General features: G+C 36.4%; 8 protein-coding genes across 8 annotated transcripts; 1 reads left to right on the top strand and 7 right to left on the bottom strand.

Annotated features, from left to right (window-relative positions):
* Positions 1-2625: 2625 nt before the first annotated feature.
* LOC130625149 (uncharacterized) lies at positions 2626-5245 on the bottom strand. Its single transcript, XM_057440215.1, has 3 exons — positions 4153-5245; positions 3218-4099; positions 2626-3083 (listed from the first exon to the last, which is right to left on the bottom strand). Exons 1-3 carry the CDS (start codon positions 5243-5245, stop codon positions 2626-2628), a joined length of 2433 nt encoding a protein of 810 aa, XP_057296198.1.
* Positions 5246-28323: 23078 nt separating this feature from the next.
* On the bottom strand, positions 28324-31816 carry LOC130625366 (DNA-binding protein HEXBP-like). Its single transcript, XM_057440446.1, has 2 exons — positions 31639-31816; positions 28324-29408 (listed from the first exon to the last, which is right to left on the bottom strand). Exons 1-2 carry the CDS (start codon positions 31715-31717, stop codon positions 28870-28872), a joined length of 618 nt encoding a protein of 205 aa, XP_057296429.1. The 5' UTR covers positions 31718-31816; the 3' UTR covers positions 28324-28869.
* Positions 31817-36632: 4816 nt separating this feature from the next.
* Positions 36633-55872, top strand: LOC130625363 (U3 small nucleolar ribonucleoprotein protein IMP4-like). Its single transcript, XM_057440443.1, has 9 exons — positions 36633-36689; positions 50906-51014; positions 52242-52325; positions 52493-52602; positions 53028-53160; positions 53460-53614; positions 53992-54086; positions 55168-55241; positions 55537-55872. Exons 1-9 carry the CDS (start codon positions 36687-36689, stop codon positions 55656-55658), a joined length of 885 nt encoding a protein of 294 aa, XP_057296426.1. The 5' UTR covers positions 36633-36686; the 3' UTR covers positions 55659-55872.
* A 55-nt stretch (positions 55873-55927) lies between these two features.
* LOC130625150 (uncharacterized) lies at positions 55928-59254 on the bottom strand. Its single transcript, XM_057440216.1, has 6 exons — positions 59032-59254; positions 58503-58643; positions 57892-58046; positions 56809-57533; positions 56150-56327; positions 55928-56041 (listed from the first exon to the last, which is right to left on the bottom strand). The coding sequence occupies exons 1-6, from the start codon at positions 59252-59254 to the stop codon at positions 55928-55930; spliced, it is 1536 nt and encodes a 511-aa protein (XP_057296199.1).
* A 1133-nt stretch (positions 59255-60387) lies between these two features.
* On the bottom strand, positions 60388-77339 carry LOC130625362 (E3 ubiquitin-protein ligase RNF113A-like). The gene is made up of 5 exons (XM_057440442.1): positions 76867-77339; positions 76328-76477; positions 75522-75690; positions 73934-74112; positions 60388-61790 (listed from the first exon to the last, which is right to left on the bottom strand). The coding sequence occupies exons 1-5, from the start codon at positions 77036-77038 to the stop codon at positions 61489-61491; spliced, it is 972 nt and encodes a 323-aa protein (XP_057296425.1). The 5' UTR covers positions 77039-77339; the 3' UTR covers positions 60388-61488.
* Positions 64415-68354, bottom strand: LOC130625365 (uncharacterized). The gene has a single exon (XM_057440445.1). It carries the CDS (start codon positions 67483-67485, stop codon positions 66865-66867), a length of 621 nt encoding a protein of 206 aa, XP_057296428.1. The 5' UTR covers positions 67486-68354; the 3' UTR covers positions 64415-66864.
* Positions 77340-78099: 760 nt separating the features above from the next.
* On the bottom strand, positions 78100-80796 carry LOC130625364 (tRNA (guanine-N(7)-)-methyltransferase-like). The gene has a single exon (XM_057440444.1). It carries the CDS (start codon positions 79292-79294, stop codon positions 78521-78523), a length of 774 nt encoding a protein of 257 aa, XP_057296427.1. The 5' UTR covers positions 79295-80796; the 3' UTR covers positions 78100-78520.
* Positions 80797-80952: 156 nt separating this feature from the next.
* On the bottom strand, positions 80953-81598 carry LOC130625369 (density-regulated protein homolog). Its single transcript, XM_057440448.1, has one exon. The coding sequence runs from the start codon at positions 81583-81585 to the stop codon at positions 81094-81096; it is 492 nt and encodes a 163-aa protein (XP_057296431.1). The 5' UTR covers positions 81586-81598; the 3' UTR covers positions 80953-81093.
* Between the last annotated feature and the right edge of the window lie 30433 nt (positions 81599-112031).

Raw genomic sequence — 112031 nt, forward strand, 5'->3', positions numbered from 1 at the left:
TAGGTCGAGTTGATTTTCTCGCTCTCTCAGGTCATCGTTAAGCATCGCCAGGGCTTGACGATATTCGTCGATTTCATTTTTTAATTTTTCTGTTATATCATGACGAGGCGTGGTTTTTACGTCTCTGTATGTCGCCTTTATATCAACAATACCCAGAAATCTTCCCAAATCAGCACGCTTAAACATGGGTTGAGCCTGATTGTTTAATAATATCTCAATGATTGTATCCAAAACTCGTCATGACATTTTATTATTTACATTACTTCAGCCAGGGTGATCATTAGGACAGCGATGAATCCGAAAAAAATGGTGTTCCTATGGATTCTTTCTCTCTCAAGAACATCACGAAGCTCCTCCTGGAGGGCTTCCAGTTGACTTTCTAAATAAGGGATCCTATCCATCTCCTCATAGCAAGCAGCCAGCTGATTTTCTGATATTCTGATATATGACATTTATTCTAGAACAGTCCAAGCCCGAGGATGCTCAAGCCGAATATACAAACAGGCGTGTTTGGATTTTTTCAACTGGTTTTGGATGGGTTCCCAATCATTAATGATGTTGGTTTCTTCATCCATCAATTTAAAATCACTCCTTTCGTGTGGGTACCAGAGGAATAACTGCTTCTTTTGCCTTCGCAGGTTCTTTTGGATCGCGGTATACGATTGAGTCAAGATCCATAGTGAGTGCCTTTGATGTCTCCCAGAGATTGCGAGCTCAAGTAAAGGTTGCCTTCGTTTGTCGAGAGATTCATCAGCGATGATATCATCGACGATAAATAATGTTTCTTCACCTGCCAGCAGCGACGACAGCTTCTCGATCCAGTAATAGAGCTGGTCACCAGGTTCTAATATAAATACATAGGGGTCTTTCCACAGTGAGGCTTGATCGAGGTAAGTTCTATTGAAACGTATCGTGGGGCAAAGGATAATGATATTTTGAAAGTGACCCTTGTATTCATTTTCCAAAAATCGAGAACACGCTGCGTTTTCCCGCACGAGGTAGGGCCGTGAAAATTGCCGTATGAGGTTCTTTAACAATATCCAACATGTTTGTTGTATGTTGTATACCCATGGGCATACAACAAAACCTTGAAGATGCTTACTTGGGTTTTGGGACGATAGAAGCAGGTAACCAACCCTTGCTCACTGCCATCTCACGGCTTCCTCGCCCTGCTGTAAAATATGCGATCATCTTCATAACGTCACTGGTATCCAGCCTAGTACTAGGACTCGAGATCCCAAGGAACATTTTACCAACCGTGGCATATCCAAATGTGAACCCGAGGTCGACCACGGTCTCATATATCATATCAATAATCTCTTTTTGTTAAGGAGTTACGTTTGTAGACATTTATTACAAGCTTATCGCATGTGGAATATGTCAATCTCAGGCTTAGGCTCCTGCCTCGCGATTGGTTGATGAACCGCTGGTGGAGGCTGATGAGTACTCGCGGATTTTTTACGAGTAAAATATAGGATACCTCCAATACATGTGATCGCGAGTAGGCTTCCACCAATGTATATTCCATTTCCCATGGACTGTATAGAACCCAGAAGAGGTTTTGACTGGAGGTTGTACCCTCTTGTTGTCTAATATCTTCCTCCCTCTTCTTCATCAGTGCGGCCAACTTGTACCCTTGGGCTACTCGACCAGGATGCTTTACTGGTTTTGTTATTACCCTCTGTTCTTGCGATTGTTCAGTGCTCATTTTTTATAACTCGTTGGAGTTACAAAATCACTTCCCTTTTACAAAAAGATGGAGGGATAAACCCTGTTCCTCAAGAATCTCCATAGTCTCTTTTATCCCCGTGAGTACGGACTCGGGAGTATTTAAATCTGTCTCAAAGTATCTCAGGAATTCCCTAAATGTTATGGGTTCTTTCTTTGGTGGAGCCATTCCGAGCTTCCTCTTTTGGCGGTTCCATTCGGCTAGTCTCTTACCTGCCGCAACCCTTCCTGGGTGCTTTTTGTGTATTTCAACAATTTTTTCAATCGTCTCGGTTTGTCGTTGGTTGATAATAATACTACACGCGCTGCTCATCTTTTTGTTGCTCCTCATCAATCTCTCCCTTCTCTTCAATGGACTTTGAGAGCTGGGTATGATTAATGGAATGGGCAGCTACCAACAAAAGCGCGAGAAATTTCCCGAATGCTGTATAGACGAGGATTCCAAGATCAGTCATGCTCTCCCTGATAATAGTATCGTTTTCTAAATCATGATAAAGAGCCTCAGGACTATCCAGTGGTAGAAGATTACCGATAGCTTTGCTATATAGCCCAAGGGCGTGAGTTGACTATGCCTTTGCAGTCTTCTTTCCTTTCTCATGGAGGTCATGTTCAGTAAAATCATTATAAATTTTCTCGATAGCCTCGGGTGATGCTTTATCCAAAAATGCCTCGCTACATTTCTTCGGTAGGAGGTGCTGTTTACTTTGACGTATCGCATCCTTCAAAGCCTGACGCTTGTCTATAGTTTTTTCAAGCGCTTCTGCTGGTGTATCAACTTCATCGAAAATAGCGGCTAGATTAGACATACTATTTATTATATATGTGTATCGATAGAGGAAAGCAAGTATCAATATATATGGGAGCAATATAGCGATTAATAGCAATAACTCCATTGTTTTATTTCTCTTTCAACCGGTAATGTCCCCTAGCCAGTGTGGTGATTTGATCCGCCTGAACTATCCTTTTGTCATCAGTTCTATTTAACGCGATCTTTGTTACTTCCTGCGTGTATATATTATGGCCCTTGTTCTGAATACAACGCCAACTCTTGTTTACATCAATGCCTTCATTCAGATATTGCTCGTAATCTTCAAAATTGATACATTTTTTTGTTACGGCCCTCTTTACACCCTTGGCCTTACAATCGCCGCCGTCTTTTGTGAGACTCCTGTATGCATAAGCCTTCGGTCTCAATGTGATGAATGAAGTCATGACCTTACCGCCTAGCTCATCTTTCATCAAGCCTACTACCTTCTTGTTCTTCCCGACGGGCAGGGGTCTGTTGTCATCTTTGCTATAGGCACTAGTATCGAAGCGTATTTCAACATCATCGGCAATATCCCGATAGAAATCCTCTGTCCTTATATGGTAAATGAAGCTGTCCGTATATCCATATAACACAGCTGTATTTTACTACCATATTTTGGCTGCATATAGTCAAAATTAAATTCGTACATCACGGTCTTTGACTAATCTAGAATAGCCTGACCTATATAGATCGGCTTATTCATTTTAATTCCTGTTCTACCCATTTCAACACCCATGAGATTCTTACTGAAGCATGTGCCGCTTATAAAGTTTGGTTGCATAGTGGGTTTTGTATATGCGGTTTCATTTGTCACCAACTTGATGTTGCGGTGATTCCGTATATTCTCCGTAGTTTTCCCAAAGACTGAGAGGTTCATCAACTTGTAAAAGTCCTTCTCAAAATCATTTTTAGCGGCAGTTCTCAGCTTCGTGTTGTGATAGATACAGTCCCGGAGCCAGGCACTATGTTGAAACTGAATAGCGCAGTGAACCTTTTTAGGCTCGAGCCCGTTTTTCGGGGCTTGATGTAAAGCTCCGATGTGCACCATGTACTTCCGCTTATGTTCGAGATTAGGGATCAATTTTTCAACCCTGTATACCACCTTACGCTGCGGCAAGAAGGGTAGCTCGTTATGCTTATCGTGAAGCTCCTTCGGGTAGTCGACGTCAACTTCCAAGATATAGCCGTGCTTATTGTCAGATACCAGCTTATCGATCTTCTTTTCATCGATTACCTTTACATTTGATACCCATTTGAATCCATGAGTGGGTAGAGGCTGTTGCATCGCCCAGCCACAGAGATTGTTTGCATCGAGATACTGAAGGTAACTTGACTCAACCTCCGGGTCGTATTGGTCCCCCATATATTTGTTGTTCGCCCTTGCGTACCGGTGTACAGACTGTGTAATACCCCCTCGTACTCCTCGTTCTATGAGGAGCAGCATGTCAGGATCCGTTAGCAGCTCCAGCTTTACACCCGTGTACTTGAGCGCTGCTTTCCATGCTAAGCCGGGTGCGGAATAAAAATGGGCGGGATCAAGCCCATAGTTAGCATGGCACACTCCTCGAAAGTTTTGGAATATATCGGCTAGTAGTAAAACGTCAGTAACTAAGTACGCATCATGATAGTCCCCATGGTAGTTTCATCATCTTTTGTATTGATGACATTCCACACTTTTTGAGCGTGCTCGTATTCTTTATCGCTAATCTCATTCATGTTTAACTTGCTATAGAAAGCATCCTTTGGAGGTAGATCAGTCTCCTCGAATCGTCGCCAGCCATCCATATACTCATAGGAATATACACCCTTCCTTCGCATGAGCTTAAAGGTGTCATCCTCGGTGAAATACCAACGGAGATTTTTGCAATGTTCATCATCGAGGTTGCTTGCCAATTTTTCTAGTGAAGAGGACATGGAGCGACAACTATCGATGAATCGTATTTCAATCTTTTTATACGTTTCGCCATACCCCATGCCTGCAATGGGTACTTTGATCTTCACATTAAAACTGATGTAATTCTCGGTTTTTTCAGCGATAGAACCTATATCCTGAGTATCATATTTTTCACCTATATCACGTATGAACAAGTGGGCGTCATAGCCACTTAAATTGTGAAATATCACGGGTACGTGATTGGTTATCCTATACTTGAGGTTACATGTGTTATGGGCTGGACCCCTGTATAACCCTGTGTAATGACAATGATCCCTAACCTTGCGATTTTCATCGCTGAACGACTTCATGCAAATGTGACATGTTTCAGCAGCATCATATGCATTCTTCTGCTCATCAGTCAATGGCAGCATAGGCTTCTGAGGAAATAGAGGGTATAGCCTTTTTACCTCATCCTCCAGGTGGTTGACAAAGCGGGGTACACAGTCCTCCTCCCTGTATACTGTTAGAGGATCCGGCACTTCTCCATAAGCAAAGGTGGAATATGTACACCAACCGCATGGCACATGCTTATTCAACGTCTTGGTCTTAGTATCCCGAGCATTCTCCTTCATCGGGATCAGTAGGGATTCAAAGTCCGCATAAATTACAAATGGTACTTTGAATTGTTGTTGACCATCTTGGTAATATAACCATTCGTCCTTCTCGCTGCGCGTCGTAATTTTTACCGCTTCGTTGTCTTTGCAGTAGGTACAGTGGTTATCCCGAGATTCTATCGTTTGAAACCCCTGCAGGCAATTAAGACAGAAATGCATTTTCCCATGATTCTTTGATATCTCACGTCCTAGTAGTCTTGATAGATTTTTGATGGATACGTAATGGTTCCTCTTCTCATCGGTAAGCGTAGCAGATTAGCCTGCTTCTCACGTTCGTTAAATGCCGATCTACGCAGGATATTAAAGCTCTTAGCCTTTACATACAGAACGTTAACGGCAATATCAGGATTGTTACGTTCAAATTTGGTAATATCCTTGATGGATGTTGGAAATTCTATACCATCCCAATTATACCGCTGCTCATATGGTCGAAGCTTTCTTATTCTCTGATGGTTTGTACCTATCTCTTCGTGATGTATGGCGGCGATAATTGACCATTTAAAACACTCATCATCATCATTAATGGGGTTGATGATGGCTTTTTTCCTCGAAATCCATTTTGGTGTTTTTATATATGATGAGCCTCTCGTTAACTTCAATTTATGAAAATCTATATCCATGTTATTGATTCTACCGATACTAAATCCACTCTTGGGTAATGCAGGATTCTCCACATACGTTTTAATTTGAGCAAACATCGTATCCATCACTTTATCCACTATGGTTCCTTGAAATATCGATGTCATGTTGCTGTGGAATACTTTGTCTACTTCTATAAACTCGTTAGTACCATCAATTTGTTTTTTCCACAAAATCCATAAGGGAGCACTGGATTTTTGAAGATCCTATTTCCTCCACCTGGTTCTCGATCAAATTTTTCACATGTGATCGTACAATGTCCAAGTACCCATTAATATCTGTTTTATCAACACCGGCTATGCGATAACTTTGAATGTCTTATGTAATGCATGTTTATGCTCTTGGGGGGTAAAATCTTGATTAGGTTGCTCTTCAGCATGATCTTCCCTCGCCTCCTCCTCGATTTCACCAAGAAGGGTCTTTCTTGCTCCATGATATAATGAGAGAATACGATTTTTAACTAATGCAAAAGTTTGCCGTACCGGTCCCTTGATACTCTCCGGTACATGTGATAGTAGCCACTCTGACAATTTTCGCAACTTACTCGTTACTATTGGACGCGTTTTCTTCAACTCTTGGCGTTCAAAGTCATTCATTTCCTCAAACGTGGGAACGTAAGGCTCGATGTTCTTCTTAATAGGACGTGATCTAGCCATCTCTTGTTTTTCAAAAATGTCCATGGCTTGTGGTGAAAATGGTTGCGTATCTAATAAAGCAACTAGGTCTGCTTTGCGTAATTTTGAATAATCCGTAAGCCCACGCGTTTTTGCAATTACGTGTAATTGTTTTACAGTATTTGAATTCATCTTTATTATATATATTTTTGATTTCAATCAACGATTTCTGGCACGGTCATGATTTTGAATAATTAGGGAATTTTCCTTACTCATATTCTGTATAACAGCATATATACTATTGCGCATGACGTCATGTATTTCTGGTATATATTATTATGTCTTAGTATTTAATATATTTATGATTTCATATTATTTTGTGTTGGTTATTGGCAGATGACGTCATGTATTTCTGGTATATATTATTATATGTTGGTTATTGGCATATCCAGAAGGAACATTTCTCTATCTCTCAAACAATTCCCATGCCTTTAAAAAACTGTGTCATAAGATGGGACAGGCCTAACTATTGACAAACAATTCCCATGCTTTTAAAAGACTGTGTCATAGGATGGGACAGGCCCAACTATTGACAAAGGACACTTTTTTAAAAATCGTAGTAAAAAAGTGACAGATCCAACTATTGACACTTTTTAGAAACAGCCACAACATGGGTCAGTTTGAAGACTCCCAGACTAAAGTTAAGCCTTGATGGGAAACACACTGTTTCAAATTTTGAAGACAGGTCTGGCCCATCTGTGGACAATTGCATCTTCTATAGGAGAGGACAAAAGAAAACAAAAAATATACGGAGGAAAATAAATCATGAATTCTCTAATATAATCTATTACAAATATAGCTAAAGTATTGAGCAACACAAATACAATGTCATAATTTTTTTCCTTAAAAATTGAACAAACACAGATATAAATTCACAAATATTAGTACCACAGTCGGTAGAGCGTCCGACTCATTTCCAAGTGGTTGTGGGTTTGATCCCCACATAATGATGTTGTCCAGTTGGGCAAGAATTTCATAAAAGATTTCTGTACCTCAAATTGGAGCTTAAGGACTCTGCTCGAAACTGGTGATACTGATCACATAAAACATAAATTAACTTATATTAGTTCTTTAAATCATAGTCATAATCTTTCTGTTTCTTGAATATATAACAAAATGTTTCAAACATGGATGCCCCAGCCAAAACAATTTTCGCTCTCAAGTTACGTAATAGGTCAAGTTGCATTAATTCCATCAAAGATTATATTGAAAATTAAACAAAGCAAAATAGTTTAAACAACAGCTTAGCTACAGCTATATACCTGTGAATATATATAATATCAAAATACAAATATGGTCTTGCACCAAGAGTTGGCAAGTAGTGTTGTTTCTGCTAGCAACAACAATCTTGAAATACATAACTCGATATAATCTCAGCTAGCCATATACAACAATACCTCGGCAAAAGTTGCAGCAGTTCAGTTTTTTCACTTCATTGGAGTTAGTTTATGTTAAATACAAGGTCTTCAAGTATGCAAGCATCTTTTAACGCCATGTCGCAAGTTGGTCCTGACCCGTCAATTGACAGGGCAGCATGTCAAAAGATGGGCCACCGTGTCAAAAGATGGGCCACCGTGTCAAAAGATGGTCCGTTCCGTCTTAAGACGGGCCGTGTTCTAAGTTGGGTCAGAATATATCCACCACGCTTGGGTCTATTTCATCATTAACTTTGTTTGAAATTTTAGTAGTAACTGTTTTCTATTCAAGTTAGATTATCTAGAAATAGACATACCTTTACATAACTGTCGTCCAAACTGTTTGCAGCCATATTTTTTCGATATCCGGCCGAACAACTGAAAACTTTGGCCGAATAAGAAGAACTTTCGGACGAATGTTTAAACACTCGGAGCATTTCAAAAGCCTGGCCGAACATTTGGAACTTGGTAAATATACAGACCAGATTCTCTGAAACGTTCGGCCGATCATTTACAACTTGAAACATTTGGACTTGCGGACGTGCGGATGGATGTTCGGCCGAGTACCGTGGCTGATTAGTACATCTTGTCCCATAACAGGATAGTCGACGTGCGGCTGAACCTTTAAGATGTGCGGCCGAACGTCATAACACTCGGCCGAACGTTTAGATGTGTTCTAGTAGTACTTCTGCCTAAAGACACAGGAAATGATCTTTTTTCTTTGATAAAATATTATCATGACATAAAACCGAAACTAGTACAGAGAGATGTGTAGTTAGTATAATAAACAACCCACATAATGTTCCATTAAGTCAAAGAAACTTTCTGGAAATCTGTAGAAGGAATGAGTTAAATCGAAAGTAAAATATCGATGCTAAAGAATTGGAGGATGTTGTGTACTTGAATTAAACACAAAACAAGATATTTGCTACAGACAAATGACGAAATTGATACGTTTAAAATATAACATCAATGTTTCTAGAGAACTTGTTCGACAAACTTTGATGAAATTCGATCACAAGATGTACTAATGTGCCACGGTAGCCGAGTGTTACGACGTTCGACCGCCGCATCTAAAAGGTTCGGCCGCACGTCGACTATCCTGTTACGGGACAAGATTTACGCACTTGTTTTCCATGTTAGGAAATTGATTGCATTATGGGTAAAATAATAATACTTAAATTGAAATCAAGCATCTGGAAGAACACAGAAAGAAAAAGCGAACGTACGGTGAAAATAAAATGTAAGTTTTGCATATTAGATTTTTTCGCTGTCGAGGTTCCGTTTTGGATGCCAATACACCTTCAATTTTTATTTTCTCAGCATCGTTTTTTAAACTTGGTTATTTACAAAAAAATTAAAACTTTCGGAAATTATAAACATTAATTTAAATTAAGTTTTTAAGAAATTTTGTGGCTATTTACTTTTGTATTGTAAATTTGACACTTTTTAGATGTCTTCCAAAAGAAAATTAGAAGATGTTGTGGCATTTATACATGATACATCATACATATACATTTATACATACGTTTCCCCACAGAAACTATCAAAGTGCTTTAACTTCCGCATACAAACACAAAAGTGCGGGAAAAAGACTGCTAGAGCCATATGCTTCGATGGTTCAAAACGTGAAAAGATTTTACACGCCAAAATATCTGGAGAGGCTGTAAGGTTTCTAAAAATTATAAATTAAGAAGATATTATCAATAATTTCACCATAATCGAAAATGTAGATCCAGTCAGCGTTTCTTTTCAGAGAGTAGAACCGGAGGCAACTTATGTTTCTTTGAATTCGATCCCGGCTGTTGGCAACATGGTTTCAGTCAAGACAAAACTTGATTTGAGTAATGCTGTAAAAAAGCGTGTAAAAATTGGCTTGCGCCAAGCCAAAGTTTTAAACCAATGTTTTTTATTTAATGATTCTGGCAGTGTTGAATTAGCAGTTTGGGATGAGTGGATATCCTTTCTGCGTCAAGCTATCGACGATGGGACCAATTTTCTTAATTTTGTCAACTTGTTAATACGTGAATTCAATGGCACCAGGTTTTTATCAACATGCTCAGATACAGAGTGCCACATCGTGCTTGATGAATTATCACCAGAGATGGAGGTCGAACGAAATGATAATGAAATATTGGTACCAGAGTTCGATTCCATACATGAAATAAATTTTGGTTATCGATGCTTTAAATGTGAAAGAATCATAAATGTCCGATCGGGAATCTTGATTCACTGTGATAATTGCAATGTGACAACAAGGTCACATAAACTTGAAAACACGTTTGAAGCCGTTGTACAAGCGGAAGTATTAGGGGATGAATTTTATAAGGTCGACATCAAACAGCTTAAAAGTTACGTTGAAGAAGTTACGTTGAAAACCAACATACCCCAATTACGGGAAGATTTGATGAATGTTTCGAATGTGATGGTCAAAGCTGATGAACGTGAACATAAACTTTATGTTGTTTAAATTTATTTTGTTTATATTTATTTTGTTTGAACTTATGTTATTCCAGAACTTTAGAAAACTCTTTTGTTGTATTAGTTTATTAATCACTTGTTAATTTTCAATAAAATGAGAAAAAAAATTCAGAATTTTTTTCAGACCAATGCACTTAGTGCGTTATGAGGAATCCCAAAAAGGTGGGAAAGCCTATATCTCGTTGGCGAAATGTTTAAATGTGGGAAGCTGATCTTTGTACAAAATAGTCCAGGTGCGAATTTTGGTCCTTGAAGTTTTGATCCATTTGAAAAACGGTTTTAAGAATCTCCTATCATAATCGCTATAAGCGGACGGGGTTCCATGGCTAAGCACTTGTTTAAAAAAATTGATCTTTTGAACATGTTCAACAAAACAATTGAATTTATTTTAGTGTGTATGGTCAGGCCTGTATTTAGATGTGCGGAGCATGCACTGCATGACAGTGCTCAGGGGACAATTCTCAGACCGTTAGTTAAAGTTGATGACTCTTCCCTTATCTAGAAATTAGAAAACAAGTAAGGTTATCTTCGGTTGAGCTTATCATCTTTTTTGAAATTAATTTTGTCTATTTATATGGTCTATTTAATTACAAAATATGTTTGAAATTTTTTCAAAATATGTTTGAACAATAAACTATTGTTTCACTGCGCAATTTGTATCAAAATACAACTAATTGTTTAAACGACACACCAAGTTTTGTTTTAGCTAAAATTAATTGCAGGAAATCTTGTTTATGTTCATGAGCTTATTGTGAAAAAATAAATGACTTAAAGTTTGTAAATACTGCCTTCAAATTAAACAGAAGAACCCGGATGGTTTCTGCCAATAGCATAGATAAATATGCGATGGGAGGAGGGGGGATTCTCCTCAGAGAGAAAACATGTAAATACAGTGAAAATTAAAAAGAAAATTGGTTTGAAGTAGACTTTAATTTTGTGTAAATTTCTATTCCAGATAGATTTTAAGCCGAACTGCATCATGGTCACTGAAATAGACATTTTTAACGACGATCTTGACCTCAAAGATGTTTCGAACATTCTCATGGATATAGATGTGGTCAATAAGTGAACCTGATATATAAGTTGGAGAGGTTACAACTTGTTTATATTCAGTAAGACACTCAAGGAAATAATTTTCGCCACTAAATGCATTTACATTAAAATCTCCGAGTATAATATCAACAGTTTCATTTTCCAAAAATGTTGAACAAGGTAAAGTGACTGTTCTCGATTAAGACAACTTTTACGGTATAGAAGTAGAAAACTAAGAGCGTTTTCAATCTTTCAAAATGTCAATCTCATCCTCGTAGTATGTATTGCGGGTCTTGTCGACGGCCTCAACAAATGGGACAACGTCAGCCATGTTGTATTGTGCTAACCAATCAAGCATCGTGACGCACCCCCTTTTAAAAAACTCACCCCTAAAAGATTGGTAATCTTCGGGTGATAAGGTGTTTATACCACTGAGTGTGCTATAAAACGCCTCATGATCGACTGGACTCACATGGTTTAACTTTTCATAGCATGTTAGCCATTCGTACGGAAACACTAATTTTTTGAGATTGCACTCCAGTGATTTGCACCATTTTTCATAACTCAAACCTGGCGCCAGAAAATTTTTTATATCGATAAATTTGAAGCTTGAGGTGGTGAGAAACATGTATTCATTATCTTTTTTCGCCACTTTGATATTGGCCTCATCCACAATTTGTTCGACAAAATACCGCTTTATCATACTGATATCGTACTTGCTGCTGTTAAAACCGATCACCGTCACTTGGTTACTCCATTTGTGCCAAGCATTTTGGGTTTGTTCCGGGAGCATATTGAAATCACCCGGCTTGGGATATATCTTTTTGACTTCTTGGACAATCCTCATTTGTCTCTGCTCCAGTTGCTCAACGAATTTTTGCACAAGCACCTTTGGATCTTCTTCATGATGAAGGTAGGATGTTCTTGGAGCGAATCGTGAATTGCTACGCTGACGGGGATATGCTCTGAAATATATGTCAAATCAGACGTTTTCTGCTGGTTCAATGGTGCCAGGAGGGCTTCGAAATCAAATGCTATAAAATGGGGATATGGTCGAAATTCTTTCTTAAATACCCTCTTAGCCTTTGCAGGGTTTTTACACTCCCATGCAGTGACAAGATTGTACCCCAGTTTCCAAATGTGGTCTTCTTTAAATTTGGTACGATTGAAATTTTTTTTATCGGCATTGGTTCGCTGTGGTTGACATAGGCATCCATGCCATTTGCAGCCGTAGTATTCGTATACTGTTTTTGTATGAAGATCATACCCATCAATCTTGTATACAGCCTTACTACCGTCGCGTATCACACGTTCTCCCCCATGCCCACAAAGAGCATGATGTATATGCCTACCTGTTTGCTTTGACATGGCTTCAATCCATTGGCATGTCGCGTAACTGAAACCCTTATCGGGATAGAATACCTTTTCAGAGCTACTCCGCATGCGCTTAACCCTATCACCCTTGCAAATGATCTTAGTCTTGATACCTTCGCATTCGTTATTCTTGTGTCGTGTGAGGTTCTCCGATCTAGTAAATCTTTGCGTGCAAAGATCGCATTTCCAATGCTGCGTCAATACATCCATCTTCTTGATATAGAAACAATGACCATGCAGCATACCAATATTGATTCTATCCAAACCCTTCTTGTACTGGCCTTGTCCATAGACGTGACGCTATGGGGCCTTATCGGTGTTTGCTTTTGGTTCAAAGACTCTTATGTTAATTTTGAATTTTTTGGCGATACCCTCCAAATCCACGAGCCTCGTGGTACGTACCTCTCCCCTCTTTAACTTGGGTTCCTCGTAGTATTCACGAGCTAATTTGAGGGCTGTCTTTGTAAGGAACTCTGTCCCTCTTTTTACATCCGCTCTCTCCCTTACAGCTAAGCATCTCCAAAAGCATAGATTGTCTGTTCTATCATCTTCACCGTCCATGGCATAGATACATCTTTTTCCCCGCAACCAATCTGGCAAAGGTCCACATCCAAGTAGGGGTTCCCTCGTAAAATTATCTTGATCTGAACGTGCTTGAATATTATTTTACCTTCATATGCTCGTGGTGTTTCTATAGTCCTTTCTGGTGGCAAATAGGCTTTCGTCCAAAATTCTGCATCTTCCAAATCAAGGCGTTTCATCTCACATTCATCGATGAAAGCCTCGATTTCGGCCATGCTTGAGAGTGACCCGGAGCTCTTTGTTTTGTGATAATTTGCAACATCTCCACCGCCTCGGTAAATATCGCAGCTAAAGCTGTATACCCCCTTCACACGCATGTCTACGTGTGGTGTGATTTTTCGCATGATGGCCTCCGTCAATGGTTGGTTAAGGTTATTATTAAATCGCCATGTTTTTATGCGGTTTCCTTTTTCAAACATTTACGCGTCATCGTTAAAAATGTTTTGAATATCCTCGATTACCTCTGGGTTCGTGGCCTGCTTCGATTCTTTCCCAAACATGTGTTTGAGGTCCTCAATTCCTTGGTATTCATCTTCGATGGTGACACGTTGAACCTCGTTGAACCGTGGAGAGTTGGTGATCCTGAAAATTGATCCCTAGCCTTGTTGTAGTAGTAACTAACGGTATCCCGCACGCTCCTTAGTTGTTTAAGGAGAGCTTCGCGAGTTGCCGCTACTGGTGCCGACACGGTATTATATATTTTTCTGATTGCATTTTTGAACCAACTCATTCCTTTATTATATACAGATTTCATTCCCAACCAGAAATTCAAGCACGTTCAGATCAAGATAATTTCTACGAGCGAACCCCTACTTGGATGTGGACCTTTGCCAGATTGGCTGCGCGGAAAAAGATGTATCTATGCCATGGACGGTAAAGATGCTAGAACGGACAATCTATGCTTTTGGAGATGCTTAGCTGTAAGGGAGAGAGCGGATGTAAAAAGAGGGACAGAGTTCCTTACAAAGACAGCCCTCAAATTAGCTCGTGAATACTACGAGGAACCCAAGTTAAAGAGGGGAGAGGTACGTACCACGAGGCTCGTGGATTTGGAGGGTATCGCCAAAAAATTCAAAATTAACATAAGAGTCTTTGAACCAAAAACAAACACCGATAAGGCCCCATAGCGTCTCGTCTATGGACAAGGCCAGTACAAGAAGGGTTTGGATAGAATCAATATTGGTATGCTGCATGGTCATTGTTCCTATATCAAGAAGATGGATGTATTGACGCAGCATTGGAAATGGGATCTTTGCACGCAAAGATTTACTAGATCGGAGAACCTCACACGACACAAGAATAACGAATGCGAAGGTATCAAGACTAAGATCATTTGCAAAGGTGATAGGGTTAAGCGCATGCGGAGTAGCTCTGAAAAGGTATTCTATCCCGATAAGGGTTTCAGTTACGCGACATGCCAATGGATTGAAGCCATGTCAAAGCAAACAGGTAGGCATATACATCATGCTCTTTGTGGGCATGGGGGAGAACGTGTGATACGCGACGGTAGTAAGGCTGTATACAAGATTGATGGGTATGATCCTCAGACAAAAACAGTATACGAATACCACGGCTGCAAATGGCATGGATGCCTATGTCAACCACAGCGAACCAATGCCGATAAAAAAAAATTCAATCGTACCAAATTTAAAGAAGACCACATTTGGAAACTGGGGTACAATCTTGTCACTGCCTGGGAGTGTGAAAATCCTCCCAAGGTTAAGAGGGTATTCAAGAAAGAATTTCGAGCATATCCCCACTTCATTGTCTTTGATTTCGAGGCTCTCTTAGCACCATTGAACCAGCAGCAAACGTCTGATTTGACATATATATCAGAGCATATCCCTTTAAGTGTTGCCATCCACGATTCGCTCCAGGAACATCCTACCTTCATCATGAATGAAGATCCTAAGGTATTGGTAAGGAAATTTGTTGAACAACTGGAGCAGAGATAGATCAGACTTGTCCAAGAAATTGCAAATATGTACACCAAGCCGGATGATTTCGATATGCTCCCGAAACAAACTCAAAATGCTTGGCATGAATGGGTTAACCAGGTTACTGTGATCGGGTTTAACAGCAGTAAGTACGATATTACCATGATAAAGCGGTATTTTGTCGAACAAATAGCGGATGATGACAATATCAAAGTGGCGAAAAAAGATAATGATTACATGTTTCTAACCACCTCGAGGTTCAAATTCATCGATATTAAGAATTTCCTCGCACCAGGCCTGAGTTATGAAAAATGGTGCAAATCGCTGGAGTGCAATCTCAAAAAATTAGTGTTTCCATATAAATGGCTAACAAACTACGAAAAATTGAACCATGCGTTACGTTCTGAACAAGTCTCTGAGGTTGAACCCAGATATAAAGCTTTATGCCCAGACGATCCCTGTAAGCATAAATGTAAGCCTCTTTGTACCAAGGCGTTATGCAAGGATTGTTAACAAGTTCAAAAATCTTGTACACAGTGTGCAAAGAACGAGGCGTATGAGCTCCTGCGAACTGGCATGGTAGGTGGGCCAGCTATTGTATTTTGCAGGTACCATGAGAGTGATGTAACAGGTATCAGATCGCATATTTATAACGAACCGAAAAAATGTAGGACCATCCTGGGCTATGACGCCAATATGCTCTATCCGAGTACACTACTCCAAGATTTCCCTTGTGGTAAGGAGAAGCTTATCAGGATTGCTGAACCAACAGAAGGCTTGGATGCTCTGGTGCGAGACATTCTAGATGGATCGCTATTCGGGTTTGCCCAAGTTGATATTGAAGTGCCTACTGAGTTGTACGAAAAATTCAGCGAGATGTCACCGCTATTTGTAGTCAGGGAGATCCCTGACAATCAAGTCCCTCAGCATATGCATGATTATTTAAACAAGACAGGGCGAAAACGTATTTCGGGCACTAAAAAGCTGTTGGGGATGATGAAAGCTGATAAGATCCTGCTTTGTACTGACCTGCTTAAATGGTACCTGCGGCATGGTTTAAAAATTACGGCTTGTTATCAAATACTCAAATACAAACGCGGTAAACCATAGGCTGGGTTCCCGGAAGAAATCGCTGATGCACGGCGTCAAGCTGATTAAGACCCTGATAAGCGCATCGCTGGCGATACAGGCAAGCTGAAGGGCAACAGTTTTTACGGCAAAATGATAGAGGACCTGGCGAGACATGCAAATACAACATTTACAAGGGATGAAAAGGTAGTAGATTCAGCAATGAGAAGCCCTTACTTGGAGGATCTTGAAGAAATTGGAGACGCATATGAAGTAAGACGGACTAATTAAGGCGTTTCCATTAATAGGGCGTACCAATGCGGGATATATGTATATCAATTGGCCAAGCTGCGGATGCTCGAATTTTACTATAATTTTCTCGACATATACGTAGATCGACGATATTTTGAATATGTGAATATGGATACCGATAGTGCTTATTTCGCGATCTCTGGAGATAACCTACGTGATGTTGTTCGTACTGAATTAATTGAGCAGTACGATGAGGATGGTAAAAACTGGCTTGTTACCGACAAACACTCGAGTCGAACCGGAGGGTTATTCAAGGAAGAATTTATCGGATCCAGGATGATAGCGCTGACAGCCAAGTGCTACTTCGTCGAAGGTAAAAATGGCACCAACTTCTCGTGTAAAGGTATGTCGAAAAGACAGAATGAAGTGACGTGGTCGAGGTATATGGGAGCATTGAAGGGAGAGCTGGATACTGCAAAAAATGTGGGATTCCGGATTTATAATAAGGGTATGGTTACATATCAGCAAAATAAGCAGGGTTTATCGGCGTTTTACGATAAAAGGGTTGTGCATGAGGATGGTGTTAATACAAAGCCATTAGAATTATAAGTGATGACTCTTGTACACAAAGCTGCAAATAAAAATGGAGTTATTACTACTGATCGCGATATTGCTCCCATACATCGTGATCATTATCGGTTATTTGAAATATAGACGGGTAATAATAAAATCTCGTTGATATTTTCGATACACCAGCAGAAGCGCTTGATCAACCCATAGATAAACGCCAAATCCTGAAAGACATCCGTAAGACCAAGCCTCATCTTTTACCAAAAAAATGCACAGATAATTTTATCGATAAGGCACCAGATAAAATTGTCGAGAAAATACATGCAGAGGTCGCGTTCAACGACCTCCATGAGAAAGAAGCCAAGACTGCTAGAGCTCTCAGTACCCATGCGATAAGTATGTTTACTAAAGCCATCGGCAACCTTGTATCTTTAGATAGTCACGAGGCCTTACGCCAGGATCTAGAGGGGGACCCTATTATCCGCGAATCCATGGCTGATCTTGGAATCCTCGTCTATAAAGCCTTTGGTGAGTTCCTGGCACCTTTGCCTCGTTGCGTCGCATACGATAAATCACACCCAGCTCTTAACGTCCAAGAGTGGTGAAGAGCAGGTTGATGAAGATAAAGAAAAGAATGGGAAACAGCCTATCAAAGATACACATGGGTAATCGTGAGTTGGTTGAACGGGTAAACAAGGTACTCACAGGCGGAAGAAGAACAGCCTGCAGGTATACAGATCTTACAGCCGTTTACGGGGACTGTGCACGTGGTATAGAAATCCTGACACCTGCAGGAGATCGCTTTCCACCACAAGCATATGATTTAGTGGAAACTAAACATATGAATAGGGTTATGGTCGATGGTAGAAACGGTTAAAAGGCCACCAAGAGGAGGCCTTGTATGTTATGAAGAGTAAGCTAGAGGGAATTGATTTTATAAGTCTCACGGCTTATAAAAAATGAGCACTGAACAATCGCAAGAACAACATAGGGTAATAACAAAACCAGTAAAGCACCCAGGTCGAGTCTCACAGGGTCACAAGTTAGCCGGACTGATGAAGAAGAGGAAAGAAGATCTTAGACAACAAGAGGGTGCTGTACAGCCTCCAGTCAAAACCTCTTCTGAGGTGAGTTCTGTACAGTCAGGTGGTGTACTATATATTGGTGGAAGCCTACTCGTGATCGCTTGTATTGGAGGTGTAATAGTCGTGAAATAGCCGTAAGCAAGGGATGGTTGCCCGCGAGCGTAGTCCCAAAACCTAAGTAAGCACATGCAAACTTCGTGTATACCACGTGGTATACATGAAGAATAAATGACCTTGGATATTATACTACAGCCGCACACAGCTATCTTTACGGCGCAGCGTGTACTCGACCTCCTGGAAATTGAATACAGGGGTCACTTTCATAATATTATAATCCTTTGTCCCACCATACGTTACAATAGGACTTACTTCGATAGAGCAACGCTTTGGAAAGATCCTTATGTATTTCTTATTGATCCAGGTGATAATTTGTTCGATTGGATAAGCAAATTTTCAAAACTCCTGGCAGGCGAAGAAAGCTTATTTATCGTCGACGACATGATAGCCGATGAATCCATGGATAAACGCAGACAACCCTTACTTGAGCTCGCCATAAGCGGGCGGCACAAAAAACATAGCCTTTGGCTCCTCACACAATCCTACACAGCTTTGTCTAAAAATCTCCGTCGGCAAAAGAAACAGTTGTTCCTCTGGTACACACATGAGAAAAGTGATCTTGTTTTGGTGGATCAAGAGACCAACCTGATAGACGCCTGGAATATAATCAAGGCTCAACTCAAAAAGTCTAAGCACGCGTGCCTATATATTAGGTTGGAACATCCTCGGACTTGGAGTATATTGAAATTAATGTCATATATCAGAACCTTAGAAAGGCAATTGGAAAATTGTCATAAAGAAATGGATAGGATCCCACATTTAGAGCGGAGTCTGGAAGCCCTCCAGGAGGAGCTTCGTGATGTTCTGGAGAGAGAAAGAATCCATAGGAATACCAAGTATTTTTTCGGATTCATATCTGTCCTAATGATATGGACCCTAGTTGGGGTAATGTAAATAATAAAAATGTCCTCACTTGCGTTAAACACATTACCTGGAGCCATTGAGACTCTATTCGATGAGAAAAATCACTCTTTTTTTAAACGTGCTGATCTCGGGAAGTTTCTTGGGATTGAGAAGATTGCAGAGTCATATCGGGATATTCCCACCATCTCCCGTGATGAAATAGGGTTGGTTTCAAACGAACCCCTTGGAAAAACTAAAAATCCTCATGATGCTTTCATAACATTGGATAGGAACACCATGTATTTTTTCGGATTCATGTCTGTCCTAATGATCACCCTGGTTGGGGCCATGTCTTATTAAATAAAATGTTCTCACTTGTTGAATTTAATAATATTCAGCTACATACCGTGACTATCAACGGCCGCCCTTGGATTCGGGCTAACCTTGAGGAGGATCTCCAGGAGAAAGATCAGGAGATTTTAGTGCTAGAACAGAGATACGTACCTCCTGATTATCCATATGATAATGTACTTTGCGTGATTGACAAGAACGATCCTAATGAATGTGGAAAAAAAGGTAAACATCGCCACTACATGATACGCTGCCAACCCAGAGTGCTTAGCACAAGGATTAGCACGTTAAGATCAATGTATCCTGAAATGACTCTGAGAGAACCTGCATGCAACGACCCTAACGCTGTGCATGCCTGGTGCCGGTTTAGGGACGACACCCTGGGTGCTGCGAACTCTTATAAAAACCATTTCAGTTTACCCGACGTTGATACGCGGGAGCTGTTCGAGGAAATGTTTGACATTGATATGGTGTAAGCAGCAGTACCTAGCGGAAGCGTTGCCTTTGTGACTCCTGTGACTCACAAAGACGAGAAAATTACCATTCTTTCACATGCTCCGGAGGTACTGCAACACCCTCGGGTATTAGCATTAATTCCTCTGATACGAAACTTCGATCAGGTCCATCTGCCAAGTAATATAGGAGGCGTGTACCGGTTACGATACGATCGAGTCTGTACGTTTTCTTACTCCAATAGGCATCTGTCGCACGTCTTTTTGCATCTCCATGTTCCTCACCGGGTCTCATCGAGACTTTTCATCGGGATACTCCTCTTTTTTCGCCAGCGGGACTTCATCGAGTTTAATGGCCTTGCTTGGTTTCATTCCGATCATAGCTGTCTTGGTGTTGTTCAAACTCTTGACGAAAGTATACAGATGCTTGACCCATGTGGTACTAGTTTCGTCAGTGACCAGCTCTTGTGCATCCTGAGATTTGAACAATCTCTCCGCAAGCACCTTGTTGTAGGACTCCACGAAAGCCGTGAAAGTGTGATGGTATTTGGTCTCGACACTTTGGCTCTCCAACAACTTTGTCACGTCCGATTTGAATTCACTACCGTTTTCGCATTGGAAAGTCTTCGGATAGCGGAGGGGGCCGGCTTTGTAAATGTCGCGGAGCATCTCCGCTACTTCACTAGCCTTTTTGGTTCTCAGGGGCCGAGCCACCTTATACCTCGAAGCTACATCGATACCTGTGAGCATATATTTATAGGTGTTTCCATAGACCTTATCATGGGGCATGTACAAAAGGTCGAATTGGTGGATCTCATTGGGTTTTGTAACAGTGAAATAAGGGTAATTAGTGCGCTTAGGCCCTTTGATATGTCTGAGTTAGAGCAACTGACGAGATAGCCAGTGAATAACTCTCTTTTTGGAAAGACCAGAGCTATCAACGAGCATTGATGGCTTTTCGTCCAATCCAGAGATGTTCTGGTTGGTAATATGACTTAATTTTTCAGCTTCCTTCTCGATAACAATATGCTTTGCTTTTGACATTTATTAGATGTCAAAAACGACCTTACAACCATTTATACGCCGCAAAACCGAGGAGGGCTAGGGAGCCAACTATAAACGTTAGTTCACCATCAGCTTGTTGTTTACTGGGACATAAAAATCGGATAATTTTGGAGCTTTCTCAATCGTTGCTATGAAATACTCCCGCATTCCTTCGTCCAATTCTTTGAGAGATTGTCCTGCCTCTCGCTTTTCCCCCCACCATCGGTTATACCAGTCTATTTTTTTCTGTCTATCGCGCACCCAGGCAGCCTCTGCTGCTTCAAGCTTTTCAACTGCCTCGTCATGGCGTTTGCGTTCTGCTTCGCCGTGCCCACTGAGTTTACTGAACAAATAGTTACTACCGCTGAACGCGAGGGAATTAATTATCGCCCCACCTGCCATAATCGCCAAAGTTGCCATTGTTATTCTATGGCTTATGAGCCATAGAATAACGCATGATACTGAATATTTGGCCTTAATATTCGACACTATGGAACCTGCCATCCAGGATATTCAATTGTGCATCCATCAACAAGTATACGTAGCATTTTATATCACCCGTGCCATCGGTCTTCTTGGTCATGTGCAGGGTTATATCGTCAGATAACCTTGACAGAGGCCGCCCGCTCCCGTGGATTGTATCATCATCTGACTTGCTCTGAAGTCGTCAAATAACGCATACCTTTCAGTGAAAAACTGACCTATCGTGACTATAGAATCATGAGATCCTAGCAACGCAGACACTTGTTCTAGATGATCTTTCGACAACATCGTGTTGGAATAGAGCTGATTGGGCTCACCCTCGATAGTGATCGAGATTTTCTCGATCTTCGGGTTATAGAATTTTTCATTGTTACCAGCATATGCCTTGACCACGGTAGGATCCTGAAATAATAGGAGGACACCCTTTAAGCTCTTATCAGGGGTATCGAGCTGAAGATTATAGGATGTATCACTTTTCTTCATGGCAACCACCTTGCTGCGGAGTATACGCTCATAGGGTAGGGTGAGACGGCTGTATCTCGACATCATGGCACTTTCGAGACCCTTGTTGGTCACTTTATCAAACTCCAAGCAGAAGTTGCTGATCTTGTAGGAGGAATCAGCTGCTTTTGCCGGTGTGCTCCCAACGGCTGGGGTTCCGGCATCCTTTATAACGTCACCTTATGAAGCGAAGTGGATCACAAACTGCAGTCTATCGTGGAGGCCATGTTGATAAAACGGGAGATCCCTCGTCATCGAGAACATGGAACCAAGAGGTATGCAGAACGTGTTACCGTAGGCCGCAGCGATCGCCTTTTCCTCGTTATTTCCTACATAGTCACTGGCCTTGACTTGCAACGCTCTAATTGTACCGTCGTTGTCGTTGATACCTTCTAATACTAGAAGGTTATTTCGGATATATTTTGAAATCCAGAGTTCTTTATACACACTGAATACGTTATAATCCGCAATATTTTGTATTTCGTTACCATTTAGGCTAATTCTAAGATTTTTTATTCATGCTTTGCCGATATTTGAAACTATAGTACGCTTGGTATTGGTGCCTGTGAGCTCCAAGTCGAACAACAACTTTATTGAGCCGGGAAAAATCACGTCGTTCTGTCCCATGTTCGGTAGATCAACATGGAGATCCTCATTTTGATTAATTGTGCTTGGTATGTGGCTGATCTTCACCCTTTGCATCTTGCCTTTTATGCCATACATGATTTTCAATTCCTTGTGCGGGTCTAATTTTGTTCCAAAATCACTCATTTATTTAGGTAGGCTGGTGGTAGAAATAAATGCCAATTAATCCGGGGTATGAAGATGACTTTACGCCAGAGGAAGATATTCCACACGAAGCCGAGGAGTTCAGCAGCGAGAGCGAGATCCTTCGGCCCGAGGATATTTCCGGAACAAGCACTACACCTTCACAAGGTGACACTCTCACTGCAAGGCATGAGCTAATAATATCGAAAATTGATGACTTATATGAAGCCCTTGATGAGGAGCTAGGGCAACCGAATGCCAGGCATTACGATAGCTTTACAATAGAAGGTAATCAGCTTACCTACGATGGTGTAGAGCTCACGAAACAAAATGGTGAAATTAGGAAAGCTTCCGCGATAGTGAGGGATCTAGGCGTGGGGCGATTGCGAGCCATGGGATTCGATCAGTACACAACACCCAACAAAGGCAGTAAAATGAGAACTCAAAAACTCCTGAATGATATTGATACCATCGAGAATAACCCTGGTGAAATCAAGATTCTGCCGCTACTAAAGAATATACGAGATGATACGAAGAGCCTCATGGAGGATACTTCCTTTACCGAAGCCTTAGACGAACGTGAAAGAAGGGGGTTTAACCGCGAGCTTTAGACTCTCAGCGGTAAACTGAAGAGGTTAGAGACAAAGAAAGCTACACCAGGTGTATCCGAGGAGCAACAAAAAATTTGGGATAAGGATAGCCACAACCAGCTGAAGACGATTAAGAAGACCCTCATGAAAATAGCTGGAGATGACACATCCCTACGGGAGAAATTGACCATTTTGTTCAAAGAGCAGGGTATAACAATTGCCAGTGTCGTATCAGCCATTAGCTTGTTAATATCCACGCTGGTCCTATCACTCACAGGAGGTAGTGGGGCAGCAGCAGGTGCAGGAGGAAGTGCTGGTACCAAAGGTTTCATTCAAAAGCAGCTGGAGAGACTAGGACGGTTTCTCAAATATTTGGCAGGCAAAGCGGGAGCTACCTTACCTGGCATTATTGGTAGTATTGTTTCGTTATTCTTCCGAGTAGCTGCTAAAGTCGTGGAATTTGTAGCGAGACATCTGTACATGACCATAGCAGGTGCTGTAGGTGTCGTGGTGGCTTACGTGGGGGCTAAGAGGGGAGAAAGGTCGTAAATTCACGTCTAATTTGTTGATCAACAGATTAGACTTACTTCCACCAAATATATGCGATGATTAATCCCACTCCCACCGTTATTACGGTGGCCTTGATATTCTCATGGACCGATCGGGGGTGGGGTGGGACCCTGCCACATTTCATGACTTGGTGCTTGATGTTTCAACGACTCGTTATGTTGCCTAGGAGGTGTGGTGAAGGCTGCCTTATGTTTGTCAGCATGGCCCATTGTGTTCAGATCTAGCTCCACACCTACACCTATGTTGGAGGGCGAGATTAGAACGTTGTTGTTATATCCCACAATCTTTCCAATACGGAGTTCCATGTTGGAGGGGAGCATGTACACGCTGGACATCACGGCGAAATTTACTGGCGTCCGTGCATACTGGAGCACCTTTTGAAACTCGGTAATGTCTTGACCTACGTTTTCTTCACGTTGAACCATAGCCTCGTATTTCTGCAGGACAATCTGTCTAGCCGTGAGGTTATCGGCATTGGAGCCTAGGATTGAGGCCTTGGCACTCGCTTGCGATCCTAATAACAAGATCACGTAAACGCGAATACTCTCGCTAAGCTTCATCAGACCCTCCGATCCCGGCTAGTGGGCATAATGAACTTGGCCCAATCTCCGTCAACCTGCGGTAACCATCTACCATTTGTCAACGACGAAACCAGGGCTTTGAACTTGTACAAAGCGTTGGGATCCACACCGTACTCACGACATACTTGCGCATATCCCGAGGTAGAGTAGGGGTTCTCGTACTGGGAAAAGCCTTCTTCGTAGGGCATAGGCACCTTTATTCTCGCGAGAATACGCCTCATATGGTAATAGACATGAAATTAAATATCGAGTTAACGAGGGGTACGGAGCCGCTCATATGCTTGGCAGAGATCTCTAACGCCGTTGTCGCGTAATGGCAAGCGAAATTCACCTGGATGTTCCAATAGTCCAAGGCTCGCCCCTCCCAATTTACATTTACAGGATCGTTCAACAGATTAGTGGGAACTTTGATGGGGTACTTGGTGAACTGTGGGAAGGCCACGGAAATGTGCTGAGTCGTAGACACGTAGAGGTCCTGATACTCCAAGTTAGTTACACCGAGAGATCACTCTCCTCTGTTGGACTTGGACTATAAATATTCATCTTTTCTTCAAAGAAAGATGAAACAACTATATATCAGTGATATCGAAAATCCTACGATTTTTGATGAATACCTAGAGCAGGACACGAGGATCGCTCTGAAATCCATCAGCATTCGATCTATGTGGCTAAATATTTTCGAAAAAAAGAATGATATCAAGATTCATAAAGCGGTGCCCGGATCGACCGATGATGGGAACTTTAATTTTGGAGCTTTTGAAGCCCTCATAGAGATAGAGAAGGGTCTATATAGGATCGAGGATCTCGCTGCCATAGTCAACAATCAAGCAGGGAACAGGATCAAGCTCTTTGTACTCAGGAATGGAGCGTGCAGGGTTAGGGTTAGCAAAGGGTACATTGCGATAGTCGATAAATCACTACTGGACCTTATGGGTTATAATCTTCATACCGAAGCAATGTTTACCGAGGGCGACCATGACAGCTTTTACAAGACTGACGTCTACCAGCGGCTGAAACTCGCTTGTCACCAACTCGATGAAGATTATTGCCTGATTAATGGAAAACAATCAAAGATACTAGCAATGCTTGCAACGAAGGAGTTAACTAATTGGGGAGATATGTTGACGTGGGATTTCGAGAACCCCGTATACCTTCCTTTGAAAGGTTCAACGGATCGCCTTGAGTTTATGTTGACGGATGAACATCATCATGATAAGAACGTTTTATTCATGGGTATAACCATCCAATTGCTTATAGAATAAATATGACAGATATTACAAAGCTTTATCCGAGCCTACCTTCAGCACCTCCAGACGGTACGGAGGAGGACAGTTCACAAATCTATAGACTGAAGAAAATCGAAGAAGTGGAACAATACCTGCGGGCTGAGATTAAAGAGCGTGACAAACTCGCCAAAAAGTTTAAAATGCATGATACGTGGGTTAGATACATGGATCATGGGTTACTAGCGGTAAGTGTGATAACTTCAGGCGTTGGCATTGGGACCCTTGTATCTGGGATCGGTGTAGCACTAGCCGTGGCCATGGGTGGAATTACAATTGCCGTAGGGTTGGGACAAGCGGGTCTACGGAATGCGGGGAAGAGGTTAGGTGTCAAGAGTAAGAAGCATGAGAGCATCAGACTACTGGCAGAAACCAAATTGAACTCTATCGTTGACTTGATCTCTAAAGCTGTGGAGAATGGTATTATTAGCGACCATGAGTTCAGCTTAATCATGCAGGAGAAACAGAAGTACATGCTGCTGAAGGAGCAAGCTCGACAACAAACACGCAAAATCGTGGACTCTATCAATGAACGGGAGAGACAGCAGCTTGTAGCCAAAGGGCGTGAGAAGGCAAAAGATGAACTGCTCAAAAAACTTCAATCTGCGCAGTATGTCAGCGCTATTTAGAGGCACCACCTAAAAATTCATAATTTAATGTTTTGTAAAAAAAACACTAAATGACACAAATCACTTCACCGGTACTAGAATCAACCATGAAATCTCCATCGAATATTACAGTTCGTTTTTGTTTTGCTTCTAAATTTCTGATATATTCATCGAGTATTTTCATAGCTGTGAATTCTAAGCATTGTTTACAATGAGGTCCAAGGGTTTGCGTTGAAACATCTCTATATTTTACCTTTTTTAATCACAGCGATAAGATTAGCTCTCTTGAGAGTGGAGTATCCACTTATACCTAGTTCTCTGGCCTCTTTTTTCAAATCGTTTATTTATTTATATCACAACAAATGGTTCATCGTCGTTATCTGAATCAATAAGATGTCGTTTCCTTAAGGTTACAGGTAGCGGCTTATATTTGCACTTTTCAAGCAAGACCTGGATGAAATGCTTGGATCCCTGTCGATAAATGCTGGATATTTTTAAAATACATCTGCATTCGCAGGGCTGCTTCAGTGGTACTGGTTGATCATAAAAATCAGTTGTCACCTCACCTTCCCATTCCTTGACCTTTGTGTTCAGATACTGATCGTTTTTTACTGGTGAGGTTGAGAATTCACTACAATATAATTTTTCAATCTTGGCTAGGATAATCTGATTTTTATCCAACCATTCTTGATGATTATGTATAGCAAATGACATTGTAAGTGACGAGCCATCAACGTATCTGGATGGACCGTTGCTATATAGACCTCTCGGTGTTCGAATTAATAGCAAAGATATCTTACTATTATGTTTATAGCCTACTACGAACCTAGCATCTTTGCCTTTGTTGGCTTTAATAGGATCGCTGAGTACGATATTCTCAAGCTGAACCTCATCGATGCTTAGTACTGATGGCTCATTATAGAAGGCCCTGGTTTCAATATTATTTCCATAAAATTTGAACATCCCTTTATTTATGCAAATTGGACTCCAACTAAGGGTTTTTACAAATACACCACCCACCGTTGCAGGTGATAAACATCATGTAATGCTGCCAGCACAGCATTTTCCCGCATATAATTAACCTCCGTCCACACTTGCATCTATCATATTTATCGAGATCAATTCCACATTCATCACAATAATCAGTCATTTATTTCTAAAGGCTTCGGGTAACGATGGCTCTCAAACGATCTGGAACATATTCAATGATCTTAGGATATTCGCGAACTGCTCGGTCACACATTTCTTGTGCCTTGAAATGATCGGGTACTAACATTAATGTCCAGGGATATTCACGAACTACGGCAGTACACATTTCCTGTGTCTTGAAATGATCGGGTACTGACATTAATGTCTATGAATTAGCACGGACTATTCGACCAGGCGTTGAGATGATCATTAATGGACATCTTATTATTATACACTAAGATCCATCAGCAAAATTTTTGGTGTGGTCATAATTTTGAGTATGGGAATTTCCCTTTACTCATATTCTACTTTTGTTGATGTCAGCATATATAATATATACACTATTGCTCATGCGTATTATCGGAAACGGTACTTCTCGGATTATATTTTCGGATGACGTCGGGTTTACCGATTTTGAATGGAGGTTGTGGTGGAAGCGGGGTTTTTAGGGGTAAAGGTGTGGAAGGAGCGAAAACTGGTTATATTCAATGTTTAGTACTACTAAACTCGTGAGCTTTTTGCGCAATAGTGAAAAACGCAGTAAAAAAAGACCCACGGGACCACGAATTTTACTTTTATTTTTGGTTACCCTGCGAGAAATTAACACGCGCGAAATTTAAATCGCTAATGTTCTAATTGTTTGGTGTCATTTAAGTCCCAAACTCTTCATTTGCCATTTAAAATCATGCTTCTAAAAGTTTAAAACTTCCTGGACAATGTGGGGGTTCGACGCAGACGAAAAGAAAGTGTTATTCTCTCCACCGTTGATGTCTTCATAATATTTTAAGCCAAAATATAAAATTTATTAAAAATATGAAATAAAAGGTTTTATACGAACGCTGGTCAAACACAGAAAACGAGCGCTTCTAAAACCAAAAAGAACTGCAAGAAAAAATCTATGCCACTCAAGATTATTTATGCATTTGCTACAGTTATGCACTAACTTTTTTTAAAAATATTTCAAAATGCCAGTAGCTCGAAACTAACCAAAAATTGGAAAATATCCAATCGTTCTCTTTAAAGAAATTCCCCACCTCAAAATTTATGTTTACCCCTACATTTTCGCATTCTCCTCATACTGTTGACTGCTTATGCAAGCATATAAAATTTACGCTGTATCCAACCACAAATACCGTGTCTCAAAACTTCTCGTTGACGGTATTTGGCCAACAACCAACTATCAAACGGTAACACCTCAGTTAAGTACTTTGGAACATCGCTGTACACGCTCCAAAACTACACACCCGATCAATTAGATTACACTATGCTGACGACACCAACTGCGAAATGAATATTTAGCTATCACTTTCCACAGCCTCTTGAGTGCAATCTCTTGCAAAATGACCAGTTTCGTGGCATTTGTAGCATTTTGAATCAGAGCTTGGGCATGCTCGTGCCATGTGGCCTTTTTCTCCACATCGATAACAAGACACATTGCCCATGCCAGCCCCTGTTGATTCATTTGGGCAATCCCTTGCATAGTGACCACTTTCGCCACATTGGTAACAAGAATCACCACCACTACCACTACCAACACCACCACTTCTTTCTGTCTCAGTGCAATCTCTCTTAACGTGACCAGCCTTGCCACAATTGTAGCATTTTTCTTCTTCCGATTCGCAATCGCGGGCGTAGTGACCAGTCATTCCACAGCGAAAACATTTGGTTCGGTTGCCACCACCAAAACCACTGCGACCTTTTCTACAATCACGTGATATATGTCCACTCCTGCCACAAGTGTAGCATGTTCGGGAATCAAAGTTGCCAGCATTTCCACCAGAGCTGCAGTCACGAGCAACATGCCCAACTTCTCCACAAGTATAGCATTCCTTATCTAAAATAACAACATGGTATAGGATATATAATAATTACTAAGTATGTATTCACCAGTCTTTAGAGGATGAAACATTTTCAGTATATATATTTTTGTTGGCAATCTTTGAACACCAGCGTTTCCCAGTATAGTTATTTTCTATTATTTCTGAACAGAAGCATGCACACCAAAGCCTACAGGTGTGGATTATTTTCACTGGGGGCTACTAAAACAAAAGAACCAAAATTGATAAACTTTGGCCTCAGCTTAATCAATTATGGTAAATCATTTATTAGAATAAAATTGAAAATTAAATTATAAAAGTGTTCTGCATTAGAATTGCCATATATCTTAGTCGTTGAGGAAGTCAAGGAAGCTAACTGTATGGAAAACGTTGCAAAAATAATGTCAGCGTTTGTGCAAGGAGCCACTAAAATTGGAGATAGAAAAAGTTAATTTGTACTGTTTTTTGCAAATTTAAAAAAATGCCAGATTTTGTCAACAGGGGTACCAAAATTTAGGCTGCCATTTTGAAAATCTTTGTAGCTAGCTATATAAAGACAATCATTGAATTTAGACTATAGATTAATGCATATCAGTATATATACCAGTTCAGGATAAGGTACAGATATGGAAACAGTTTTCATGTTGAGAAACAGTTTCTATATTCCTTAATTTTTTTGTAAAAAAATAGAAAATAGTTTTCGAAGACGGAAACCGAATTCAGTTATTCCATCTTCCACAAGAGACCTTATAATTTTTTAAATATAAAAATATTATATGGATGCAGGGTGTACTACAGGGTTTCTCTTACTAATGGAGTTCCTCATAAATTTTCTTTGTCTTAGAGCTATTTTATCCCCGCAAACACAGAAACAGTTTACAAAGTCAGAAACAATACACCTCTTCACATTTAAGTTGTTCACTCACTTTCTGTATCAAAAAAGGAAGTAAACAGAGTGAAATTAATAAGGCTATTTCTGAGTAAAGTAATTAGTCTCACAGCATAAAAATTTTGTATGTTTTTAGCAGTAACCATACGTAAAACATATGTAAAGGAATTGTAACTTTTCTTTAGAAAAACTTCATGGTTAAAGCCTTCTAAATTCACAACAGTTTACTTCCTTATTTCAGTTCTCAATAAGAGCATCGTAACAAAGGAAAGAGGCGAACTTGTGTTTTTTTGTTTTACGAAAAAACACATAAAATTTGGTTTCCATATCTGTAGCTACCTTATCCCTGGCTGGTATACGGTGAATGCTGGTATTGTTCTGCCCTGATTGCAAAAACCGCCTGTTTACAACCAGGACAGCCGGATTATGTACGCATGGTCCTATTATGTTTTTTTTGCACTGGTTATGTCGTGGTGACCGGATTATGAACGCTGATATAATGGCTGGCCAGGCAGGCTGTGATTGGCATTTTCTTCCAACTTTTGTGAATTAAACATTCTCTGGAAGATAGAACACCCCTAAAAACTAGACATGACGAAAGAAATAAGTCCTGACGTAATTCTTAGTATAAAGTACTCTTGTAGTAATTACATTTCAACATAATACTTTGAAGCAACTAAATTTCACAGAACCTAAATTATTCTATTTGCAGGAATTAAGTTTGGTGAAAAGTTATTAAAATTGCGAATCCTAAAATTTAGTATTTGCCACAAAATTTCGTTTCATTTGAGAACAACAACAATGACGAATGATATAAAAGCAGTCGGCCCAGATTATATTTGTTCTATAAGTCTTGAATAATATTTGACTTTCATACATAAGCCGACCTTCCCCGATTATGTGCGTTTTATAAAGTGAGAAATAATATAAAAATATCGTATATAAGCCGGTCGGCCCCGATTATGTTCATTCTATAATAAGTGAGAAATAATATTAGACTGTCGTATACAAACTGGCCTGGCCTGATTATGTTCCTTTTATAAGTGCCAAATAATATTTTTTGAGTAATAAGCCGGCCTGTCCTGATTATGTTGCCCTGATTATGTAATTCCTGCCCTGTTCTTAACCAGGGCAAGCTGCCGTACTCGATCAGGCCAATGTTCATTATCCGGGCAGAACAGTATCAGTTTAAACAATTAATATCTTTCTTTCGCAGTTGTTTCTTGTTCTTGTTTTGTATTAAGCAAAACATGCTTTATAACTAGATGGATGGCTATGATCGACCGTTGGGCGAAAACATTAACTCACATATCCCACACATAAATAGCAACACATTCTATGAATTCTGATCTTAATACCTGTTTTTTGGCCGTCAGTTGCATCTGGACATTCTCTGGCATAGTGGCCTTCGTTTCCACATTTGTAACAGTTAGACATGATATCTACTCCTCTCAGTCTCCTAATATTTCCTTTGGTTTCGTAGCATGAAACTGCACACACGTCAGCATCGATTTCCCGGTCAAATCAAAGGAAGCCCTGTTAAAAATTTCTTCAATTAGTGGATGAAGTACATGCCTGGTTGGCAACTAACAGTTACTTCATGCAGTAAACAAAAAGAGATTCTAAATTGTACACCATAGTTTTAATTTTAAAATTCTTAATTTTACTATACGAATTATTTGTTGAAAATAGCATGCGTTCTAGAAATTAGAAACCACCTTTGTTTAGATTTTTATGCTGCATCGAGAGACGAATAATTTTGGTTTGAATGACTATCCTCCTCTGCCGGTTTTTACTGCAGTGCCGAAGTAGCCAGCAACAATATAATTTTTTGCTGTAGCTGTTCTGCCCGGATAATAAACGCTGTCCTGATTATGTACGGCAGCTTGTCCCGGTTAAGAATAGCGCAGAAAATACATAATCAGGGCAATATAATCAGGACAGGTCTTTGGCACTTATAAAAGGAACATAATCAGGACAGGCCGGTTTATGTACGACGGTCTAATATTATTTGGCACTTATAAAAGGAACATAATCAGGGCAGGCCGGCTTATGTACAATACTTTTATATTATTTCTCACTTATAGAATAAAACTTCCAAGAACAATGTGTGGTTAAATCAAAACAAATTTTAAATAACTATTAATCCACTCTTTGATCAGTTGTGCTCCAATTTATTAGCGGTTTAAACATTTTGTAATATACAAATTATTATGCTCAACATATGGGAGAGAAAAAACAACACATGATCAGTTAATTATTTTTCTCTTTATTTCGTTTGATCTCTTACGACTATGCTTTTATTTTGTATATACTGACTGAATAATTGTAACATAGTAACATTTTATATGCAATGACGATGGTTTTATACCGAAAAGCTTTTGCTTTATTTTAACTTGTTTGTTTTACTTTTTCGAGCTCCAAAATCAAAACCACTTTTGCAAACGAAATTCACAGCTTTAAAATTAGTTATTTGGTATAAAAACTTCCTCGGGTACATAAAGCACAAAATCCGTCATTCTGTGACAATAATTCGTGAATGTTTCATTCACAAAAGTTACCTAGTGTATATTCGTACGCACTTTTGCCCACTTGTGCGTACGTATATGTTCATCCGCTATTCGTACGTAAAGTGCTTTAGGGTTAGGGTTAGGATTCTTTTTTCCTTTTTTCCCGCGTAAATATGTCATATATTATGTATGAATATCGCTACGCACTATTAATACGCACTTTACGTCATATTAAAGTGCGTACGAATATACAGTTCCCAAAAGTTTAATGCAAATCAGAGTCTGCCGCCAGCGTGCATAATCCGGTGCCACAACATAATCAGGTCAAAAAACATAATCAGGGCATACGTACATAATCCGGCCGTCCTCTTTATAAACAGACCGTTTTCGCAATCCGAGCAGAACATATCCAGCACGCAAGATGGAGTGGTAAACAACGTGCTCCGTCCGTACGCGATCGTCCTTTCTCTCATTTTCGCTGGAATTCTTAAGGTTTTAATCCTGTAGAATTCTTTTGAACTAAAAGGGTGCTCGAGACAGTCTAAGGTTTATTATGATGAGTGAGTGATTCAAGAATTTTCCTTCTCTTTCCCAAGAAAGGTATGGAATACCCATACACAGCACAGCTGATGGTTTTGTTCTCAACTTTTTTTTAACGGGCTGTGGTTTCCCATAAAAATATAGTTTCAGTTTTCACCATATTAATAGTCATTTTGTTATTATTCAGCCAGAGGTCAACATGTGAAAGTTGAACTCAACCTTCAAGATAAGGGTATCCAACCGACTGGTAAGCCTTGTGTGGAAGAGCGTTTGCTTCCCCAGTGCAGGAGGTCTTTAGTTCAAACCCCAGGCGAGTCATGCCAGAGACTATAAAAGTGGAAATCTATCCTTTCTTCTCAGCGCTCAGCCTGAGAATAGGATTGATATCTTAGGTGGGTGTCTAGTTGAGCAATTGCTGTGCTTGCATGCGCGACTTTCTTAGCTCAAATAAGAGCTTTAAATGCTCACTAGGACTCCCTTCGCAGGACTCTCATTGAAAGCAGTACCAATAGGAATTAAAGAGGCTATCCTGGGCAAATAATTTCAATAATAATAATAACAACAACATTGCTTAGCAGGCCTTGCCATGAGCAAATAACCTCCCGAGCAATTAATTGCTCGCGTCAGAATCTCTATGCAAGCAATTTTGCTCGCCATATTTTTCGCTAAAAAACTTTACATTTAGTCTCTCAGGGCATGTTTTTCAGCAGAGGCGTGCGCCTTGGCACACACCTAAATCTTTTCAGGCGTGTGATTAAAATGTCCGCCTCATTTCCAGTTTGGTCCATGCTTGTTTCGGACTTTCGTCGGTTAAAACGTCCGATAGATATCCGTCTAGGTCGGACACTTTCAGATCTCAGAATTATTGAATAGTCCTGGTCCTTTAAATCCACAAGCAAGCCTATTCATAGCCAACCTGACCATCCTAGCTAATTCACCGACTCCTGACTTAGTTAAAAAACTATGTAGACATAAATCTCTTTTGCCCGGCCCCTTCGCATTGGTAAGTTAGTGGCGCCGTAGATTAGTGGCTGTGGCGCCATAGATTAGTGGTTATAGCTTTCGTACTCTGTGCGGGAGACCGGGGTTCGATTCCTCTTGACGGCGATTCAACATGGACGAGTGAATGTTACCATAGCCCCGGGTTAACCCAAGCCATGTGAGGGAAATTGGGGAGATGGCACACTGTGTGGGCCGTTGGATGTTGCCGGGAGTTGTCTAGTAGAGCGTGGGCCCTACTAATTGGGTCTGCGTAGCTCAAAATGAGCATTAAATACTCTAGGACTCTCCATCTAAGCCATGGCCCCTCCTGGAAATAATAGACAGGGTATATCCCTCGATATTTGTGAGGCTAGCCATGTAAAATATGCACATCTATCTATCTAACCAGGTCTTACACAAGAAATCCAGCCATGCGGTTCTTAACTAATGCGGAGGTGAACGCCGACGGAGCACGGATGACGGCAGTCTGCAAAACTGCACTTACAGGTGGAACGGACAATTTATCACGGATTTAATTGTAGATAATTTCTTCATTTGACAAAACAATTGGAAACCATAGCAGGTCCAAATTTAATGGATTATTTTCTTTATGCCGCAACTGTTATTCAAACAATTTTAAAAATGAAACCCACGTGCTGTATAATTTTTTTTCTCTATAAATTTTATGTACTTGATGTGTACTTTTTAAAGAGAGATTTTATTTATTAGTTTTATTTAAACCACGCGAATAAAGTTTTTTTTTAATTTGAAAATGAAGCATATTTTTCCTATTTGCTTGTGATGACCTGAAAAATAAACATTAAATTTATGAAAACAACAGTATAGTCATGCATACTATTTTGGACATGTAGAAAAGGAAGTTAAGATTGAGAAAGTCGCTATACCAGTAGACGCTCGATCATCGTGTTTGGGGTTCACGATTAAAAACGTCCCACTTTTCTACTGCAAAATGAATGCGCAACAAAGATTAACCTTAATGCCCGTATCACACGCATTTTATAAAATGGCGAATGAACTGTTGCATGATGGGTGGAAAATAATCACACCAAATATCTTTTCAGTTTCACTTAAAAAAACAATCAATTCTTGAGAAAAATGTTACACTTAACGAGCATTTACGCGAGCACTACGCGGGCGCAAGCAATTGCTCGCGACTCATGGCAAGGCCTGCTTAGTCATGCAGAGTTAAGGGGAGATTCCAGTCTCTTTCCTGTAAGATATTTTCTTTTCTTTTTTCATATACCTGCTTGGCCCTAACCCTTTCTTGTTTGACCCTGAAAACATGGTTTGATCTAAATGCTGCAGGCTCACGTGTGCAAACAGATTTTCTATGGGTTTAATAATTAATTATCGTATGTTCAGAATTTAATTTTATAATGTTCCTATATTTGCTTTATTATAAATAAAAACAAATTGTGAATAATGTTGAGACGCACAGTCACATTAATACTTGTTGTCTGTGGCTACGAGAATTTGAGGTGCACCCTTGTGCACCTAAGAAACACACAAGGTACACAAAAATTAAATGTACAAAGATTCTTATTTTTTAAAGCCCTGCTATTTCCATGCAAGAATTGAAAAGAGAATACCCACATGCCAATGAAAATTACAACCTACTGCATTTCCAGTTCACATTACTACACTACACAACATAATAAATATAAAAAAAACTTATTATTATGACATGTAACAAAATAAATCTTTGATTAAACTTTTTACCAGTTTCTGGGAAAATTAACAATGCCAAATGCTAAAAGCAAATTTTCTAGATGAATTAATATGTTATTGTGCACATATTTTTTAATAAATAATATTTTGAAAATAATAGTCTATGATGGAATAGATCTTGTTAATCTGTTACAGAAAAAGAAGTTACAATGAAGAAAACAACAATAAAGGAGACTTCTCAACTTTGTTGTAAAAACATGGCAGAGTTGTTTAACTATTTACACACATTGCTATGTAATCAAAGAAGAATGAGGTCATTTTTCATTGTGCTTCTCAAATTCTACTGTCCATCAAAATTTTGCCTATGTTCTAAATTTAATTTCCTAGCCTTTGATTCTAATAAAACATATTTTTATAACACAAAGTTATGTTTTTTTAATGTTCTAATTATAACTGCAAAAATATCTGTAGTATAATGCTCGCTGTCTTTTTTGAGTCAATTTAAAAACCAGAGAATGTACGATGGGAAATTTCCCATAAACTTTTTTACAGGCGTACAACTGAAATGCTAATATATTTGATAATATAACTTGTTTCTTCCAGCAAATTACCTGGTTCTATTTGTGACATTTATTTTTAGTTGTAATAATTAAAAGCTGAAGAAGAAAAAGACTACAATTTTTGTAATGGTGAGTTGTAATAAATAATTACAAACTACATTCAAATCTGTCTTAACGGCCACCTCTCTATAACAACCACCTGCTTATAATGACCACTTTAAAGTGCGCCTCTCTGATTTTAGTAGTTATTAAACCTGCCTATAGTGACCACCACCCTTTGGCTTCCTTGTTGCATCACAAACTCTATATAATAGCCACTAGAATGAGATTGCTCACCGCTGAAGTGCATCGTTTTTGTTTTTGTGGTCATTTTATTGTCCAATATATTTTTCTCAGTGTTCATTAAAACCAACTCACTTGCTATATACTTACATTATTTATTTCTGATAAGCAGTTCTCGTCACATGAGGTTTTATGAAAAATCCATTCATCTTGCACAGTGTGCATGTCTACAGTACTGTGAAAAGGTTTGTTAGCATCGTGGTTCGTGTTTATTTCATGTTACGCACGAACCACGATAGTCCACGATGCGCATTTTTTTAACAATCATGGACCTCATGATCATGTTTCGTGGACTACACGAACGAAAATTAAATATTACATCGTGGCTTCCACGATAGATTAACTTCTATTATTATATACCCGTAAGCAAAAACAGCCATTGAATAAATAATCGTATTCCACCCGTATTATTCAATGCTTGTGACGTAACAATAGTTTTGTTGTCTCTTTGTACCGTGTCGATTTCAACAACATTTCGAAAACATGTCGATTTCACAAAAAAATGTTTCGATCTACACTATAAAATGAAACGAAAACAAAACAAACACAAAACAAAATAAGTAATATTAATTATAACAATCTCTTTTGGGTATATAATAAAACATATATACAATAGGTAAACATAGGTTATTGGATTTATTAACCCTCGGTGATATTATATTCAACTCCGCTGCGCGTCGTTGAATATAAATCACCTCGGGTTAAATCTCAATAACCTATGTTTACCTATTGTATATCTACTTATTGTAAAACAACAAAGACCGTTAGTTTATCAATTAAATAAAAAAACCGACGCCAAAAAAATAAGTTACCACATTTTAATTCGTTGTCATAAAGCTAGCTACATAATAGATTTTAATCGTTCGTGAATCAAAATGCGATGTAAAAAAACATTTCTATCGTCGCTTTTCGCTTATAAACTTTTAAAATGTGATTTGAAAAAACATTTCTATCGTCGCATTTCGCTTATAAACTTTTAAAATGCGATCTAAAAAAACATTTCTATCGTCGCTTTTCGCTTATAAACTTTTAAAATGTGATTTAAAAAAACATTTCTATCGTCGCTTTTCGCTTATAAACTTTTAAAATGTGATTTAAAAAAACATTTCTATCGTCACATTTCGCTTATAAACTTTTAAAATGCGATTTAAAAAAACATTTCTATCGTCGCATTTCGCTTATAAACTTTTAAAATGCGATCCAAAAAAACATTTCTATCGTCCCAGTTCGCTTATAAACTTTTAAAATGTGATTTAAAAAAACATTTCTATCGTCGCTTTTCGCTTATAAACTTTTAAAATGCGATCTAAAAAAAACATTTCTATCATCGCATTTCACTTATAGACTTTTAAAATGCGATCTAAAAGAGCATTTCTATCGCCGCATTTCGCTTATATAAACTTTTAAAAAGCGATCTAAAAGAGCATTTCTATCGCCGCTTTTCCTTTTAAAACTTTTAAAATGCGATCTAAAAACATTTCTATCATCGCATTTCGCTTATAAACTTTTAAAATGCGATCTAAAAAAAAATTTCTATCGTCGCAATCTTAAAAAACATTTCTATCGCCGCTTTTCGTTTTAAACTTTTTTATAAAATTCAATCTTAAAAAACATTTCTATCGGCGCAGACAAATTTAACTTTTCTAGATAAATGTCATTTCGTAAAAATACGATCGCGTCCATGACGAAAAAGTATACACCAAGCAAAAACTACGAATATGCTTTTTTAACTTGATAAAACCTGAAACAAACAAATTAACTTTAATAAAAGACTTTTTTGAGAAGAAAAAAAATTATATTATACTGGTTATAAAAATCGTGGAGCTCGCGAAAATAATTGTAGGACACACGATCCTTCGTGGAGATAATAATATTAGCGTGGTGGCCACGATAGAATGTTTGAATGTTTGTTATACATAAAGACCACGATTTTATCGTGATTCGTGTGCACCACGCTCGTTACACGAACATGATGTTAACAACCCTTTTCACAGTACTGTAGCTAATATTCCACCACAAGTTGACCAAAATAATAAAGTCAAAATAGTTTCTTTCAGAACTTTTCACATTTAATGTTGGAAAGTACTTCGAATTTTCTTATTAATTTTTTGAATGATTGAGGCATTATGGAAAGGTGTGTCTCCATTGACTCCTAGTATAAGGCTAACCTGGTTCACTACTGTTTTGTCATTCTGCATTATTAATTTTACAAATGTGTTGGTGACCTATGACTAGTAGTCAACACTATATTCATTTACCCAAAACAATAGACCAGCGCTTAAAATAACGGCTGGTCACTGACCGCCGAATTTTGTTAATTGACCGTCAGGATCACGTTATGAGTGGTCAGACTGACCAGCGATTGATTCCTTGCTTCACAAAATAAAATTATTTATCTACTATAGAGAATAGATAACAATCTGAATATCTCGCTTAACATTTATTTACCATTGATTTATACACATTTTTTATATAGACAATGGAGCAGCGTTTTCAATCACGCACCAAAAACACTTTAGTCACTTCAATAATGTGCACCTGAAATGTCTTTTGTATAAAGTAATTATTTACTATACTAAAAATCAAAGAAAAACATGAATTAATATTAGGAATTTAAATGAAAAACATGCGCGTTTAAAAATGAATTATTTTTAGAAATTGAATACGTTACATTGCGTAATAACACCTGTTGTTCTTTTCGAATGTTACTGGCTTTTTATGTTTCGAGATGAATTCATTAGGTTGTATATCGCAGAAGTCGCCAGTGGCATGCTACGAAAATGCTTGTCACTGGCACAGCTTAACATGAGGCAAAACTGTACATTAGACTCAATTGTTAGAGTCTTCGCAGAACATCTGTTCTCACAAAACCAAGGGCAGGGTGACTTATTGCCTGCTGTGTCGTGTGGGAGACAGAACTTCTGGACTTCTTTTTAATACGATATACATTTTTTTTCGATTATTATTACTAAACATATTTGATTTCTCTTTTCCCTTTTAAAAAGATTTTTTGAACTTTATTCAACATGTTTTTTTCTTTGGTATTACATCATGAGAACATTCGTCCGAAAGCTGTATTAAGGTACAGGACACCTAACCTCTCCCAAGTTCTGGTTATATTTAACTTGCATGGGTGCGCACTCTTCTCGCAGTATTCTCTGTGACGATGAAGGTTGGACTGACTTGTGGCATAGTTCCAAATGGTCTTCCGTCTTTCGTTCGAGTCTTAGTGTAATGCACCAGCCAAGCATAAGAGTGTCAGTATGAAGGAAAGGGGCCGACTTTAATGTTCTCTATACCTTACATTCTTCATAATAACACCAACCGTTTTTGATCATGGCATTCATTCAAATTTCACAACAAAATTACGTCGGCCTGAGGCAACTACGGTATCTTCGTATTTTACGTTGGCAATTATGTGGGCAGTGCCGAATGCGACACTAACATGTGCAACCTATTCCTGATAGTTGTATCTTCTCATTAATAGTTATCTAACTAATACAGCTGTATGGGACGCTGAGTTTATATCAACTGAAGTATCACCAAAGTATCAATCTAGTTGGACAGGATAAAACTAACTGTAAGTGTTATATTTCAATTTAACAGTGGTAGCAGCTGGAACAAGATCCCCGACTCTGGATGTTACACGGTTTTTTGATGCAAAATGTTGTCAAACAAAAATCCTCCCTTGTTGTCTACAAGTTCATTATACACTGATTGGAAAAAGAAAGTGAATATCTGGTCCTCATTCACCACACTCGAGAAAAAGAAGCACAGAGCAGACGTATTATTGACATTAGATGGGTCGGCTGAAAAAGCCGTACTTGAAATTGAATTAGAAATCATTAATAGCGATGATGGATTGGAAAAAGTTTTAGAAAAGTTAGATAAACTTTATTTGAAAGACACAACATTAGAAAAGTTCGAAGCTCTGGATAAGTTTGACACTTACAAGCAGACATCTGAAACTTCCATTTAAGAACACATTCACCAGTTTGAAAAGTTGTATTTCAAACTGCAGAGCCATGGTACCGCTATATACGAAGATCTCCTTGCTTACATGCCCTTAAAATCAGCAAATCTCTCAAAGCAAGATGAAAAGTTGGCCAAAGGTACCGTTACAGAGCTTACATTGATCAACATGAAAGCCCAACTTAAGAAAATTTTTCCAGATAAAGAAAGCTTATCACAAGCTTCCAATTCATTACAAGTCCATTAAATTAATGAAGTCACTTATGAAAACATTGACAATGACGAATGTTATCCAACATACTTTGCTGGCAGACATAGTAATCAAGATTATCAACGCTATTCTCACAGACGAACACAAACCAACCAACAACCGATGAAAAGATACTCTTCTGTGGCAAGTTCCAAAAATCCACCATCACGCACTGGGCAAATCAGTTGTTGCAGAATTTGCAAATCAATTTATCATTGGGCTGCAGATTGCCCCGATAAAAAACACCAAAACGATAATCAGCGTTCCATGCGTCCACGAAATCAACCTCGTCCTCACAAATATGTTTACTTCCAGGAGCAAGACGATGATGCGAGCTTATATCAAGTTGAGGAACATGACACTTATCATAAGATTATATTATTTCAAAGTGATTATGACCACCCAAAACATCTTCCTGGACTGGTGGCAGAATCTTGAAATGCTGCTGTTTTTGACAGTGGTGCTACGGAAACTATTTGTGGCCATAGTTGGTATAACACTTTCATCGAAAGCCTTTCCGAAACTGACATTAGAAAGGTTAAAACATCACCTGTTTTCAACGTCTATCGCTTTGGAGATGGAAATAAGGTCACATCTACCCAGACAGCCACCATACCTGCCTTTCTTGGTCTCCGTGAAATAGGTATTTCCACAGACATCGTGGAAAATGACATTCCACTACTCCTTTCTCGAGAAGCTATGAAAAAAGCAAACATGTCCATTGACTTCAAAGATCATACTGCATCAGTATTTAACACTGTTGTGAACCTCAATGTGATGAAGAGTGGTCACTATACAGTTCCACTCACCAGACAAACACAACTCTTGTCCATGGTTGATACAAAATGCAAACCAAACATTGTCTTATCTGTTCAGGAAGCAACATCAAAGCATAACCAAGCACTGAAGATACACCGTCAGTTTGCGCATGCACCAGTTCACAAACTCATCAAGTTGGTAAAATCTGCTGGCGACCCCTGGGCACATGATAAAGAGCTGGAGCAAGAGCTGCATGCTGTTGCGAAAAATTGCTAAACATGTCAACAGTATGGCAGAGCTGCACCCGTTCTTGGTTTACCAGCCAACAAATTTCTAGACACTGTTGCCATGGATTTAAAATTCTATCGTCAAAAGATACTGCTACATATGATCGACCATGCTACACGTCTTTCGGCCTGTGTAAGAATCCCTTCCAAACATCCTGAGCACATCATAAAAGGGATATTCTCCAACTGGATCAGTGTTTATGGCACTACAAATAAGTTCCTATCTGATAATGGTGGTGAATTTATCAATGAATCCTTTCTGGAAATGTGTGAACAAATGAACATCAAAGTGAGAACAAATGGAGCTGAATCTCCTTGGTCCAATGGCCTTGTTGAGCGTCACAACCAAATTATATCTGCAATGCTGGACAAAGTTCTGGAAGATACCGACTGTGATTTCGATATCGCCCTATCTTGGTGTGTCAATGCCAAGAATTCCCTCACCAATTGCCATGGTTTCAGTCCATATCAACTGGCAATTGGAGGCAATCCACGCCTCCCTAGTGCTATGAATAATGAATTGCCAGCATTGACTGCAGATATACCAACGAGTGATATACTTCGCCAGAATTTAAATGCTCTACATGCCGCTAGAGAGGCCTTTATGCACCATGCCCTTTCAAGCAATATTCGTACCTACAGTGATGTTGTTATTCTCACTGGAGAATGAAACAAAATGGAGAGGACCAGCTACAGTTTTAGGGAAAGATGGACAGCAAACATTGCTCAAACATGGTGGCTATTACATCAGAGTACACCCTTGTCGCATACGACCAGCTTGAAATTCCCCTGTGCAAAACAATGATTCTACAATCTGTGATCAAGATGATTCAAATCATACATCATCAGAAAAAGATATTGTCACATATGGTCCACCAAGTACTCCAGAAAAACAGAGTCAAACACTCGAAGACGACAGTGATTCTAATGAACAACCACATCATGTTTCCATTACTCCGCCAACGATTGCACCAACACCCCCCCCCCCCCCCACCCCCCCGACACCACACGTAACTGCTCCAAGATCCAGAAACACGCATAGACCGCATCGCTACATGTCTTCAGCAGCGACAAACACAAGAACATTAGACACAGATTTTGAACAACAACAACCTCTTGATGTCCAACAAGAAATGTCCTAATCTAAATTCTTTGCGTAAAAACGACACCGTGGAGTATCAACTCAAAAATGACGATACATGGAAAAAGGGAACCCTACATAGCAGACCAGGAAAATCGACAGGAAAATGGAAGTATTTATGGAATGTTAAGTCACCCGAAGGTGAATTTCAATCAGTTGATTTCAGTAGTGACGTAACAACGTGGCATCATACTAACAAAAGCAACAACGATCAAGAGGTATTACAATCAGAAATCCTCATTGCCCAAATGGACACTGACATAGAACTTGCCAAACAACGGGAGCTTCAATCGTGGAAGTCTCAGAAAGTCTATGAAGAAGTAAGGTAATCACCTCTAAAGTTATTGACAACAAATCATCAACAAAAGACAGACTAGTTGCGAAAGGCTTTCAAGAATCCCAAGACTATCGGACAGATAGTCCCACCTGCTCAAGAGAGAGTGTTCGACTTTGTCTTTCCATCACAGCGTCAATGAAATGGTCACTCCATTCTCTAGACATAAAAACAGCCTTTCTTCAAGGATATGCCATAGAACGTACAGTATTCATAAAACCACCTAAAGAAGCCAATACTGAAAAATTATGGAAACTCATGAAGTGTGTTTATGGTCTTGCAGATGCTCCTCGCCAGTTTTACCTGCGACTCCAACAAGAATTGATCAAATTAGGTGTTACCCCTAGTCCATTTGACAATGGATTGTTCTATTGGCGTGTTGGTGATGCGTTGCATGGAATCCTTGTTTGTCATGTAGATGACATTATGTGGAGTGGCACAAAAACCTTTCATATACAGGTTATCCAGCATTGGGACAAGTATTGAAGTTTAGTACTGAACATCACACAGCATTTAAATATTTGGGAATTGAACTGAAACAACAAAGGCTTTTCTATAACGCTCTCTCAAAACAATTTTGCATCCTCAATTAACTAGATCGAGCTACCACCAAAAATTGATAAACATACACCTGTTGATGAAAATGTTAGAGGAGAACTGAGATCCATTGTTGGTCAATTGAACTGGCTATCATGCATGTCCAAACCTGAAATCAGTTTTGAAGTCTCATACTTGTCTGGGAGAATCAAAGAAGCTACATTCACAGATGTCATTGATGCTAACAAAGTCATCACTAAAGTCCAAAATAATCCATCATTCATGACATTTCCCTGCCTTGATTTTAATTCAATTCACATCCAAGGCTATGCAGATGGCAGCTTCAATAGTTTACCAAATGCTGCAAGTCAAGGTGGTCAGATAGTTCTTCTGTGTGATAAGTTCCAGCAATGTTGCACACTAGCGTGGAATTCTACTCGACTTAAACGTGTTGTAAGGTCAGCATTGGCTGCTGAAACATTAGCAATGTGTGACTTAAGGCCATAGGTCCATACCACAAACAGGGGATATAAATATGGAGTAAAACACAGTAAGCCTCTTGTTCTTGAACAGTTCAGACGTTTGGCAGAACACATTCAGAAAGTGGTTGCTTGTTAACATTGGTCTGAAATTACATAATACTTAATGGCATCTAAAAAAGCAAAAAGTAAAGGTAAAACTTTTTTAACATACAATGAAATGATGGCTGAGCCTCATCTTAGAACTGTTGACGAGTGGTCAGAGTTAGGCTTTGAAACTCTATGATTGCGAAATCCTTTCAAATTTCAACTGAAGGCAAAATATTGCAGCAGAAGGCGGTGAAGAAGACATCAGTTTCATATTACATGGCTCCTTTTCAGGGACAAAGAAAAACCCCTTAGAAGCTAAATTTAAGAAGAAAAAGACTTGGCACACAAACTTAAATCTCTTTTGAGGAATGAGATTCAAAACGAATTTAAAAACCAAAAAATACTGTCACAGCAGGAAGCTCGGACTTACCGTCCACAGTCAAGTCAGCCATCTTTTCGTGTTTCCCCCCAGCGATCTCCGACAGCGGGTTTTGTGGAACATGCCAATCTTAAAGAAGGCGTGTCAGTCGCAGGTCGTTCAGTTGCTGGCCCCACTACTAATGCTTCAACTTTTGCTACTCTGGGTTTGTCTGCAGGGGTGGTAGGGTCAACTTTATCAATCTCTCTCCCTCCAGTTCCTAAGCGAATTTTGGAAAAGATTAAGGCTAGTGAATATGTAAATTTTGACTATTTATTGCCTCTATCGCTCAATGCCTATGGACGATGGAGGTGAGTACATGGGGATGCGCACCATGGATGGCACGCCCACATTAGCTATGTCTAGAAAAAACATAACTAAGTCTCGTATTCAGGATTATGCTTCGTGGAGTTTGGCTTGGAGCTATTGTCTTAGTTGTATGCTCCAGTACTCACCACACTTACAGTACACCTTTGTGTGGAGGACAGCAGTCGTTTGTCTTTTGTTATATTTAAATTCCTTGAGAGTTTTGCGAGTTTATATTTGCGTGTTAAAAAACAATGCGCTCACGAAGAAATATCGGAGCAATTATATTTCTTCTAATAGCGAGTAATAGCATTGTGTAAATGTATTGATAAGCTATTCCCTTAAGTATTACCGTGAAGTAATTAAATAATAAAAATCTTTCGCAAAGTTTTATATTACATTGCGAGAGAATGTATTGTTGATCTAATTACTTAAAAAGATTCCAGCGCGTTTAATCTAAGAAACATACGAGAAGCATTGTTCACAACTATTAAATGCCGCTTTTCATTTTTAAACTTTTAAAATGCGATCTAAAAAAACATTTCTATCGCCGCTTTTCATTTTTAACTTTTAAAAAGCAATTTAAAAAAATATTTCTATCGTCGCTTTTCGTTTTTAAACTTTTAACATGCAATCTAAAAAACATTTCTATCGTCGCTTTTCGTTTATAAACTTTTAAAATGTGATCTAAAAAAACGCTTAATTACTGCAATTAAAATTTTCAAAAGAGTTCGTGCATAATAGATTGCTAAAATTGATCTTGCAAGCTATTGTGATTAAACAATCGATCGTGTGGGGTCATTGTTTATCAGCGAGGCAATTATTTTCTTAAAAAAAAAAGCTATAACAATGTTATTGTTCTGTGTAACCATTCATGCAAGTTTCGCGTCCGCGGTAGATTACATTCAGACTGTACTGTAGCTCAGCAGTTAGTCAGATATCAGACGTACATCGCCCAATTTGCCAACCAGTATATTTTTTCATATGCATATGCCTTTGACCAACTGCACAGAATACATCTGGCAAATGATACCAGCAAGAGGTGGGATGTTATTAATGACCTGCTATACAACCAGCACCTTAGAAGCGCTCCTGTGTTGCCAAAAAGGGATGCTGTTGCTTGGGGGTCATCTTCATCTACATCCTCCAGGTTGAGCTATGCATGTTTTATCTGCAATGAAGTAGGGCAAACCAATGCCCCACTCAAAGTGGGCGGTTTAGGAAGGCCGATGAGCAGCAGTTTCGGAATGTTCCCCAGCAGTTTCGAAGTAATTCCCAGCAACCACTGCATTAAATTTAATAGAGGACTCAGTTGCACATATACCCCATGCACCTACTCTCATAGGTGTTTATCCTGTGGATCGTCAGGACACCCAGCACTCCATTGCACACTCAGGTCCTCTAGGCCAAGTACCAAATGAATTCTTTCCTCTAAAATCGCTTGTCACAACCCCGGTTAAGGTTGACGTATTAGAGAGTCTCTTGAATGGTCATCCAAACAAAACATTAGTGCGGTTTATTGTATCAGGTTTTCAATATGGATACAAACTTGGTTTTCAGGACAATGAGTTGAAATCATGCATAAGTAACAACAAATCTTCCATAGAGTATGAAACCAAAGTGGATGAGACGATTTTGAAAGAGCTGAATAGGGGACATACGGTGGGTCCATTTGCTTCACCACCATTTAAATTGCCTTGTTCTCCCCTGGGTGCTGCACCAAAAAAGGATGGGACTGTGCAAGTCGTATTAGACCTTTCTTCACCACATGGACATTCAGTTAACGATGGCCTTACCAAAGAGGACTATTCGGTCTCTTACTCATCATTTGACGATGCGGTTGAAATGGTTAAAATGTTGGGTAGAAATTGTTACATGGCTAAGTTGGACATAAAGCATGCTTTCAGACTGTGCCCTGTGCATCCTAGTGATTGGCACCTATTAGGTTATAAGTGGAAGGAAAGATACTTTTTTGACGTAGTTCTTCTTTTTGGTGGGCGTTCCTCTCCTTTCATTTTTAACAACTTTGCTGATATTCTAGAGTCGATATTATTGTGGATTTGTTTTGTCAAAAATCTCTTCCATTATTTAGATGATTTCATCACAGCTGCCCTGTCTAAGAATATATGTCAGGCTATAGTAAAGTTGATTAAGAACGTTTTTCACTTGCTTGGTGTTCCGTTGGCTCCAGATAAGATGGTAGGCCCCTGCCAAGTAATTACATTCCTGGGCATTGAAATAGACACAGTAAATTACTTTCTTCACTCCGTAATTGGTTAGGGAAAAAGAAATGCACAAAGAGAGAACTGTTATCTCTCATAGGGTCTTTGTCTTTGTGGAAGGTTGTGAAATGTGGTCGAATGTTCTTACGACGTCTTATTGATCTTTCCACTACAGTTCATTCCTTGCACCATCATACTTCAATTACATCAGAATCTCGCAAGGATATTCAATGGTGGTGTGAGTTTCTCCCCACTTGGAATGGCATCGCTATTATTCACACTGAAACGTTATACTTCTCTTCAATAAATCTTTTTACTGATGCTTCTGGAGTAGGCATAGGAGGATTTTTTTCTGGTGCATGGTTTTCAATTGCCTTAAACCTTACGCAAAAGTATAGTATCACCTTCATTGAGTTATTGGCCATAGTTGTAGCAGTTTTTTCTTGGGGCAAGGTATGGAAAAACAAGCAATTAGTGTTATACACAGATAATTTGGCTATTGTTTATGTGTGGTCCTCTGGGTCGTGTCGTTGTCCAAACATCATGCATCTTGTACGTTTTTTATTTTTCTACACAACAGAACACAATACCTCCTGGTACACCACATTAAAGGCCAGCACAATACTTATGCAGATCTTTTGTCTCGATTGCAGGTACAGCACTTCAAACGTCTATGCCCAGAAGCTGAACCAGATCCAACACCAATCCCTTCATCGATACTACAACTCTTCAAAGAGATTTAAGTCATTATTTAAACTCATCCATTTCAACAAACACCAGGGCAACATATCGGTCAGGATATCTCTTGTTTAAAAAATTTTGAGAAGCTACATCCGTACCTACCTTTCCCCTGACAGAATTAACACTTTAACTGTTTGCGACATATTTGGCAAAACGCGTCAAATTTGGTACTATTAAAGTCTATCTTTGCGTTGTTCAGTCAAGAGTGTAATACGTGGCTTTAACACGAAGATAGCCCACATGGGTCGCTTGTACTATGCTTTGCGTGGCATTAGAAGGTTGTCATCCAAATTCTCCTTCTCAGAGACTGCCAATTACACCAGCTGATCTGCGTAAAATGATAATGTTTATTAAAAACTCTATGTTTTCCAACTACGACAAAGCAATGTGGACGTGTCTTATCTTAGTGGCATTTTTTGGCCTGTTAAGGGTGTCATAGTATGTTTGCCCCTCAACGTCCACTTTTAATACAGAAACTCACCTCATACCTGCTGACATATACCTTAAGTGCTCTAAAACAGATCCGTTTAGGCTAGGGTGCAAGATTCGCTTAGCAAAAATTGGAGGCTATCTTTGTCCTTACAGAGCCATTCAAAATTACCTAGCATTCAGAGGAACCTAACTAGGGCCCTGGTTCATGTTTAGCGACGGTAAGTTTGTTACCCGGAAGTTTGTTACCCGGAAGTTTGTTTCTTTATTTCTAACAATAAGCTTGCCTAGCAGTATCAACATTAACACCCATAGTTTTCGCATTGGTGGCGCTTCGGCTGCAGCTCCTTGCGAGATACCCGATTCCGCTATTAAGATTATTGGACGCTGGAGTAGTGATTGCTACAGAAGGTATATTCACCTGTCAGACAACGTTTTGACAAAATGGTCTACTCGCATAGCAGAGTTAAATGGACTGACACAAATCTAGGACATTAAGTCTGTGCTTTAGGCTGAGCTTAACTTGTATGGTATGTAGGTTATTAACAAAAAAAGTATGCTGAACATGATGGTGACATCAAAATTTTGATTTTTTGTCACCTAAATGTTATTTTAGGCCAAAATTGGTCCAAAAATTAAAATTACTTTATTTTCGACAAAATTTGGCTAAGTTAACAAAAAAGGTATGCTGAACATGATAGTGATAGTTATGTTAACTTTCAACCATGAATGATAGGCTGTATTTTTTCTTTTTTCTAGTAATATGGTTTTTTTTAACTAAAGCTATATTTCCTTTTTCGAACAATTAAGATCGTATATTATTTTCCTCACTTTCTTATGCCCCGTTTTTTTTTTTTTTTTTTTTTTTTTGGGGGGGGGGGGGGTTACTGAATTACTGAATTTCAAAAATTTTAGGCGGAGCTTGTGGTCTTTCTTCTTCCTGTCAGTCAGTTTACTCCAGACTGACCTAACGAAAATTAAAATTTCGAGGAATTTTCTATCAATATTATTGCCTATTTGAATAGCAAAATATGTCGTGTCTAACTTTGTAACAGAAATCACAATTTCATAGACAGCTTTTTTTTTTGGCGAGCTAGTTTACATATATTATACGTCTTGTTCAGTATGACAGCAGTTTATTAGTGGCAGACATTTATTTATGATTCATGTTGTGTTATATCATAGTATGTAGCTAATGTCGTACTTATAGAAGACTACATATAAGTCAACTCTTAATTTCTCAATTTGGGGAAATTTGGGGGTGCTGGGCTTCCTTCGTCAGCCGGTTTAGGTGCAGATGTCTATTTTGTTGACAGTGATAGAGTTAATTAAGTATTTTGTAAGGATAAAGCTTGTCAGTTAATGTCAGTCTGTTATAATGAGACAAACGTTTAATTGTCATTAACTGTCATGTACTGTCAAAAGTCGGTTGTCAAAATGTCAAAAGAAGCCAATGACCATATGGTGCAGGAAAAAGAAGCCCGTGGGTCAATCGTTACAATAAAAACCTCACCATAATAGACATGTAGTGTCAAGAGTCCGTTGTCAAAATGTCTAAAAGAAGCCAGTGGCCATATGGTGCAGTAAAAAGAAGCCTGTACCCTAATTATAACTGCAAACTATTTAAGAATACATTTTCTACCACTACTTTGTGTTTTTTTTCACTTCTGAACCATACCAATTAATAAGCACGCAACAGTGTAGTGATGGATCAGTTCAAATAACAATGTCGTACACACATGCAAACATAAAACCAGAAGGAGTAAAATCCCAAGGTTGTGTAACAAATGTTTTAAAAGAACTATTCTAACTATATACATCTTACCCTGTATTGGGTAGAAAAAAAATATATAGATTGAGATAATTTTCAACCAAAAAAGAATAAATGTCTCAAGGTATATGTAACATTTATCAAAAAATAAATAAAACTTATTACATTTCTATATAGCAGGGGGGGGGGATCATTTGAAGCCTAGTCTTTAGTTTATGTGAGTGTTTTTTAATAACCAATTCCAATAGTGTATTATGTTGTCCTTAGATTCGTCGAGAAGTGAGATTACGAAAAGAATATCTGTATCGCAAATCTCTCCAAGATCAGCGCAGAGTTATTCAGGAGAAAAAACAAAAGCTCAAATATGCTTTGGATGGTAATGCCATTTTTTTAATCAAATTTTAATTTTTTGTTGTCTGTTTAAATGATTATGATCAGATTTAGGAGCTTTTAAATTAAGGCAATGATGTATCCAGAGTTTCAGGAATACAGACGGTTGGATTATAAAAAACAAGATGTTTGAGCAACTCAATCTCTGTTATTTTAACTCTTTGCAGTACCGACTTTTTTAATAGCTGAGTGTTCACATTAAATATGCAATATTTAGAAAAAAATGACCAGAAAGCTTTTTCTCACAAACATTTTTCAGGTTAACTGCACTAAAAAGCAAGTCTAGTGCGTTATATGTGCTTCCAGTAAACTTTTTGCATATACCATTAGCAACAAGTCTCAATCAATTTGTGTGCGTGTGGGTGTGTACATGGTGCTATTGTACATGAGAGAAATATTTTGGTCAAGTATATATGCAACTTTTTTTTTAAAGATAACAAAATAAATACCTGTTAGCTAACATGTAATAAAAAAATATACCTAAATGTCAATTGATAACAGTACTTCAAGCAATTTTTAACAAATGTATTGGCAAATGAAGGCTACCGCTTCTTTAAACAGTAAAATTACTGCACATAAAAAGGTTTGAATAAAGAAGTAACCACCAGATGAAGTATGTTCTTTCAAAGCAATATTAGTCGTTCTTACTTGTCAATACATAAATTCACATCTTAACTCTTGCACTAATACTCATAGTACATGTTCAGTTAACAAAAAAAAAAATCTGAGAGTTTATTTGCCTTTATTGCAGACCAAGCCACCACAGCATGAAAAACAGGCTTTTAAGAGCAGATTCCATAAGCCATGAGATTTACATCACCAAATATTAAAGGGCCATCAGACAACATAACGTTATGATCATGCTACCTGTTTAAAGCATTCAAACTGTAAAGTATAAAATAGAACCAAGAATTTTGCCTGGATGATATACTATGGTTTAAATCAGGTCACAGGGTATATTTGAAAGAAAAAGACTAATTCAATAATTCACCTGAACCTTTTAGCAAAACTTTTACTGGTAATTTTAACCCTGTTGGTATTTGCCTATTGCGTCCTTGCATCCTCACAAAACTTGTATAATGCAGCCTTAAAAGTGAGCATGGTAATCTGGTTATATCCATTAAAAAAAATTGTTAAGTTTATAATTGGTTTATATTTTATGTTTGGCCAGGACCTTGTACATTAATTTGTGTGTTTTTGTTTCTGTGTTTAGAAGGCAAACCTATTCCGACAGAACTTCGAAAAGATGAAAATGAACTAAGAAAGTTGATCGCATTTGACGACCAAAAAAATTCAGGTTGGTGTTATTATTTTATTTGTAAAATATTTCGTGTATACATCATCAGTGTGTTTTGCAAGCCTTAAAAACTTTTGTTGTTAAAAGTAAGTGACAGACACCGTTGTGGTTAGTAGGGCGTTTGCAATTATAAGAATGGTTTGTAAGTTATTATCTTTCTTTTTCAGCTGTCTCTGATCACATGGATGATGAATACAGATGGGCAGGTGTGGAAGATCCCAAGATCATGGTAACCACGTCACATAACCCGAGTTCAAGATTAAAACAATTTGCAAAGGTATAAACTTGTCTTCGTTTCTTAATTTAAGTTACAGAGTTCGTTATATTGTTAGCTTAGAAATAATCAAAGATAAAAATTCTGAATTATTTCTACACCGTCATCTTTAAAGCTTATTTTTATTTGACTGCATTCTCCGCTATGGTGAGAAAGGCTTCCGTGTTTTCTAGCTTGAGCGCGCTTTGACAAAGTTATAGATTCTACGCTATTGCAAAAAGTGCGGTCGAATGGAAACGAGCCTTCAAGGTTAATTTTTGTGTACTGTATCTGCATTTCGATATCGTTATGGCAATTTGAACCCTGAAACGAATTGTGCGTTTAGGATTAAATTAGAATTTTTCTCGTCAAACATCCAATGAAATTTTTGACAATCATTCACGACGTTTTTAATTAACATGTTTTAGAATGAATTAATCTTTCTTTAGGAAATGAAATTAATTTTGCCGAACAGTCAAAGATTGAATCGTGGCAACTACATTTTATCGCAACTGGTTTCTGCATGCAAAGCGAATGATGTGACTGATCTAGTTCTTCTGCATGAACACAGAGGAGAACCAGGTCGGTAGTCTTCACAGATTTACTTTCTTTGCGCTTATGAAAAAGCTACAAAATGTACCGAAAAAAGTAAAAACGTTTTTCTTGAAGTAACGTTTTCGGCACATTACCCTGAGAAGTGGTATGCAAGGCATACGTGTACTTGGCTACAGTCGGCTTGTATAGAATCGTAATGTCGCATATAATTTGTAGTTGGTTTGAATTATTATGTGACGTGCAATAGTAGTCAGTACTTTCAGCGTCTGTCTGCGTGATTTGTATTAATGTTACCTATTCATCGCAGTAGTATTTGATTTTTTTAGATGGGATGATTATCACCCACTTGCCATTTGGACCGACGGCCTACTTTTCACTGTCAAATACCGTCATGCGACACGACATACCCGATGTCGGAAAAATGTCGGAAGCATTTCCACATCTTATTTTTCATAACTTTAAATCGAAGCTTGGTGAGAGAGTAAGAAGTCCTATTATTTTTATTCACACTAAATTCTAGGCTTCAAGAATATCCACAGTACAACAAAATTTGTTAGTTTTGTGAATTTATATTTGTTGGGTTGTGGCTATATAGAGCACTGGCACGCATTTCTGGAAGTTAGGTTTTGAATTTTTCACAAGCAAATAAAAGAATGTTCTGAATTTGATGTTGGGAGAGGTGAAAGGAATTGAACGGTGTGGTTTTTAAATCGTTACCCATCTGTTCATGCATCTATATATGTATGGTTAAGAGCGTCGGACTTACATATATATCGTCTGAGGGAACGGATCTTATGAAAGGTGCTAATGATGCTTTACAGACAGTTTCGCTTTTCATCTTTCTGTGTTTTGTTTTAGGTTGAAAACATTTTAAAATATATCTTTCCTGTTCCAAAAGATGAGTCGCGAAGAGTGATCACGTTTGCGAATCAGAACGATTACATCTCGTTCCGGTACATTTCTTTATGTCTTTTATGTATGTATATATATATATATATATATATATATATATATATATATATATATATATATATATATATATATATATATATATATATATATATATATATATATATATAGATATAGATATAGATATATATATAGATATAGATATAGATATAGATATAGATATAGATATAGATATAGATATAGATATAGATATAGATATAGATATAGATATAGATATAGATATAGATATAGATATAGATATAGATATAGATATAGATATATATATAGATATAGATATAGATATATATATAGATATATTATAGATATATTATAGATATATTATAGATATATTATAGATATATTATAGATATATTATAGATATATTATAGAATATAGATATATAGATATATAGATATATATTTATTATATACCCGTAAGCAAAAACAGCCATTGAATAAATAATCGTATTCCACCCGTATTATTCAATGCTTGTGACGTAACAATAGTTTTGACAAAACATTCGTAAACGCATGTTTTGATTTTATCCTTTCCGCCTCATTAATTTTTATCGTAATTAACTGTGATTGGTTGTTTCTTAGTGGTCCGTTTTCTAATGGTCGATTTCCAAACACGTGAAATGGCGGGAACTTTTTTGTCGAGAAAATTATTTTTACAAAAACATCAAAACAAAGAAATCGAAATAAAAATGAATCGCTTCGGGGACATAGATGATGCAAGAATTGAAAAATTAATAATCGATAAAGATAAACAAAATAAGTAATATTAATTATAACAATCTCTTTTGGGTATATAATAAAACATATATACAATAGGTAAACATAGGTTATTGGATTTATTAACCCTCGGTGATATTATATTCAACTCCGCTGCGCGTCGTTGAATATAAATCACCTTGGGTTAATAAATCTCAATAACCTATGTTTACCTATTGTATATCTACTTAATATATATATAATCTTTTAATATTTATAAAAAGATCTGCGTTTACTTATTTACATGTTGTCATACATTTAAGTCATGGTCTCGCGTTGACTGATTTTATTCTTTACTTTGCGTTAACCACAGGCACCACACGTATCAAAAGGGAGAGGGAAGAGAAATCTTATTATCGGAAGTTGGACCACGGTTTGAGATGAAACGTAAGTGAAAGTCTGACAAGTTAAGCAGAAGCTTATTTTAGCATTAGCATTTTAACCTTGTTTTTGTGAGGACAGTGTAGTGATAGGGTATGGGCTTGTAATTATAAGATTTCAGGTCCAATACTCGCTACCGCGCACAATGTTGCCATCCTTTTAAGTCAGTAGGCAAACAAGTTGGAACAACGCTGTACGTATCTCTAGCTACAATCTATATTAGGAGGAAAAATCAATCTTCAGGGTGAAAGAGTTAGGGCAACATCCCGTTTTTGCTTTTTTTTCCGTGCTTTGTTTTTAGTACACGAAATAAAACTGGGCACAATCGATCAAACGGAAGCTGACACGGAATGGAAACTAAAGCCGTACATGAACACGTCACTGAAACGAAAGCATTTGAGCAACGAGGAAAAAGAGAACTAGTGTAATTCAACTTTCTACGAAGTACTTGGTAGACCTACGGTTGCAATTTTCCGTCTTTGAGATCAAAAATTTTTCAAAAAATGTGAGATTATCCTGCCTGTGAATTGATAGAAGACTTGAAGAGGATTGTTAGTACTGTTGTGACTGAACAAGCTGTGTTATGTATTTTTTATCATGTATATCAGCCATTCATTTGGTGCAGCCAGTGGACAAACTCAACGTAGTATTTATTTACATCTAGCTTCACGGTGGTGGGAAAATAGAACCAACTAAGTACAATTGATAGACAAAACATCAATTAATTCAAAGCCATGTTTTGCCTTTGTTTTTCGCAAGGAACAGTGGTGTTGAGTGAAATCATTCGGTTTCCTCGTACCTAATTTCTAAATTGTGTTTACGTATCGCTGGCGTAATCTCTTTATAAAGATAGAATGCTCTAGGAATAAGGTTGATGTATCGGAACTCAAAGTCCTGGTAGTCATTTTAGCTACCATAAATTTCGTTCCAAAGGTTGTTGTCAAAGTGCGGAATTTCAAAGATCGCAACCACAAGTGACGCGCACTGCGAACTTGGTGAAGTTTACTAATCAATTTTTTGGTTAGGTCCAAAAGGGTCTTTATTTTTGCCGATGTCAGCATGCCCCCATTCCATTGCACGAAATTAACTTTGCTAAAGACAATTGCGGCTCAAAACTGTATATTTTTAAAGATGCTTTACTCAGTTTCCACCTTATTTCCAGGTCTTTATTAGGTATTTCGGGCTTCCATCTCAATAATGATTAGCCTCATACAGGGAAAACTGATTATAGCATTTTCCAGAGCTCTCTCAGTAAGAAAAAGCAGGCAAATAGTTTTATGATTATCAGACAAGACCGTATGGATTGAAATTATTTTCTCTTTCATTAGCCAACACTACAAATGCTATAAAAATGTTGTTATTAAATGGAGTGAGGATTGATGTTGGAACCATAAAACGGTGTCCGATGCTCACTTTTCAAGTTTGTATGCCACACAATAAGGTAGCAGCCACGGGAGTCGCGACTTTAAGGGTTAGTGAAATTTATCGTAGTTATTAGCTAGTTACCATTCGTGTGGTGTAATTGTTAAACAGTCACACATTTGGTAACACTTTTAATTTTAGTTTTATTTACAACTTGGACCATTGAGTATCGTCAGGTGGGGCGCTACCGCTTTTGAGCAAAGCTGATCTTTCTGGTGTAGCGTTTAAGTAATGGTCAATATTTCCATTCACTAGCTTCATATCTTCTCTCGATTCTTTCAACTTTCTCAAAATATCTCCATACAAGGGAATATTTTTGCGCCGTATGAACGTTAAGTATTCACATTCTCGCAAGGTCAGGATTTTATAGATTTGTCTGGCTGGATTTCCGTTTCTTAGAAAGCAAGTGACCGTAACCACGTGACCAAGCACGTTTATGAGGAACCCAATGATGGAGATCATGATGGAGAGCACCATGCAAAACCATAACACAATGAAAGTGTATTGGTACAGAATGTTTGGCGAGATTTCACAGATAAATTTGTTCGTATTGAAGAAGACATTCCTGATATCCATATGAGCTTCTTGAATTTCACAGTATCCAAAACTTGGAAGCAAAACGTTCCCTGGCTTTGGTATGTCTCCCTCGAAGAAATCAAACGCAGATGTATGGTTTAAACGAGACCACTCGGCCCACTTGAATCCATAGTTTTTAAAGTTTCCTAGCAACAGGTCGTTTGTAAACACAAAGCCGAGAACGTTGACGACAATGTAGAGAAGTTTGACGAAAGCATTCATTATGACGCGAATACGTAATTTCGTGACGGAATTGACGTGGTAGTTAAAGTAATTTCGAACAACTTCATCAGCGTCTTTCTATAATGACAAAAAGCACATACGCAATCAAAGCAACCTCGTCCTAGAGCATCTTGTATTTTTTTTTAAATGGCGATGTTCGTATCGCCGCTTCGCCGCTTTGGTGTCGAAAATATTGACACTCAATTTTTCTCATTTTGCGCATCATCAGAACTCCTGAGATAAACCTTGAGATTTATCTCCAGAAGCTCTGAGAACGAGAATAATTCTGATTAGAATTATTTCCTAATGTTAAGATTCATTCGAACTAGAGGCTGTCAATTAAGTTACGCTCAAAACTGGCAACTGGTAGTGCTGTACTAGGCCAACTTCGTTCGTTACCCCTATTTCAAAACAAAAATCGTGCCACTAGAAGTACCTGTTCTTTGGTGAGTGTGTCTCGCAAACTAATCATATCTGTGTTCACAATACGAAACAAAACATACGGCATATAAAACAATAGAGCCAAACTAGCAATATAAAACGGCATCCATTGAAATTGAAGAAAGTATCTCTTCATCATCGGTTTACAATCTAAAGAAATAACATACATGGGAATGTTATGACGTATAGACATTGTGGCAACACAGTGATTTGGATAAGTTCTCCTGTTAAACACTTATTTTCTAAATATCCAAGTATTCAAACAGGTACGCGATTTACTGGCTATAGAGTTCGCTTCGCAACCACGACGTCCGTAGATCAGTCCACAGCGCTGGAATTTTTATCGAGTACCCCTACAACTGCTATGGGGTCAATCCATGCCATGTGAAAGCAAATTGAGTTGGTAATGCCGATGTATACCTAATGTATACATTCAAAACACAGAACCCACATGTGGCAGTCCTGTATAAATTTTGAGAATACTACCACTACTCTATTGTGCTCTCATAAGTGCAAAAGTAGTTATATCATGTCAGCTTAAAAATTCTCCCCCAAACCAAATGTATAAGCTAATTGTAAATTTGACTGCAATTTTCATGGACGTACCTGGGTTGGACATTCCTTGTCGTGTCATTGTTTCACATAAGTCACCATTCTCGAGTTGGCCGTCCTGATTCATATTTTTTGGTATGCCGTAATAATTGCACTCCTCCAAACGGTTCATCATTTCGGGGAAAACGTAAAACCCTACACAACATAATAGGATATTAACCAAATAGATTGTTTTTTGTTAATTGATTATATTTCGTTTCTTTTTTAGTATTAAACATATTATATATGCAGTTTTAAAAATAGGGTAGGGCCTGCTTAACATACAAAATCCTAGTAAATAGTTAACATTAATAGGATGCCAACCTTGTCCCCAAGACAACTTGTATATTTTTGACTATCGCCATGCCCATGTCAGATAGATCAAGATATAAAAGCCCTGGCGACGAGGTTAATAGGTTGCTGACTATTCATTACTACGACTGCTGTAAGTGAACATTGGTCCATTTCATGTCGCCCTTTTGACGTCTTGCATAAACGTCAATAAAGCGCAGTGGAAAGATAATTAAAAAAGATAAATTTTTACCTTGTATCCAACACGCAGAATGCACAAAACTGCCACTCAGATGACTATCCTTAGGTACCATGCATGCTACGGTGTCGTGGAACCAGTCCACACCCATAACTAGACAGGATATGATGAACATTTTCGGCATAAAGATCCGACAGAATTGATCGGTGTAGCTGTCATGTCTGGGTTTGATTTTAATTGCAAGTATAGATTTAATATTGTTGGCGATAAGAGACATGACGTCAACTCACTGTGGTATAAAAAGGAATGAGGTTTATAATATGTTGATATATATTGGAAATAGAGACTTTTTACCGTTTTTTGAGTAAAGACTGGGTCGAAGGTAACATTACTTTAAAAGAGTTCAATGATCCTAATATCACATTTTTTTTAAAAAAACGTTGCAAAATTATTCGTCTTTGTTGGGCGAATATTTCTTTCCCGAAGAGTAACAGCTTTGAACCGAGGAGAATGAATGAATATATTTGTCGAAATGAGTAATGCATCATGAAGATTATATTCTGAGGCAAGTCAATTGTGTCCATCCTATAAGCGCATATTTTTTATAGTTAAAAATTGATCGACTGGAATATCTGTACTTTCTAGTTTGGAATTTAGTGAGATTTGCTTGACGATGGAGATTTGACAGGATTGGAAAATATAGATTGTGTCAAACTTATCTTTTAACATACATAGATATTGGTAAAAACGAAAAAAAAAATGTTCGGAAATTATTATTTTTTGAATTTTAGACTCGCATTTTATATGTTCTTAATTTTAAGAAGACATGCTCAACAATATAGGAAAAAAATGCATTATTTTGTTTACAAAAATTTATAATTATATAAATAATTGAACGCATCATTGAACTTGTAATTGTGTTTTTTAATTATGTATGGTCGTATAATTATCTAAATATAGAAAACTTTGCCATTAATTTGGCATAGGGTTTAAAGTGAATTAATTTAGAGGCATTTTCAAATTCAGTTTTCTGTCTGAAATTAACGCGGGTAGAAACAACCTCGTCTCGAGGGTTTCCTCTTTCCGAAGGCTCATTTCCATTTGACTGCGTTTTTCGCTTTGGCGCAAAAATTCACTGAGTTTGTTTTTTGTTAAGCGTTGAAATTCGTTAATGCGAGAAAAAATTTACAGTCCCAGATTGTCAGAAAGAGAAAAACAGGTCTGGGGAAGAGGTTAAGATAGGAAATGAGGTGACCACTCAATGATGACACAAATTTAAAGCGGCAGAAAATTAAGGTGTGAGGGTGGCAATTTATTTTCAAGATTTACTGTAATAGAACATAGACTCAGATTTGCTAGAAAATCAGCAAATTATAGCCAGGAGTATATTCACGAAATGAGTAACTGCTGTTCAATTTTTTTGAATATTTTTTTTAAGAATACCCGTAGCTAATAAATGACTGATTTAAAAAAAGTAAAAAATAAATAAATAAATTCTCATTAGAGAAAGTGATGAAATAATTTGCCGGTACGAAGGTTTTTCCCGAAGTAGAAATCAGTATGTGTAAAAACAACATATCGCTAAATATTGACAAAATACTCACAATAGCAGCAACGCAGTTTTCAGCTTGTAGATTATCAACAAAATTCTTTGCACCCACATTTAAAAATGTAAATTAAAATCAATATCATAATCAGCATCGAGCTTACGCTAATTTTTGTTTTTATGACGTCATTCGAACTGGGCTTTACACCATGAAAAGAACGATCACATATTTAATTGCAACTTTTAGCGCTAACATTTTTTGTTAACACGACTCGAGACCTGACGAATCTGCAGGGACATCGGGTCAATTAGGTGCAGATAATTAAAAGCTGTGCGTGCTTTTTATGAAGTAGAATCGATATTATAGAAGATTGGAAAGCTGGAAACAAGGTTGGCAAAAATAAAGTGTATAAAAAATATAAATGGCAGGGATTTTTATGTTTGATAGGGACCGTCCTTATTAATAAAAAAGACCTTTTAATTTTAACAAGACTCACATTTGTCCAAAACGCATATTGTTTTGTTGAAATAGTCAAACAATTTTTTGTTACGTTATTGAAACTTTCAAAGATTCGTATTTATTTCATTAAAACAAAGCAATCCTTCTTTTTTAATATTTTGTAACAATATTCTTTAATGTCCTTGATCTTCTCCATGTTAAGGCGGAATCACCACTTAAACGAAAATGGTTGAATCAATCAACAAAAGTAGAAAGCACTTTCACTTCTGCACCTATTTACGTCGACCGATTTAATCAATTTCGTTCAAGTGAAAACCCGCTCTTAGTGCCACATTCTCTGTTGTAAATTCCAACCAACAAGCACGTTGATAATAATATGCACTCCTCCACCGAAGCTGAGGCACAAAATGCCTTGACTCAAATTATCGCATGTAGACAACTACCGGTGTATGTAGTAGAGACTGCATAAGACCGCTCTGACGGTCAAGTCCTTAAATGACACACGTCAAGAATCATCATCGCTTATATTAATTTCCGCATTAATGTCTGGTTTCTTCGCCTGTTCCTTCATCTTTTTAATAATCTCCTTCGCAGGGTTGAAAACTCCAAAAGTTTGTTCAGCGCAAACAAAACATCGAGCGGTTTTACGATAATGCGCGAGTGCGCACTTTTCACAGAAGTAATGTTTGCATTTCGTCATCACAGGGTGGTCGAAAGTCTCTCGACATATATAACATGCAAACGGTAGCTCCTCATCCTCATCACTGTCTATTTCATACTTTGATTTGTCTTCCTGGTCATACGCTCCTGAAAAAAAAAACAGATTTATTTAAAGTATAGCGCAAAGTTTGTGTGACTCAAGTTATGATGAAAATCAGTATTATGATTATACATCAGAACTTAAGCTAGCTAGCTGTCTTTATCTTCCAAGGTTAAAAACATCCATTGACGACTATGGTGGCCGAGAACTGCCACACGAAAAAAACTCTGTTTAATTGCGTTTTTAATTCATTTATTTATTTTTAATTTATTTAATTTCTGCTTTTTGTTTTTTATTTCAATTCATTTTACTTTCAATAATTTTTTTTGTTAATTTTTTTTTTAAATTCATTAACTTATTTTACTTTTAATTCATTTTTTATTTTTTCATTATTTTTATTTAAATTTATTATACTTTTACTTTTACCTTTTTTTCCTGTTTATAAAAACGTTTTTATTGATTTCCGTCGCCGCTACGCGGGGCGGAATCTTTAAAATCGCCTGATGGAAGATAGATATATAAATGCATATCTAGAGACAGCACAGAGCCTGGGCGCTGCTAAGTTTGTGTCCAGGCTAAAACCTCGAAAAATTTCAATACTTTCGAAAGCCAATGAAGATGCTTTATTTTAATCTATGTCAATTTAATGACCAATCTGAACAGAGATTGTGTACTCTTCGTGTGGCCAGAACATTTTGTGTACGGCCATGACTAAAAGTGCTTACATTTTGTTGGTCGCCCCCTTGCCACTTGCTGGCCTCTGATGGTTTGGTCGTAGCTGGGGAGCTAAGCACCTTTTTTAAAATCGTGTATTTTATCAGGTAAGAATTATTTTATATTAAGTGAGAAAGGTGTGATGGCTAGCTAACTATCTCAATTTTTGGTGCTGACAATATATATATATATATATATATATATATATATATATATATATATATATATATATATATATATATATATATATATATATATATATATATATATATATATATATATATATATATATATATATATATATATATATATATATATATATATATATATATATATATATATATATATATATATATATATATATATATATATATATATATATATATATATATATATATATATATATATATATATATATATATATATATATATATATATATATATATATATATATATATATATATATATATATATATATATATATATATATATATATATATATATATATATATATATATATATATATATATATATATATATATATATATATATATATATATATATATATATATATATATATATATATATATATATATATATATATATATATATATATATATATATATATATATATATATATATATATATATATATATATATATATATATATATATATATATATATATATATATATATATATATATATATATATATATATATATATATATATATATATATATATTCCCGAGTTCCCGTAAATCCCCGGCTTGGCCCGTATAGTCGGATATATGTAAAGAAAGTACCCGGGGGGTAAACTGATTTCCCGAACGATTTTTCATATTATTTGTGCACCATCAGAACGAATGAGACTTGTAGTATTCAACAATGTTTACATTTTTGATGAGGCGCTGAATAAAAGAAGTTTAATCGCCCGAAAACATAAACCCGCGATTTCTTCTAAATCCCAGTCTCGGGCCGTATAGTCAAAAGTATACAAAGAAAGTACCCAGGGAGTAAACTCATTTCCCGAACGATTTTTTAAATAATTTTTTCACCACTAAAACACATGAGACTTGTAGTTTTTAAAAATGTTTTCATTTTTGATGAGACGCTGAAAAAAAGAAGTTTAATCGCCGGCAATCGAAAACCCGCGATTTCCCGTAAATCTCGGGCTTGGCCCGTATAGTCGAATGTATACAAAGAAAGTACCCAGGGAGTAAACTCATTTCCCGAACGATTTTTTAAATTAATTTTTCACCACTAAAACGCATGAGACTTGTAGTTTTCAAAAATGATTTCATTTTTGATGAGACGCTGAATAAAAGAAGTTTAATCGCCGGCAAACAAAAACCCGCAAGTTCCCGTAAATCCCCGGCTTGGCCCGTATAGTCAGATATATGTAAAGAAAGTACCCGGGGAGTAAACTGATTTCCCGAACGATTTTTCAAATTATTTGTGCACCACCAGAACGAATGAGACTTGTAGTATTCAACAATGTTTACATTTTTGATGAGACGCTGAATAAAAGAAGTTTAATCGTTAGGGTTAGGGTTAGGGTTAGGGTTATATATATTACTTTGGCTTTTCTAATGGCTAGTGACGTTTAGTCCAACCCCGGGCCTGTCAACCCAGATAAAATAGTAATGGGCTCATTTCATCAAGGTCATTCTAGATTTGGAGAATCAGCGGGTAGCCAATGCGTGTGCAATGCTTTGTGGGCCATCTGTTACCCTTCTATTGCGTCTGTGCGTTACTGGACTGAATGGGATCTTGATCGTATTTTTACACTAGGGAATGATCTTTACGTCATCCTAGGTTACACCAGTCAATATCTTGCTTTAGACGAACTGCCCAATTCAATTGCAACTAAAAACGGGAATATTCAAATTGAAAAGTCAGATTCCTATTTATTTGAACTTTCGAGAAATAGTACTTCCTTTCTCCGTGCCCAGTAATATGCCAATTATCTCACGCTATTTCGCAGTGGAAACTAAGCATAAGAAGTGAGACGATATTTGAACTAATATCGTTATTCAGAGGAAAGTGGGTAAATTTTACTATCTTGAAGCGGAAGAAAATTTTCTTTTTTACTTTCGTGGATAAACAATTCTCACTCACACATTTAAAGTTCTCAGTCGCGCTGACCTCAAGGCCTAAGGGCCTCTAGTTTATTAGATTGTATTTTAACATTGCAGGTTAGTTACAATAATAATTGAGAATTGGGATAGTCAGTGATTTGTTTACCCCATAATTCTCCGTTTTCAAGGTACACTTCAAATTTCCAGGCTATTGACGGAAATCTTCAAGCCGCAGGGCTTCTTGTTTTAAATTTTTAAAATCGATTTGTCGCTTAGCTGAGAGCTGCCATAGTATACCACAATGCATTTCGACTACATTAACACGTGCGCAAGTAAAAACCAGCCCAGTAGAAAATTTTACAACACGTGCGCACGGAGAAGCTAATTCAAAATATTAACTCGAGAAGCAAGAAATAACAAAAAAAAGAAACAATCCAGGTAAATCTATGTTATGACAATGTATTAAAATGCGTAGTTTGGGTAAGGACCAGGTTGCTTGGTGAATAAAGGTTTAGATTCCCTCTTTTTCATTAGAACATATAAGGATTTCATTGGTCAAACCAAACATTTAGAACGAGAATTGTTCTTAGTTTTCCTCTCATTTTATATGGAAAACCGTGTATTAATCATAAGTTAAAAATTCTTCTCTTTACCGCAAAACTATAATTTGCATAGCAATTAATTAAAAGATAGTTATAAGGCCTAGATTAGACGCCTCATTTTTGCCGTGCGAAACTTAATTAAATTAAAATCGGCAAAAGAGCGACATTGGTATTTAGTTCGACACGGCGTGGAATTATACGCCGAGTTAAACTAAATGCCATGCATTTAAAATATCCGTGGTTTATTGTTCCACTCAATTTCACAATAAAAGTAAAATATTGTAACAGGGTCGGTGTGACCATGAACAAAATAAAATCTACGTGTTTCCTTTCATGCTGTATTTTAAAGGAAAGAGTAATGGCGAGAGAAGATATCATTTGTTTAGTTTTGGAATATTTAAGAAATAAAGCATCCTGGTATGCAAGAAGAAGAAGAATTTTGGTGATTTTAGTATCAGCGATTCATCGCTGACAGAGATTGTTGTCGAGATATCGCTACCTGGTTTCAAAGCAGCATAACGAAAGTTTAAACAGACCAAGAAGGATCCGATGTTGTAGACGTTTTCGAAGAAATGCTGGATGGTGGGAGATGGTTTCAAACGAGTATTCTGATAAAAGATTTAAAGAAACTTTCAGAGTCAGTAGGGAAACTTTTCAGTATATCTTGGCTAACATTGAGGCTGATATTTCCAAGCAAACAACATCAGAACAACCAATTAGTCCAGACATGCGCCTTGCAATATGCTTATATAAACTAGCTAGAGGAGATTATAATTACACATTGTCCGAAATGTCAGGAATAGGCGAGTCGACTGTTATAAAGATCGTGGAAGAAGTTTGCCAAGCAGTAGTAGAAAATTTATGGGTTGACGCTGTTGAGAAACATTTTCCGAAAACAAAGGAAGACTTTGAATCAAAAATGAAGGAAATGGAATCCGAATGGCAGTTTTCTTATAGTTTTTCAGCCATCGATGGCTCTCATTTACCAATTAAGTGCCCACCTGGAGGAGGAGAGTCAATGAAACAATACCATAATTTTAAAAATTTTTACTCCGTTATTCTTCTAGCCCTAGTTGATGCTAAATACAGATTTAATTGGGCAAGTCTTGGTGCACCCGGTAACACTCATGACTCCACGTTATTTCAATCAACAAACTTGTGGTCAAAAATTATTTCTGGTGACGTTTTACCAAATACAATGTGTAACATCGAAGATATCTGTTTTCCTCCATTAATTTTAGGAGATGGCGCTTTCCCTAAGAGGATATGGATAACAAAACCATATGGTGATGCTGTTTTGTCAGAGCGCAAAAGATATTTTAATTACCGCCTTAGCCGTGCTAGAATGGTTAGTGAAGGTGCATTTGGTAAACTAAAGGGTCGCTGGCGAATTTTAAGTAAAAAGTGCGAAAGTCATAAGGAAACAGTTAAAAAAAATGGGTTTAGCTTGTGTTGTTTTGCACAATATCTGTATTGAAAAAGGGGACGTTATTCCACGTAACATTGATTTATCAGTTGATCCACTGACAAACAAGAGGAGACCGCAATCGAAACTACGAGATTTGCTGCAAATGACAAGCACGAACCAAAGAAAATTGAGAGACAGTCCCTTAAAATTCAAAATTGATAAGGGATAAAATAGCAGATAGCTTTTTTAATGAAAAGACGAGGAAACATTGTAAACTTTTTCAATGTCTAAAATAATATTTTACAACAACTAAAAACCTTTATAAATTTTCATACACTGGTCCTTCTTTATCCATATTTAAACGATGGTAGCTCATACCATATCTAGCATGACTATGGTGCTGTTGTGGATGAGGGGGTGGGGAATTCATGAAATTCCATGGTGTATATGCCTGGTGTACTGGTTGTTGAACAATTGGCTGCTGGACAGGCATTGTCACCATCCGTTCTAAAAGTGCCATGAATCTGTTATCACGTTGTTGCTGTCTGTCGCTTTCTTCTTTCAAAAAATCTAATATTTTTTCTGTAGGATCATTTGAAAGTGCATTGTTAATATCACATAAACCTTGAGTGATGTTTTCCTCCCTCCACGTTTTTGCTTTTTTTGTTGTTTCGTGAATTGGTACAAATAACTTTCTTTTTTTATTATTACCAGGACAGTTGTCAGTTTCATTACTGGAAGGCGGTGTGGTTTCGCTACCACTTGGCACACCAGCTTGTGCACAATTTGGCTCCAGTGATTGTTCGGGTTGACAACTGTCCATGGATTTTACGACTGCAAATAGTTTGTTGAACCATGTGCCAAAATTCTTGTCTTCTTGAAATCTTTGGATTCCTGAAGCTGTTTTAATTTTTAGGGCAGCTTCCCTACAAGCTGTCATGCAACGTTTGAATTTTTGCCTTGTTTGATTAATGTCAAAAGGAAATTCGACACCTCTCAACTCGCACCTTCCTTTTAGCTCTTCAATTACCAGCTTATAGTAATCACTGTTTTTAACGTTTTTTATATTGGTTAATAGTAGCTTTTTTTTAAATTTTCATCCTCAATGATGATATCTACTAAATCATTAACCATATCTGTTTGCCAATGAGATTTTCGTCCAGTTTTACTACCTTTTTTCTTTGTGTGTTTTTTCATAAATACTTCAAAATTATCAGCATCCTCTTCACTCTCATCTGATGACATTGGATTGTCTTGTGTTATTGTTGATAATAATGGCAAACTCTGCAAAAATAACAAAAAAATATATATAATAATGATTAGGTTAGAAAGTGCTTTTACTGGTTATAAATTCTAACTCACCAATTCTTCAGACATTTTAAGTTTGTTTGTTTACTTTCATTCAGTATGCTCTCCTCGTGCTTCAAACAAATTTGCGCGGGACGTTTAAAATTAATTCGAGTTATATTACTGCGCATGCGTACTTTTCACTCGGAAAATAAAAACCCGATTTTTTTTAGTTTAGCTCGACAAAAATTAGCCATCTAATCCCGTGCCTCACTTTTGCCGATTGAATCGGCAAATTCTGCTGTACTTTTTGAATAACGTCGACCTAATTATTTACGTTGAATTAGACGTCGTCTTTTAGTCGAACTAAATAGACATAGATTTTTTTACGCTATTTTAATTAAGTTTCGCACGGCAAACATGAGGCATCTAATCTAGGCCTAAAAGACGCTATCGTACAAATGAATGAGATCTTTTATAACAAAGGAACTGGCTTTCTATTGTCCTTTTCAGCTGCTATTACAGGTTTCAATCTTTCTACTAACATCTGTTTGTTTTATATAGAGGCGCAAGTAACCTGCCCATTGTCTTGTGTATGTTGGCAAAAACTACCCATGGAAGGACATGTAGGAAAATTCTTTCTTAACAGTGTAAAACCCTTTTTTCAAAAAACCGGTTTCTACTATGTCATGACAATTTTTATGCTTCCTTTATTTAGAATGACTGATTTTAAAGTTTCCCGAAAAGCCGTTGATGCAAAGAGAACAAAACCAACCACGTCAGCGGGAAAGGACAAGTTTTGCAATAAAATTAAAGATATTTTGCAAAGGAAAGAAATTGTAGTGCAAAGACTAACGACTGACGTGCAAGGGAAGGAGCAAAAGTATTTAAGGATATGTCCGCAGGAATTAGTCTCATACGAAAAAATTACGATTGAAAACATTAAAAAAGCATGTTTTTAATTTTTCAGCATAGCGCCAAAACACTCCATCACTTAACATCTTTAAATATTATTTTTGTAAGATGCGATGTCCTGGTCACCAAATATGAAAACTGTCGAGTTTGACATTGCTCAAATTGAAGAAGTCATGGATGCAATCAGGTCTTCATGTTGTAGAAGATGATTTCCTGACCATTGAAGAAAGAACAGGAGAAAGAAGCGAAGCAATTCAGCGAAGCTTACAAATACGTTATAGAAAAACTGGGATAGTGAAATGTTTGTATTGTGTGTTGTTATATGTAAAATATATTAACCGATACTTTAATTAGACTATTTTTTTGTACAGACCCTTAATCTAAACCACGCCAATCTTGAAATGGAGTCTAAGTAAGGTTTGTCTAACAATACAGGAGCTTATGACAATATAGAAACCAGGTGTAGCTGCTAATGACAATAAAGCAACAAGATGTCTAACACTACATGTCCTTATGACAATATAGAAACCAGGTGTTCGAATGGCATTATGGTATACTATGGCAGCTCTTGACCAAGCCAGATTTTAAATTTATGCAAAACAAGTTTAAATTAAAATTAAAAACAAAATAAAAAAAGATATAAGCTGCTGATTTTTTATGCAAAGTGAAATAAATTAAAATAGAAAAAGCAAATTAAATTGAAAGTAGAAATAAAATAAAAGTATAATTAAGTTGAATTTTTTTAAAAGTAAAATAAATTAAAATAGAAAAAGCAAATTAAAAATAAATTAAATTGAAAATAGAAGTAAAATAAAAGTTAATAAAAAACAAAAAACAGAAATTAAATAAATTTATAAATAAATAAATAAATCAAAAACGCAATTAAACAGAGTTTTTTCGTGTGGCAGTTCTCGGCCACCATAAACGACTTATAATATTCATCCCCTATTCTTTAATGGCGGTAATCAATTTCATGTTGATTTCAATCAATAAATCGTTCAAGCATTAATTTCCTTTGTTTTAATCTTAATTACTATGGATTGGTTCAAAATATTTAGAAAAAAAAATTTAAGGCGGGATTTTGCGGACATTTACAAACGCATTTTACATTTCTGAATAAAAAACAAGGGTGAATTGGGTATGTGGTACAACAAATCTGTATGCTCATTTCCGTTGTATTTAATTTATCTACTCCCCAGCCGCGGATCCAGGGTTAGTCAGATAAGTCGCGTGACTAAGTGTAAATTTGACGAAAAATGTTAGCCAAGCGAATGATGTCGACGATCCAGGTGTTGCAGACGGAGCACGTTAAAAAATCAGATTGTTTACGGCGAAAAGCCATGGTTCACAGCCCTCTCCATTTCGCCTATGGCGATGTTGACGTCAAAGTTGTGACGTCGCTACCATATAGACTGAGAGGGTTGCAAATTATAGCTTACAGATTTTGACTGATTCATTTTGACTAATCAGTCACTTAGTCAGTCAAAATTCAAATAGCTATGGCCCGCAACCCTCCCCATCACACCTAAGGGGCATGTGACGTCAAAATCGTGACGTAATTTTTACACTCTATGCGTAGTCCAACAATATGTGGCACGTAGCCGGCGTAGGAAATTTATGTTCCGTACTGCGTGGTTACTTATAACCTGTTAGGCTATAGTTTTAACTCCCATCCGTTAGGATTAGTCAAAGACTCACGCTTTTTGGCTTGGATTCTTTCCGTACTATCATGGCTACTGCAGACATGTTGGCGCGGGTGCTTACTGACTTAAAGTGTGATAATGTTGAATCTGTTCGTAAAATGCAAAAAGTACTTTTAGAAAGTGTTTATTCTCGGAGATTTTTCTTGTCTGGGGATATTTATCCCTTGGTTGGATAAAGTCTGCTTCGGAATTCAGGTGCAGATATATACATTCCATCTGAGGCGAGGTGTGAAGATAAAGGAATTATTGCTTTAAGGTGAGAAGTATGTTTTCTACTCTCCAACACACCTTGCATTTATTTAAAGGTTTTCAGTATATTCGCTACGAAAAGCTAGTTGAGGGAGAGCTTTTTACAACAGACTATTAAAAACAAATACAAAAGATTTAATTAGTTATAGCTAGCTAGCTAGCTGGCTAATTATTTTTGTAATATGAGCTTTGAACTGAATTTTCAGCATTGTGGAGGAGTTCTTTCTCAATTAATATTTGTGTTGGTATTAGAAGCAAGAACTTGACATCTGGATAAGTAAGGTTGGTGATGAAAATAAACAACTCTTCGAATGGCTATTAGGAAACAAAGTTTGTTGAGTGAAAGGTCATGGTAAAATATATTATCTTTAGATCCAATCCACCAGACTGTCTATACAGCTCAGCATCGTTGGTATTGGTAGGTGATAATTCTCTTGTTGATGTTTTAAGAACCTTGACATCCATAGAACTTTTCTTGCATCCTTCCTTTTATTCCAATCGTCCTTGTTTCCAATTTGCTTTTAACAACCAAAAGGCAAATATTTTTATATCTGAAAAAAGTTTATTCAGATTTTCCCTTTCCCATATTGTTTGTGATATGACTCTTTCTCCTGAGGAGGCAGTTAAAGCAGAAGCAATCAACATCTGTACCCCCAAGACATGGTCTCCTTTTCTATCAATACTTGCCTTGTCAACAGTAATAAAGAGAAAAATTAATACGTTTTACCCACTGTTCGCTTGTTACGGTTTCGAACTCTCTTTACACAGTGCATATTGCCATGCCCATCTATTTTACCTGATGGAGATCAGTTCAAAGTTTTATTTTGTAATGAAGGTATTGTTAAGTCTGGTGTAGACTTCAAGCCAAATCATTACGTTCCCCTTGTTCCAGGTTGCAACTTTCTTAAGTGAAAGTCGCATTTTCCTATTTCAGCATGCAAAAAGCAGAAAATTGCCCTTTTTAATTCTTCTTTTAAAGTTCAAACGAAACTTGAGTTTAGCCTTATGAATAAACAAATATTTGTTTTTGTTAAGATTGTGTTTTATTTTGCTGTCCATGGCTGGTGTGATCATTTGATTCACCTAGTCATGTTGATGAAGCCTGATATTGGCAGAAACAGCAAGAGTTTATAAATATTGAAATATATTCACATTTGTCTCACTTTATTGTAGTTAATCCCTGTTAATTTTAGTGCTTTTATTTATCTAAAATAAAACGTGTAAGACAAAGAGTTGATTCTTATAAAAAATGTTCTTAGGAGATTTTCTTATAGCTTAGCGTTTCTTTTCGTCAATTTTATTAATAACTAGATAAATCGGAAGACAATTTTCGGTGATTTTTGTACCCGCAAAGTTTAAATAAGCGAAAGTTTCTGGGGGGGGGGGTTACAGCGCCCCCCAGGACCCCCAACTGCTAAATTCAAGATTAAGTCCAAATATTGCTGGGATGCAGCAATATTTCGACTAAGTCTTGAAAAAGTCTGGATCCGCCCCTGCTCCCAGTGAGACAGTATTCCACTCGGCGGCACTTCGGAAAACAAGAAGAGGGCTAATTGAGCAATCTTACTAGCTCAACGGTTTTTTTTTAATAGGTTTTGTTCTAAATCATAACCTATAAATTTTATGACTTTTTCTTTTTTCCCTACAAAGCAGGTGTGCAGTTTTATTTACGTTACTAGAATAAAAGAATTTTTAGTATTTTTTTACATTTTGTCGGAGCTGTTGGATATAAATTGAAAAAAAGAAAATGCTGTTTCTTGGAGAAAATGATGTCAGCATTATTTTTTCAATGTCAAATCACGTCTACTATTTTGCTGAGTTACTGTGCCAAGTTTCTGTCACAGCGTTCGTCTTTCCTTTTATTCAATAAGGATGGTAAAATTACCACAACCTACCCTCCCATCCCCTTAAAAACGACACCCAACATACTCCACCTAAAAATAGGATTCAGGAAAAAGATTTTCGATTCATCCCTTGATTTTGAAAGCATAAAAATACTGTTTTAGCTACGTTTTCCAGGTTTCTCTCTATCTGCTTTAACATACTGTAAAAGCAAATACTGCATTTACCTATTGAATTTCCGCGCCCGAAGGCGTAGGAATTGAATTTCCGCGCCCGAAGGCGTAGGAAATTCTTTAAAACCGTCGTTTTTTTCTTTCGGAGCATTTTTTGAGAAAAAATCGAACCTGGGATTTCACGTTGGTCCGTCACAGATGTAAACTTCGTACCCAAGCTCCTTAACTACTGGGAAGTCTAGTATTGACGCTTCAGGCCAAAATTGGTATTTGTTTTCGACAAAATTTGGCACAGTTAACAAAAAAAGTATGCTGAACATAATGGTGACATAATAATTTTGATTTTTGTCACCTAAATGTCATTTTAGGCCAAAATTGGTCCAAAAATTAAAACTACTTTATTTTTAACAAAATTTGGCACAGTAAACAAATAAAGTATGCTGAACATGATGGTAACATCAAAATTTTGATTTCTTGTTACCTAAATGTCATTTTAGGCCAAAATTGGTCCAAAAATTAAAACTACTTTATTTTTGACAAATTTTGGCACAATTAACAAAAAAAGTATGGTGAACATGATGGTGACATCAAAATTTTTGTTTTTTGCCACCTTAAATGTCATTTTAGGCCAAAATTGGTCCAAAAAAATTAAAACTACTTCATTTTCGGCTAAATCTGGCACAGTTAACAAATAAAGTATGCTGAAAATGATGATGGTACAAAAGTTTGATTTTTTGTCACCTAAATGTCATTTCAGGTCAAAATTTATCCAAAAATTAAAACTGCTTTATTTTTGACAAAAATTGAGACAGTTAATAAAAAAAGTATGCTGAAAATGATGGTCACATCAAAATTTTCAATCGCAAGAGTTTCAACCATGAATGATAGGCTGTATTTTTTGTTAGCAATTTCTTTTAAAATGTGAGTTTATTATGACACGTTTCGTTTCGTTTTGTTTGCGTTTGTTGTAAGATATAATGTCACTGGTGTGCTTTATCTTCAGAGGTTCATGCACCAAACCCCTTCAAATGTTTGGCACAATAACACAACGAATTAGCAGGTTTTCATTAGATATTTTGGTAGCGCGCGGAAATTCTTAGAGCCCCCAGGGCTTCTTGTTCTTTTTTTCATTCAAGTCTGGAAATTTTTTTTTAATGCGAACCTGCAGATGCTTCGCAAGTATAAGTTAATAAAACTATAACTAGTTAAAAAGTTGTACCTTCTTTGAATTCTCTTTCTAGTTGCCAACCGTGTTTATAATCACTGCGGTCGTGTAAAAATTTACAACTGTCTCCAAAACCACAGAATCCAGTTTCTTTGTAATCTTTGCAAATGTCCGGCTGGTAATCCCAACGAATCGTAGTGCGAAGATGAGCCGGTGCACGAATCGGACCATGCCTAGAAAAACGTAAATTGTGTACTTAAGAACAGAATAGAAAACGGGCTGAACATGTGGGCCGAACATGCGGGGAGGACATATGAGCCGAACAATATCCAACTATTCGGCCTATATTTTTTTAAAAAAAACATTAGGATGAATTTTTGAATCGTTCATTCATCCAACATTGCTTTTCTAGGTAGGAATATGCTTATCCAAGCTAATCCGACATGTTGGATAAACTTGGATATATCAAAAGAAAAATAGACATCAAATTTAAAGAAAACAGATTATTTTAACGTTTAACTTTACCTATGTACGACAAGTTTACTCGTCATTTTCAATGTTAAAATATTAACAAAAAAAACATCCAGGTTTGTCCTACATTGGGAAAAGTTAGACCTACTACGGGTAAGGTTTGTTTTTCTCGTTCTTTATAATAAAACACAGGTTCAATGTTTTAGTCAAATTTCGATAAGAATTTGTAACCATCTTTGAGTGTACTCAAACGGTAATTTCATGACAAAATAAGAGGATTCAAGGACATTTAAATATTTTTTCAAATAAATTGAAATTAATTCAGATTTCAAAAAATAATATTGTGAGTTAAGAACAAATTATTGGTGTACCCATGTACTGTTTCTATGTATTTCGAAAAAAACAGGTGATTGACTGAACTAGACTATTTAACCAAAGTTTAGGAGATTTGACAAGAATTTTTTTTAAATCTAATTTTAGAAGAGATTGGGAGAATTTTGATGAGACTAATGAGAATAAAGAAGTTGAAGAAGGCGTTACAACCCTGTTTTTCAATCCAAAAGCTTTACTTTCCAATACATAAAAATCTTCATTGCCAACTAAGATCTAACAAAGATAACGACATGAAAAATTTAACTGAGCATTGTTATACCTTCTCCAGGTCAGTCTTTTGTAGGGCTATGAAAGGTCGGGGTAGTGCTAAATTGTCCCCATCGAAAGTGACAAAAGAAACGTATTGCGACAAAACGTTTTTTTTAGCACATGGGAAAAAAGAGAAAGGATTGCATAAGTTTAGGATGTGCGAAATTACGTGATAAAAACATAAAAGACTAAAATTTTTTTTTCACTACCTGCTAACCAATGACAACAAACGTGTCATTCTGACGGCATAATTTTGAAAGTATTAAAAAAATTGAAAAATTCACTGATTCACTGATTAGGTCAGTATTGACAACTAATAGTTCCAAACTATTCACTCTCATCTAATCAATTTAACCCTATTTTCCGTATCAAAAATAGAAAAAAAGTTTATAAGCACGTTTACAAAATAAGATTTAACAATTCAAATAATCATTTCAGTAGACTAAATTTAATTCCTAAGAGAAGACTTGTTTCTTTCCAGACCAGAGCTGAACCTTAAGAAACTAACAAAGTCAAAGATCACACTTACCTAACCATACCGCTAGAAGCATTCCCAGCAGCTGTATCTTTCTTCTCGATATATTGAGCATAGCCAGTTTGCCCACGATACAATTTGTCGTCTTCTTTACCTTTCAAGTCCTTATTAGTTTGAAGTGCTCTTTCAAATATTGCTTGTGCATCTTTACTTGCCTCCGTTTCTGAGAAGATAAAAATGGGGAAGATATTACTTATATTCTTCAGCAATCACAATCCTGGAATATACGCCATGTAAAAAAACGCTGTCTTCCATACAAGCCCTTCCCTAACTCATGCAAAAGAAAAAAAATCTTAATTTCCCAGTTTTTCATACTTTCAATTAAACAAAAGGAAACTGTCTGGAATTTTTTAGGTCAAATTTTAGGAGAAAACAGTAACATATAAAACGTATAAAAATCATTCCATATTTTAATAATAATAATAATAATCAACCCTTATTTCGATATCAGAGCAGCTGTTATTACAAATTGCGATAGTAAAGTAAATGTAACCAGTTTCAAGATAAACATTTTTACATTTTATGTTTTTGTCACATAAAACGTAATAACAAGAAGTTACATTTTAAAAAAATAACGGATGTTACCATAAAACAATTTGAATTTTTTTTTTGGAGAAATCAATATTTTGAGTCCAAATTTTAGGTTATTTAGAAAAATTTTGAGTTTCTATTTTTTGGTTATTTAGGAGATTTTAGAAGATATGGCAAACCTATCTTTAATGAAAAAATCGTTATGTTGTCAGGAAGATAAAGAATTTTGGAGCAAAAAAAAAAACAAAGAAGGGAAGTAAAAAAAATACCAAATTCCAGCACTGCTGTCGCTCCCATATCGTCAGGTCCTGCCCTTTCTCCAGTGCCTGATGATTTGTATTCCACATTAACAGCTGTCTTGCTGTCATCACCAGGCTCATCATCATCGTACTTGACATCTTCTTTCACTCTCTTTATACCTTTAAAAAATAAACATACATTTTTAAGAAGAGAATACATTGATTTACTGCTATAGGATTTAAGGGAAGAATGAGGTTTTGTGAGTTGCAGTTTCTGTGATGTCCTCATAAAGTAATCAACCTGAGGGTTCACAAAGGTTCAGAAAATCGGAAAAATTCATTATCCTGACAACAATAAAAAGTGCTTAGGTTTTTGGTTTTAGCTTAAGCTCCTTGTTTCGAAGTCTAATATATAAGTATAAATGATTGCTTGTGGGCTAGTTCTTCAAAATGTAAACCTTTTTTCAATGATATTTTAAACTGAATGGTAATTTTCCCAGATTTTTAAAGAGATTTACCTGTTCTACTTTTAAAAGATGGTTATAGATATTTTAGAAAAAAATATATACCTGTTTTCTGTACCATTGGGTTTTTAACATTCTTTCGTTGTACCTTTACAACAGCCGATTTTTCCTCATCTTCATCACTCTCATTACTGTTTTCTTTTCTTTTGCGAACATTTTTTTTCCCCTTTCTTTTCTTGAAGAATGTGCAGTTTTGTTTCTCCTCTTGTTCCGCCATTATTTACTACAACACAAACAAATAAATGACACCAAGTATGGTGCAAAACAATGGATAAATCAGAATCCAAGATATTGAAATAAAAAAATGGTGAATAAAGGATTTTTATATTCTGATGAAATCCTATTCACACTAAGGCCTTTCAACTGTAAATTCAAAAAATATTTTTCCAATGTCAGCAGGAGAGGATCCCTATTAATAATAGAATAAAAGGAAGACAGTAAATAAAAACTGCATCTTAAAAGTTAAAAGTTCTTGCAACTAAGGGATCGTCTCAAAATTTTTTTGTATGTTTTTTTCGTATAAATATACGAACACTACGAAGTACTTCGTTTCGTGAAACGAATGTCATACGAAGTGCTTCGTTTAAAATAAAAAATGTAAACGAAGTTTATACGAACTTTTTTAATATATGATAAAAACGAAATTTTTTTATCGTACAAAATGAAATGATACGAACTTTGAACAAAGTAAATTGCTATACGATCTTGAAACGAACTTCAAAAGTGCCGGCGTAATTGCGCATAATTATTTCAATACGAAAACCAAAAACAAAACAATTAAATGATTTTTTTTAAAAGACGAAAAGAAATGATACGCACTTTAAACGAAACCAGAAATAAAAAAAGTAAAATATACGAGGTTGACTTCTTTGAAAAGACTAGTAAAATTGCATATTCATAGGTTCAATCTACACAATCTACGGCGATCTTTTCGCTTTATACGATTCCGTTTTCATGATTTTTAAATGATCTGCGGCGACCTTTTCGCTTTCTACGATCTTGTTTTCATGATTTTTAATTGATCTACGGCGATCTTTTGGTTTTATATAATCCCGTTTTCATAGATTTTAAACGTTCCACAGCGATCTTTTCGCTTTCTACGATCCTGTTTTCATGATTTTTAAACGATCTATGGAGATGTTTTTGCTTTCTACTATGCCATGGAGACGATCCCTAAATGCCTTAGATAATAAATCCAATTAAAATAAACGAAGTTCGCATAACGAAACGAACTTTATAATTGTTGAAAAAGTTTCAATATAAAACTATAGATAATAGTCCAGTTATAATAAACGAACTTCGTATAAGTAAATTTGTATACAAACTTTTTTAAAAATTATACGAACTACATACGAACTTTATTTTTAATGATACGAAAAAGTTCGTATTAAAAATAAAATGATACAAAAGATTTAATAAATCGATACAAAGTTTTTTATACGAATTATACGAACTACGCACAAACATTGTGAGACGGTCCCTAAAATTATGTTACAAATTCCTTACGCTGCATAATCACAGGGCATTCTAAAATGCCCTGATAAATGATCTTCAGATAAATTCAGATAAATGATCACTGATAGAATTGAGAAATACTTATGCCTCTACTTCTACGGTTATGGGCGACATGGACTAACATTCTTTAAAGTTATTCCTCATATACTTTAAAACAACCCTAAACTTAAAAAAAAATTGGAATTTAGTTATAATAAGGATCAGGGATCTTCTTAAATATTGCTAAATATTTGTCCCCACTGTTTCTTGTAACCTTTTTCCCTTCCTCGGAACTCTCTGACAACAACGGGACAACAGGATCATCTTTATATTGCTCCTCATTTACTTCTTCAAATAATGGATGCTCCAAGAAATGCGATTTCATCCATTCATGAAGTTCGAGCACATCTGTTATCGTATAAACAATTCCGCCATCTTGCATCAAGTAAGCATAATCTGACAATAATGTGGTGCTTATTATACGCCATTTATTTTTCGACTTCTTAAAATGAGGGTCTGGAAACAAGAAAAATAATTTCTTCAGTTGTCCTTTGTGAAAGAAATTTGTGAAATACTTCATTGCGTTTGTACGAATTACAGCAACATTTTGATATTTCCTTCCTTTATGCTTGTCGCGCAAAGCTAAAATGCGTTGATGGACATATGCTGATACCTTTACACGAATTTCCATACCAAGTACAAGAGACGATGGAAATAATTCTGAAAGTGCCATCGACATACCACCATAACCGCAACCCACATCAACTATATCAACTTTATGAATATTGTCCTTTGCTTTTCCATCTTTAGAGAAAAATTCTGGGTAAAAGGGGTGCCAATTCATTTTGGCAGGAGTTAATGGATACAGAAAAGAATGATCTGCTAGTGGGTTAGAATGTGCACGTTGACGAAAGTTTTTCTTTTGTGGAGCTTGAACTGTACATGATTCTTCAGCATTTGATGTGTTTGATGCAGACATATCAAAAAAATTATCAGTTTTTCTATGTTTTGTAATAAAATAATATATATAAAATAGGTACCATTACCTGATGAAATATTCCTTAAAATTAAATGACAACAAACACATAAAAAAACAAAACAAAGTATTTGTGTCTAGCTTATTATTAATAATACAAAAAAAGATGCGATTTACCTCTTTTAATAAGAAACACATTATAAGAAACATGAGGCCTAGGTATAAGAAAAAGTATAAAGCACATTTAAACAAAATCATTGTTAAGGCATAAAATAGAGGTGAAACATCCAGGCTGAACTCAAGATTAGATTCTTATAACATAAAATGTGGATGGCATTTACAATTTTATCTACCAGATTTACTAAACTAAAACCTTGGAAATTAAGCATATTTGAGGCATCATAAAATTTTAATGCAGCTATCTCTAAAGCTTATGTAATACACCTCTTCACAGTTTAAGTTGTTCACTCATTTTCTGTATTAAAAAGGAAGTAAACAGACTGAATTTAATAAGGCTTTGACCATGGGCATTATGAATATTTCTCATTTTCTGAAGAAATAATAGTCTCACGGCATGAAGATTTAGTATGTTATTAACAAACAAAATAATCAAATCTATTTTTTTTACTTTGTTATTCTGAAGTCACAAAAAAAAACACATTATAATACTTTTGGAATTTATGATGGTTTGATTTCCAATCACTTATGATCCAATCACTTTTATGCGAATCAAAGCGAAAGGTATGTTAAGGTAAGGCACAATTTTAGGTAACATTTTTGTGGTACTTTAACAATAGTGGCTTTGTCAATAGTCAACCTGATTAAATTTAAATATCTGCCTATAAAGCTCTAAATTTTTTATGTATATGTGATATCACACAAAACGAAAATACCCATATCTGAAAACTACCATGTTTATAATACATTATGTACATCCTTTGAGTACAATTTTTATTCTTCATAAGTAGTCAGGGTGTTTAGCTAGCCTTTATTTTTTATGTTGGATTTTAAAATTTTTCACAGAAATTCCCAACAGCTACAATTGCGAAGTTCTAACACCCTGGAAGTCTATATAAATATTTATTGGTTTTGCCAAATAAATTAAACACAAAATTATTTTTTCCAATCAATATTCCAGAGCGTATTAAAAAATATCATATTTATTTGGTATTATTGTTATTATTTATTTATTGGTATTTTCATGATGAGTTTATAAAATTTGATAAAAATAAAGTTTTTGCCAGGAATTGTTTCAGTCAAACACTTACAAAGTATGCAGAATATTGACCCTTTTCCCATTCCCTCACATTTTCTCCAGCTATTTATACTATTTTATTATAATAATATAATGTTAGACTGTAAATAACTTCTTTTTTGGTGATTGGTTAAACTTGTAGAATTTAAAGACCAAATGTTCTTGAAAGCTCAATACCATGTAAATGTAATTATAATATAAATTTGAATTACCTTTGAACCCAAAACAAGGGACCTTAAAAAATGAATCTTTTTGTGACAAAAACATAAAACAACTCATTTTAGGTAGGTTTTATTATGCTCCCTCTTACCAAATTACCCCGAAAAAACCAAACAAATTTTATTGACCTTGAGAAATCTCGGGACTACATAATAAAAATGTATACATAATAGAAAAGCACCTACAATTATTTCAATTTTGTATATTCAGAGCATCTCAAAATAACATTTCAAACATGAAAAAAGGTACTGGCAAACAAAAGATCAGAAGGTATCCATTTTATTTTTCTACATGATCGCATTATACTGTGTGCTTCTAAACGGAACCTTTAAGTATTATCTTCAATGCATTCTTCTTCTATCTCAGACCATTTTTCTTGTATGAAGTCAATCAAATCATCTGCCACATCACCTTGAATTACAATTTCATCATCACCTGTCACTGATGAACCACAGGAAAATCTATTCGCAAACGTCTTCGCAGCCTTCTTTGGATCAATTGAGAATGTTGACATACCCTTAACAATGGTTACGCATTTTTTCTTACTTCGGGTTTCTCTGGTCAAGACTACTTTCTTCACTGATGTTTTTTTCTTTATCAATTTGTTCGCTTTACCACCTCTAGTTTGCCGTTTTTTCTTTTCATCGCCATCCACAGAAATCCCTTCAATTTTTCCAACAAGATCCTCGTATAAGTCCGGAATATTTTCTTTCAACCATTCTTTACATTTTTCAGGCTCAGGACCAAATTCGCAGTACTCCGGAGGAAGACCACATAGACCACAATAATCAACTTCCAATGGGTACCTGTCATCCGCCATTATTCTTATTAAGCTATAAGTTTAAGAATATTAATTAAATTTATGCATTATCCTTAAATTCTTTGCATATGGCATATGACTTTAAGCACACTGCAGACCATTTTGTAAGATTTTAGGTAGGTGTGTGCAGTGGATCAATGATTCTACCTGTGCAATTTAATAAAAAAAATTAAAAGTTCACATAATGTAAAAATAGTAACAAAATGCACAGGAGTTGCTGTTTTGATGTGGGGGAGCAACGTGCAGGGAACAGTATGTACAAGGCCAGGACTTTTAATCCATTGTAAACAAGTCTAAAGTGAAGTCATTAATTGAGTTGATATGAAAAACTACATTCCTTGCAACGTTCGTGTGTTGATGCACCCATTTTCAAACAATCAATAATGTACAGAATTTGTCTTAATATATACAAAGTTTAAACAGTAACCATAGTTACAGACTAAATAACTAATTGTATAAATCAATGGAGCTAATCTGATGTTGTCAATAAACTGGGGACATGCATTATGCATGTCCCCAGTTTATTAACATGCATTATGAACAAAAGTTATCTTTTGTCATGCAAGTGCCTAATAGATAAATATAAAAACTCAGTACGTATCATAATCATGCAGCATAAGAGTTATTAAAAAGAAAACAATTAAATTTGTTCTGAATATTCTACAATCACATTAATTCATCCCAAAATGTCTTCTTTACGTTCTATTTCATCTCTTATAATAATACGCTAAGTGTGTCCGTCTGTCTGTGACAGGCAAAGTGGATGTGTTCATTTTCCTTTGATGTAGCCGAAATTTCCTTTCAAGTCTCCGAAAAAGTTATATCCATTTTGCTAGCAGGTTTACTTTGTTTACATCACGTGATCAAAATGGATCAACTTGATTTGCTGAAATAAATTTAACGGCTTTCTGTACAAAAATGGTGTCCCTCGACACCGAAAACAACAACAAAAAAAGAACGGTCCCTTCGTCTTGAAAAAGTGCAAAAAGTAATTCAGAGAAAGAAAAGTCCAAGAAGTGAATTAAGAAGTGGTAGCTAGAGCTAGAAGTAAAGTAGTAAAGTTAGAATTAGAAAATAAAGGCTAGAGTTTGAAGTGGATTTAAAATCAATAATAGTAAGAACTTTGATGTTTTTAGACGTTTAGTTTTTATGTCACTGGAGCAAGCAGACTCGCATTTTCCAAGAAAAGCCTCAAAGTTTTATATTTTAGCGCTTTTTTAAAAACAAACCTAGCCACCATATTTGTTTATGTTTTTGTTGCATAATTAATGTATCCCCTGGTGCGTAACTAATGTGTTTGTCCTAAAATTCAAAATGCTACATAAAGCTGTTAGCTGACTAACAAACGGAAAACTTTGGTTTGTTGAACTTACTGCTCACTGTTATGTTATTATTTTTACATTACTATTGTTTCTCTTTATATGTGTTTTACTAAGCATAAATAGCTAGCTTTAGTTTTAGCTAAGTGTTCCCAGGTTAAGTATATTTAACTGGGGGTCTTAGCTACTGTTAGCTAGCTAATGTTGGCCTCCAATGCCTGCTCCTCTCATCCCATGGCTAGTTCTAACCTATGACTTATATTGTTATTCCTTTTATTTAATTATCTATAGCTAGCTACCTTAGTTTCCTGAACTTCTTTTCTTTTATGAGCACGATACAAAATTTTTAAAGACTTGAACTTTTGCAGATGTATTTTATATTTCTTTTCGCATTTCCTGTAAACTTTACAAAGGGACCACGTGCAATATGACAAGTGGAATTTTTTTCTTCCAGAATTTAAAGCGTGCGTGTTTATTTTTTTTATTGTTTTTTTTCTGACATCCTGTTTAACTTTCGTCAGCCTACATGTATAATGCCAGGTTATTTTTACAGGGGGGTGTAGACATTTGATTAGAAATTTACATGGGTTTTTGACTTCATTTTAATTTATGAGAGGATGGTCGTTCGGTTCGGGAAGGTTGTTCGTGTTTTTGTTTGTGTTGCAAACTGCTGTTTTTTAAAATTTTCCTTTTTTTGTGGGAAGAAGACCACATGCAAATATACTGAAAGCACAAATTTTGTAGAATTGGCCTCCACTGAAGCTAATGGCTTTTTCATAGTTCGTATTATAAACTTTTGTTGGGGAGAATTAAACTGTATGTGATGTCATTTTTGCTGGAAGAAAATTCCATGGTTTCACGTGTTTGTTAAGATTTTTATAATTGTGGTAATATATAACTGTGTTTGGTGATGATGAAAAAACTTTTTTGTTTTTTATATTTTATGAAATGCCTGATTTTTCTATAATTTGATGTGTTTCATAACCTTTTTGTAGAAGATTTATGGACAATAGCAATATAAAACATGCTAAATGAACTGATTTTTGTTGATTTGGATATGCTCCTCAAAAACCGATCTGTTTTACATTTTGTGTTAACTTTTGTGAGGTAAAGGTAACTACAGATCATCATACTAAGGAAAACGAGTTGGTGACGTCAATGTTTTTTAACTGCGTGGGTAAGTAGGGACAACCTGGGACCAATTTGGGTAATTTTCCAAACCTGGGTCCCCAAATCCGTTTCGGAATGAACGGGTTTATGACGTCATCAAAAAAACTTTAAACCACAATATTTCCGTAACCGTTGGTCAAAAGTACATGATCCTATACATTTTCTTGATCAGCGTTTCAAGATCTATACGAGGGAGGCAACAGGTACATGAATTTCTGAAAAAAAATTTTTTGTGTTTTCACGGGCCTTTGCTGACGTCAGCACAATTTTTAAACACTTATATCTCTTTTTGCGTTCCTCGAAAACATATCATCCTACACATTATTTTGATCAGCGTGATTCAACCTCTACACATTACAATAAAATAATAAAATAAATTTCTCTAACTTTTTTGGGATCTTCACTGCTGACGTCAGCTAAACATCTAAAACAACCTATTTTTCTATTGCCCATCTGCCTAAGTGGATTTCTCCACGGGCCTTATCGACTAGTTCTATAATAATTAAAAAAAAGTTCCAAAAAAATAATCTGAATTCGCTCTAAATTCATTTCTTTTTCTTTCCAAACATAAACGAAAATAAAAATGTTTTGCATAAGATGGCAATGTTTAAGATTCCAGAGAAAGCATTTTAATAGTTCCTTAAACACAGTGATGGATGAAAATAAAGATGCAAAAACTCTTCTGAAATTTGAATTTATTTTGTCCAAAAAGTTTCCAGAAAAATATGCATTTTAACTTTTTAAATAGAAATTTGTTCCAAAATCATTGTAGTACAAATAGTGGTAGTACAAATTTGTGCTATTTTTATCAGTTTTTCACAATCGTTCTAACAATATGCCAAAATTTTGAGATGGTTCCTTAGGTTTAAACCCCTCTTCCATATGGGGAAAAAGATCAATAAAAAAACCCAAAAACAATAAGGCAGACACCAAAAATATTTAGTGTTAGAGACACTTGATTGGCGCAATATTGTGATCACCATTTTTTACATAGTCAGACAAACTGGAACAACAACAAATATATGCTTGTTGTCATTATTCACTATTATTATTGTGCTTCGCTTTATAATGCCAGATTGTTTACAAATTTTTGATTTTTTATTTGCTGACTGACTGACCAGTCCTGTTTTGAGAGCTCAAATGATTTAAATAATTTCTTTAAAATATTATTTCTTGTGAAATGTAGTTGTTGAAATATCTTAAACAAAATATCTCAAATGAGATTTAATAATGCCTCTAAAATAGACAAAGTTCAGTTTGTGTAGGAATTTTTTTTTTTGTTGATGGCCCTTTATTCCATGCTTGGAAGCTTAAAATTATTAACCACAGTATTCAGACAGAGGGCTTCCTTGTTTTGTTGAGAAGTTTACGACCTTTTGGGTGCCCTAAAGGGGTCATGTATGAACTTTGTATGGACTTTTATATGAATACTAGTTGATAAAGCCCATGGGAAAATCCACTTAGGAAGAACAATAAAGAAGATCCGTCATGACGTAAGCAATGACTCGTCAATACACAAAAATGTATAGGATCATGTACTTTTGACAAACAGTTGAAGAGATATTGAGGTTTAAAGATTTTTTAATGACATCATCAATCCGTTGTCCCAAAACGAGTGGCATGACCCAGCTTTTGGTCTCCGTGGACCCTAGTTACTCACGTTAGAGAAGACCTCAGTTATTTTCAGCCGTTTTCAAGATATAAGACCTTACACATAAGAGTGCAATGCAATGGCTTTGCTAATTCTAAAAATGCTATTAACGTCAGTTTAAATGCATTGATGTGGTGCTGTATCATCTAGAAAATTAACAAATAAGACATAAATTTTTATGGCAACTTCAAAGAAACATGAACACATTCACTTCGTCTGTTACAGATACACGGACAAACTCTTCATATTATTACAAGAGATATACAAATTTAATTATTGCATATGTCTGTATAGACAAATTTTTTAACAGTATACAAGTATAAATTTCCAACAGGCTGTATTTTATTCTACAACCGTCAAATTGTGGTCATTTTGTTTTACAACCATCAAACATGATCGTAGAAAATTTAAACAATTCTGTTTTTTGTTCTAAGGTCATCAAAATGAAAATCGTATGGAACTGAAACAACTACATATTTTGTTCTAAAAATATTTCAAAACCTTCAAAAAATTCATACGAATTTAATTTCCGAGTCATGTAACTTAAGGTTACTGTAAAGGAAAAAACTCACTTGATAAGCAGTCTCAGAAAAACCCTTATAATTTATCAATACTTTTATATTTTTTTTAATATTTTTTTGTTTCTGAATGTTTGATGAAAGACTTTTTTGATGGTGTTATTTTCATGAGATGTTAATTTTCCAAAAAGAAAATATAATGAATTTAACACACACCATTTTTTTTTCACCGTACGTTTTAAAACGGCTTCTTTTTCCGAACGGGTGGTCGCAGACTTTTCATTTTTGCACTATTACATTCAGCATAAATTAAATTCAAAAAGGTTCCCGGTTTTTTTTTGTAACAACGTCGTTATGAAATTATTTGTAATTATATATAATCTTTCAAAAAAATGCATATTATTTTCATTCTATTGTCATAATTCGCTAATCAGTAATTTATACAAAAAAATCCGGGAACCTTTTGTGCATAATTTATTCAGCTTTCCATTACCGAAAATTTCAATGAGCCAATAGAAAGCTTTCGGAAAAAGAGACCACAAACGTAAACGTATGTATGCAAAAATTTACTAACGAGATATTTGTTTTTAAAGATTTTCGTAGGTGTTATGAAAATGTGTGAACTGAGTATGCAGAAAGATGATGGAAGTGTGAACTTTTTCTTTATGCTGAATATGCATGCACGCGTTCAGAATTATTAACAGACAGAAGTCAGGGTACAAGAAAAAGCTTAAATGCATACTCCTTAACTTTTATTTTTTTTAATGATTTTTTATACGACAACATTTATATATCGGTATATATATAAATATCGATGGTGAAAGTTAACTATCTAAAAAATTTTATTATGCATGTATTTATACGGTAGTCTCATATCATGCATAATGTTTACAAAAAATATGTTTAACTCATTTTGCACATATTTTCTTGAAGGTGTGAAGGATATAACACCTCTGAAAAGGCTTTTTCCAGAAAAAAGGGATGTTCCAAATATTTTCATGGAATATAGAATATGTCATTCGAAAGAGAATTTTTTTTCTATATGTCATGAATTTTTTGCAAAAAACCTAAAAAAAAAATTTGTTTCCTTTACAGTAACCTTAATGTAAATTTCAAAAACTTTCATAAAATAAAATGCATTATAGGATTTAAGGGATCCTGAGGTATAAAATGATGTTGGACTTGTATTATAGAGCTTAAAAAGTTAGTTAACAAGTCTTTTCAAATTTTTTTAAAAAATTCTTTTCACATTCTTCTCACATTTAAAGAATTTCAGATTTAATTATGCTGCATAAATTATGATGTCATATTTAGGTAATAGCAAATTTTAACATTTTCTGTCATCAGTATGTAATTTTCAAACTTTTAATGGATGTGAATTCAAAATTTATCAATGCTCAGATATTATAAAGGTGAATTGATTAACATAATTTTTTTTGACAAAGTGACACTTGTTTGCTTGTCCCAGGCCTGTTAATTTTTTGCTGATGACCTAATAACTCGGGATCTGTAATTTGGTTTGCAATAACATTTTTAGTCCAGGCATTGTGAGGTTTGACCTAGACAAAATTGCAACAAAATTTATTTTCATTTCAGCAGAGGCCTCTTGACATGGTAAGATACTGTAAAAAAGTAAAATCCTGCATTTAAGGTTAAAAAAATAAATAAATTTTTTAAGTGTTTGGTTTACGTAGAAACCGTCTAGTGATAAACAACAGGACGGTTTTTATTTACTATATTCTTAAATCTTTTAAAAACAGCTTTTTCGAACTCCATTAACTTATTTTGAATAGAATTATGCAGAACATGATGCGAAATACTTATGAGTAGACAGATGTGATTTTTTTATTATAAGAAGCTAGCTTTGAACTTTTGTAGTGACACTGAACTGTATATGTTATTATCTGATGATTTTTGGGTTCATTTTAGAAAACAGATAAATAATATTTTATAACGTGGTTTTTAATCAAAGTGTTTCCAGAATACTTGTGATCAACATCCTGAAACAGGTAAAAGGTTTGTCCGTGTTGTTTTACTATTCTGATTTTGTCTTGTGCAATTATTTATAAAAAATATTGTCAAAGATCCAACAAACCTGCTTTAAATATTTTTTATAATTCTATTTTTCACAGGGCATCTTTATGGCTTGTGTTATTTGCAAGGAACTGATTCAAGAAAACACTGCATTCGTATGTTTACGGGATAAAGAAGTCAAGGAATTAATAATGCTAGTATTGAACGCAGAGATGATATTCATCATCATCATCATTCTCGGCTTAACGTCCGTTTTCCATGCTAGCATGGGTTGGACGGGGTATATTAATGACCCTCTTCCAATCTGATCTAGACTGTGTTAGATCTAAACTCAACTTCCTCTGTATCAAGTCTGTCCTTATAACTTCCTGCCAAGTCTTTCTCGGTCTGCCTCTGGGCTTTGCCCCAGGAACTATCAAGTCTCTACACTTTCTTACCCAATTATCCTCCTCCATTCTTTCCAAGTGCCCCAGCCAGTTCAATCTTCTTATCTTGATAACATCTTTAATTCTACGGGGACTTAGCCTGCTTCTTAGCTCATTTGAACTCTTTCTGTCTCTCAGACTGGCGCTACACATCCACCTAATCATTCTCATATCATTCCTTTCTAAACGGTCAAGATCTTCCTGCTTCACTGCCCATGTCTCACTACCGTACAACATAACACTTCTTACACAGGCCTCATACAACCTAACTTTTACCTCAATTGACAGGACTCTGTTAGTCAACAAAGGAAGTAACTCTCTGAACGTTTTCCAAGCAGAACCTATCCTGCAAGTAACACTTCTTCCAACACCCCCTTCACTGCCCAAATATAACCTAAGTAACAGAAGTTCTCAACTATCTCTAATGAGCCACTGTTGTACATCATTAAAGCTGGAAATACTTCATTCTCTATAATCTCACCTTTGCAACGCCTGCATACAAACTGTATGTCAGCTCTTAACCTTCCACTAATACTACTGCACTTCTTATGTAACCAATGCTTGCAAGTCTGACAAAAAATTGAGTTACTACCAACCCCTTTCCTGCAAACTCCACAAGGCCACTTTTCAACTACAAGGTTACACTTGGCTGCAATGCTACTAATCATGACTTTAGACTTTGCTGTGTTTACCTTTAGCCCTTCTCTTCTAGTCCTTTCTTCCACTTCTCAAACTTTTCAACTAATTCTTCCATCGACTCTGCTATAAGAACCAAATCATCTGCATACAATAACTCCCATGGACAAACTGTTCTGAACTCCATCGACAGCGCTTCTAAGACTAGAATAAACAACAAAGGACTAAGTACAGAACCCTGATGTACACCAACATTTACACTAAATTCATCACTAAGTGAATCGTTAATCCTGACACGACTTCTAGCATTGCTGTACATAGACTGTACCATCGTAACTAGCCACTCATCCACACTTAATTTTCTCATAGCCCACCAAATAACTTTACGTGGCACTCTATCAAAAGATTTCTCTAAATCTACAAAGGCAAAATAGAGATTCTTTCTCTTTCCTAAATACTTTTCCTGAAGCTGTCTGAGTAAAAATATTGCATCTGTAGTGCCACACCCTGGAACAAAACCAAATTGCATCTTATCTATATCAATTCTTTCTCTAAGTAACTTATCAATCACTCTTTCAATAACTTTCATTACTTGATCAACCAACTTCAAACCTCTATAGTTACCCCTTTCTAATGCATCACCCTTGCCCTTGAAACAGTTCACTATTACACTCGACTGCCACTCACTCAAAATAGCACCATCCTTTATAATCTGGTTAGCAAGACTTGTAATAAGCTCAACTCCAATATATCCAGATGCTTTTACCATCTCTGCAACAATACCTGATACTCCTGCAGCCTTGCCAATCTTCAATTTCCTAATAGCCTCCACTACCCATTCTGTCTTGATCTGCATAGCTGGCCCTTCTACAACATCATCATCAGACAAATTATCCTCGTCCCAATCAAACTCAGTGTTAAGCAACCTCTGATAATGATTCTTCCAAGCTACCCTTTTCTCCTCCTCTGTGCTAGCCAAAACACCTTCATCATTACGTATACACTTCTCACCTACAACATCTTGATTAGTCTTCTTCATTTGCTTTGCTATCTTGAATACCTCAATGCGCTGGTCTTCCCTTCTTAACACATCTGCAAATCTGTTTCTCTCTGCTTCTGATTTAGCCTTATACACTGCTGTACGAGCGCGACGCTTAGCTTCTAAGTAAATAATTTTACTACCACCTGACTTCCACTCTTTCCAAAGTTTCCTCTTTTCCTTTATACACTGGTCAACCTCATTATTCTACCACCAGGTCTGTCTATGTCTAGCTGGTCCTTTCGTCCACCCACAGGTATCATCAGAAGCTTCTAGAAGACAATTCTTCAAAGTAGTCCAAGTACATTGTCACTATCACATTGACTATTGTAGGCTAACTGCTGAACTTTTGTACTAAATTGTCTTGCTACAATCTCTTCCTTCAGCTTCACGTTAATTATGTCCACGTTAAATGTCGCCAAGATTACATCAATAAGAAAAATATTGAATCTTTTAAAAAACCAAAATCTGATGACTCAACTAATGTAGGGAAACAGTTAAGATCTGATAATTCTTTATTTACCTAAAAATCTGACTGTCTTTTTTGTGGATGTAACACTTAAACGAATGTCAAGAAAGGAGATAAAGTTTTTCTTGTTAGGGCAATGGACTTCCAAGCCTCGATATTAAAATTATGTATCGAAAGAAATGACGACTGAGGAAAAACTGTAAAGTCAAGAATAAATTTTTCTTACATGCATGTGACACTGTTTATCATCAAACATGCAGTGTCAACTTCAGAACTTCAAAGAATGTTCCAAGTGCTTACGGCAATGGAAACAATCTTAAAGATAAAGGGCTGAAACGTGGAAGACCTACTTTGTCTGACCGAGAAGATGTGTTTCTTGAAGTGATGAAATATTTTGAAGAAATTGATGACGAACAAGTCACAATTAATGATCTTGCGCATGAGATGGAAAGTCGTCTTTCATGTTCATTTCATAATGCCTTTACTTCTAAACACATGAAACGGTGAATTAAAGAGCACTTTGGTGATAGAATAATCGTAACAAAAATCAATGGAAAAAATGATGTTGTAACATTTCTTACAGTTGCATCATCCATCTTACATGATCATTATGAAAAACCTAAATTAGATAATTCTGAGGAAAAAAAGTTACAAATCTTAAGTACTGCTGCACAACTCATTAAAATGACATCAAAACAAGTACCTCCAATAGTGCAAGTGAATTCTTCCCCTCAACTGAGAGTTTAGAATCCGACTTAAAAGTCTTGGACTTTCTACAGTACCGAATTCTCTAAAGGTGCTTTTAAAAAGTATGTTTGTTGGGAAATCTACAAATTTAAAAGTTGCATTTATTGGACAGGCAATTATGCAATGCGTCCATCCAAAAACAATTATAGCTCCTCTACAATTAGGACTTGCAGTGCAAATGCACCAACACTTTGCATCTAAATTTTTAATTGAATCTCTTCACAGTCATGGATTTTGTGCTTCCTATTCTATGACAAAGAAATATGAAAGGAATGCTGCTTTAGCACAGGGAACTGACGTAAAAAAAGCAATTTTCAAAAGATTTTAGAATATAGTAAATGAAAACCGTCCTGTTGTTTATCACTAGACGGTTTCTACGTAAACCAAACACTTAAAAAATATATTTTAAACCTTAAATGCAGGATTTTTTTGGTAAACTTTTTTACAGTATCTTGCCATATTAAGAGGCCTCTGCTGAAATGAAAATAAATTCTGTTGCAATTTTGTCTAGGTTAAGCTGGTATAGGCCCTATATGTTTACTCACAAAATTTGATTGCAAACCGACATGCAGATCCCAAGTTATGGGGTCTTTAGCATAAAATTAGGAGGCCTGGAACAAGCAAACAAGTGTCATTTTGGCAAAAATTAAGATTTTTTTATGAAGAAATTTAATGCGAATTATTTTCAAAAATCAGTAAAACACACTCACAGCCATGACACTGTTTTCTGATTTTGCGCAAGTAATTTTTGGAACTAACAAAACGGAATTCATCATATAAACATAACATGGAAAATATTGTGCATAAACAAGCATTTGAAATGTACAACTCGATCTGGTGATGCACCAAATTTGATCTTTTTAATTGAATGCTTTGTCAGTTTTTGTTGTGTAAAAAAGTGTAAATCTGTTCTTGCTGCGATGGCATAACCTCGCAGTTTTTACATAAGCACCACTTGTCCTTATTCAAGGTACTTCTTGGAGGTTTCGCACTTTCTTCATCCTCGTCAGATGAGTCATTAAATTCAGGCATTTCATTTGTGCCAGGCGCTCTCTGGGGCTCATACTGAAACCCTATAACGTTCGGTTTATTGGATAGTCTAGATTGCTCCATTATTTAAAATTAAAACTGCCTAGTTTTAAAGACCTATAAATGATTTGAAGAATATTTTTATACCTTCTCCCGCCTGAAAGAAAAAAAGAAAAAGGAAAAGTTTTTATTTTCAGGGGGGCTTGTCGCGTTTTCGCATGTTCGGTCTTTCAAATCAACCAACCACTGACGTCAAATGCATAATTACGCATAATAATTATTTTTACCAGGCCTTTTTTTGGGCATGTTATTCAGAACGTCTCTAGCTGTGCTTCGACATGTAAAAGTAAAAAAGTTTTGTTTATATGTATTTCCAGAGATTAATAAAAAAAGGTATGTGATTTCTTTATTTGTATATCTATATCAGTTAATATAAAGTTTTTATTTTGTAGCAAACACTACCTTTAAAACCTGCCCTCTCTCACACAATAGAAAGGGGAAACTTCTATTCGCGTGCTTGTCAAAGTAGTTTGAGTGGATGCTCAAAGATGGTAGCAGCTGACCTTAAGCATATGCCCAACATGTCACCTTTTTAAAAAAAATGCATGTCTATTTTATGGTCGACTGACCAAGCGAACCTCTTCTGGACCTTCAAAAGGACACTAACCAAACATTTTGTGTCCTGCCTACTGTTTTCAATTTCTAAGCTACAGTCGACATCACAAATATCCACAAGGGCTTGGTGAACTTGTCTTCCTGTGGGATTAAGGTTTATTTCTAATTGTTCAAAAAGATTGGAAAACCCGGAATGCTGTCAGGGAAAACTTTTAAATATGCTGTTACAATATAATTAGTATGCTATACCTTCAAATTAAACATCCAATAGCTTTAAAAAGCGAATCACAGCATAACTATATGTTGTGTTATTATATTTTATATGGTAAGCTTTTATTCCCTGGTCGCATTGTCGTTTGTATTTAATAGAAGGAGTAACTTAAAATTTAGCTTTGTTGATAAAACCATGTGTATTCAGTGAAGTATTCAGTGAAGGTCTATATAAGATAGCATGCTTTCAGTCAAGGTATAGCTTAATTTGCCTGCAAACCGCCATATTAAAATGTATACAATAAAAAAAAAACAGTGGAAACATTGACTTGCCACCATCTTGCCTACACATGCGGTTTTAGTTGAATGAAAACAAGATGGATATTACAGCTTATTTAAGCGATGAAGTTTCAATGTAAAAACATGTTTTACTTTCATCATTTTTTTATTGGCTTAAAATAATTGAAGTTGGTCAGCACTAGAAGAAGTTGCAAATTCCAGCTTCAGTAAATATATATATTTTGCTTTTAACAGTTTAAATAAACTATCTGCCACTTAAGTAGGATATAATAGACGCTTAATTAAGAGGTGTAGTTTATTTATACTGTAACAGCATATTCAAAAGTTTTCCCTGACTGTGTAGAACTCTGCTTTTGATGGCACACAAAATTTCCCTAAGTACCTTTGTGTATAGCTAGCACTGGTTAAAACAATGCTAAAATAATAATAACAACAAAGTGAGAAATTGTACAAAATTTGATGTTCCAGTGTTTAAGAAGAAGCTGCTGGATAGTTTTCTAAAATTCTAGATGAAGTCAAAAGAGAATAGCAGATTTAAACTCACTTTTACATATGGTTGGGTCTGTGGAAAGATGAGACTGGTGTGTGTCGCCTTTTGTATTTTTATAAAAGGGTGGCATGAACCATCAGCCAGGGAAAACAGCAAATTAGGATATCAAACTAATTAGGCTATTTGCCAAATTAGGAGAGGAATTCCTAACCTAACTTGGCTATGCTATCCTAATTAGGGTATGACATTTTTTTAAAAGCAAAAAAATTAACATTAACGCACTTCCCACATCTTTATTGCGAAGCAATTGAGCTTTGCGAGCGAAGCGAAATTGTGGAGCACGTTTGCTACACGCGAGGTATACCAAGTGAATTATTGAGATTCTCAAAATTTCGATAGAAAAAAAATCATATAAAATCAGCGTAAAGAAATAGGACTGATATTTTTGCACATAAAGCTAGGGTATTTTTTTTTCTAATAAACAAATAAGTTTGGACCGAGGGGTTAAAGTATAAGTCTAGTAAAAAATGCAATAAGTACGGCTCGTACCCCCCACGTTTACGTAGCGCGTGGCCTTGTGGTTATGGAGTTCGCTTCGTAATCACAAGGTCCGTGGTTCGGTCCACAGCGCGGGCATGTTTAGCAAGTGTCTTTACTACAGCTACGGGTCAACCCGTGCCATGTGAGGGAAATTGGGTAGGTAATGCCGGTGTATACTTAATGTATACATCCCGAACACAGGACCCACATTGATAACAGTGTTTCAATCACTGAAGTGGCTATATCCTGTATAAATATTCGAATAATAATAATAATAATAATACTCCCGGATTGTGACCCCCCGTCTTTTGGTCCGGATTATACGTCCGCCGAACATGAACACACAAAGAGGAATATGCCGTGAACAAGAAACGGTAGTCGGCATTTTAGACACGTATATTTTACAGACCTAAAATATGCCTTATATCTTTGTATTATAGCTAATTATTGTAAATATAATTAATTAATTATTTTGCAATTTTGCTTCTGATACTATTATAGTTGTATTTTAATAAATAATATTAGTATTAAAACGGTTTTCTTTTTTTGAAAAAATTTATTGCTAGTCCTGTTTCTAATCGACTTTACTTATGTATTTTAAGCTTTTTTGTTGCTGTGCTTTTTCTGGAGATTTGAGTTGGATTGGAAAGCTCCTGTATAAGGTACCCTTTTCTAAAGAATTATTGAAGTAATTTGTACAATTATAACGCGCCGAGCTGTGTTTTATTTTATTGTTTCTAAGAAGATGTAAGAATACAATATTATCAATTTTAATTGGTTTTATCCAAATCAAGGTAAGGCTTAATCACACGAAAGGTAGCTAGAGCTAGAGCTCAGTTTTGAATAAAAGAATTGAAAGTAATTTGTCGAATACATATGGAGAAGCTGTATGTGTAAATGCATGCCTTTGCTTCAATACTGTGTCCAAAAGTTTTGCTAAACTAGTGTAGAACTCGTACAGCAAAATCTTGATCATCATATAAAAGCAGCAGCGCATCGCAGATATGCACTTATAAAGAACGAGAATGTTACAGTATCATAAAGCTGCAACTCAGTTATGCACATATATAAAAAAAGAATGTTTATATATAGAATAATGAGAGAGAAAGAGAGTTTCCGTGTTAGTTGCTCGAGTAAGGAGGAGTGTGCTCGCGGATGTTAATCAGTAGTTAAATATTAATAGCCGATGCTTACCTAATATACATAGTGTGGTGTCAGATGAAATCTCTCTTCTGTTTTCAGTCCCATAATTGAAGGTGCAAGATTCTCCGCTAAAAACTTTGCATAATATTTCGACATCGCTCGCCGCATTTTCGTCATTTTGTTTAATTATTTTTAGCAGATATTCCTGAATCTCTGGATTAACAATAAATGCTCTTTGTATTTTTGATAATAACTTTGTTAAACCGGATGATGTAGAACAGGAAATTAATTCCTTATGTAAATCCAAACCTGTTAAAGGATTACTGACGCTGACTTTGATTGCTGGACTTTTCCCTGTCGATGGTTGTCCCGCGAATAAGAAGAACGTATTCAAATTAACAGCATAACCATCTCTTATTTTGCAATTGAAATTTTGGCTTGATGCTAAGTAATTAATTGTAGTTAAAATTGAAGGTAATACGAATCCGATATTTGTTCCGACGGACTTAGCGATGGCGTCAATGAACTGATACAAAGGTTCTGTCAAAACTTTATTGTAGTTTATTTCATGCTCCATGAGTTTCTTATTTAGTTCTGCCCAAGTTTCATCCGATTGTGATTTTATGATTGTTTTTATAGACATTTTAATTCTTTGTTAATACAGTAAAGAAGCTATATTGTTACGTCGGCCGTTCGTCGCTAAAGCTGTCGTTAATATAACGGACGTGATTGCAATGCATTGCTTTTATAAGCGAAGAAACCTTTGCATTGCAATTTTAGGAGAAAGCTATCGTTAATAACGGACGTGATTGCAATGCATTGCTTTTATGCGCGAAGAAACCTTTACATTGCAATTTCAGGTGTACGCGTTGGTCGCGTAGGTCGCGTTGGTTTGTACATGTATTTCCTTTTTGTGGTTTGGATTGTTACTGTAGTTTTTTGTTATTTAATTTTAATTATTATATTTTTGTGTTTGTTATTTTTATTATTACTTGGATTTTATTCTCTTTTTTATTTTTGTTGGCCTACGCGTTGGTCATGTAGGTTAATTTAATTGTAAAATTAAAATGACAGGTGGTATTCTAAAGTCTAGCCGTTTTTTATTTATTATATAAGTAACCTGTTACAGTAATTAAAAAAAATATCCACTTTTGCTATCAAACCAACAGCAATGTAATTGTCAATAGGAATTAGTTTTCCGTACACCCTCCCAGAGAACAAGGTTTAAAACGACATTAAAACATTAAAACTGTCATTAAACAGAACTCCAAGGATGCCCAAGCCGCACACGTCCTCTAAATGGCGTGGGCATCTTCGAAACTGCTTGTAATTTTAGAACAAGGGTGCTAATAAGCTGCATACGCTGTATAATGTGCAGGTGTTTTTGGGCAAGTTTAGCGTTTAGTAAAAAATTGAAGTATTCACCCAAAAAAACCCGCATAGACCATAAACTAAAGTATGTGGTAGCAAAGTTCTTAAAAGAACTGTTTTTGATGGTTTTTGATAAAATTTACTTGATAAATAAATTTTAAGCTTTATTAACTCCTTTCTCTTGAAGCATCTTTTTACAACTATCGTCCACAAGGTATGTTACAAGGAATTGAATTTTGGAAATGCTCCAGGCAAGTTCGGGAAAGTGCAGGCGGTTTTGGAAGACAACCACTAATTTAATTTAAGTTTCTTGTCCACTACCCACGTGTGTTTTAGAACAACCCACATAATAAAGTTCATTATTTTTTAAATTATTTGTGTAAAAATTACTATTTTATTCACGATAAACCATTTGTCAGTCATTTTATTCATCCAACAAAGAATCCTATCCAAGGTGCTTTTCTATTAGTGCTGAATTTAATAATTGACATGATTCAGCATAGTTTTTAAAAGGGTCTGATTGCAAAATATGATTGCCAAAGTTTAGCACTTGTAATATTTGTGTATTTGTGTACTCAGCTTCTAAAACACAGACAAGAAACATTATAATTTCCTCTGGGTGATTACATTAATGTTGGTTGAAAAAAACCTGAATGATGAGAAGCATATGTTTTTGAATGGGTCTAGGACAATAAACTTATTTAATTTCCCTTGGCCTTGCATCAATCAAATTCTGAAAAAATAAACACTTCTAAAATGATTTTGTCAGATTTGAAAACTGTTGGTATGGTTGGAACTTTGCATATAAAATTAGTAAAGTTGCCAAATTGTTTAGTTTTTTCTTTTATACTTTTCCGAATTAGCCTTAATTATTTATGAGATGAAAAACAGTGCTTTCAATTCCATTGACTTGGCCATCCCTTGAAGGCACTGGAAGCTTCACTATATGAAAATGTTTTCTTTTTCTTTTAGATTGTGTACAATGGGGGTGAGTGATGTAATCTTCCAATGTGTGTGGTGAAAAGAAGGCGAAACCGTTATTGTTTTTCTGCCCAAATTTGAAACTATTTAATAAATATTGATAAAGTTAAAAAACTGTTTTGATTTGTTTGTTTTTGTTTTAATTGTTTCCCGTGAGTTTTCGAAATTCGTTCCAGCAGATTCTGTGGCTTCTAGTGCCGGTATTTTTACGTGAAAAAAAATACTGTTTTGTTGAAAGGTCATTTCGAAATCGTTAACGTTAGGACCAACTTCTGCGGGTTGTACAACTCGATGTATTACATATCTTTCGGAATACTGCTAAAAGTGTAATTTTGTATTGCGCTCTTTACTTTTATCATTCTGTGGGAAAAGGCGGTACAAAATTTTAACACGCGTTATTCGTTTTTGTTAGTTTCGCGTAATCTAATTTTCTCGCACATTGTGAATTGGATAGTTTAATTTTGCTTGCAACTTGCGAAATGCTTCGCAAACTTTTTTTTAATTTCTAGTTTCACTCTCTTTGTGCAGCCAAATTTCAAAACTTTGATAGTTGAAAAAATCGTCGCATTTGTACGAAGGAACTAAAAGATATTGACCAAAATCAGCAAAATATTTTGCGCATAGTCTGATTAGGGTAAGTCGTCCACGTATTACTTCCTGAATACAAAGGAGATATAGTATTCAACATGCGTTAGACCTATGTACGTTCCCAAGCCTTGTGGAGATAATGAATTCCTATTCTCCATATGCCCCACTTTGGCACACAATAGCCTAGACTCTAAACAATAGCGTACCATGGAGCGTATTTTCCTGTAGCACACTGTAGTGAGGCTCATCAATGTCTGTTGTCGAGTGTAGCAAGTCCTTTCTTTCCTTGTAGTACAATGTAGTAAAGCGTAATTTTTCGTAGCGATGTGTAGCAGTACGTTATTTTCTGTAGCAGGCCGTAGTAGAACGTATTTCTTTGTAGTAGAGCGTAGTAGCCTGTAGTGGCATGTAGTAGAGTGTAGTAGCCTGCAGTAGAGCATAGTAGAGCGTATTTCTCTGTGGTACAGTGTAGTAGCCTGTAGTAGAGTGTAGTAGCTTGTAGTAGGGTGTAGTAGAGCGTATTTTTCTGTAGTAGTGTATTTCTCTGTAGTAGAGCGTATTTCTCTGTAGTAGAGTGTAGTAACCTGTAGTAGAGTGTAGTAGCCTGTAGTACAGCGTAGTAGAATGTATTTCTTTGTAGTAAAGCGTATTACTCTGTAGTAGAGTGTAGTAGCCTGTAGTAGAGTATAGTAGCTTGTAGTAGAGCGTAGTAGAATGTATTTCTCTGTAGTAAAGCGTATTTCTCTGTAGTAGAGTGTAGTAGCCTGTAGTAGACTGTAGTAGCTTGTAGTAGAGCGTAGGTCTCTCTAGTAGAGCGCAGTTCTCTGTAGTAGAGTGTAGTAGCCTGTAGTAGAGCGTAGTGCTCTATAATAGAGAGTAGTACGCTGAAGTAGTGCGTAGTAGCCTGTAGTAGAGCGCAACATAGGCATCCACATTTAGAATGTGACTAAAAAGCCAATTGCAATTCATCACTATACAAACTCTATTTACAAGAAAAATATTTATTCACAGAGCACTATGGTTAAGAACCGCAGGGTCTTACAGCAGTTAAACTTCATACAAATAGTTTCAAAAAATATTCTAACTTTTCAGTTAAAGTGAACTGGGGAAAACGGCGTTCAAATGACTACCATCGCCATAATGGTCTCGCACTATATACTTCTCTATCGCCGTAAAGTAAATTATTTATTTCGGTTGTGGTCATCATCTTATTAGAAATCTTGGTTGCTGTGCTACTGAATTTGTTGTACTATGAGATGCGGACGTTGGGTTTGATACCTTATACTGATTTTTAAAATACTTGATAACAGTTTCAGTATTACTCGAATTCTCGAATTCGTACACCATAGTGGTTTGAGCGTACCGCTTGTGATTGTATCTCCCAATAACCTTTTGCTCGTTCAGATTTCTATTACGATCACGTTCTTCACCAGTTATAACATTTCTAATGACACCCATACCGACAGAATACGAATAAAAAAGTGATATAGTTTACGGCATACAGATTAATATATATATTTCGTAAAACAAATTAGCAAAAAAATTAAATTTTGTTTATAAGTTGACTGAGTAGCGGCATAGCCATTTGTCCACCAAGAATTAACGGGACAATTCCACCTCTTTGTGATCTAACTTTTGCTGCTCTGCTCTGTTATGCGTTAATCAATTTATCGATCAATCCTGGTGCATGACTTTTCAATAGTCACAAAGCGAGTGGAGTTTTAGCGCTTGCAGAGATCTTATCTAAAATGTTTCCCCCATACTGTCTTCGGCGGTAAGTCCTTCGTCGTCTACCTCCCCACTGTTTCTTGTAAGGCGGTGGAAGACGTATTTTGGTCATTACATACACACTTATTCAACCGGTCTAAATGAACAAATGATTGTTTTTTTCTAATATATTTAAAGTTGTTTTTTTATAATCTGCTGGTAGACTTCCGCTGTTGCGCAAGTCTTGCATTTGTTCTTTCAACAGTTGACTATCTGGAGCCCTCATTTGCCTCTGGCTAGGTTCCTTCGTCCTCTTTCTCAAATTGATCCATTTGTTGGAAATGCAAAGTATCCTTTTATCATTGTTGTTGTATTGCGCTGCTGAAAATGTTACCACTTCGCCGTTGCGTTCTGTAAATCTCTTCTCGAACGAGGCATCGTTATACAATGTGTGTTAAACCACGTGCTATATGCAACTGATAGATAAAAAGTGTTACATCACTGTTTTAGCTGTGTCGGGCTCTAGCTGAAATATCAAGTTGTTTACGTCACAAATCATACGATTAAACAGGGTGTACCATACAACCAGTGTGTGATTAGATCCCAACGCATTTCGCAGTGTCATAAAAAGACGAAGGTGATTGTTGTTTATCGGCAGTGGTTCACTTGTGATGCGTTTGTCGACTGGAAGGACAACAACAAATAGTCCATTGCAATTGTTGTCTCCGTAATACTCAGCGAATGTTTGACTTTCATAGCGGGTTAAGTCTATATTACTATGCACACCCAGATTGCTTTGGACAGCTATTTTAGTTGGTAATCCCAATGCAAAATTACGAGCGGTTAGGTATTGGCTTCTTTTATCTTTCGAATCATCCATGTCGAGTTCCACGTTAGAACTGTTGTTTTGCTTATCCCTTACATCGTAAATTGTTAGTTTCTTGATGTTTTGTGGTGATGCCTATTTACCACTAACATCCCAATGACTAACGTGTTCTAATTGTTGTCTATCTACGAGTCCCAAGATTATTTGCTGTGGCTGCTGTATGTTTTGTAAAGTTTTGTTAACTTGTGTTGTCGTTCCGTCTATGGGAAACAACTGGTGGATGCATTTCATCCCGGAATAAGCCGTCTGCAGTGGCTTTTCTATGTTCGTAACATCTATTAATTCTTTGTACTCCATTGCCAATGTATAATCTATGTAATGTAATTCAGGCTGCTCAACATGAACGATTTTCAGAAGTTCTGCTTTTCGGGCGTTATCAGAATTGGTCCATTTGGCCTTTTTACCTGATAATTCAAACAATTCGCGAGTATTTACGTTCAACAAAAGTTCAAATTTCACATTTACCAAGATCGTCTAAACGGTACAAAGGTACGTAAAACTCAAAACAATCTCGAAACAGATCTGAGTAACTTGTTAGACCATTTTCCGTATTATGGTCAGTATCGCCGTCTGTTGTTCCAATAAAATCTCTTCTACCTCTGTTTCCGTTGTTTCCGGCATGCTTTGTGTTGGCATTGTTTAACGCATCAGCTTTGATCATGAACTTTATCATAATATCCTTCAGACGTAGAGAGTTGGATGAGGTGATTTTGAAACGAACCACCCTGTTCGTATCTTGATTGATTTTGACCCATTTGTCCTCTTGTGATGCAAGAATGTTTTGATAACCAGGCTCTTTTGTTGAGAGATCAATGCTTCTTGCAACTTCCTACGTTTTTTGTTGGATGGGCCACCCAATACTTCTTCAGATGTCAAAAGATTTCTTATTTGGCCTTCTGGAGAATAGGAACCCAAAAGTGGATTTTCATCGGGCTCATCTAAATCGTGCATGAAATTCACCTGTGACATTGCCATGATCGTCTCTACTCGAAGTTTGAAAAAGAATTAAACAACTTGTTTAAAAATATCATTATATTTACATTTAACAACAAAACCCTAGTAGCGTTTAAAAATCATGTTTGTAGCTCTTCGTCTGTGTATGGGTACTTGGGTACTGGGTATTGCATCGTCTTTTTACTATGAAACTGAGGTTGATACATTTGTGCTTGGTCATAGGCACCATATGAATGATATGCTGGTAAAGGACTAGGTAATGCATTGCGTCGTTTAATAGCTTTCATTTCTTGAAGTACATTGTTAACTTGTACTTCTAGTTTAGCTATACGTTCTAGAAAAGATGAATCAACGGAATTATTGTTAACTGCAGGCGCCATATTTTGTTTTTGCTTTAGGTCTCGTATTTCGCTCAACAAGAGGCTTAAGTTTGGGTCGGTGGTTTGTTGATGGTTATTTTGAGGCTGATTCGAAGCTTGCATTTTTTTTAACACTCTTTGGTATTGATCGAGTTTGTCTTGCTGTGCTTTTAATTGATGCTGTTGTTGAAGCTGGTTTTGTTCTTTTATTTTCTCACTGGCTTGTTCATTTTGATGTTGCTTTTCTTCTAACAGTTTATGATAATATTCAGTACTTAATGTAGACATGTTCAACGTCCAAGTTGTAAGTGATGACAAAGTTACTATTTTTGAATTCAAGTCTTTTAAAATCTTCACCGAGAATGGATATAGTGAATTGTTTCAAATCACTTAGGGATTCCAATTCCATATATCGTCCCTCGTGGGCAGTCTCAGTAATTCCATCAGGCGCAAAACCCAGACTGACTACCTTATTGATAGTTTGGTTTTCTTTTATGTCTTTGCTCTGAAAATTAATGATACCAATAATTGTATGACTTATTCCATTACTTCAAAATGAGGCACTATTGTTGGCTAAGGATGAGTGAATAAATGCTAAGTTATTATCTTCATAACCTTTAATTGCAGACGGTATTAGGGCTCTGGTCAGTCTGACGTAATAAACACCTTTGTATCTTGTATTATTTTCTAATTCTGGTATTAACAAGCTGTCCTGCATTTCTTCGAGCTCTGATGTGATTATTCTGTATTCATTTGCTGTAAGTGTCATGAGCAGTATTGAGGATGATAGTTTTTCTGCGAACAGTCGCCCCAGACATTCTTCCGTGTTGTCTTACAACCTCCGAAAGGTCGAGCAGCATTGAGCGAAATGGTAAGTCAAAAGGTTTTTGGCTCTTATCAAAAGCTGTATTCAACTTGTTTACACCGCCTAATCGAGTAAATCGAAATGAAGTGTTACGCAATCTCGTTGGTACCAGTTCAGTATAATCACTTTCATTTGAGGTGATAAATTTATAATACTTGTGTTTTTCTTTGAGTGGCCATACTTCGTGATGTTTTCGTAGCGTGAATTGACCAACGTAAGTAATAATTCAGCATTATGGAGATAGTTTGTGTTGAATTCTTGAACAAGGTCTTCGATAAACATCGGGAAAAGTTTAAGGGCTCCCGGGGACGCAATTGTATTTCCATATTTGTCATAAACTACACCACCAGTGGGAATGGATGTATTACTCTGGTATGATTTAAACATTGTGGTATTGATACTGCTAAGGGATTGAAGGGCCGTTTGTGGTTGTTGTTTAAAACTTGCACTTGTAACTTGCGTCAAAGATACTTTGCTTAATAATTGATTGGTCGGTAGGTAAAACGGAATTAGTTTTTTGTAGAAAACATCTGCGTCATCAGAAGAAATGATATTGTTAGCCGACAAAAGTTTTGATATTTTTTCTATTCCCATTTTTAGGATAATCTCTGTATATGTTTGCGTGAAACGGACAGGTATTGAGAAATCATTCTCAGTGTATTGAATGTTGATCGACATATTGGATAATGTTTTCGTTGAGCCAATATTTTTAGCCTGCAGAATAGATTTCATATCCGTGTGGAAGTAAGTTGGATATGTAAGAGCTTTACTGACTGTTGATTTGTGCCATCGAATATAGACGTGTCTTGAAATTGTGAAAACAGATGGGGACGTACTCCCATCATAAATCCCCCAAAATAGTATCAAAATTCTGAAGTATAACTCGCTTTCGACCGATACAAAGTGATGGTAATCATTAGTGCCAGTACCGTCGTGAGCTGAATCTCCAGAGAAAAGGAAACACGCTCCCATTTGAAAAAGCCCTTGACGAGGCTGTGCCTTGTTAAACTCATTGCAGTACTCTTGAAGGTTTGCAAATAAAGGTGAAATTTGCTTGTTTGATACGCTTTGAATAATAGTTTCATTTAGGCTCTCAATATCGTTGTAAGTAAATGGTATGTTCAAAAAAAACTTTTCAAAACCGAGAAAGACTTCGCGAAAGCCGTAAAGTGAAGAAGATGCTGTACTTAAGTTTTTTTGTATTACTAATCAAATCAAAGTCACATGTTCCCTCTTTGGAAATTCGCATCTTATCCGTTTGAGCATTTGTATTGATTATATCGTAAAGAACATCTTCAGCGAATGATCGATCTTAAAACGCCTTATATCCGTGGTTTCCAAGCGACACTTTTGCCCTTACTATCTAGTAGTGATATTTTAGTTTATGTGACTATTAACACGAAATGGCAATACCGATATACTTAAGACATCATCAACCTTTTTAGTCGTTAGCAATGGCGTCCATTTCTTGCTCTATGCTTTATTGGTTTAATAGCAGCTTCAAATTGTTCAGTAGTTGTAACTTTCATGGGGGCGCCAAGGTATGATATTCGTAAATAGCCGGCTGAATTAAATCGTTCAAAAAAGTGTTCGTCATCCTGAGATAGATTTACACGCCAATCATTTGCCCATGGATCTTTGGGGTTATCAGTAGATATGGACTTAAAGAAGTGTGTTCTACGCCTGTGTGTGTAGGAATGAAACCTTTCATCGACCCTGTTTAGCCACTTCTGGTAGTCTTTCATACTCAATTGGAAATTTTCTTTTAATGGAATCTACTACTTTTACTAAGTCTGTCTTGGTCTCTAGATATTGCTTTTTCTTGCTCGTTGTATCCACATGTAATTCTTCTCGATAAAACCAAGCGTTCAATAATCTATTGTTTGACATATCTTTCACTTGATATAACTCAAATGGATTCGGCGGTGGTGATATTGTAACTTTGACAATTTGATATCTTTCTTGGCTCAACGCAAATGGAGCTGCTGAGGATTTGAACCAGGGTTGTTCACTCGATGTACCCTCTAAGCGTTTCTTTGATACCCGCACAATGTCACCGGTGTTTAGCCTACTAAAGACCTTAAATTTCCTGAACGGTCTTTTATATACTTTTGTAAAATTATAACCTCTAGTCTTTTCCCGATTGGCTTTTGCAATCATTCTTCACAGTATAACATAGGGTCTTGACTTTCCATTCGGTAATTCTTCGTGCAACTGATCGGGGGTAAAACGGCTCCTGCTATTTATTCGTTTGTTCAAAAACATTTCTATAAATGGAATAGCTCTTGACCAATCATCCACGTTGTACGAATTTGATGCAATTTCATTTAACATACTCTCATCCCTCATCATAGTATTCAGTATAACACGGATATCTCGAATAGCCCTTTCAGCCAAATTTTTTTTGAATTGTTCTAGTGTGGTATAATCTAGCGCTTTGTTTTGCCAGGACATTGTGTACTTCACCATTTTGGAACTCTCCACCTTTATCTGCATGTATCTTGTTGTAATGGTTGTCGATTAAGAATGAATCTAGAACTTTAGCCACTGTAGTACTCTTTTTATTTCTAATGGGTAAGAGGAACTTCTTCCCACTAAACACATCAACACCAACGATGATATATTCATATCTCTTGATCTGATTATCGGGGTTGTTTAATCTCATCACCATTAAATCCATTTGTATTACATCATTAGGTTCAATAACTCTGTTAGCTGCTGATCGGAATACTTCAATGTTCTTAGGTCTCAGTCGAGGTTCTTCTAAAACATCACCCTTGTGTTCGGTATATACCTGATACCATATCTGAAACAGCTTGAGATCATCTTCTTTCCTACCTTTAGTACTGCTCTCATAAGAATTGATCAACTTTTGATCGACAGGTGTTGCCGCCTTCAAAAAATTTTTTAATTCAAAAGAAGAAAAAAATGTTTTTTTCAAATAATCTTTGGTGCGTAAAAAAAAACTTCTTGGATGTGATAAAAGTGGCGTCAATACAACGTCTAAATTTTTTCTTGAAAAAAATTTTTTATTTTACATCCATTTTTTTTAAGTACTTAAATGTTATCAACACAAATGTTTTTTTATTAATGTTTATATTCTGAATAGTTGCTCATTTATATTAAAGTTGGTGTCGTTTGCATCGTCATTGTCGTCGGGACCATAGGGGGGGGGGGGGGGGGTGTAATTGTCTGAGTCATCAAATCCTTCAACTGATTGATATAGCGATGTAAGTCGTTGATTTTTTGTTGATTGTCGTAATCTATCTTGTATTGGAGTAGAGGTTTCAAAATATGATACAGCTCTCGAGCTTTCGATGGGGTCAGTGCTGTTAGTTGCATTTGAGATTGGGACGAGTATTGATGAGATGTTTGGGCTGCTATTGGTAAATGTTGTTGTAGCGTTTGTGACACTATCCGGTGCAACATTGAATTCTGTTTGCTCAATCTGTCTTTGACTTTCGGATCCTTTGTCGCCGCCCAAAAGATTAAAAAGATCATCATCGCTATCAACAGGAAAGGGTAAAAGGTTTTTCCCTTCTTGACCATACTCTTCCCAACTTTCTGGGTCATAGTATTTTGTTGCTTTCGCCCTAGAAAGCTGGACGTGCGGCCTGGGCGGGTCGTTTGTTTCTTCCCTCAAAGGTTTTATCGTCGTTGAACGAGAATCCTGAGACATTGTCTTCTTCGTCCTCTTCGTTATCAGTTGTGATAAGAAGCTGTAACCCCCTACCAAACACTTCGGAAAGTCGAAAGTATTCACTTGAAGATAAATCTTCTAGAAGAGCTTCAATCGAGAAAGTTCCTAACAACTCGAGCATAGAAGGATAAGCAACTGAGCCTACTTTAAATTTCTTGCTTCCCTTATAAGTGTAATTGCAATGCATATAAATAGCCAAACTAGCCAATAAAAACACTCGACATATAACTTTCCATCCAATGTGTAAGTGTTCATGATTGACAAAAAATGTCATCAATTTATGTTCAACTATTCGATGGTATTCGGTATTATTAATCGTACTAGCTATGAAACCATCATCCTCATCCATACCCGCAGGTGTCATGTAAAGCAAAAACACAGCTGATAAGTAATCAGTTGCTTGCCGCTGTAGATTCTCATCCTCATTATTGTTTATATGATGCAATAAAACAGCTGGATGCCTGAGTATTGAATTAGGCTGAAAACCACTTTTAATAGCGGAGTACTGTCGTTTAAACGATGTGGTTTGATAAAATCTGATTATGTAAGATGAAAGAGCACGGCAAATATCTGTATCAATAATCATTAACATTCAACGTAAACCTGTTTGTTCATTTGTCAGTGCCCGCCCAGTCTTGGTGTCAAACGTCCAAGAACCTTGACATAATTTGTTTAGCTTCTGCGATATTAATAATGGCCTGTTTGTTTCAGCCAACAAGAGTTCCACTGATGAATCGCTCAGTTTTGTTTTTGGTCGCACAGGTAAATCAAAATCAAAACGCGTTTTGAACGTTGTTGTAAGAAACTTCAAGACAGCAAATGAGGAGAGCTCATAAGCATCATTCATACGATGCTTCTTGAACCAATTTGAAAATTGTGCCAGAAAATTGTCGCCCTGTTTGAATGAAACATTGGGTCGCGGTAATGACAATTCCGCAAAAGTAGAATCAAAACAGTGATTTAAAAACGTGGGTATGTCATCTTTAAAAAAGTATCTTTGTCCGGCTAGTGTTTGATATAAAACTAAAGTTTGATCGATAGTACTTTTTGCAACTCCTAAGCCAACATTGTAGATATTTTCGATGAAATCCAGTACGGAAGACATGTCAAAATTAGAAATCATATCCCCGACTGTAGCCTGGGATACTTCATTTTCGGATAAATATTCAATGCCTGGGACGTATTGTGCTGACGTAGCTTCATAACTGTTTTCAAGTGAGACAACATTATCAAGATTCTTTAAAACATACTTATCCAAACGACCTCTTCTTGTGTCTCCCTTGGACTGGTTTAAGACGACGTTTAGTACTTAGTATTTAGTACACGGAAGAGCGTTTTGTTGAGCATTGATTTGATTGGAAATGCCATTCTGATTAAACAAAGGTCGCGCAAATGTCTTACCCTTGTTTTCTTTTAAATACTTCACAAGGAGGACAGCGCGCCTTGCAGGGTCTTGTATGCGGCCAAGTTTAAACTGTTGCTGCTTGGTGAATCCTTCCACTCGTTCTGATTGCTGATTAAAGTAAGAGGGGGGCATATTGTGAATCATTCCCTTTGTGAGCCGTCTATTGATCCTTCCATTTTGTTTAATCAACTTTCTCATTTCATTATCCGCTACGTTGAAATCTGAGTTGATATCAGCCATGTAATAGATTGGATTAGCCAATATTTGCGCTGATTGTGACGATCTCCCGGGGGCTAGTTGTCTTGGTATAGGTTGCCAGGCAACCCAGTTTGCGTGGGCAAACTTATGGATGCGTTCCATTGACTCATTTTTTTTCAAAGAAGAAGAAGAAGAAGAAGAATAATAAGTAGATATACAATAGGTAAACATAGGTTATTGAGATTTATTAACCCGAGGTGATTTATATTCAACGACGCGCAGCGGAGTTGAATATAATATCACCGAGGGTTAATAAATCCAATAACTTATGTTTACCTATTGTATATATGTTTTATTATATACCCAAAAGAGATTGTTATAATTAATAAGTTAATTACGATAAAAATTAATGAGGCGGAAAGGATAAAATCTAAACATGCGTTTACGAATGTTTTGTCAAAACTATTGTTACGTCACAAGCATTGAATAATACGGGTGGAATACGATTATTTATTCAATGGCTGTTTTTGCTTACGGGTATATAATAATACAACTTAACTGCTTTGACAACACTTATTTAATGCTAAATATGATAATATAGTCGTTAGCCCGTGGAAAAATCCACGGGTTCGCCCGTTGCAGCTAAGCTACCATTTTGCGTGACAGACAGGCGGACGGACGGACAGGCGTATACGGGCATTATAATATAGATAGCCGGGAAACCCGGCGTCGAAACGCCGGGTTAAGCCACAAGTAAAGGTGTGATCCGGCATTGAACACTCTGTCGAGCGCTTAATAAGAGCCGTAAACTGTCCCACACGATCAGGTGGAGCGCTTTAGTACAGGTATACAGTATGTCGTTAATCATTTGAAGCGCATACACCATTATAGTGTGCGACTGTAACATATTTTTCAAAAAATAACTTTACCGCAACGATAACTGATATAAAAACAGAGTTTACAAAGTGTTGTTACTCCATCATAGCAAAAACAATCGTCAATTTTATTTCATTTTGCGGAATAACTTTTTGCGCAAGTTAAAAAATTAATCGTGACACTGAGCTGAACGCTTAGTACAGTTAAACCGTGTTGCACAGGCGTAAATCAAGTTAAGCGCATACACCATTATAGTGTGCGACTGTAACATATTTTTTTTAAATTACTTTCCCGCAACAATAGCTGATATGAAAACAGAGTTTACAAACCGTTGTTACCCTGTCCTAGCAAAAACAATCGGTCAATATAATTTTATTTTGTGGAATAAGTCTTTTTAAAAGTAAAAAAATTAATCGTGACACTGGGCTGAGCACTTAGTACAGTTAAACCGTGTTGTACAGCGTATAGGAATAATACCCTTTTGAAAAAAACTTTCTCGCAGACACAGGGCTAAGCGGTTAGTCCAGGCGTGATTCCCAAGAAAGTTTAAAAATTAATTGTCACAGTGGTGGGCTGACTTTAGTATATACAGGTAAACGGTGTTGCACATAGGCGTAACAGGCTTTTACAAAAAACAGTCTGTTTTTAACACTGGGCTAACCGCTTAGTACAGTTAAACGCAGTTGAACAGGCGCATAAGGCATATTACCCTTTTCCAAAAATGTTCATTGCAACTTCGGTTTAAATAAAAACACAGGAAACAGCCTGTCGTTACTCGTCCAGCCAAAACAATCGCTCAGCCATTTCATTTGCAGAAAAAGTTTGCAGAAAAATAATAAAATATGTAGCTATACCTAGCTAGCTAACTGCATTTAGCATAAAAATTATATATTGCTTAAGAATATTGTTGTAGCCAAACTGCATTTTTATACTTTCACTTTTTAAGGAGCTAGCTAAATAGCCACAGCCTCAACATAAAAATAAATTTTGGCTAGGATAAAAAGCTCTTATACCAAACAGAATAGCAATAAGTGAGGCTCTAGCTAGCTAGTAGCTATAGCTAGCTAATCTTCGTTCCTAGCCAAACATCCTAAAACTGGTGCGTTTAAGATCTGTACGTGGCTAAAAAACGTGACAATATATTTATCCTAACATTGAAAACAAACAGAAAACAAATATTACAAATATATAAGGCTTTTAGAAGATAAAAAAGTCAAACAGGCCTACAAACCTCACACACTGACCACAAACACGACCATTATCAAAATGGCCTTCGTTCCGCGAAGATCTTGGATTCTTTCTGGTCGCGAAAATCTTGGGTTTTTTTTAAAGAATCAGGCGTTGTGAATGGTATTCCACGCGCGAGCGGTCAAAACAAAGTCGGTAAAAATATATCGCATTTGGTATCGGCGCGTAATTTACAAAATTTCGTGTTTCCGTTACGGGACGCGGCTCTCGCGGACAGACAGACAAAATACGGCTATTATTAAAGAGACAACATTTTAAATACAAAAATAACATATAAATGTTTTACTATTGATACATGGTCATTATTTGCTTATATCGCTCGTCATCTTTGTTAAATTTGCAGTCGTTCATCAACAGTCTACTAAAAAAGATGGGGGCAATCAGGTGGGAGAACTCGTACAATGCTTTGTACAGGTTTTGAACTTCGTGAAGATTGGTAAAGAGAAATTCTGCTATGTATTCGTTAATAATAGACTCTTTTGCTCGCTTTTTTCCAACAATTTCTTCTCACAGATGTATTCGCTAATCTATCGTTCTCACAATATAGTTGTCATTGCATCAATCAAAAATTCTTTTTCCTTCGCGCTTAACATATCTGTTGAATAGATATGCTCTTTGTTAAAGTGTTTTAAAGCCAGCTTCAACAATTGAAACTTGAAAGCATCATCTCTTGTACTTTCAGTTTTTTGATGTGACAATAAATGCTTCGTAGCAGCACTTCTACTCCTCGTCATCCGGTTTAATATCTTTCTATAGTTGTAATGTGGAAGACGACTGATGTGTGTAAGCACACATCTATTTTGTAAAGGTTTGTTAGAGCAACATTCTTCTTGACAATCACCAACTATGCAAATGTGTGATTGCTGAAGATATCCTTTGCCATTGAAGAAATTCCGGGACAAAACGCCATATCTAAATTTTTTCCCCGGCACATGCTCAGTCAGTTTTAGTTTTTTACGTTTCGTTTTTTTCC

The sequence above is a fragment of the Hydractinia symbiolongicarpus genome, chromosome 14, assembly GCF_029227915.1.
Source record: "Hydractinia symbiolongicarpus strain clone_291-10 chromosome 14, HSymV2.1, whole genome shotgun sequence".
Classification (NCBI taxonomy): Eukaryota; Metazoa; Cnidaria; class Hydrozoa; order Anthoathecata; family Hydractiniidae; genus Hydractinia; species Hydractinia symbiolongicarpus.

Excerpts from the sequence above, each read along its gene's own strand:
- LOC130625363 (XM_057440443.1), top strand. Across the intron at positions 51,015-52,241 it reads GCTCAAATATGCTTTGGATG|AAGGCAAACCTATTCCGACA; the intron begins GTAATGCCATTT and ends TTCTGTGTTTAG. Across the intron at positions 53,615-53,991 it reads AATCGAAGCTTGGTGAGAGA|GTTGAAAACATTTTAAAATA; the intron begins GTAAGAAGTCCT and ends GTTTTGTTTTAG.
- LOC130625366 (XM_057440446.1), bottom strand. The coding sequence starts at position 31,717 with ATGTCTAACTGTTACAAATGTGGAAACGAAGGCCACTATGCCAGAGAA. Across the intron at positions 29,409-31,638 it reads AACTGACGGCCAAAAAACAG|ATAAGGAATGCTATACTTGT; the intron begins GTATTAAGATCA and ends TTGTTATTTTAG.
- LOC130625365 (XM_057440445.1), bottom strand. The coding sequence starts at position 67,485 with ATGACAGCTTGTAGGGAAGCTGCCCTAAAAATTAAAACAGCTTCAGGA.
- LOC130625149 (XM_057440215.1), bottom strand. The coding sequence starts at position 5,245 with ATGCATTTCTGTCTTAATTGCCTGCAGGGGTTTCAAACGATAGAATCT. Across the intron at positions 4,100-4,152 it reads CATGGGGACTATCATGATGC|GAGTGTGCCATGCTAACTAT; the intron begins GTACTTAGTTAC and ends AAAACTTTCGAG. Across the intron at positions 3,084-3,217 it reads GAATAAGCCGATCTATATAG|AGGATTTCTATCGGGATATT; the intron begins GTCAGGCTATTC and ends ATATAAGGACAG.
- LOC130625362 (XM_057440442.1), bottom strand. The coding sequence starts at position 77,038 with ATGGCGGAACAAGAGGAGAAACAAAACTGCACATTCTTCAAGAAAAGA. Across the intron at positions 76,478-76,866 it reads CCCAATGGTACAGAAAACAG|GTATAAAGAGAGTGAAAGAA; the intron begins GTATATATTTTT and ends TATTTTTTAAAG. Across the intron at positions 74,113-75,521 it reads GCTTCTAGCGGTATGGTTAG|GCATGGTCCGATTCGTGCAC; the intron begins GTAAGTGTGATC and ends ACGTTTTTCTAG.
- LOC130625150 (XM_057440216.1), bottom strand. The coding sequence starts at position 59,254 with ATGTCTCTTATCGCCAACAATATTAAATCTATACTTGCAATTAAAATC. Across the intron at positions 58,644-59,031 it reads TTCTGCGTGTTGGATACAAG|GGTTTTACGTTTTCCCCGAA; the intron begins GTAAAAATTTAT and ends TATGTTGTGTAG. Across the intron at positions 57,534-57,891 it reads ACACACTCACCAAAGAACAG|AAAGACGCTGATGAAGTTGT; the intron begins GTACTTCTAGTG and ends TTGTCATTATAG.
- LOC130625369 (XM_057440448.1), bottom strand. The coding sequence starts at position 81,585 with ATGGCGGATGACAGGTACCCATTGGAAGTTGATTATTGTGGTCTATGT.
- LOC130625364 (XM_057440444.1), bottom strand. The coding sequence starts at position 79,294 with ATGTCTGCATCAAACACATCAAATGCTGAAGAATCATGTACAGTTCAA.